General features: G+C 40.5%; 1 protein-coding gene across 3 annotated transcripts; it reads left to right on the top strand.

The window, feature by feature from the left end:
* The first annotated feature begins 6,090 nt into the window (after positions 1-6,090).
* Positions 6,091-120,725, top strand: LOC134539384 (calpain-C). Of its 3 annotated transcripts, none has more exons than XM_063381394.1 (18): positions 6,091-6,278; positions 43,848-43,990; positions 47,981-48,050; positions 54,864-55,125; positions 56,256-56,445; positions 56,634-56,708; positions 58,099-58,268; positions 92,202-92,374; positions 95,447-95,541; positions 97,468-97,581; positions 98,781-98,899; positions 103,062-103,107; positions 105,462-105,588; positions 106,516-106,574; positions 108,539-108,686; positions 109,146-109,262; positions 111,236-111,294; positions 117,455-120,725. In XM_063381394.1, exons 2-18 carry the CDS (start codon positions 43,853-43,855, stop codon positions 117,479-117,481), a joined length of 1,989 nt encoding a protein of 662 aa, XP_063237464.1. In that variant the 5' UTR covers positions 6,091-6,278; positions 43,848-43,852; the 3' UTR covers positions 117,482-120,725. The 3 variants fall into 3 exon arrangements, with proteins under 3 accessions (XP_063237464.1, XP_063237456.1, XP_063237448.1); XM_063381386.1 differs by having other exon boundaries at positions 6,122-6,278; positions 111,236-111,310; positions 117,250-120,725; XM_063381378.1 differs by lacking the exon at positions 117,455-120,725 and having other exon boundaries at positions 6,122-6,278; positions 111,236-111,377.
* Positions 120,726-121,765: the final 1,040 nt, after the last annotated feature.

The following is a 121,765-nucleotide window of genomic DNA, read 5'->3' on the forward strand; positions in this document are numbered from 1 at the left end:
AGGAGGGGAGGAAAAGGAGGGAGAAGGATGAGGGGAGCGGAATGCCGGAGGCCCGCGATGACGCGCGCAGTTCGAACGTAGCGGACCTGACCGCTACAATAGTTCTGAGATTGGTTACGCGGCCGTGGTGTACCTGCGTATAGTGTGCCCGGATGATCGAAACATCATTCGTCTGCTGATAAGTAAATCCAAGGTTGCACCAGTCAAAAGCCAAACCTTACCTGGTCTGGAGCTTTGTGGAGCACTACTGTTGGCTCGTGTGCTCAACCATGTGATTGAGACTTACCAAGAAGTTTTGCCTCTATCTTCCATCACAGCCTGGACAGACTCACAAGTGGTTTTAGCATGGATTAACTCATTTCCTCATCAATTGAAGACTTTTGTAGCTAACCGGGTAAGCGAACTCCAAGAGCTTACCCGTCCCAGTTGGTGGAAACACGTACCGTCTGAATTCAATCCTGCTGACTGTGCCTCTCGTGGTCTCTTCCCTCTTCAGCTATTGGATCATCACTTGTGGTGGACTGGTCCACTGTAGTTAATAGAGTCACCCGGACAGTGGCCTTCCCAGTCATCAGATGCAGTGGAAGTGGATCCCGCTGTGATGGAGAAGAAGACTGTCACCTTGACCACTGTAACGTCCTCTGATGATCATGGCCAGTTGGCAATGCGATTCAGTCGACTAACCAGGCTTCTGCGTGTCACGTGCTGTTTATTGCGCTTTGCCCACAATTGTCGCGTGTCACTGAAAGAGCGCAAGACTGACAATATGTCTCCTGATGAGCTGAATAAGGCTTTACATTTTTGGCTCTTCTGGGTACAATCACATCATTTCAAAGAGGATATAAGAAGGGCCAGTGCATTTCCCCTCAGATTCGCAAACTAGTACCCTTTCTTGATGACAGTGGCCTGATAAGGGTAGGTGGTCGTTTAGCTCACTCCAGTGTTCCTTTTGAGTAGAAGCACCCGGTGCTGCTTCCAAAATCTCACCATTTTACTGATCTCATTATTAACCACTATCATGAAAAGAATCATAATCCTGGAGTTCAAACTCTTAGAGGAATTCTTAGAGAACAATTCTGGATTCTTGCAGATAAGGATGCCATCTCTCGTTGCTTGCGTCACTGTGTTCCATGTTTCAAGCAAAGACCAGTAGCAAGCACACCTCTCATGGGCGATCTTCCAGCTATGAGAGTGCAACAGGTTAAACCATTTTCCGAGGTAGGAGTTGACTATGCTTGCCCTTCTATGGTTAAACATGGTCGGGTCTGTGGGCAAAGGGTTTGAAGGCTTACCTTTGTATTTTCGTCTGCTGTGCGACAAAGGCCTTTCATGCAGAACTAGCTTCAGACCTGTCCACTGAGTCCTTTATTGGAGCCTATAAACGTTTTCTTGCCAGGCGTGGGAGAACATCTGATATCTACAGTGATTGTGGGACCAACTTTGTCGGAACTCACAATCGTCTTAAGGAACTTCAGCAACTTCTGTCGTCGGCACCACACCAGCAGGCTGTCACTGATGCGTTGTCCCAGCTCGGTGTCATGTGGCACAATTCAACCCTCCTGCTGCTCCTCATTTTGGTGGTTTGTGGGAGGCTGGGGTAAAGTCTTTCAAGACTCGCTTAAGTAAATTTATTGGTGAACAAGTGCTCACATTTGAAGAGCTTTACACCCTTCTAGTGCAGGTGGAAGCTACGTTAAACTCGAGATCCCTGTGCCCTTTGAGCTCTGATCCCAATGACATCAGTGCTCTAACCCCTGGCCATTTCTTAACCCTGGAGCCACTGGTCACCTTACCCTCTCCCTCTCTTGATGTACTTCAACAGTATATGAAAAAATACTGCATACAGTGACGCCGTCCCCGCTGCCTGTTTGGAAATTACGTTAAATTACTAGGTTTTGCTGAATTTTGATCTCAAGGGCGGGGTTCCTGGCCTCGTGGCTGCAGGCAGGGATGAGTCGGCAAAGGGCTCCCTGGGCTGTTATGGCCTCCCAGGATGCCGTATTAGAGAAAACACACACGTACGTTTAACTGATTTATTACGTCGCACACGTTACACTTCATCACGTCTCATATGGCACTCTCACGCGACTGGCCGCATCATCGTCGACCTCCACTCAGCCTACACCACCTTCAATTGGCGGTACTCGTTACGGTCGCTCGGTAGCCCGGCGGCTAGTACTTTAAGAGGGGTAGTTACCCGGCGGGTTGCAGGACGAAACCTCGGATGAGCGGCAAGCCTGTTTCTGCACACGTGAAAGTTTGTGCGGGGCGTGATATGAAGTACGCTTACGGCGGGTTATACAAAGTTACTTAACCCAGAGACAATACACTATAGTCACTAGGGCTAGTCCCGGGTTCGGGCCAAGTTCAAGTGTCCCACCCAGGTGGTCACACAATGGCGGCTACTCCGCGTGGTGGCGAGGGCCACGTTATGCTGGGTACGGGCACGGAGAAATACGGCGGGATATCACGTCCGTGACCGTCTCACGTCCCAGTTGATGAATCGTCCGTAAACTTAGTCTCGCGTTTGGCACAGTGCCGCCCCGCATGGGCGATGACCTAATTCCCCGTGGGGAGTTTCAATAGCGTGAGGCGCAGGCGCCACGGCGGGCCGCCTAAATAATTTACGTAGCACAAGAAAGACTCGGTGGCGAGTCACACATTATATTGAAAGACCGCACGAAATATCGTACAGCCGGTTAGGGCCGACAGGGGAGCTGTTGAAACGGTTTGACTATAATTACCTATTGCTGTAAATGGTGAGATTGGCGCGAAAGATGAAGGCTCCCCGTGCGCGGGCTGCCGGCCCTGGCGAGTGCTGGATGGCGACTGATTAACCTCCCTGGCCACCGCGGCCAGGGAGGGGGAAAATTCCGCGGGAAACTGCGGAGCGCGGGAAGATGATTCCGGCCAGTTTTGTGAACGATATTGGTTTACAAAATGATTATTTAATTAACAATAATTATTGGCTATTTTACAAGTTTTAGTTTTTGCTTGTTCTATCGAATGAATGAACAGATTACTTTGTTGCGCAGTGCCACACCCGGCCGGGCGTTTTGCACACGTAGGAGGCCGTGACCGCCGTCACGCCGTTCGGGGCACTGCACAACGTTTCACGCACGGGCGTGTTCGTGGCACGGCACTGATCAGGTGTTGAGGACACATAATGGCCTGTGCTCTCAGAGGGAGCACCGACGACGGCGTCAACAGTGTTCTGTACATTCTCTTCTTGGAGCAGCAGCGATTATAGAAATGGCACATTTCGTGCTGTCATATAAATAAAGAAATAAAATTTTCAATAGAGTAAACATTAAAACATATGTCTTTGCTATGCCGTCGTCCGGGGTCTCGGGCTCGAGTCCCGGTGCGGTTCCTAGCGGGAGTGGCTGTTGCAAATGTAATGAGTCCGGGTGGGCGCCAGACTAGCTCTGGTGCTAGTCGGTAGTTGGGTCGTGGGGTCGATTGCCCTACGTGGCCCACTAGGACCGTCGGCGGTGGTTGGGAATAGCAGGTTTAAAGAAGCGTACGCTGAAGTGAGGTAATAAATGACGTGCGTCATTTATTCGGTCGACAGTGGCTCTGGTGTAACGTTGTTGGTTACACGCCACGTCGTACAATAGGTGACGTTACAAGATACAAATTACACAATTACACGCAACTGAGTCTGAGAGTTTCTGAATTACCGTAGCACAAGTTTACAAAAGGAATGTTACACGAGGTTGCGTTATACAAGTTTACGAATGTTACATGGAGAGATGCGTCGCACAAGTTTACAAAAGAAATGTTACACGAGGTTGCGTTGCACAAGTTTACAAAAGAAAATGTTACACGAGGGTGCGTTGCACAAGGTTACAAAGAAATGTTACAAAGTCACTAATTATTCCGTATTATCGTGTCCCTAGGCGTTTCTGAGCCTGGCTGCTCAACGAGGGGTGAGGGTGATTGGAGGCGGCCAATCCCGTAAATCTGCGTATTGAGGCGGTGCTCGCGTCCATGGCAGTGGAGCGCGGACCGCAGCTAAATTCGCTCAAAAGTTCCCTTACGGGGAGTGTCAGCGCCGGAGCGACTGAGATTAACAAAAGTTCTGTCCTCGGGAGTCGGCCCGTACCGGATAATGCACCTACCCCGCGGACCAAGTGTGGTGCAGGGGGGGGGGTGTGATATTTATGCGGCCGGATTAGGTCCTGGACCGAAAAGCTGGACCGGGTACACACGGAGAGATTATTAAAAGGGTTTGAAGAATGACTATATTTACCAGAAGTGAACTCGGTGTGGACAAAGGATGATGTCTCTCCGTGGGACGTGCGTCCGCCCCGGTCCACGAGTCGCGTTGAACTGGCGTCATGTCATGGCGTCCGGCCGAGGCTCGGTGGCCCTCGCGCCAGGGTTGACCTCATTACGTTAATTTCTGATCTGATAAGTTAATAAGAGAATTTAATGATGTGAAATTCTTATATTAATTATAAAGGCTGAATCAAGGTCATTTGTCCCTTCTACGAATTGAAAGTTATTGTATTTAAGAATTATTATGTTTGAATTTCTACGTCACACCAGCGACTGTTCGTTTCTTGTCAGATTGCTCTGGTGGGGTTAATGACGCAACACAAGGTTTGAATAATTATGTCATAAGGTCTGATTGGCTGATTCAGGCAGAAGGCCGCCAGGGGAACACTCACACGCGTATTGCTGTAGTTACACACGTGAGTGCCCGGGCACTCCTACGTCGCACTTTCGTTGACCAACTTCAAATAATTACGTAACATTGTTTAATAATCTATGCTTGTTTTTTAATGAGGTTGGTTATAATGACGGTCTGTTTATTTTTGGGGGGGGGGGGGGGGGGCCGGGTTCTACCTTGGTTGCTGGTGGCTCGCCTGACTCGGGTGGGTCATGGCTAGGGGCGCGTTCCGTTAGCGGGGTTGAATACTGGCGGTTGCAGGTCGGGCTTTAGGGTGGCCTTCGGTTGGACGACGTCAGCTATACCTACCGTCCATTTTTGGGTGTATCAAGTAAAAAATAAAATAGGCGTTTTTGTTAAACTACACCTTGTCGATATAATTAAATGTTCTTTCTCAAATATTTTTAAACAAACAAAATTTATATTTGTGTCTAAATGCTCAAAATATTGTTTGTGTAATCTATTTTAAAATAATTAGTATTTTATAAATTTTTTTCCCCATAGGTGTTTCAAGATATATTAAAGAAAACAATTGTTCAATAATCGTTGGAATTTGATGTAACCTATGATTTTGTTTAATTTAAAAGAATACTGCTATATAAAGTTATGTGGGTATAGGTAGATATTGTTGTTATACTGCTCACTCATGTAGGCTATGCTACTGCATAAGTATACAAATGTTGTGAAACAATAAAGGTAACATAACATAAAATCCAGGCTAGACATTCTTTATATTCATTATTTACATCTTCATCAAAAGATTTGTTTATGAAAGTCCATAAATTAATTTTATTACCGGGTATAGTAAAAGTAAACAAATTTCCTATGCAATACAATGAATCAATGGATAAGCAAAGTTTACTATGTTTCTATTTACATAAATTTATAATAGTCAACCTATATAAAACTACAAAGTCTGTCACTTTGACATAAAAGAACGAATACACAATTTTCCGAGCAATAAAATCCTATTCACATTATTAGAGTACAACATAAAATTTAATACGGCATAGCACAATTATAATATCGTAATTACAATATTTTCGAGAAGTACAAACATGATTCATATTTTTTTTTGCGAGCGATTTAAGGCGCTTTTCCAAAATTATTTATTAATAATAAACACCAAGTTTTAGAGCTAATGATTCTTTATTTAGAAAATACCCACACATTAGCATGATAAGCAAACCTGTTCCCGAAAAAAAAAAGCCTTAGATGGGTTCAAGAACGCTTCTATATATTAATAAGCTAGTAGTTGAGCGAGTGTTCACTAGATAGCAGGCAGCGATGGAAGGACCAAGTGTTTGGGGGGAACAAGCTGCAGATTGTGGCAACACTGCGGCGGCTGGACAGTCGGGGCGTGTAGTTGAGCGAATGAGAACTAGATGGCAGGCAGCGCTGGTATGTTGTGTCGGGTGGAGGGGGAACCAGCTACAGGTTGTGGCAACATTGCAACGGATGGTCAGTCATCAGTCAACGAGTGGCATTGTGCGGGAGGGGTGATGTTGTCGCGCTCCACGTCACTGACACACATCGCGAGTGTCGACAGCGTCTCTGCTATGTGAGCTGGTGTGCTTCGCGGTTAGAAAGTCGCCCGGCGGTGAGTAGAGAACGTTTCCCGTTCGAACGGACAATTAGCGGCGAGAATGCCCACCGCCGTGAGCTCAAGGCCGCGGCCAGTGTCCCCGTGTGGGCTCCGTGCAGGCGAGCGTGGGTTCGACACCCTGGCCGAGCATTCTCAAGCTGCCCACACACAACCTCGCCTGGGCAAAGTCACAGTCTGTACCTTATATTTTGGTTATTTGAATTAATTCTTGCCAAAATAGGTTCTAGATGCTGTAATAATGTAACTAAGCAATAAATAAAATAACTTACGTCAATCACAGGGGCTTTGGACGGTTGCATTATTATTCTAAAAATGCATAGCTTCCTTTGTGTAATGTGATTCCAGGTATTGTGCATTCTGCCTTCACAGAAAGCTCGCATATATAATTGCATATGTGCATACATTTTCGTAACGTTTCCTCCCCCCCTCCCCCTCCAACAACACACTGTGTTCATTGTCACACGGAAAACTGCCCTGTCTAGATTTGCAATGTCCGATGTCCGAATCCACTTATTTCTAAAGTAGTAATTAGAGCGCAGTAAATATAGTGCGCCAAACTAGGCGTTTTTTAAAGATTGTTTTTGTTTATTTTCATGCATTGTAAATGAATATGCAGCTTAGTTTTAAATGTTAATTCATCTTGTGAAAGCTGTAAGAGTTCAATAATTTTTATATTATATTTGGCAAAAGTAAATGCTAATAAATAAATAATCACATTGCCAAATATGAATATACGTGTTCGGCCTTTTAAAAACGCAGGTCGCAAACGGACAGCACTGGTGTGGCTTCGCAGAGTTAGTAACACCCGTGTTTGTAATGAACTGAGCTCATGGCCTTGAGCCGCAGAGCGATGTTGTACAGACCGCGAGCAGTAAGATGACCTCTGCCGTGCAATGAGACCCGAAGGTCGTAAGCTACGGCCACACGGGCGCTATGCTCGCTATGTTCGCGATGTTCGCTACGCGAGTAAAATATAGCCAGATGCAACTCAGATGTCACTGACCACACAAAGCTGTGTTTGCTATGTTCGCTATGTTGGCGATTCTGGCGACGTCGCCGGCAGTGGCGGATCCAGGATTTTGGTTTGGGAGGGGCTTGACCCAGCTGAGGCTAGGCTTTATCAAGGTAAACACTAAAACAATAGTGGACCCAGATGCTTTTGGAGGGGGCTTGAGCCCCTTAGCCCCCCCCCCCCCCCCCCTTCTGGATCCGCTACTGGTCGCCGGGTGTTTGGTTCTCGGCTATTTTTCTAAACGTCGCGTCGCTGACTTTGCGCATGCGCAGATAAGCAAAAACATCTTATTTCGCGCGTATCATACTGCTGCGTTTCGCTTTTTGTAAGGTTTAATTTTTCTCAGTATTGTGCTTTAAATAGTTATGTCGACGGAAAAGTTAATTGAATGATTACGAAAATATCCATGTTTATGAAATAAATCCACGGAAGAATTTATAAGGCAGGACAATGCCTGGGATCTTATTTCAAAGGAATGCTATCAACCTGAGTTGTATATATTTTGAAATGATCTATAAATTTGGTTTCGTCCTCACAAGCAACTGCTTCATCAAATAGTGAAATTGTTCAAATTCTTTTGTTGCTAGATTAACTTCATGAACCCATTTATTTTTACGTTTACATCCTGCGAGAGCCAGCAGAATATTATCATCGTCGGAATCATCACTTAAATCCCACGGCATGCGTATCTCCAACATCGCGAACTAGACTGATCTGTCTGGCCACCTGGCGCAGTGAACATAGCGAACATCGCGAACATAGCGTAGCTTTCTGTGTGGCCTCGCTGTAGTGGTAGGCGTCGCAAAGGCCTCATACTTGGGCACGCATACAGTGTGCGGAGCGTCAGAAGAAACCACGCGATTTGAAAACAGATCAAGATATCTGAGTTGTGTCTGTTTACGAAAAAAGTTTAAGAATGCGTTGAGGGCGGAGGGGTTGTTCTGTTTCCGTATTTCGTTTTTCAACTGTATTTATAGGCGAGTGGAAAGGGTTAAAACGCGTGTCTTCAGAATTATTTTTAGACATGAAATACCCATTGAAGATTTTTGAAAGTACCCGATGACCTTGCATTAAACCTTTATGTTCATTTCTCCGCCTTCTAATGTTATGGTTACAGTTCAAATTTCGTAGTTGTCCCATGTACGACGAGAAGACTGCGCGTCAGTTCGGACTTATGAGTCGGAACCTTACAGTCGGAACTACCGTGTGTGAGCAAGGACGGTGGACTGATCTGTCGGATCTACTGATGGCTTGCCATCAATTCGGACTGTGGGCTCGAGAACCCTCAGTTCGAACTGCCGTGTGTGGGAACAGCGTCTCGCCAGTCCAAACTGCCAGTCCAAACAATCAGTCCATCAGCTGAGGGTCGTGACAGACATTTTTTTATACTCTTTGGTTGCTTTTGTGTTTTTTTCTTTTTTATAATTAGACACAACTGCAATTGTAACATCCAAAATTTCTTCCATATTCTATGATGAAACGATACATCCAACAGCAACAGCAACCACAAGACCGATCAAGGATGATTGAAAATGAAAATATACGTAGAAAAAGAACTAAGAACATATACTAAAATAAATTCCTTTTGGCACAGCCTATAGGTGTAGGTAGATTTCGAAGTATACCTATTTCTTCTGGAAATGTTTAGGGAACTTCTATAAACTTCTGGACCATTTAAAGAATTTAATGTACATAACATCTACATGTTCTACAATATTAGAAAATGATCGATTAAACATTTTCTCATTTTACATACAGAAAAATATTTTGAATGTTTTTAACTCAATGCATCCAGCATTTAATATAACCTTTCATGTTATGCCTATATGCCTACTATGGTAGTTTGCAATTTTTTTAGTTATCTTGTTATCCACCATTTGCAGTAATGGTTGGTTTACTTAATAATTTATTTCAACAAGAGTTGGAAATTATTTAGTAAGTTAAACAAAAATAAAAATAAATTATATAATGTATATAATAGGTAGTTTTTATTTTCTTATTTCAAACACAGGTTTTTTTCAACCCCTTGCTATATATAATGTCTTGTACTATCAAAATGTTTTCAGACAAAAGTTTTAGATAAAATATACTGTTTACAAACAATTCGAACTGATTTGATGGAATGCCTACTAAGGGAGTTATATATTTCTATTTGTATTTTAACCCCTCTTTATCCACCTTTTGCAGCAATGTTGGTTGTATCAGAAATAGTTTCAGACACAATTTTTAGATATTATTTATAGGGTTCACAAACAATCTGAACTGATTTGATGGTATGACTACTAAGGGAGCCTTGATTTTTTTTTTGGTAATTCAAACCCTGTTTATTCCACCTCTTGCAGTAATGGTTGGTCGTAAAAACAGTTATTTCAGTCCAAAGTTGTAGACAATAATTTATGGTTTTACAATAAATTAGAACGAATTTAATAGTGTACATAGTACGGAAATAACGAATTTTTTTAAAATTCTACCCCTGTTTTTACAACCCCCTACAGCAGTGTCTCATCTCAAAAATTGTTTCAGAAAAAGGTTTAAGATAAAAATTATAAGATTTACAAACAATTTGAATGAATTCGATGGTGTGCCTACGAACACAGTTAATTATGATTATTTTGTCCTCCAACCCTTGTTTTTTTCCACTTATTGCAGTTATGGTTGGTCGTATTAAGAAATTATTTTAACAACAGTTTTTGGTATTACTCTTACGAGTTATAACACGTTCAAACGGATGTGATGTTCGTCATATAATGGGAGTTATAGTGATTTTTATGTTTTTCAAAAAACCTTCCCCATTTCTACCCCTTTGGTCGGATATCGCCTATTAACGTATTAGACTGTTATTTTTCATTACTATCCTTACTAATATTATAAATGCGAAAGTAAGTCTGTCTGTCGGTCTGTCGCGCTTTCACGCCAAAACTACTGAACCAATTTAAATGAAATTTTGTTCACAGATAGTCTAGAGCCTGAGAAAGGACATAGGCTACTTTTTAATGCGAAAAAAAGGGTTGTAAGGGGTTGAAAGGGGGGTATGAAAAGTTGTATGGAAGTATCGTCATTTTTAGAGCTAGAAGCTTGAAACTAATTTTTTAGGCTGTTGATTCGATATAAATAAATATGACATTCAAAGTTCGTAAAAGTTTTACCCTCAAGGGTGTATAATAACAATAGGGAATAGGGGATGAAAGTTTGTATGGAAATATGTAAGGTTTATGTGAAAGGTTTTTTAAGTTTGCGACAAGATACAAAATATTAGAGCTATTCTGATGTAAAATTTACGGAGTCATTACAAAATGTGAAACTGAAGTTCACGCGAGTAAGAAACTTACCAAGCACCGCGCCGTACCCAATGAGCGCTGTGCAGCCGCGTGTGTGTGTGTGTGTGTGTGTGTGGGGGGGGGGGGGGGGGGGGGTTACGCGGCGTGGTACGGCGCGGTGTAGGTGGGGAAATATGCCTAAGTATGCTTACCCGAACGGGTATAACACGTGAGGGCAGACAACTGTGCCACACGCATGCGAATACTGATTTTTTTCCGCTGCAAATTCATTATTATTCACAAAATGATTACAATTCGATTTGCTTACACGATTTTTTGTTTATTTAATTAATGTTCTTCGTGAAATACAAATAACTTTAAGTTTTTGGGTATACATGCTGTTAGAACTTAACTTGGAAGTGTATATATATATATATATATATATATATATATATGTATATATATATATATATATATATATATAATATAGCATTATTTGTGATATTCTCATATTTTATATTTTAATTTTTGTTAAATTTATATTTTGGTTAAGGTTATTGGATTATGATGAGCCTAACCAATGGTTACATTCTTGAGTGGTTTGGTGATAAACGTATGTGTCTTATTTGTAAAATAATTAGCCTAAATAATTAAAAACGCTACCCAAAGACACTATTCCACGCGGACGAAGTTGCGGGCACAGCTAGTAGTTTATATATCAGTTTGGAAGTTATTTGTGAAAAATTAGGGCAGTTATCGTGTCCATATAATTTTGATGTATATATATATATCGCAATTTATATGTATACTAGCTGCAGTACCATGCGTTGCCCGGGTTGAACACATAGTGATATATTCTCTGCGGGTTAAAGCAAAATGGATAGCGCTATATGACAGTGAGGTGGACATAGAGGAAAATTGCTGTTTGTATGTCTATGACCTATGATTTTCTGTTTAGCCATGGCAATCGGTTGAACGGTTTAGAAGGTGATGCGCTGCAGCCACATATAGTGGCGAGTTATAGCAAAATAAATATTGCGAAAATATTCTCCGTGTTCAAATATCTATGTATACCGATTTTCATGGCGATAGATTGAATGGTTTAGAAGTTGATGCGCTGCAGGGTCATTTAAATGAAAAAACACCTCGATGTGCCAACTTTCATGGCGATCGGTAAACGGTGTGTGAATTTATCGACGTCATTACGTACATACCAACATAATTTTATATATATATATATATATATATATATATATATATATAAACTTTTGAGTAGACGATAGTTTTGGAGTATATGGACAATGAAACATAAAACTGTATAAAAAATTTTCGGGAAGTCGCAACATGGTAACGGCTAGAATAGATATTATTTCTTAGAACTCTACCTAAAAAGTAGCATATGAAGAAGGAAGATATGGAAAATAACTGTTTTTGAAAGAAAGAAACATGATAGAAGAAGGATATAAAATAAGGAAGAGTAAAATTAATTATAAATGAAATTGAATGAATACAATGCTAATTGGAGTACGACATTCTGTAAGATGAGAATAAGTGTGACTATCGAAAACACGTCTATGGACGTGATTAGGAACATTTTAATCTTATTTTAATTAAGACGTCATGGAAAGTAAGTATGAAAGAAATTGGATGAAATTTCGATGTGAGAAGCATGATCCAAGCTCAAAAAGCAAGAACAAGGATAATAGCAGTGATTAAAAAAAAGACCCCACACAGAAAACCAGCCTTTAAGGATGAATAAGGACAAGATAATCAGACAACTTGAAGATTAGAATACACGACCCCAATTATACCCTAACAGGGATTAGAGATAGGTGGTGTATCAAGATGTATCTTTAATAGAGACCGGAAAAAATCGTGGATTCATTTCGCGGTAGGTTAAAAATCAAATAGTTGTACCTCTGTGTTGCCTCTGCTATTGGCTCACGACTCACCTGGATGACTCTGGGCCAATGAGAAACACCCAAGCAAAGCTGTATCGAATCACAGGCTGCTACGTTGGGATGTCTCGACAGCAGCCAATGAGGGGTGACATTTGTCCGAGTGTACGTAGAACAATGGAGTTCATCCTACAGGTCATTGAACCCGCGAATTTTTCCGGTCCCTAGTCATTAATCTATACTAATATTATAAAGCTGAAGAGTTTGTTTGTTTGAACGCGCGAATCTCAGGAACCACTGGTCCGATTTGAAAAATTCTTTCAGTTTTGGATAGTACATTTATCGAGGAAGGCTATAGGCTATATTATATTATCAATAACATTAGGTATCATTACTAAAAGTCCAATTTAGAATCAAATGCATTGGAGGGGGTTAGATGCAACATGCAGTACACGTACGAAGAGTGTGTTGACAATTCCGCAGGCGCTATAACAAGCACTAGATGCCTTATCATTCTTAATTTTCCCATACAAGTAAAAAACACCCGTGTGATATTAACAACGAAGCAATCAGTACCCTTATAAGAGTTAAATTAGTATTTAAATACTTTTTATCACTTTAAATCGCAAACCTAAACTATGTTTTTCCTCTCTCTGTGTTTAATTTGTTTTTTATTGCCCTTTTTTCAAGTATATATATTTTACAGACTTGAAACTCCACAGTAATGTTCCTTATGTTACGCTGGATGAAATTTTCCGAAAATTAGATCCCATGGGTGGTTAAAACCAGGCAACAGTGGGTACCTTGTCTGCATGAGAACAGGATTTTGCATTGTTCATGCCTTCTGCGTCTCCATGGCAACGGGCTTCGCGCGGCAGTGGCGTACCCACAAGGAGGGGCATGTATAATGAGCGGTGCAAGAGTGATCTGCCTGTAGACTGCCATAGCGAAGTACGGGTACATCAGTTGTACGTTGCGTGCACGAGTCGGGAAACCATCGGTGCTATTCATTTTCTCTCCGGTACATTATACAGCATTGTAATACATTTTCACTGAATTTTTTTTATTTACCATTACTGTAAATTTTTTTTCCATTAGTATAGCCATGCGAAGCCGGGTCGGGCAGCTAGTTAAAAATAATCTGTGATTGAAGCGGTATTTACTCACGTTATCGAATTTATTTCGGGCTGATGGTTCCCACGAGCTATCTCTGCCGCTGTGTTTAAATTAATTTTTACAATTAATTCTTGCAATTAAATCTACAGTATTTGGGTATAAAATTTTATGCTTCTCAAATAAGGCGAGGCCGAAACTTATTCGTGTTTACAGCAAAGTATGAATAATATATTCGCCCAGCTTGTAAAAAGATATTGATTTATAATCTCAATACGGAAGTTATATACTGTTTCTCTTTTATTTTTATACCTGTGTAATTATCTTAGTTACGCAGTGACATAGAATGTAATGAATTATAGTGGGGGAAGTTGGTATCATCGCCGTTATAGTTAAACAAATTATAGATTTCAAGAGGTGTTTCAACTTACAGAAACTCACCCTTATATATTTTCATAGTTGTCAGTAAGCCCGCCGTAATTATACCATGAGTCATATTTTAGTGATCTCGCCGAGAATTATGTTTTGTGAGGTTAGTGCTCTGTGTTCAAATCTCCACGCTATTAGATGTGCTATTTGACAGTTCCTTTCCAATACACGCATCATACAAGCAGGGACCACAAATTTCTTGGGCGCTAGTTTATTTTAACATGCTACGATAGAAAATTTACAACAGTTCAAAAATATCTGCGGCATGTGTCAAGACATTTGTATTAATGGTATTAGTTTAAGACTTGTTTTTGAGACTAGGACCAGTCAGGCCACGGGCAACTCATATTACGGACAACTCGTGTGCCGGAAAACTCAGGCCACGGATATCTCGGGTCATGGACAACTCGGGTCACGAACAACTAAGGCCTCGGACCACGGACAACTTGGGCTACAAGCAACACGGGGTAGGACCAACTCAGGCTACGGGCAACATGGCCTCCCAAGGATGGGGCTGGGTGGACCCCTGGCCCAGCCCTGTTTATTTTTAAATGTTTAATTATTATAATATTTTACAAACTAGAAAAAAATTGAATATTTTTTATCCTTGAAATTTTAGAAGAATTTACACACATACAGATAATTTTATTTTTCTGTAACTATTTTCATTTTTATCTTAGTGTGTGAAATAAATATAAATACTTGCTGTGGTTATTTTAAAGTAAAATAATTTTATAAACAAAGCTTAGTTTGGACTTATAAAAATAAAATATTAACCATAATTATACCCTGTATTTTCAGGTTAAATAACATTCTAAAAAGAGTGTAGGTAAGAAATAACCATGCCATTATAATGTAGCACGTAACTGTAAAATTGGTGAGGGGGGGGGGGATCTCCGATCCTGGGTCCAGGGCCCGTAATAGAATGTGGGGGCCATGACGGGCAACATGGGTCAGGGACAACACGAGCCAGAGATAACTCAGGTTACGGGCAACTCAGGACACGGTCAACTCGGGCCAGGGGCAAAACGGGCCAGTGACAACTTGTGTCATAGACAACTCTGAACTAGAACAACTCGAGAAACTTCGGTCTCGGGTAACTTTGGCTACGGGCTACACGGGCCAGGGACAACTCGGTCTACGGGCAACATGGGCCAGGAACAACTTACCAAGGACAACTCGGGCCATACTCGGACTCCAGGAAACTCAGGCCACGGACAGCTCGAGACACGGACAACTTGATCCACCGACAACTCTTACTACGAACATCTCGGACTACGGACAACTGGGGTCACGGACAACTAGGGCCACGGACAACTCGGGCCACGAACAACTTAAGCACTAAAAACTCGGTCCACGGATATGGTCCAGGGACAACTCGGGTTACGGGCAACACGGGCTAGGGACAATTTAGTTTACGGGCAACACAGACCACCGATAATGTCAAACTGGAACCACGGTAAACTCGGGCCACTGTTAACTCAGGTTAGGAACAACCCGAGCCACGGAAAACTTGGACCATGGACATTTCGGGCCATGGGCAACGTAGATCACGAACAACTCTGGACAACATGGAATACTGACAACCTAGAACACGGACAACTCGGTCTACGAAAATTCTGGGCACTTACCATCCGGGCAACGGACAACGTGGGGCACGGATATAGTGGGCCAGGGAAAACTCAAGCTACGGGCAACACGGGTCACGGAAAAATTTGGGCCACGGACTACTCGGCAGTTTCTCCGGCGACAGTCACGCCCCACCGACCGGGGCAGTTTTCACTGCGTCGCGGCGAGAGAGTGATGCAGAGAACAGCCGGCATTTAGATTGCCGCAAGACAACACAGCTTTAGGTAACGTCACGTCCGTTGCCAAGTTTATTTATTTTCCTCATTTTAGTGTCTGTAGTGTAACATGATATCAACATCTAGTGTATCTATGTACAGTGCATGAGCATTGCGTATGTCTGGCTTATTAATTTTTTAAAGCCAATCTATATTAGATTTATTTTTTAGGAGTGTGAATTTTCTACTTTCAGGTCTACAGAGTTAAATTACTATTTGGTGGGATACGGGGAGATAGGGTACATCCAATCTCCCCCTCCCCTCCGAAATTTATATATATATATATATATATATATATATATATATATATAATATCCACTAACAATGGAAAGAATTTGAAAACAAATAGCGGAAACGTTATTCCATCCACATCCCCTCCCTTTAAATATACTTATATCTCAACCATACACCCTGTAATGCCTGCAAATGTATGCATTGTATAAAACATTTTACTATAATATTTTAAAATATTTTATATACATATATGCATGTACACTTTGTCCATAAATGATTTGGACCATTTGTTTTTTTTGTTAACTTTATTAGCAACGTTATTTCTTAAAATTTATATTAATTATATTTTTTAAAATTATTTTTGGATGATTTTCCAAAGAAAATTATTTAGCGAATAAATACGTTAGTTCTACTTACGACTTAATACTATGATTTCATTAGTCTAAACATATATTCATGAATTCTTTTAAAGATACCATGACGAAAGGCGTAGAAGATGATCGGCTAAAGTTGAAGTTTGAAAGAAATTTAACATTTTAATACATAATTTCACTCTTAAAATAGTGGTAAAAATTATGAATCTATGATATTGTTACGAGAACTCTAGCGACGATGCTGGCCGGCGGGACGCGATTCATTACTGCTGCACGCCTAATCCGATTAGCAGCGGCGCCTCGCTACCCTCCTTCTCATTCCCGGCGCTTTGCATTGAGCCCGGAGATTCTCTGCAACTCTCGAGGGTTCGGCTGTACTCAGAGCCCCGTCTGCGTGAAGTGGCGAACTAGGACGCCTTTGTTCACGGAGTGTTAAATCGGAGATTCTGATGACACGACACTTCGGAGGGTTACGAGACCTTTCCAGGGCGCGACTTGGTAGGTATTTAAGATGGAGGTCAGCCTGCGACGAGTAGTATGAGGTTACGGTGGCTGCGGCGAGTAGTGTGGGCGTGACAGAGACTGGTAGCGACACTGGCGGATCCTCGGAGCGACCTGCGTGAGCCCTTGGTGATAGCGGTCGGCGAGAGACGCGCTTCTTGTACGAAGATTGGTGCATCGGGACTGTGGTGGGTGTGCGGCGGACGAGTGAGAGGAGCGATGCAGTGCGTTGGGGCAGAGGTGAGTGGTAGAGACGAACAGGAGAGAGAGCGACTGTCGAGTCGAGCTCCATTGGGAAGAGTAAAAAGTGGACTTACAAAGTTGCGTTAGTTTGTGGACGAACATTTAGTTAGTTGTAAACTAAAAAAAGCTAATAAATTAAACTTTAGGTAATAATTTGGCAATATTTACCTCACTTGTTTTCCCACTTGTAACAATATTTTAATTTGTAATCGCCAGTAAATAAAGTAACGAGTTTTATGTGCAGTTTAAGCTGGAAACTTGATGAATGTTGTGGATTGTTGGGGACGCTTAGCGGAGTGTTGTCCACTTGAACTGGTAATTAGGGACAGAGAAGTGTGTACGTGAGAGTGATTGAAGGGAGCCTGCTGTTGTCACTGCGGAACTAAATAGGCTCTCCAGTAGCTTCGCAATGTTCAGGAAAATGAGGAAAGATTAAAAACCTGCGCACCTCCTTCAGCTGTGAGGGCAAACATGTTCACTCACGTGACGGCCTTGTCAAGTTGACACTCGCCGTGGGACAGCGATATCGTGCTATGAGTAATTGGTAAATGTGCCAGTCCTGCACTGTGCCTTCTCGCGTGTAGTCGATGAGCACCAAGAAGCTCCCTGGCGTGCAGCTCAACAACACTCCGACTAGACGTGGCGGCGAGGCTGGCTGCTGACTGTTACGTGAGCGTGCCGCGTCTCGGCCCGGTGTCGCACTACAGACGCCGCTACACCGCCGCGCGCAGCCGCGGGTAGCGGGACTGCTTCACGCCACAGTTGCTCGCCTGCTGCTGTCAACACGAGCTGCTCTAGTGACGACTATCAACTGATAGTTTCAAACTAGCTGACACGCTTCTCGTGCTAGCAGCTTTAGTATGTGTGTATACACACACACACACGCGCTCATCATTGACTCACTGAATGACTCTGTAACACTTTATAAATTTTGTTTTTTGCTTTTTGCTAAACTGTTCCTCCTAGCATTGCTGCCGAGTCCGTGGCGCAAAGATAATGTAGCGTCGTATTTGGGGAGGCCGATAGTTTCAGGATTTTTCAGTGGCCTAAGTTTGCCACGCTTGGCCGCGTATAGGTATCTGTTTAATATAATTCAAGTTGTTGGCCTCCACTTGCAAATATGAATCTATCAACCACTTTTGTGTCAATTTTCCAGCGCTAATGATAGGATTAAATTGATCGCTAATAGATTTTAAGGCACATTTGAATTGTAACATGCTAATGTTTTTTGCAAGCTCTAGTCAGTTGAGCATCTTCATACGAATCGCACTGCCAACATAGTTGCCATCGTGGAGTAGGTTGAATCGAATCCACAGCAAGGAAGATTATTTAATGACCAGAGACAATATTAACACGCCAAGTAGTTATTCAAGTGGTTAATATTAAAAAACCTTTTTTGTCAAATGTGTTTTATCATTTCATATATATAATAATTTTCTTTTGCACAATATTGACATAAATTGAATTTAAAATAATTATTTTGTGTATATTAAATTAAAGTGTTTGTTATATTCATAATTTTTCAACGGGCACCGTATTCGCCTTACAACAAACTAGTACTGAATATAACGTATGGTATTGTTTACATCACACAGTATTAACATTAGTATCGTCATAATGAAGGCCAGCGATAGGTGCATACGCAGATCACAGAGAGTCCACTGTAAGTTCAGTATACATAATGTCAGAGAGATAGTAGACATTTCTAATTGAAACAATTATTTTTAATGGTAGGTACGTTTATAAAATTGGGCATTCGTTACGACACAGGGTGCACCCTAATATATATTTTTTTGACGCTGTAAATACAGTTACTACACTTGTCAGTCATGTTTAGAAGTTAATGCATTTTTGAATTACAATGATTTCAAAAAGGAAAAAAAATTACAGCTAATTGAGGTAAAACAGGGCGAGTTAGCGCACCGGGTGAGTTGTTGCATTTGTTATAGTTCTTTTGCTACTCGCTAGATTTCACTATAAGCGTGTGGGAGTGTTCGGCAGACATTCAGTTTGAACGTAACTGTGCTTACTCCACCGTAAATCGCTTTCATCTCCGGAAAATACTGATTATTTGTGAAAAGTACCCTGTTCAAGTCCTTGATTTTACATTTCATTAGTCTTTAAACGTGTAATTCTCGAACATGCTGCTATTTATAATGATGAATACTACTTATCCGGTTCATTTTTATAAAAAAGGGGTTTCTGGGTGCATTATTAGCTAAGTTTGTTTTTATGCACTGCGAGAAACTTAATGCGCCTTCTCATCCTGGATATTGGTACATACAGCGTACCTAGTTTTAGGAAGAGATGACGCAACATTTTCTGTCTTAAATGTTATTCTTAAACTTTTATTTTTCGCTGAAAGATTTTAACAATATTTATATTGTTCGAGTCATTCATGTTGTGAAACCTAGGTCACAGTTCGTAGACAGTCACAAGGTTTGTCTGTCGTAAGTGCGCTGGGGCTCTATCTGGAGTAAGCTGAAGGTTATTTGGAATTGTTGGACGAAACCATGAGTGAGAACGATTTCAATGATAAGCCTGTAAATATCTTTAATATGGATGGGCCTGTACGTACCTTTAATATGGATGAATCTAGAATCCAAATTATTAACAAACTAGGACTTTTTTGAGTTCTTAGAGTTTAAAAAATGCCTGTACATTTGACCTATCAAAAAAAGTGAAACTTTAACTGTTGTAGTCTATAATAATTCTGAGGGTAGATTTTTACTCCTAGTAATAATCTTCAAAAAAGTATACAAGAAAAGAGAGTTTACTAACGTTATTTCTCAGGGTTTTAAATTTAGGCATAAGGAATCCCCAAATAAAGCTTACCTGAATTCTGAGCTATTCATTCAATGGTTCAAAGAAATGTTTAATTTGTTTTGAAGAAACTTCATAGTGTCAACCTATTGATGCACTGCAATACTGTATAACTGATTGAACTGGCTCATAAAAAGAATTGTGGTACTGGCTTGTCTACCATAGCAGGCCTTGCGGCCATTATGCATGTCTTTTTTGGCTTACTAAAAGAAATTAATAATAATACAGGTTTTAATGAAACAAAACGTTAAAGACGGACTCACTAAATACAGAGATGGTAAATTATTGGGATCAGAATGGAACAAAGCAGCATCAGTATATAAGGCTGCTTGAGGTTCCAGAGCTTGGCGGAAGCCTACATCCTCTCAAAACTCAATGCCATTTATAGGCTGCATGTTTGCCATTTCAGATGCTGCGACAACCTCAAAGTCATCCCAAACAACCCAGCATTGTTCCTTATAATTATAGGCAGGCATTATTCGCGAACAAAATTTGAACGTTTATTAGACTGCAACTAGATATACCCGCACCAGCGGTTTCTTCTTTGTGATTGGCGGCCGTCTGCGGGAGAAGTCGTTGCGTTATTTGACCGGGCCACCCAGGACGCGTTGTTTCCGCACTGAATTACTGTGATGGGTGTTGTAACAATCGACATGTACCTGAAGGAAACCCATCCAGTCTCGAAACACAGACGATGCTACAGAGTTTTTTTTTTAAACTTTCAGCTAGTCTCTGAATCTTTTCGCGAAATATGCATGTCCGTACTTATCAGTAGGGGCATGAATTTTTAGCGAAAAGATTAAGAGACTAGCTGCGTGTCAAAACATTATAGCATCGTCTGTGTTTCGTGATTGGTTGGGTTTCTCTCAGGTACACGTCTGCTGTCGGCACGCGAGTTGCAGCAAGTTTGCGCGGAAGCAAACTCGTCGTGATTGGCCTGGTCAAAGGCGGCAATGGCTGCCCTTGCAGGCGGCCGCCAATCACAACTGACAAACTGTTACCTTGGTCATACTCTTTTGCAGTCTAACGAGCGCTCAGATGTTTCGCGAAACATGTGCCTGCTTATCAGTACTGGATGTGCCAGTCCCTGTTTCTAGCACAACACACTTTCATATGTACTTCTTCAGTTAAGCCAGTTCGTTCAACACGCCCAACTGATACACAGTCTCCTCCTACACATCAACAGCATTCAAGTAACTATTCTTCACGTACTGTCTTGAACAAAATCAGTCCAGTGCTCAAGATGCAAACCGCAAAGAGAGATAAAAGAAAGTAATCGGCAGATGTGCTCAATTTATAAAAAATATAACAAAGAAGAACAAGGTTTTGAGAGATAAGGAAATAAAAGATCGAGCTCATCAGCATACACTTTAACAGCAGTGACAAACCAAGTGATTGACTTTTGGATGAAACACATGAATGTGCAGAATGCCGGGAAAACTATTTCGTTACTCAGAAGAAAGCAGAATGGATTAAGTGTTGTAAGAGCGGAAAGTGTTTGCACTAGACATGTACTGTATACGTGAGTAGCTGCAACGATTGTAGTATAGATAATATGAAGAAAAAAATTTCGGACCCAAAAGTATATTTATGTTATAATATTTCCAATACGTCTCCTAAGAAAACATTTTTTTATGTGTTTATTTACTTTTCACTGTGCTCTACATCACACTGAAAATTGGCTTAGAACACACAAAAATATGTATTTGTATTTAAGTTATTTAGGAAAATATTACAAAGAAATATAATTTTAAGCTAATTAATTTTTACACTTTTGTTTCGTGTTGCTGTCAAATAAAAGGTGTTTTGTATGTACTATGTTTAGATATAAATTTTAACAGATGTTTTGATAAATATTAATGTTTGTGCCATCTGCACCATCTAACCTAAACATTCAAGGAGAGATGACGCAAAACACTACTTTGTAAAACATGTATATATTTTTAATTTGCTTCTATATATTATACTTGTAGGGGATTTTTTTTATAAGATTAAGAAATTAAGTAACAAATCGCATCAATGATGCACCTTTCTACGAACAAACAAATTGCTATGGGAATTGAAATTAAATGAGCGCCAAATCACTCAGTTTAAAACATTTCACAAAAAGAATCCCATGCACCAACAAATTTAAGAATATAATTAACGGTGCAGAAATGTTATGTAAACAAGAACTGTATCCGAGCTGCGCCGGTCGTGGAGCAGACAGCATGCAAGCGTGTGAACCATGGCCGTGACCTCCCCGTGACCTCGCAGTCCGCCGCCAGGCGCGCAGGGGATGCGCGGGTACAGCGACCTGCGCGGAACTGCGCTGTGACATCTCGACACAGATCCGCGTACAAGAGTACTGGAGCACGATGCTGGACTCCGCAGCTCAGAGTACGAGAGTACTGGAGCACGATGCTGGACTCCACAGCTCCGAGTACAAGAGTACTGGAGCACGATGCTGGACTCCGCAGCTCAGAGTACGAGAGTACTGGAGCACGATGCTGGATTCCACAGCTCCGAGTACGAGAGTACTGGAGCACGATGCTGGACTCCACAGCTCCGAGTACGAGAGTACTGGAGCACGATGCTGGATTCCACAGCTCCGAGTACGAGAGTACTGGAGCACGATGCTGGACTCCACAGCTCCGTGTACGAGAGTACTGGAGCACGATGCTGGACTCCACAGCTCCGAGTACAAGAGTACTGGAGCACGATGCTGGACTCCACAGCTCCGAGTACAAGAGTACTGGAGCACGATGCTGGACTCCGCAGCTCCGAGTACGAGAGTACTGGAGCACGATGCTGGACTCCGCAGCTCCGAGTACGAGAGTACTAGAGCACGATGCTGGACTCCACAGCTCCGAGTACTAGAGTACTGGAGCACGATGCTGGATTCCACAGCTCCGAGTACGAGAGAAATGGAGCACGATGCTGGACTCCACAGCTCCGAGTACAAGAGAAATGGAGCACGATGCTGGACTCCACAGCTCCGAGTACAAGAGAAATGGAGCACGATGCTGGACTCCACATCTCCGAGTACAAGAGTACTGGAGCACGATGCTGGACTCCACATCTCCGAGTACAAGAGTACTGGAGCACGATGCTGGACTCCACAGTTCCGAGTACAAGAGTACTGGAGCACGATGCTGGATTCCACATCTCCGAGTACAAGAGTACTGGAGCACGATGCTGGACTCCACAGCTCCGAGTACGAGAGTACTGGAGCACGATGCTGGACTCCACAGCTCCGAGTACAAGAGTACTGGAGCACGATGCTGGACTCCACAGCTCCGAGTACAAGAGTACTGGAGCACGATGCTGGACTCCACATCTCCGAGTACAAGAGTACTGGAGCACGATGCTGGACTCCACATCTCCGAGTACAAGAGTACTGGAGCACGATGCTGGACTCCACAGCTCCGAGTACGAGAGTACTGGAGCACGATGCTGGATTCCACAGCTCCGAGTACGAGAGAAATGGAGCACGATGCTGGACTCCACAGCTCCGTGTACGAGAGTACTGGAGCACGATGCTGGACTCCACAGCTCCGAGTACAAGAGTACTGGAGCACGATGCTGGACTCCACAGCTCCGAGTACGAGAGTACTGGAGCACGATGCTGGACTCCACAGCACCGAGTACGAGAGTACTGGAGCACGATGCTGGATTCCACAGCTCCGAGTACGAGAGTACTGGAGCACGATGCTGGTTCCACAGCTCCGAGTACGAGAGAAATGGAGCACGATGCTGGACTCCACAGCTCCGAGTACGAGAGTACTGGAGCACGATGCTGGATTCCACAGCTCCGAGTACGAGAGAAATGGAGCACGATGCTGGACTCCACAGCTCCGAGTACAAGAGAAATGGAGCACGATGCTGGACTCCACAGCTCCGAGTACAAGAGAAATGGAGCACGATGCTGGATTCCACAGCTCCGAGTACAAGAGTACTGGAGCACGATGCTGGACTCCACAGCTCCGAGTACAAGAGAAATGGAGCACGATGCTGGACTCCACAGCTCCGAGTACAAGAGTACTGGAGCACGATGCTGGATTCCACAGCTCCGAGTACGAGAGTACTGGAGCACGATGCTGGACTCCACAGCTCCGAGTACGAGAGTACTGGAGCACGATGCTGGACTCCACAGCTCCGAGTACGAGAGTACTGGAGCACGATGCTGGACTCCACAGCTCCGAGTACAAGAGAAATGGAGCACGATGCTGGACTCCACAGCTCCGAGTACAAGAGAAATGGAGCACGATGCTGGACTCCACAGCTCCGAGTACAAGAGAAATGGAGCACGATGCTGGACTCCACAGCTCCGAGTACAAGAGAAATGGAGCACGATGCTGGACTCCACAGCTCCGAGTACAAGAGAAATGGAGCACGATGCTGGACTCCACAGCTTCGAGTACAAGAGTACTGGAGCACGATGCTGGATTCCACAGCTCCGAGTACGAGAGTACTGGAGCACGATGCTGGACTCCACAGCTCCGAGTACAAGAAAAATGGAGCACGATGCTGGACTCCACAGCTCCGAGTACAAGAGAAATGGAGCACGATGCTGGACTCCACAGCTCCGAGTACAAGAGAAATGGAGCACGATGCTGGATTCCACAGCTCCGAGTACGAGAGTACTGGAGCACGATGCTGGACTCCACAGCTCAGAGTACGAGAGTACTGGAGCACGATGCTGGACTCCACAGCTCCGTGTACAAGAGAAATGGAGCACGATGCTGGACTCCACAGCTCCGAGTACAAGAGTACTGGAGCACGATGCTGGATTCCACAGCTTCGAGTACAAGAGTACTGGAGCACGATGCTGGATTCCACATCTCCGAGTTAACCCATAACCAGTCAAGTTTTGTCACCTGTACTTATGCTGGAATGAGTGTGAGCTGACCACACGAAAGTTAGGCATTCAAGTGACTTATTTTGCTCGGCTAAAGCTTTATTCATGTCAAATGAGAAGTGAACTTCGCAGTTCGCTCTAAAATTAACGACAGTCTAGAATGCAAATTTTTGTACTCTTGTATGAACCTCTCATTGGATAGCGGGTCTGTAGACACGCCCCGAAGGACTAGAAGCCAATAACTAGGGGCAGGCATTTTTCGCGACAAGATCTGCACACCTATTAGACTGCATCAAGGTATACCCGCACCAGTGGTTTTTTTTCCCTTGTGATTGGCGTCCGTCTGCGAAAGAAGTCGTTGCCTTATTTGGCCGAGCCATTCAAGACGCGTTTGCTTCCGCACTGAATTACTGTGATTGGTGTTGTTACAATCGACACGTACCTAGAAGAAACTCACCCAATCACGAAACACACACAGACGATGCTACAGTGTTTTAACTTTCAGCTGGTCTCAAAATCTTTTCGCGAAATCTGCATGGCCCTACCAATAGCAAACATGTATAAAATCATCTTAACTGATCATATGCGACCCTTAGAGAATGTGAAGCGTGGCAGCAGCCAGTGCACACATGACATTGTCTTGATTAGGCACACTTTTGTGGTGTCTTTCCTGGTACCAACATGTAATGCGAATTTGGCGGGTCACAATAAATATAGACGGTAATTTTTCGTGAAACAACCTGTAATCTTAATGCAGTATGTCCATAACATAAGATCCCACTTATAAATTTTAATACTATCAACTTTAAGCTTTGTAGAATTTTGGTTCGAGGTCATAATTAAAGAGTAACTCAAACAGGTAAGCGCATGCGCGGGTACTGCTTTGTTGTTATCTCAGTTGCAGCGCCACCTATATTTAGTACCCATTTAGTAGAGGGTAGATCTGTAAGATTTATTTGGATGGATTCCCTTCCCATTGGAATCTCTTTATACGAGAGTGGTGGAATGTCGATGTCCATGACCGTTGGATTGGTCGTAATGGTCGAGACGACAGAGCTCTTTTTCGCTGGCCTCTACGTTCAGCTGAACAAAACTCTATGTATTGTTTATTCTTTGGGGCTTTATAAAAGATCGTGTCTACGTTCCGCTGCTACCTAGTACAGGATTGAAGAGACTATTGCTTCCATTACTTCTAACTTGCTGACCAAAGTGTAGGAGGAATTGGACTTTAGGTAGGATGTGTGCTGTATAACTCAATTTGATGTATGGTTTGTTGTGAATAGTCCAACTTAAACTTTTATAATATACCATTGAAACTGGGACCTTTTTTATGGACAACTTGTAGATTTCAATATGGTATTCCTGCGCCATTAATTACTATTATTTGACCGGCGGCCATTTGCAAGAGAAGCCATTGCCTTTTCGTGTGCTGACAGAGAGCATCCACCTGGAAGAAACTCAACCAGTCACGAAATACAGGCGATGATGCAAAGTTTTACAACACAGCTTGTCTCGAAATCTTTTCGCAAAAAAAATAAATAATGGCCCTACTTATAGATAAATGAGTAATGAATTTAGGACTTTATATATATGGAATCCATCCTACAGGTCATTGAACCCGCAAATGTTTCTGGTCCCTAGCCATAAATAATAGGTCGTTTTTTGAACCACAAATAAAAAGTAGGTACTAAATATTTCATTCTAAATGTACTCGAATTGTATCAAAAAAGTTAATTTCGCCCTCTCCCATCATTCTGGATTTGCCCTTCAGTGTAGTCTAACTGAAGTACTTGGTAGACCTTCACAGGCGAGTCCTAGATCGCTCTTGTTGGGGACTTCACTGAAGTCGGTTTGTTGTTTTATATCGGAGAAGTAAACATCGCGACACCTACCTGCACTGCTGCCTTTACCACTTAATATCGAGTACTATATTTGTCATGCCTAAAAAGAGTTTGATATTTTTTCGTATGTTTTCGAAGAAATGTAACTCATGTAGACCGTTGTAAAGACGCCAAACAAATTCGCAATCTATATTCATAATCCCTCCCTCAAGAATTTATTAGATAAGACGCTTCCTAACGCAGTTACGCCCACAACGGATGTCCCACGAAGAGCAGACCACCTGCAGTTATCAGGACAAGCCACACGCACGCGTCTGTTTCCCTATGGCCTGTCTTAATGCCACGCCTGTATTGGTTTCTCACAGGCGATGCAGACGATAGACAGGTCGTACTCAGCCTGAAAGGGTATCAGATTGATGACTGGCCCAGACTGTTTAACTAACTACACATCACTATTGAACATAGTTTTGTAATGTATACACACACACATATGTGTGTGTGTGTTCGACACCATGTCACAAAATTGTAACTTTCCAGGAAGAGCAACCTTTCGATTGGTTTCAAATTGATTCATTTTCACGTTTATTCGTAAGTATAATACGAATTGATTTATGAAACTTAAACACACTAATCTTAAACTTATTTATTAGACTAAAATAATGTTTAATTAAATGTTTTCATTTTATGAATTTTAATTTTTTTCTGGGGGTGGGGGGGGGGCAGTGTTATAGGTTTTTTGTATAAAGACATACAATTTTGCATGGTGCGTGTGTCGTCCAGCCACTGACGCGCCGAGCGGTGCGTGGCGAGGGGCGGCCAGGTGAGAGCCACGCCGCCCCCGGAAGTGTGGCGAGCCGGCCCCCTCTCCTCCTCTCATGCACGCTGCTGTCCCCCCGTCGTGACGTCACGAACCCGTCAGATGTTTGGCACGCCGCCCGCCTCGCCGCAGCTCGACCCTCCTCTCTTGTTCCGCTGCGCTCCTTCTTTCTGCTGCTACGGCTCACGCCACACACCTTTGAACGGGTGGTCAGGACTCGCCACATCCACCACTCTGTCCTGGAACTGGCACCTCTGCCGGGCTGCAGCGTGTCTCATCCCTAGTTTGCAGTGTTACTTCAATGGACATGTACTCTCTCTTTCCAATGCACATTTCTGCCATTAGTGCTGTCCTTGTTTGTTTCGGTGTACTCTCTGGTCAGATATAGGCCGTGGAGCACTAAAGGTTTAGGCACAACTTTATAGCGTAATAAAACATTGTGTTTGGTAAGGAATGAGAATTTTGGAAATTATTTTTCTTGTTGTATTTAATCAAGAGCTTCATCTGACAATATTAAATTTTTATTTCTAAGGAGACGTAACTGAAAAACGCCATCTAGGCTTCAACAGTTTTTGTCGACAAATGTTTTATATAATTTAATATTAAATTTTGGCTATATTTAAGCATAGCGCATGATTGAATGGAACGCCTTGTTATTAATAATGACTAACCGCTACAAATAGTTTCTCCGGTGAGATAATAATTGGTGTCTAGTATTGAATTTTTTTTCAGAATGACCAAAACTGTAATAATAATGTCAGTATACATTATATTATGTTCTTATCAATCTGCTCTTTAAATGATTCATGCAATGAGGAATTTTGGTGTAATACAATTATCTGGGCATACGCCATTGTAGTTATGCACTGTCATGGAAAAAATTCAAGAATGCAGAATGAAAAATAAAAGTGAAAACATAAATTAACACAGATCAAGCCTAAATCAGCTGATGTCGAACAGATTGCCCCAACGATGAATTTAAACCGGTATTATGGACAACATAATGACAGAAGCACCGACGAACCATGTGGTTTCCTACGGCAAAAAGTTGCGACGTTTCGGGAACTGGCATAATCGACAGACATCGAGTGCATGCCTCTATGGAAATAGGTGGAGGTGCATTTATTGTGATTAATAAACATAAATTTACGTCTGTTCATCCTATCCAAACTTATGGCCACACAGAAATCCATGTGATTTGGATAAAAAATAAAACCACGTATGTCCAAAAAATAAAAATTGTATTAATGAGTGTAAAGCTGGCCGAGCATTAGTAGACTATCGAAACACTTATCGCGACATTGTTTATTTGGAGCGCGATACGTTAAACTTCCCGACTGGCAGACGGACACTCGCTCGGCTAGACACCCGACTGTCGTGCTATTAGCGTGGTGGGCTGGTAGTTCCTTATGCGTCACTCAACCACATACATTTTGCAAAGTTAAATGTAAAGTTATAACAAAACAAACGTGCAGAACCAAGCTAACCTAAATAAAAGACAATAAACAAGAATATGACAAACAACTTACAAAATACAAAACAACTAATTGCCAGCAAGTAAATAAACATGATTCACGCATATTAAACCACACGTTACTCATATCACAATAATACATCTTTAAATATTAAACTTAAGATTAATTTGTATTAACCTAAACAATCGATTTAAATAAGCACACACACTTGTAAAAAGCTCATAAAAATAAGGATCACAGCCACTGCTTATTTCACTTTGCCATATTTTATTGTTTGTTGAGATATTTTATAAAAGACTTCCTGAAATATTTGTTGCTTTGCTAGTTATTCAAGTGCTTTGTAAGCGCGCACTGCAGCTGCAGAGAAATATTTAAAACAAAGACAAGTTGCTCTTGGAGCTTGCGCTTGGTCGTGCTGCTGTCGGAATGTGAAGACCCGCTGGGCTTGTGTCGGTGCTGGCTAGATATCGGTTACTCGACAGCCGGGTGAGTTGTATACTTTTTGGTACTGATACGTCACGGATTAATTTGCGTCATGGTGAATATCGCATATTTTTGTTATGTAAACGTCTTAGCTCTCGGTATATGGCATTTGGTAGAAGTAATATGAAAATGCAACGGAAATCGATGAACGGAAATGTGTCACAAAGATGGCGGACCATCTTGTAGCAACATTAATCCCTATGTAGTCACTTTCGTAATCATTAGGGTACATATCAAACGCAATAGTGTGCCAAATTAAACTTTATAATAATGAAACTACTCTGGAATATATTTGGTAAGCTAAATTAGTCATAGTAAAAAGTAATCATAAGTTTTAAAATGCCTAAGAAAACTGGCATTAAATGATTATAATACATATTCTCCTTCTAATTCATAAGAGTCTTAGTAGCACAGTGTTAGAGCACGCGCTTAGTAACCTCAAGGCGTGTGGTTCAAATCTTGTCACTCGGTTTTCTCTTTTAATCAGCTCAGTAAGGTTAAGATTTGTTTGTAGGAAGTATTTACAGACTGATTTCAGTCGTTTCAGCACAAACAAATATACAAACATAAGTGTTATAATATGTCTTTTAAAATGCTTCCTGTTAATGTTTTAGTAATTCCATAGAAGTATAACTTCAAACGTGTGCGGTAACTTTATAGAATTAACTGTTTAATTACTTTTAACAAGATGGGCAGTATTTGAATTAAATTCCTTGTTGAAAATCAGGTCCAAAGCCGAAATTCATCGGAACCGTTTCTTATAGTTCAAAATTTCCGGTTGTTTCGTGCTGCTAATGGCTATCAGAATTTGATGGTGGCGATGGCAAGAAACGTTTGCTATTCAGGCAGCGAATTCTAGCGGCGGGCGCAGAAAGTCAGTATGTGATTTGCATCCATTTTTTTTTTTTCAAAATTCCCTCCGCCTAATAAAAATCTTGTATCTGCCACTGCTGGTTTTCTGCCGTCTTGAAGGTAGGAGTGAGGCATGTGTTGAGGCTCCAGTTGTGCAGCAGCACTCATATGCAGCTGCAGCCCGGGGGATGGATGTATCACAACCAGGATCGTCCCGAGTTGTTAAGACCTCTGCTGGACCTGTTCCCATCCAACCTGTCAAGAAAGTGTTGGTAGTCTATCCGGTGGACACACTTGCACCAAGTAAAACAACCAAAGCAGCCTTGGTTGGTGGTTTGGATAAAACCAAAAAAGATGTTAAGATAAAGGCGATTAGGCCGGTCGCCAAAGGTGGAGTGCTGGTAGAAGCCGGAGATGATGCCACACTGAAGCACATAAGAACTGTGCTCAAGGATTCCTCTGAAGTGCGAGTGCATGAACCAAGGAAGCATCTTCCTTCGGTTATAATTTATGATGTGCCAAGAAACCTGGCTAATGAAGCTGTGGCTGAAACAATCTATAGTAAGAATTGTAGCGCAGCTGATGGCACTTGTGAGGAATTTAAGCAGGACTTCAAAATCAGGAGGATGATTGGAGACAGGAAAAAAGAGGAGGTCCATCTGGTTGTACAATGCAATCCAGGAACTAGACGTACTATGATCTCTATGGGAAGGATCTATCTGGGTTATACCTCTTGTAGGGTTGCAGATTTTCTGAGCCCACTGAGGTGTTATAAATGTCAGAGATATGGACATCTTTCCGGTAGTTGCAAGCAGGCGCAAACATGTGGTCGATGTGGAAAGGAAGGGCACTCTAATAAGCAGTGCGAGGCCACGAGGGTTTGCTGTGCCAACTGTAAGCGAGAGAACCTCACTGATCTTGATCATGAGGTTACTGCCCGCACATGCCCAACTCTGGTCAAGATGACCGCCTTAGAGGCTTCTCGCATAGATTATGGTTAGGTGTGCACAACTTAATATGCGGGGTTCTTCGGTTGTCTCGGCTGAGCTTGAAGCTGTATGCCGTGAAAATAAGATTGACATTGCGTTGGTGCAGGAGCCGTACTCTGTAGGCGGAAATCTGCCAGGCCTGACAGGAAGAAAGGTCTTTATGGGAGAACACCCCCAGGCAGCGATCATAGTCTGGAATGAATCCTTAGACATGCTGGTATGTGGCCACCTCTCGGGTAAATATCATATTGTGGTGCAGTTGACTGGGGCTGCACGAGAAGAGATATACCTGGTCTCCTCCTACTTTAAGTTCTCAGACGATGTCCAAGTTCACCTGGACCACTGGGATAGGATACTTAGAAGTATCGGAAATAAGCGAGTAATACTATGTGCAGATGCCAATGCTAAATCAGAGTTGTGGCACTCACCTGTAGTAGATCGGAATGGAGAGGAGGTAGACAGGTTTCTCTTGGTACATGGTTTGCATATCGTAAACCAGCCGGGTAGGATGGCCACATATGTCTCGGCCCAAGGAAGCGAGACATTTATTGATATTACAGCATGCACGGAACGTGCCTGGGGAGTGATTACAAATTGGGAGGTAACAGATCATACCTCAAGTGATCATAGAATGATTCAATTCTATGTAGACCTTTTTCCTACTAATATTGCTACTGTTACTGTCCCTAGGACCTGTTACATTCATAAGGACACAAATTGGAAACAATTTGATGAAGTACTCCTGCAGAAGGTGCAGGAATATCAGGAGAGGCTTGAATCTGACTCAGTCGATGTGAGAGCACAAGCAATTACAAAGATAATACAGGAGACTTGTGAAGCTGTGCTGAGGAAACGCAAAAATAACCGCGTTGGAAATCCCTGGTGGACAAGCGAACTCGAAGGTGCACGTAAACGTTTGAGGGCAGCTAGGTGTCGGCTGTCCTCTCTGCAGGGAGCAGATCGTGAGGAGGGTTCGCGGCGGTATCGTCAGCTCCGCCATGAATATAACCACCGAGTAAGGGAAGTTAGACTGGAGTCATGGAGAAGTTTTGTGGAAACTGAAGGTAACAGGGACCCCTGGGGAATAGTGTACAGAATAGCTGCTCAGAGGCGGCGAGTGGCCAGTGCAATGCATGGATTGAACATAGGCAACCAGTTCAGCACGGATATAGTGGAGAGTTCTGTCGAGATGATGGGAATGCTTCTCCCTGACGACTCCCTTGTCGGAGAGAGCAACTCGCATGCGCACACCAGAATGAACATCTTAGAACCATACCATGCGGAGGACACTCCTCCCTTTAACAGGGAAGAGCTTACGGATGCAGTCAATAGTATGAAAAACAAAAAAGCCCCTGGTCACGATAAAATAACGGCAGAAATACTTAAGAGAGTCTACCCCAGGATTTCAGAACAACTATTGCAGTTATACAATAAATCCCTCGCTGAGGGAAAATTTCCGAAGACCTGGAAAAAGGGCATCCTTAGAGCCCTATATAAAGGTGATGGGAAGGACCCGGCTAATGCGAAATCATACCGGCCTCTCACACTACTGCCAGTCCTGGGGAAAGTTCTCGAAAAGTTAGTTAACAGGAGGCTTACCCACCACCTTGAGCAAGTGGGGGGATTGCACATCCGTCAGTACGGCTTTCGATCGGGTGTTGGAACGGAAACCGCTCTGCACGACCTCCTCAGCAGTGTGGGGCGATGTACGGAAAAATACCTGATGGGGATATTCCTGGACATCGCCAGTGCCTTTGACACTGCGTGGTGGCCGGGGGTCCTCAGCCGGCTGAGAGAGCTGGAGTGTCCTCAGAACCTCTACTCCTTGTTGTGTGACTACTTTCGCAACCGCATAGCTGTGGTGGAATTGCGGAATGCGGAAGTAGAAAAGACCTTGTCAAAGGGCTGCCCCCAGGGCTCCGTGCTTGGACCCTTGTTGTGGAACATACTGTTCGATGGATTCCTCCGGACCCGGCTGCCTGAGGGTTGCGAGATCTTTGGGTATGCTGATGATGGACTTATTCTCGTCTCAGGTTGTTCCAGGGCTGCTCTAGAGTGGCGGTGTAATGAGATCTTGGTGCAGATTTCATCCTGGGCTGACTCGGTGAAACTTCGGTTCTCATCGGGAAAGTCCAGATGTATGATGCTAAAGGGCAAGTTTAGCGGAGCTTGGGCTCACTACCCACAAGTGAGCCTGGGGGGTGAGCGCCTAAAATTTACCACCACTCATAAGTATCTGGGAGTCTTACTGGATGATCGGCTCTTATTTGCTAAGCATTTAGAGTACGTTTCCCAAAAGGCTGTGGTGATGTTTCATCGCCTCCGAGGATTGTCCCCGACCAACCGGGGCCTATCGTCGCCTACGCTGGCATGTTTGTATAGGGGGGTTTTTATCCCAATCATGACTTACGGTGCAGTTGCATGGTGGCATCGCTCAGGACTGGTACACATGAGGAGGAAACTGCAGTCGGCGCAGCGTGCTGCCCTTCTTGCGGTTACCGGGGCCTACCGTACCGTATCCAATGACGCTCTGCAGGTACTCGCTGGGGTGATCCCACTGGATCTGCTTGTGGCTGAAAAAGGGCAGCTTGCTGCCCTGAAAGCTGCGGGCACCCTCAGGCCGGAGGACCACATAAGGCTCAGAGAAGGAACCATGGGGCAGTGGCAGCGCAAGTGGGAAGCAAGTGAAAAAGGTAGGCATACCTATGAGATCTTCCCGAATGTACAAGATCGAATTCAGTGCAAACATATAGAACTGACGCGGGCCACGGTTCAACTTCTAACTGGGCATGGTAACTTCAAGGCCAAATTACACCAATTTGGTCTAGCAGAGAATCCGCTGTGTGGGCACTGCCACACAGTGGATGATGTCAGGCATGTGCTGCATGATTGTGAAAAAGTTGAGGATCTTCGTGAACAGCTGAAGTTCCACCTGGGTCTGATTGGGTGTGACTACGACCTTGCAAATGTGGTGGCACGGAAAGAGAGTTGGGTTCTCTTCCATGAATTTGCTCGGAGAGTCATAGTGAGACTTCAAGTGGCAGACGAAATTGAGCCACTGGCTCCGTGAACATTCTCCCTTGCAACTGTCAGCGGAGTAGTATTCAACTACTACTGAGATACTTGGACTATGTACTCCTGGATAAAGCACGCACAGGATTATTGACTACCTACTGGTTAGTCAGGGCCCAAATGGGGGACCTGGCCCCAGTGGATGGTCCTCAAAATTATGGCAAAACCTGGATGGCTGATGGGTAGCAGGCGCTGAAGCATGTCTGGTAATTTGTATATGGGTGTATAATAGATATATAATCTATATAAGGAATATAATCAATATATATAACATGTAATGGATATATAATCAATATAATGGCATATAAAGGACATGTAATGGACTTATATATATATACTATGGTGTTGGTTTTGCTGGACTGTGAATACGCCTGACTTGAACCCTTACCTGCATATTGCCCCATGTGGGGATTTCAGTCTACAGGTTCCTAAGAAGCCACTATGGGTTCCATAGTGGTGGAGGGGACATGTTTTCTGGATCTGATAGTTCAGTAAGAAGGGGCCCTGGACTATATAGATATGGAAGCAGACTCCCAATCTACCCTTAAAGGGCGCACATTTGGGAGGGGCGGAAGGCGGGTGCGTTGGCCTTCGGGCCTCCGAAAACATGCTGGTTTTCTATTAGTCGAGACGGCAACCACGCTTTCATTGGCCAGTCAATTGCAGAAGGGAGTTCTCTCTCCGAGTCAGTTCTGGAAGAAAGATGAATAGATAAAGGTGGGCATGAACAACTCAAGCGATACGTCAGTGTCTGCCTGCAGACACGAAGTGCATTATTCGAACAAGCCCGCGCACGCTGACAGAACTCGTAGTGCAGCCAATTATCTTTCATCTTAGCCGCAGATTGCACCATGCACGTTGCACGAACACTGGCGGGTTCGTGACCTGCAGGCTGGACTGCACAGTCCTGTGTGTAATCGGGCCGATGTCAGTGTTCGTTGGGCTTTGGCACACTGAATGTGCGAGACTATAGAGCAGGGACGTAACTAGACTAGTTTACAACCGGGGCAAGAAATCATCTTAGCGTCCCCTTTATTTTTCAAACCAACCATACCAAAAATATTTTCCGACACTTCTTATCGTCACCACACATGAATTCCACCATTTCAAACATTTTTTATTCAACTTAGATGGTAATTAAATATATTTATATATATATATTTTATTTTTTTCATTATAATACGTTGGAAGTTGGATGGTACGCGAAGAACACCAGTTTTTAAATATTTGACGATATACATGTATGTATCTTTCAATAGAAATAATTCAGTTCGTGTGCCCTCCAACGTTTTTTTTTGTTCTAATACAACGATATTTAAGTAAATATTTATAGTATAATCTACTCTCCCCCCCCCCCCCCAATGCGGTGCCCGGGGCACAAGCTCCCATCTGTCACCCTGTAGTAATGTTCCTGCTGTAAGAAGTCGGCAGGCTGGCTTTTGACGCAGAGGACTTTGCGTAAAGAGTAGGCCAATAAAAGAGTACCATTGTCCTGGGGTGTACTCCTAGCACGTACAGGAAGACACGTGATAGACGCAGCGGACAGCACGTCCCCTGAGCTGCGCCTGCCAACCACGGCACGCAGCACACGGCGGCCGGCGAAAGCGGGGTAGCGGAGAAAGCCAGCCGCGCCCCTAGCGGACACCGCCGAAACTCCGCCCGCGTGCCAACTGTCGTGCGCACGACATTATCGTACTACAAATCGCAGTTACCGTACGCTTGGCCATAAAACAAGGAGTGCGCAGCGCTTGTACATACTAACAAATACTGTAGAGGGAGAATACAGGACAGCTGGCTCGTTTTCGCGAGAAACCGACGGTGCTGCGCTCTCGCGGCTCGGCGTGATGACTACCCCTAGCTGCCGCGACCACGGCCGCGCCATACGAAAACCTCAGAAACGAAACTGGCTGAAGTACAAAGAGTAACCGTCAGAATTGAAAGGAATTATTATTAAATATATTTTTTTTTAATTCTATTGCCTTATAGAACGTAAAAATTTTTCCCAAGTCAAAATATTTATTTAGAAAAACATACTATCGTGAGTTGTAATATTTCCCACTTCCCGCTTTCATTGTTAACTAAATATATGCCTTATTTCTTGGTTTGTTGATATCTTAGTGATTTTATGCTTTGTTTTATTCTTCTTATTTTCACGCAATTCCTTTTCAGATAATGTATTTCCTCGCAAAAGCATCGTTTACACCTTTTATAAAACAATTGATTATGACATTAAATATTTGTTTTACCATGAATGTGGGAGAACCCGGAGTAAAGAAAACAAAAAAGCAAAAAAAGCCATGCACATGTAAATTGTATGGAATATCTAGCATAGCAGTGGTTATAAGGTATGATCGGGGAAAATAAACTTCTTGCTACCTATTTAGGTACAGCTGGATAAAATTTTACAAGCATATTCGTCTCTTGTATATTATTTGCCTTTTTCATTTACAATGGAAGTGAATCTTGTAAAACTTGTTCTAGCTCTGGTACCATTGTAATAATGCATTTATTTAAATATTATTATTTTAAAGTATCGAGGTATTAATACATATTTAATATTTATGGTAGCTTAAGATAGTGCAATTGTAAGTTCTAATTTAAGGACTATATTGTTTATTTACATTGTGTCAAACGCTATGTACTTCTACATATTTATGTCATACTGAAATATTTATGTATTTTTTCATCTCCCTTTAATTTTCAATATTATTTAAATGTCCATGTTATTTAATTTCATAATATCGTGCTCAAATCTCTGTTAACTGTACATATAATTATTATATACGTATTATACACTATATGAACAACTAATATGCTGTTCATTGTTAACTATTTTTTACATAGAAAGCAACTAACTTTTCAGCAAATAAATTTACTTCTACATGGCCGCCAATAATACGAGGTTCAACACAATTTTTTTCAAAAGAATCTGTTGATTAGTCTAGGTGCAATGACGAGTTGAAGTTAATACATTTTAGGCTTGGAATGCATGGCCGCGGGTGCTGTTATCACGCCGAGCCGCTAGGTAGCAGCGCTGACGCTCTTCGCCCGCGCGGCTGTGCTATTAGTATAGAGCTGTCCTGTATTCTCCCTCTACAGTATTTGATACTAATCAGCATGGACACAGGCCGTGCGCGCAAATGGCGCAGTATAACATTTTTTAAATACTGTCTCTTGGCGGACGGCATTTGGAACATTTTTTTAGGTTATAAAATTTTAGAGCATTACAATGCTGTGAAGGGTTTGTAAAATCTAAGCAAAAACTTTGCAGGTTAATCAAATGGACAAATACTTTACTTGACCTCAAGTCACGACTGTCCAATCCGGTCTCGATATTTCCAGAGTTCCCGCAGGCAGGAAGAATATGGAAAACACGGAAAACTCAGGGAACTGAAGATGCTTCTTCTAAACCTGGAAAACACAGGGCAATTGACAATATCTTAGTTACAATTCAGTACTAGTAAAATTTCATAGCATGTCTTCTCGTTATGTCAGTATGTATTTTTAGTAATGAATTCGTGTGTCGGTAATAATTTGCATCACTGTCAGTCGTTAAACCTACGTGTACGTATTATTCTGAAGAACAATCAAATTTGTTTCAGTCGTTTGCCTGATCACAATTATTGTATGATCAAACATATTAGTTTTATTTTATCAGACTCGCAAAGTTGGCTATGTAGTGTAGATCGCATAATGAGCATGGAATTATTTTAAAGTCGATTTTGCATGTTATGTATGTTTGGTGAAATGTGAATGTGTTTCGGTAATCATTTTTAGTTAAATATATCCATGGTAGCTTTCACGGTTGATTCATGATACCTGGTTTGGGGGGGGGGGGGGGGGAGAGAGAGAATTGTTTGAACAGGGCAAACAGGGAAACCTCAAAAATGTCTAAAGTAAGAGTGTGTGAACCCTTATTTCTTTTGTAGTGCAGTAAAATAAGTTCTGTATCAAATTACTACATTACCATCAATGATTTTTAACGAAAGCGTGTGCCTGTTGGCTTACCATTAATCAACAAACCCACGAGGGTTTGTTTGACTCACGTAACGATGACGGTTATAAAGTAGAATCGAAAGCCAGTGATGTACTCATGTCCAGAGGACAGGAATAAGTAGGTACAGGCACTTTTCCCGAAAAAAATCCTGAACGCCTATTAGACGGCTGCCGTCTGCGAGAGAGTCGTTGCGTTATTTGACCGAGCCACTCGGGAGGTGTTCGCCTCCGCACTGAATTACCGTGATTGGTGTTGTAACATTCGACATGCACCTGAAAGAAACTCACCCAATCACGAGACACAGACGATGCTACAGTGTTTTAACTCTCAGCTAGTCTCGTAATCTTTTCCGCGGAATGTGCATGATCGTAGGAATAGGCCTGTGTCGTGTTATTGTCTGGTCGGGCGGCCACCAAGACTGTTACAACCCGACCTAGCGCGAGGACGAGAAATTAACTAGGTGAAAAAATGGACATACGCCATTTGTTGCAAGCATGACCAACTACACAGTCGTAGGCGGCGTCTAATTTGCCGAAATTGTCAGCAATACGGCGGAAAGTCATTTGCTAGTCATTGTCGAAAGCATGGAGTGGGTGCCTTTCCTGAAGTTAAAGTCAAGTGGCTAGCAATTGGATAGCAAAACAAATCGTAGCTGTTTGAAGGCTAATATTCTGTAAATTTGTTTATTAGCTTGAAAAGAACTCGCTAGGAATAATCGTAAATATGCCATCATGTAGTGAATATTGCTAAACGAACGTAATCCCAACACGTGTAAATTAGTGTTAAACTTTATTGTAACAGAAAACTGTTTTGCCATGAAGATATTGATTTTGACTTAAAGTATTAACATGGTAAAGATTGTTCACACCAACTCCCTTACGTGTCGCAAGTGTATTTCATGTATGTGAACATTTTGGAATCGACTGACAGTCATTCCTCTCGACAGGTACCCAACATTTTACTTAAACATAACCCAAGGAACATATGCCCCAACTGGCATGATACTAAATACGTTCTCGACTGGAAGAACACGTTAAGCAGGAATGTAAAGTGTGAGGTTTCGTGGGTGTGAGACGCGATGTCGGGGACCTACATTGGCTGGTTTCTTTGCGGTGAGCCAGGTGTTCTGTCGAATGTCGCACGAGACGCCATTCAGCAACCTTCGTCGGTCCGCGGTGGTAGAGGAACTAGCGGGCATTTGGCTGCTCTGAGGTTTTGGAGGGGGGGGGGGGAGGGGAGTTGTCCCCGCCACTCCAAGGTCAGGCACGGATTCTGGACGAGACGGCCCGCTCCAGCTGTCCAGCTGTCCCAGCTGTCCACGAGCTCCGGTTGGAACACTGGCACCAACACTGGTCGGCTTGTGTGCCCAGTTGGTACGCAGGGGCGCAAATCTGTATGATTCGCGAGGGGGCCCGCGCGACCCGAGAGTTCTGCACGTGGAGTTGACCAACACGTCATCTCTGGATAAGGTACTTATATGTTGTATGCTGGCCATATTTTAGCATACATGCATGCAGTATGCAAAAAAATAAAAAAAATATTCCGAAAGTTTTCCATAAAACATAGTTTTGACGTTTGTGTGTATGAACCCCGTCGTTTTACGGTCACGATTCTGCAAGCGCAACAGGGCCCCCTCAGTGAGGGGCTTTTAAATTCCAGGGGGCCCGGGCTCCCCTGGTGCCCCCCTCCTTTTCCTGTCCATGACAACCTTCTTTAAAATCATTCTCAGTTTGGTTAGTATGGCCCACAATCACTTAGGCTGTGTGGGACTGTCTTCTCCCGTGTGAAAAGGGGGGGGGGGGGGGGGGGAAGAGAGAGAGAGACTAAAAAAAAAACAACACGTTAAAGCGAGGGAGGGGTAAGGTAACAGAGGGACCAGGTGGAGTTTCGACAATTTTTTAATGCACGAGTTTACTAGGATGTGACGCTGGTAAAATCTGTAGTGCAGCCAACTTTCGTTCATCTCTGTGTTGTTGTCCTTGTTCGAGTGAGATTCCCGCTGTCGGAGTGATGTTAAAACATTAATAAACAAAAACAATAATTAATATATTGTGTAAATAACTAATTTACTGATAAGTTCTAAGCATTTTTTTCTCGAAAGTCACTTATCTTTCATCCCGTTTCTTGGCCTTAAATGGCACGACGAAAAGTTTATTTTTCTGATATTTCGTCAGCAAAACTTCACTTGTTTTTGTTTCGAGGACTAGACATAGCAGAGGAATCAGCACACGCTAGTCTCTAGTGACCGTGAAGGACTCCAGGAAAGGAAGGGGGGGGGGGGGGGGGGTGGTGTCCTTACAGCTGATGAGAGCCGGGTCATGCTATTGGCAGCGACCTCGCACCGCCTGTGGCTATTGGTCGCAAGGCCGCCGCTCACGCACGCCGCTGGCACACGTCACGTAACTACTGCACACGCACCATAACTGCCGCACGCTCGAAGTAGTTACTGCACGTGCACGATAGTCACGACACCACACAACATAAACATAACCCACGTGTTTGGTAATTACTCAGATATCACCCGGTGCTCACTCTCTCAAAGTTAAACTGCATTCACAATAATGATCTGACTGTCACCTGCAGCCAGTCAGATGGCCCAAAAAATTCCATCCGTCCGTCCGTCAAAACCTCGCCAAGCTTTATCTTTCGACGGACGGATTGATTGAATTATAACCTCAATAATATCTTAAAGGCATTGTCTTTAGTTTGAAAGTTTTTTTTTTTTTAGTTTTTTTACTGCTTCCATATTATGTTGTTAACTTGCCTATGAACACTTTTTAAGCTTGATATTTGAAACAAAAATTTTCTGATACACAAAAGTAATTAATAATACACGGTAAATTGAATTTATTTTTAAATAAAGATGTGGAGTTTTTTTAATTATATTCGTGCTTAGCGTTATTAATCGGCAAACTGGTATACCTTTACAAGAGAAAGTTTCTCAAAAATTTAAGCCTTAACAGTAAGTTGGCAGCATCCAAGTGGAAAAAGTATTATGACCGACGTGCGACTCAGCTTGTTGACGGACGTAAGGTGGACGATGCCGGGGGGGGGGGGGGGGGGGTGGAAGCCAGCTGGTTCCGGAATAGGAAAAAAACACGCGAAGACATATTTATATAAATACTGTTACGAACGTTAGCAAGGCCACGTCACGCGCAGGTGCACGCCGTAACATGAGATGTGCCTTGCGCACCTGGGTCGCCGCTTTATCTCCCTCCAGCCCTCCGCACTCCCCGCGCGGCGCCATGCCTTTGACACGTAACTGCCACCGGACAGCTGGGAGTTGCGCGAGCCGCCGACACGTGTTTTCGAGAGATTTCTGCCGTCGCGTCGGGACGGCTCGCGATGACGCGACGGGCCCCGGCCGCTCTCCTGAGTTCTGGAATTGCTGGGGCCTATATATATGCCCGAGGACGCCAGTCAGAGAGTCAGTGGAGTTCAGAGAGAGAGAGTTCAGGCGGGAGCCTTCCCGCGGCGGGGCTTCCGGGGCGAGAGTGCCGCGGGTGCGGCAGAGTGGCGAAGTCCTTGGACGAAGGTTCCAGGGCAGGGAGTGAGTGAGTTCAGTGGAGTCGGGAGTTTTCCCGCGGCGGAGTTTCCGGGCGACAGAGTCGCGGACGCGGCGGAGTCCCGAGCGAAGTTGCGAGCGAGGAATCGAGCGGATCCTCGGCGAAGAGGAAGTGCGTCGGCGGCGGCGGAGTGTGGCGACGGAGTCCTGCGGCGGAGACCCACGAGGGGTGCTGCGGCGAGAGTTGCGCCAGAGGTGCGGCCCAGCGAGGTGTGTGGAACGAGTGACTGGGGAATAGACCTTTATTTAAGTGTAATTAATTATTTGCTAATTTAGAAGATTATTTGTAAGTGACAAGTAGTGGTAATAAATAAAACTGTGTGTGTGAAATAAAATCTATTAATTGGGCTATCCTTTAGGAACCCGCGGTAAAATCGTAACAATACTTTAGGTTACAATGCTATTATCTTGGAAGGGATACTGTAATCCTCAGAGGGTAACAGCAATTTCTTTTCTCCCGTTATACAGCTAGCCACATACACAGAAGCTGCAGGAACTGTGTTTCCAAGTAGTCTATATTTAGTGCAGGTTTGCATAAGTGTTACTGTAGGCATGATTTGCATACAAAATTGAAATACGTGTTTGATTATTTAATAACATTAATGTATATGTATTTATGACTTGTTTTAACGAACTCCAATTACTTAAGAACAAGGTATTAAAAACAATTGAATTGAAACATAATGTAAAATGTATACTTTACGTTTTTCACACAAAAATCATTACTTAAATTTCTGTGTGTATACGTTGAGTAAGTCTACCTACTATTCCCTGTGATCTTAGTGTGACGGTAAATTTTCTTGTAAAATTAAATTCATAAAACAAAACAAAAATGATATAATGGTTAAACTTAACCCACGCCTTCACAAAATCCTGGCTACGGCCTGAGTCCTCCGGAGGTTGTCACATACCTCAGACCTCGTCACACAGGTGCGACTGCTAGGCGATCGTGGTCACCAAGAACTGCCAATACAGACTCCCTCCACTGCCACCGAGATAAGACGCGACTTGCATGTGTCTTCTTTTTCTTGTACACTTGCTGATGTCTTCGTGAGACAACACTTCTGCAGTGCTGTACCGGACTTGATCCTATACTGATGGAACAGCTAGCATGAGGTCCAAAGCGCATGCGTTATTTGCAGTACCTACTTTCTTTGTGGGGTGAGAATGTTATTGCTTCAAAAATAGAAAAAATCTTTATATTAAGTTCAAAATAGAAGATGGTATGAAAAATAACTGTACTTAAATAATTAAAAAAAACGCTTTACAGAGATTTTGTTTTCCTCCGAAATTTCTAGCACTGAAGCTTTTGCCGTTAGAATTTGTATTTCATTATTAGACGTGAATGCATGCTTTTATTATGTTTGTTCTACAGGTGAAGTTTCATCTATTGCAATATAACACTCCTTAACAATCTTCTACCCGCGGCCGCTTACTCTATCACATGAAAACATGGACTCGGTCTGTAACATCAGACGAAATATCAGCTCGGCCTATCCGCAAGGGTGCAGTTGGTTTTTTAATGTCATTTTATGCGTTCAAGGGCAATGTTTCACGGTATAAGCACCGCCTATTATGTTTTGTTTCATATTTAGCTGACAAATAATATATGCTGTGCTCTACTTGCTATTTGTTAAAGTAAGTAATTATATAAAAAAAATAATGTTCTATAAGTTGCGTAATGAAACTCACTTGAAGCCCATTCTCAGTTTATACATCTGGGAAATACATACAGTTAAAAGTAAAATGCGTGACATTTCTTAATGAATATGGGACTGGAATTAGCAAATAGCCTAATGCGCCCTGCATCGTGCTGTCCCCTAGAGCCTAAACGATTCCCAAGCCTGCTGTTGGCAGAGCTCTAGTGCTGTGTCGTAGCTGTCTCATGTCCGTGTGTGCTGCAGGACCCATGACGGACTACGAGCGCATCAAGAGGGCGTGCCTCAAGAGGGGCGAGCTCTGGGAGGACCCTGACTTCCCCGCCACGCAGTCCTCGGTCTTCTACCACCAGACGCCGCCCTTCCAGTTCGTGTGGAAGAGACCCAAGGTCAGCACAGCCCACGCCCTGTCGCCTGGATGCTCACGATGGAACAGCACCTAGTCCCCAAGGCCCGTTCTGCATCTGCTCACAAACGGAGACGTCGGATCTCCCGGAACATTTCACTATCGCGTCTGTGCTGCTTCCACAATGGTAACCAATGAGAGTGCATTTCAAGGTTACGAGATATTAATTCAACTTTAAAAAAAAGTTATGCTTCGAGACCACAGAACGGGCAGAATTTACATATGTAATTAAAATTAAAGTCCAAGGTAATGATAGAACACTACATAGTTCAAGTAGATTTTAACATAATTAGAACATAAACTCGGCTACTATAGGTCACACGGTGCAACGTTAACGGAAGAGCTCAGCATTGCCGAGCTAATTCGTACGAGTCAGTCTCCGTCTGCGTGCTGTTGTAGAAACTCTGTTCCGTGAGATGCGTCTCCGTTTCTGTGTCATTGTAGAACGGGCCTTAGAGCGCATAGAGGCGAGGAGGTGGCCAGTGTTTTAACAGTAGTCGCCCTTACCGCTCCGTGTGCTAGCTCCACCCTCGACGTGTGCTCGCTGCACTTCTCTTCACTTGCTCCTACGCGTATTTAACACTGCCATATCCTATTTAACGAATTATATATAAACCACGATACTCGTTTAACCTGTATGTAGAGTCCATTAAAGTAATCTTTAAGAATTTAAACACAATTTTCTGCCCTTAACCAAAGTCATTCGTTTCTTAATGGTATCACTTTCTCAGATCATACACGAAATGTTTACGTCGATAAATGCACAATCGGAGAATCCACAGCAATAGTTTTATTGTACATGGTTGAATGCGAAACTATATAGGCCCCTTGTATATTATATTAATTTTATAGTATTTAATTATCTTATCTCATGGTTCGATGGTTATAACTTAATTATTTGTAGTGTAAATATAGCAATAAAAATTCAATAGCTAACCATATAGTCTCGTTTATAAATCACGTAAGACGCAATTATTGCAGCTAAACTAAAGTAAATATTTAAAAAAAAGTAGGGACAAATCACTAGTTCACATGAATTTGTCAAACTGCAGAAATTTTTTTAATCACATAGTTCTTTTTAATAAAGCATGTTCATAATTTAGACGCATAAACGTATGATTTTAAAAAATCATATGAGTGAGAGATGTGTAACATATAACCTCAGTAACGAGCAAATTTATATGTTCTCGTGCTGCAAATACACTTATAATACGAAACTCGGACTCAGAATTTAACATAATATTCTTCAAAATAAAGCCGAGCATGATACATATTTTACGAAAATTGTGTTTTCAACTACATTTATTGACGCGTATCACACGCAATTTTTGCACCCGCTGCTAGAATCCGTTACTAAAGCAGCTAAAGGGCATAATTTGATTAACAGACCGACATTTTAAATTATGTAATTAAACGGCTTCGATAATAGCTAAAAGGGCTTGAAGAAATTCTAAACTCTGGCTTTGGACCTGATTTTTGACAAGGAATTTTATTAAAACACTGCCCATATTGTTATAATTATTTAAACAGTATATACTATAAATTTCCCTTTGGCTTTGTGAACTTTGGTTTCGTGCCATCCGTCACAGATGGCAGAACCGTGGTTACACATTTCCGTTCCATGCGACTTCCGTTCCATTCACGAAATTACTCGCACCAAATGCCGTATACCGAGAGCTAAGATGTTAAACATACAAAAAAAAGCTACGCACTATTAGTGTTTTCATTTTGAAATGTTTCCGGAACTCCACTAGGAATAAAGACGCGGAGCGCTGGCGGAGACTCGGTGACGTCCGCCACGTCTCCCACTCGCGTTTTGAGCCATGTACGACGTTGCAGAAATAATATGTGGAACGGACTCCGACCCGAGGAGGTGGTCTCTGCAGGCTGTACACTTCGTGAAACATGTTTTAATTTAGTGCCTAGTTTGTAAGGTTATTTACCTTTCTTCCTTCTTTAGTTGTAGGTGCTGCTGGAAGCCGGGTGGGTGGTTAGTGTAGCCACCCGCCACCAGGGGTTCCGAAATAACAATTAAGAGAGCGAATCTTGCGTCCAAATGCCCCAACATCCCGGATGGTTTACTCTTTTCTACTCTGCCCAAATTTTCAGCCAGACCATCCTCTATATCTTGTATTCCCCTGCATTAATGCATGCAGATTTGCACCCTGCATGTCTAAGTCCAGAGTTTTCCCTGTGTCTATGCAGGTTTTACATTGGCCAAACTTAGCATAGTTTTAATCTAGTTACAGTGAAATTTCATTGGGCGCGATAAGAGTAAAATTTCAAGGCCGAATTTTCGTGAAACATTGTTGTGAAACCTTTCTGACACGAACAGGAAACTTTGGTAAGAGTCCCTGCATTTCTTGCATAGATAGCGCTACATGTTATTAATTTAATATTTCGTTCAAATATTTGGGGTGTTCCAAATGGCAGAAATGTTTGAAGAAACAGTAACACGAACAGTTTTCCTTTATGGTGTGAGTATTGCAACAGTGAGTAAAATTTATGTAGAGAATTATCTTCTTTCTCTCTCTTCTGTTTTACCCCTTACGACATACTTACGAATCGAGGGTTGAATTGCCAAATAAGTTTCACTTCTATCACGTGTACAATCGCTGCCCTGGCCGGCCAATCCCTGAAAGAAGCACACGATACGCGCGACCCTTTCCTGCGTGGCTGATTCCACTCGCGGACCTATCAGTAGGGGCAGGCATTTTTCGCGAAAAGATCTGAACGCTTGATGGACTGCAACAAGGTATACCCAAACCCGTGGTTTCTTCCTTGTGATTGGCGGCCGTCGGCGAGAGAAGTCGTTGCCTCATTTGGCCGAACCACTCAGGACGCGTTTGCTTCTACACTGAATAGCTGTGATAGGTGGTTTAACAATAGACACGTACCTGGAAGAAACTCATCCAATCGTGACACACAAACGATGATACATTGTACGATGATACATTGTTTTAACTTTCAGCTAGTCTCCGAATCGTTTCGCGAAATATGCATGCCATTAAGCATTCGTATGTATGTCAAAGAGCCGTTATATAAGTACATATCACAGAGCCTTCAGAAGCGTGGCGCAGAGCCTTCAAGTGCGCGTCACAAAGCTTCAGGTGCGCTTCACAGAGATACAGATAGAGATTGTAATTGCGTGTCACATGTACAATGGTCAACGGCAGAGACCTGAAAAATTCTCTTTTTTATTTGGAGACAGTCTAAAATGTATACCAGTGTGTATGTAAATACTACTTTTGTTTATCATGATCACCATGGGCCTTTGATGCGCACTGAAATAAAGGATGTCAATAAAAAACAAACTAAAATCCACATGACCCAACGGTATGCAATCAGGACAGAGGGTAGAATATGGCAATAGCCCAATAGCCATTCAAGGAAAGACTTTTTTTTTTACTAGAACTACAAATTATAGCGAGATTTACAGGTCTCTACCGATGTAATGAGGTTCTGGTCGGGGAGAATGTCGTCATACGAGTAAGAGATGTTTTTGAGGTAGTAGAGGCTTGTTGAGGGGGTAGGGCGGTGGATTGCGGAACAGTGAATCGTCTGTATGTATGTGTGTGTCTATGAGACTGATTGAGACAAAAATTATAGATAGTAAATATAAGGCTTGTAAAACATTTGAACGGATTTCTTAGTGTTTCTACTAAGAAAGTTATGATTTTTTTAATTTTTAATTTTTTAACATTTTTATTCTTTAACCATTCTATTTCCACCCCTTGAAGTAATAGTTAGTTGTATCAATTCGCAGGAGGTGTGTTTTTGTGCTAATTGTTTGCATGAGGTGTGCAACGGTGACAACTTGTTGCAAGAAGTGTGCCATAGAGCCAATTTGTTGTATTGGGTGAGACGCGGTACAAACTTGTTGCAGGAGGTGTACCCATGTGCCAGTATGTTGCAGGCGAAGCACTGAGTCAGCGCGTTGCAGGAGGTGTAACACGGTGCGTACTTGTTGCAGGAGGTGTGCTCACGGCCGGTGTTCGTGCACGATGCGCCTGCGCAATTCGACATCGTACCTGGCAAGATGGGTGAGTGCTCGCCTCAACACCCCTCTCCTTGGCAGAGCACGCCCCGGTTGAATGTGGTCCGGGGGGGGGGGGGGATGTGTAGCTGACCAGGCAGAATATAACCACTAAAAAAATCTTCGTCGTGAAATGCCAACATTCAAAAATAAGTTTTAAAAATAAAGAAAACAGAAATTTCTTAAAAAACAATAACTTAAATTTAAAATAATTGTGTACATGGTGTCCACGTTCGACAGAAGTGAAATCTTATTGCTTATTAGGTATAAAGAAAATTATTAGTATTTTTTTTATTGAACAATAGATAATTGAGAATAGGAAAGAAGCTGTAGGGATCTCAAATGAATATATATATATATATATATATATATATATATATATATATATATATATTTCGGCACAGCCTATAGGAGTTGGTAAATTTTGAAGTACCTATTTATTCTGGAAATATTTTGGCAACTTCTTTAAATTTCTGGAACATTTTGAGAACTTAAAGTACATAACAAATTTATGTTCTCCAATATTAAAAAAAGATCGATTAAAAATATTTGCTCATTTTCCATGCAACAAAAATATTACGTGTATTTTTACTTAGTGTATCCAGCATTGAATAGCTTAGAACGAGTAATTTTATATTGTATGCCAACTAAGGTATTTATATAATTTTTTTGACCTTCAACACTATTTTTCATCCGTTTCACTAATAACGTGGTCGTACAAAATTTGTTTTGCACCAAAGTTTAAGATAATATTAAGATTGTTTAAAATAAATTCGAACAAATGTTATACTAAGAAAGTTTTGAATTATTTTTTTTTATTTCATCTCGATTTAACGTTTATCCCGTTTTAATGTTAATAATTAGTTACATCAAAAATTGTTTGTCAAATATTTTAGATGAAATTAAAGATTTATACAATAAATTATAACGGATTAGATGGTATATATAAAAAATAATTATTATTTTTTTATTTTCAAACCATGTTATTTCCACCGTGTGCAGTAATAGTTGGTTAGATAAAAATTTATTTTAACTGTAGTTTTAGACAATATTTAGAAAGTTATACAATGGATTCGATAGTGTAGATCGTAGGAAGTTTATTTATTTTCTTTATTCCAACCCCAGGTTATTTCAACCCATTGCAATAATGGTTTGTATCATCAAAAATTGTTTCAGACAGAAGTTTTAGATAAAAATTATAAGAATTACAGATTTACAAACAATTTGAACAGATTGGATAGTGTGCCGTTTTTCCACCCCTTGCAGTTATGGTTGGTCGTATAAAAATTGTTTCAGAAAAAAAATGTTTTAGATAATATTTACCGGTATACGGTTTACAAACAATTCGAACAGATTTAATAGTGTGCATATTAAGGGAGTTATGAAATTTTTTGTTTTTCAACCCCTGTTACTTTACACCCTTTGCAGCAATGGTTGGTCATTTAAAAAATAATTTTGGACGAAAGATGTAGATAATAATTTTAGGTTTTAAAATAAAAAGGATTGGATGTAATAGTGTTCAATGTACGGCGTTTTATGATTTTTTTTTAATTTCTACCCCTTTTTTTTCAATTCTTTGCAGCATGGTTAGTCTTATAAAATTAGTTTCATACAAAAGTTTTCGATAAAAATTATAAGATTTTCAAGCACTCTGAACGAATTCGATGGTGTGCCTACGAACAGAGTTTTGATTTTTTTTTGACCTTCAACCTTTGTTTTTTTCACCCCTTGGTTGGTCTTACTAAAAATGTTTTAGACAAATGAATGGAATGACTCCTACGAGTTAAAATACGTATAAGTGGATGTGATATTTACCGTATTATAGGAGTATTAGCGATTTTTCGGTTTTTCAAACACCTTCCCCATTTCTACCCCTTTAGTCGGATATTACCCATTAACGAACTCGACTGACATTATCCATATTTATACTTTATGTATCAGTTTGTAAGTGACACTTCTCATGTTATATATAAAAACTTTTGAGTTGACGATAGTTTTGGGGTAGTAGTATATGAAAGTATGTCCGGCGCCTGGCTTCTGGCTGTGGTGCTTAGTGCTAGTCCGCCATCTCGGATTGAGACGTCACGGCGGCCATCTTGGATGACCTTGACATTGGCGGCCATCTTGGATCAGCTATCTTGGATGACGTCATCGCTGCAATTTAGTTTTCTTGAACATTCAGCAATTTTGTTTTCCGCCATCTTGGATTATGACATCACCGTTGCAATTTCCGTTATGACCGCCATCTTGAAAATCTAAAATTTATAAAAAAACTATTAATACAATTTTAATAAAAAAATATTTTAAAAACATATACTTACGCCATGGAGCTCGAAGTCCTCGGTTCAAACACGGCGAGGTAAAAATAAAAAAATGACGTCAGGTCCTACCTCCACGGAAGCCGCCGGCAGACTGACCTCCCACCACTTATGCCAAGGAATATATATCGTCAAATAGTATGACGTCATGTCCGCAATCTTGAAAATCATTAATTATTATCCGATTTTAATAAAAAAATAAATTAAAATTTAATAAAATATTAGGTACTTAAAAACCACAGTTTCACATATCGTTACGGTCGCCATCTTGGATTATATAAATGTTGCATGTTTCGTTGCGCCCGCCATATTGGAGTCTAGATCGTTGCATTTTTCGTTACGCTCGCCATCTTGCAAATCCGTAATTTTAATTAGAAATTCCGAAAAAATTCCAAAAAATATTTAAAAAATAATTGCCTACTTCAAATGTTTAGTTACTTAAACGATTTTGGTCCTCGGTTCGATTACCGGCGAGAGAAAATCATTAATTTATTAATCTATTAAAAATATATATATATATATATATATATATATATAAATGAACCCCTATTTCTCCTGGTCATGCTATAACTTGAGAACGGCTTTACCGATTTCATTCATCTTTTTTTTTAAATGTTTTCTAATACTTCGTAGAAGGTTCTTACATTAAAAAAATTAAGGAAATTGCACAGAAACTTAGAAAATTGAAGAAAACTTAACGACTACCTTTATTTTAAACTCTTTTAATGTAACCTTAGCCCCAGCGTTATATACTCTTTGCTCTTTGGAAGGCGGTCGAACAGCTCATTCAGCACTCAAATTGCCATTTAACATGCAAGTTAATTAAACTCCAACTTGCAACCTTTCGAGGAATTCTGCGATGGCCAAAGTGTTGCAGCAAATCAGATTAGTCGTTTGGGATGAATGCACGTTGGCACACAAAAAATCTTTGGAGGCATTAGACCGCACAATGAAAAATTTACCAAACAAAAAAAAACCGGTTTGGTGGAGCGATGATTCTGTTGGCAGGTGATTTTCGACAAACATTGCCAGTAATGCCTCGATCAACGCCAGCCGACGAACTTAATGCATGTTTGAAGTCGTCCATTTTATGGAAATACGTCAAGACACTAAAATTAAATATGAATAAGCGAGTCGTATTGCAAAATGACGAATCTGGTGAAGTATTTTCCACCCCGGTAAGAGCAAAAAAAAAATAAAAAACGACATCCTTCCTCCACAGAAGCCACCTGCAGACTGACCTCCCACCACCAATACCAAGGTATATATCGTCATCTGGTATGACGTCATGTCCGCCATCTTGTCTTCGTCCGCTGGAGACCACCATCTTGTTGTCGTCTGCTAGAGTGTGCTGACACCATGTTAGTGTAATTTTTTGTACACCATACCTTTGACATCGACTGTTGACATTGAACTTTGACCTTGACTTTAACCTTGAACTTTAACCTTGAACTTGCACTTTGACCTTGACCTTGCACTTTGACCTTGACCTTGCACTTGCACTTTGACCTTGAACTTTGTCATTGCACTTTGATATTACACTTTGACCTTGACATTGAACTGTCTTCTCATTCGACCGATAGTGCGTGCGTTGGAGTGGCGCCATGGCGTCGCGCTGACGCTCTCTGACGCTCTCTCCCGCTCTACCGGTTTCCCCACCACGTACCACCTTTCCCTTCGTGCGATCGGAATTTTTATTAACTCTCGAATATTTTAGTTTACTCAGCAAAGAAGTTTCACTTAAAAGGTAATTTACAAACATTCTTAGTTCAGAATTTATGTAATGGTGTATTAACAGAGTGGCGTATTGAGTATAAAGGCAAAATATTATACTTTGGAATAATTTTTGACAATGGTGAATTATCTTGGTAGTGATCAAATAACCAGGGCTGTCATGTGCACATGTGCAGACGTAAGCCCATGTTTTTTTGTACAATTTAATCTGACATCAACACTCATACTTTTCTACTATGCAGGTTTTTTATTTTTTAAACAAACGATAAAGCATTTTACATTGGTTGCTTTGGTTGTTCCTTATTGCGAAAAAGATAATCTTGAACATTTATGGTGAATATTACCAGCAACGATGAAGACCACACTAAATTATTGTTACTATAATTTTTTTTTTTTTTTTGGAAATATGAACGACTTTTAGGATGCCTCTAAATACCGCACAGGTCCCTGATTTCCAAAGAAAATAAGTGTTAGTTAAAATATCAAAATTTCGCTTCCAACGTCTCCAGTATGCTGTGTCAAATTAATTTGGAGGGTTATGACGTCACCGAAAACGTCACTAGCGCAGCCATGTTTGTTTGGCAAGTTGTATGACTTGAGTTTCCATTAAATATTTTGCACAGAGGATGGGTTCTAAAATAAGTTAGATGTTGAATGCGATCGGCCAAACAAAATTGTGCCTAGCGAAAACGTAAATGACATCGCATTCCGTCTCAATGATTCTTTAAAATGACCGATAAATGAGGTTAAAAAAACTAAATAACCAAAATAATGTTAATATGAATGTCATACGCGAAAACATTTTATGCGTAAAAATGAAATTATATTTCTATTATTTTAAAAATCTCTAAAAAAATAATTTTATTATGTATCGAATATTATTGTGATATAAATTTATTCATGTTAAAAATTTTAAAAATCGGTCCAGCAATGTGATGCATTATTTAATTTTAAAATTGAAAAAAAAAATTAAATGTTTTGAGATAGCACAGACCAAAAATAAATTTTGATAGTGAGACATGATTTAAAAAAAAAACAACATATTTTAAGTTTACTGTACAATTATAGAGAAAATTGGAAGCCATTATCCGTCCAATACTTCCTCTCCACCTGTATTGTCAAATATATTGAAGGAAAATATTTGACAGAGTGACAGGGCCTTAATAGCATTGAGTGGCGAATCTTCAGCTTCCTTGCTTTGCGGATGTGATGGTCTGCATATGCCGATGTGCTCTCTGCTTATTAGGAAAATTGTGGTGTTAGTTTTAGTTTGTGTAGAAGTAGCTTCTAATAGCTGACGCCCCTGAGCGATCCCCACGTAGACAAGCTCATTGGTGTCAAAGTGTGCCCTCCTGATTTTCTGCTTTGTTTAATTTTCAATTCTTGTAGCTGTGTTTTATTATGATAAGTGTCGCAGTGTACCCACCACAGAAACATTTTTCCTTCTTTTCAAAACGTCTTATTCCACATTTTAGGGGTACCAGATATCCACTAGGGCAGCATTACCTGCCTTGAGTCATAGCTCCTTCTTTCCTTAGCACAAACTGCAGTACAATGCCACGCATAAAGTGCGTATTCGTTAAGTGTTATAATGTTTCATACTTTTGACATGCTAATTAACATCTTCTCGATGATTGCTTACTTATGATTCACAGTGAGCCAAAGACAGGACAATTCACAGTTCACAATAATAACACTCAAACAGTGATCCACTCGTGTGCTTTAGAGTCAGCATCGTTCTTTCAATTAAGACCCGAGGGGCAAAGTTTCTAATAGTTGTGGACTATCAGACATATATGGGTTGTGTTGAGCTCAAACTAAAGGAGGACTTATGGATGCAGATTGTAGGTGTTTCTTGCAGTAGCTAGTAGGCTCCGTGAATATAGATTGGGAGAATTCATAAAATCTGTGACTGAGAAGACATACTTTATATTTCTCTACTTTAAATATTCCGGTCTTTATCTATTGTCAATTATAGGACACAGATCGCGGAAGGTTTTTGGTTGATTCGAGAGTCCTTCAAGGGATGCTCAGGCTGTTTGCTTAATCAGACAACACTGCGACACAGTGTGTCACAAATTTAATTGTCATCATAGCCTCGTAGTCCGTGTGCCATAACTGAGCATCGAACCAAGGGCCCGAGAGGGGTTCCATGCCACGGAATGCTATTCCTGCCTATTGTTAAATAGAGGTTATGTGTGGATTTGTGTGAAAAAGATGATACTGAGTTACAAATAAAGTGTTTTTTTTTTCTTTGGTGGGATTGCGGTCGGGACTCGAACCCCCTGCTGCTCAGGGCAATGCGATAAAAAAAAGAGATGTGACGAAATGGGATTCGATAAACGGGTTTGAATCCCAGTGCGAGCAGTTTCAGTCGCTCTGCAGCCGGGTGTTATTGCAGCCAGAGTTTGCAGACTGGTTATGCAGAGATGTGCATCAGTCTTGGAAGATAGTAGGTATATATTTATCGTATTGAATTTGGCTTTCAAAGTCGTTCATTACTGGACTCGCGAAATGTGATGATGAATGGGTGTAATATTCAATTCATTCCAATATAAGTATCCAATCAAATTAGCAGAAACACGCGTTTGTTGAAATTGGAGGTGTGTCGCCAAATGAAGCCGGGAATTGTTCCGTCGATTGGAGTGGGGTTAAAGTTGCAACCTTGATTGCTGGGGAGAGTGTTTGTGGTGTTGAAGGTCTGGAAGGCCTTGGAGGTTACCGAATGGTGCCCGATGTGCGAGAGATATGCCTTCCTTGTGTTGCAGGTGACAGGTGGCTGGTGTCCTGCCTCGGAGTGCTGTACCTCAGCAAGGGCCTGTTTTACCGCGTGGTGCCAGCGGACCAGACCTTCTCGACCTCCGGGGACCAGTACGCCGGCATCTTCAGGTTCCGGCTGTGGTGGTGCGGCGAGTGGGTGGAGGTGCTGGTGGACGACCGACTGCCCACGGTGAACGGCCGCCTTGCCTTCCTGCAGGCGAGTTCCTCCGACCAGTTCTGGCCCGGCCTGCTGGAGAAGGCATACGCCAAGTGAGTAATGTGGTTTAGGGCGGTATTCAAAGAGGTTCGGGTAAGGTAGCGTGTAAGCATTGCCTTGTTAGGATGCAACCGTTAACCTAATTCGCAGGCCGCATTCCTGAACGAGTCCAAACAGTATCACAGTGAGGATACAGATCTGGAACAGTTTCAATAAACGGTGCCGTGCGTGAGACTAGAATCTGGTCTCAACCTTTGAATATATATACTGTATAGAAGTCGCCAGCCCAGGTTAAAATTTCTAATACGGTTTTGAGGTAGTTGGTTAATTCACCGCCGCAATCGCCACCATCTCTAGGGCATCGACTTGTGGTGGTCCCTAGCGGACAAGTGTCCAACTCTTCAAACACCCCTTCCCCCTCCAGTGGAACGACGTTGAGCTGCAGTGAATGATGGATGAGGGGTGCGGGGAATGACAGCGGGCGACAGCGCTGCGCTCTAACGTGTAAATAACAACTAAGACGATACAGGGCTTTACGGCAGCGCACTGCAGCGGTGAAGTTCCCAAGCTGCTCATCATATGCTTCTGAAAAACGTAGAGTAAATCCTATCCACTCGCGACTTCTATACAGTATATATATTCAAAGTCTCAACGCATTCTAGAGGACGTTTCGCAACCATCGGTACAGTTGTTCAAAATAGTAGAGATAGCAGCACCATTGCTCAAAATTAAATGGCCTTTCTAATTTTCGCAACTACTTTTTAAGCTTCGATTATTTCTTGTTATGATCATTAAAGTGTACAGAACATATTCCAGGATAGTTTCGCTATCATAAAGATTCATTTGGCACACCGACACGCTTGGTACGTCCCCCGATGTTCACTAAAGTGACTATATGTATATGAGTTAATGGCGCCACACGCGGGTGTGCCATCTGGACGAAATCAACGAAAAAGTGACCTCTACGCATACGCCGAATTTGGGCAACAGACTGGACACCAAAATACGTTCCCTAAAAACAAGGTACTGGCCGTGTACTATCATGCACTAGGAATTCGCTTACGGTACAAGTGTGGCATATTCGACACCTAAAACCTTATTTTCGTATGTTGGAATACCGGTGTTGAGTACACGTAAAGGTAATCACGATGCGGATGCGCCATCCAACATGAATGTGTGGCAGGCTGCACGGCTCGTACGAGGCCCTCAAGTACGGCACGCTGTTGGACGGCCTGGCGGACCTGACGGGAGGCATCACGGAGAGCATCAGCATCCGCCAGGACCCCACCACGTGCGGCCGCATGCTGGGCAAGCTGCTGGACATGACGTCACTGATCACTTGCGCCGTGCACGCCTCGCCTGCGCAGACACAGGTACATGTCGTCTCCCATTGCATGCTGCAGTAAGAACTCAGTTTTAGCATTTCAAATGGCAACATATCAACGTGTGGAATCCATCCGCATTCGTATTATAACCTGCAAATACAATATCATGCAATTGTCTACCGAACAAATGAGTAATACAAATACAAAATTCCAAGAGCTGCTGCGCTCTGTTGCAGGCGAAGAGCCAGGCAGAGAAGCTCGCCAACGGCATCCAGATAGGCACCAACTACCGCCTGTACGCCGTGGAGCGGGTGAGTACCAGGCGCCGCGGGTCGACGATGGCAGGTCTCTTGGTGGTTGTAGCCTCCATAGAACTTAAAAGTGCTATTCTTACAGTGGAAACTGAAATCATGTTTCGTGCGACATGTGGCGTTGTCTATCGGGTGGGCTTATAACTGCTAGCAAAAAAGATTTTTGCCTAGTAAAAGAGATTTAAACTCTGCGAAAATCCCTTAATGCTGTTTTGTAATAAAACGGCATGTTCTATATAAATGATTAGAATGTGCAAAAATTTGTGGTATGCCACACCACAAAAGATGTGGCTACCGAAATAAAGTTAATTAATTTTTACTGCTTTGTTTGTCTGATAATAGCTTATGTATTGCTTCTCACAATCAATGTAGCTACGATAGTTGTCTGAAAAGTTTTCGACTTTAACATGAAGCCATGGCAGCAACCGTCAACAAAAATTGGGGAATGAGTTTGCTCATCCTTTGGAATGTACTCTCTGAAATTTCAGCCGTTTGGACGTTAATTTGCTTTTAACAATCGTTTGTGTGAGTCGATATACATGTTTTTTTTGTTGTGAAAATGGAAAATTTATATTGCTGTTATTGAATATTTGTTTTAGAAAGGTAAAACGTCTACGCAAACACTGTGCACGGGGACTCTGCACCATCATTCAACACAGGGATATTTCGGGCAGCTGAATTCAAACATAGCTGTACCAGCTTGGAGGACGATGAACGTCTGTGACACCAAAAACTGTGAATGGTGAATCAGCTCCAAAAAAGGAAACGTCTGTTCCTTTGGCCGGGAAAGTGGTGGTGATAGTCATGGATATGTCTTAATCAAACATGACAGGAGCATACTACGCATCATTACTTGACAAGCTGACGGCAGAAATTGCAGAAAAAGGTCACATTTGTAGAAAAAAAAATTTGTTTCACCAAGAACACCCCAGCAGTAGCCATAGCGAAAATGTACGAATTGCAGTTTGAACTGCTTGACCACCCTCCCTTACTCACCAGATCTAAACCCAGTTACAATTTTTTGACCCCTAGCTTAAAAGTTGCGCTTGGAGGACAGAGATTTTTGTCGAATAGGGAGGCCATCACCTTTGTAAACAACTATTTTGCAGAGACTCACGCAAACGATTGTTAAAAACCAACTGCGCGTTCGAAATGACTGAAATTTCAGAGAGTATATTCCACAGTATGAGCAAACAAATTCCCCAATTTTTGATGAATACTGCTGCCATCTTCATGTTGAGGTTGGAAACTTTTAAGACAACTCTTGAATATATTATGAAAGCTGCTGTATAGCGGGTGGGCCCGAAACTACTTCAAAAATCTTGGTCTCAGTTTCGGTCTCAGAGGCGTGGAGGGTCGAGGTCGAGGTGAGGTTGTTCTGGGCGCGCAGGTGGAGACGTTCAGCGGGGAGCCTGTACAGCTGGTGAAGCTGCGCAACCCCGTGGGCCCAGGAGAGGAGTACGTGGGGGCGTGGTCCCGAGAGGCACCCGACTGGGACGAGCTGCCGCCCCAGGAGAAGGAGCGTCTGGCCACGCGCCACATGGGCGACGGGGAGTTCTGGTGAGCCGCGCCACGCTCCTGCTTCCAAACACAAACATATTAGGGACAGGCACCGCACCGTCATCACAACCTCATTAGATTCTGTCTTGGATACTCACCAAAGCATGACATGAGTGAGAATACTGCATGCCGACTTATTGCTCTGCACTCACAGGTGATGAGTCATTGCAAGGTCCTTCCACAAAAACTTATCTTTATAAATTAAAAAAAAAGACAAAACCAGAAATATGTATGTAGTTATGGAAAACTGTGCGTCAGCTTTATTACACATAATAACCAAATTGTTAAAATTATCTTTATATTTTTTTCTGCTAAGGTTGTTTCCCGACAAATTATGTGGTTGTTTAAAGTATTACCTTAGTATAACAATCGTCAAAGAAGTAAGTGTCTTTAGTTTTATTATAAAGGTATGTGATACAGACTCGGATAGACGGGTCTTCATTGAACAACCCACCATCCTCCCATCTGGCTTCCCCTACTTCCTCGTCTTTATCCATTTGTGTTCTGGTCTCTCGTGGTCTTCTGCCGGACAGGGATGGCTGTAGGGCCTCGTTCCGGTGCTTTTAATTTTTATTTATTTTTGTTTTTCCAGTGTTCTGTTAAAAATATGGACATTATAGGGAAAGGAAAATTAAATTTTTATTAGCATGTTTTTTTTAAGTTCTGGCCAGTACCTATTTAAATTAATGATTTTCTTTATTAGAAACGACTTTAAAAGATGATATTGCCTGATGTAAAGACGCTATTTCACAGGAATTTTATCATAAGAGTAGTATAGGATAGTATGTTCTGCGGCTGGCTTCTGGCTGTGGATTGTGTGGATTGATGATTGTCGGTCCGCCATCTTGGATTTTGACGTCACGGCGGCCATTTTTGACTCAAAATTCCTCAAAATTCCTCAAAATTGACTCAAAATGACTCAAAATTTCCCGTTTTAAGAAAAAAATTCCCGTTTACGAGGGAAAAATTCCCGTTTCGAGGGAAAATTTCCCGTTTTATTCCGTAAAAATCCCAGCAGCTAGAAATGTCCATATGTAGGCTTAAGCATCCATGTCTACAGCCTCAGATAAGCCTCATCATGGATTATGACGTCACCGTTGCAGTTATCGTTACGCCCGCCATCTTGAAAATCCGCAATTTTTATGTTAGAAAATCGGAAAAAAATTTAAAAATCATTAAAAAAATTATTTGATCGAATTAAAAAAAATATTAAAAACTACTGTTGCAGTTATCGTTACGGTCGCCATCTTGGATTATATAAATGTTACATATTTCGTTACACCCACCATCTTGGTTGAGTACCATGTCATTCTTACACTTTACGTTTCGACCACCATATTGGATCCTATTAATGTTGCAATCATCGTTATGGACGCCATCTTGAAATTTAGACTCCATCTTGTAATTTAGACGCCATCTTGTAATTTAGACGTCATCTTGGAAATCCGTAATTTTTATGTTAGAAAATCGGGAAAAATTCCAAAATTCATCAAAAAAAATTAACTTTTTAGAATTCTGATTGATTATATCGATTCCCGTCCTTGGTTCGAAACCGGTGAGGGCAAAAAATAAAAAAATCAGATCCTTCCTCCACAGAAGCCACCTACAGACTGACCTACCACCACCAATAACTAGGTATTTACCATCAGTTGGTATGACGTCATGTCCGCCATCTTGTCTTTGTCCGCTGGAGGGAACCATCTTGTTTTCGTCTGCTAGAGTGTGCTGGAGTCATGTTAGTATAATGTTCTGTTCACCATAACTTTGACATTGACCTTGAACTTTGACCTTGACCTTGGACTTTGACCTTAAAATTTGACCTTGAACTTAAACTTTGACCTTGACCTTGAACTTTGACCTTGACCTTGAAAATTGATCTTGGCCTTTGACCTTAAACTTTGACCTTGACCTTGAACTTTGACCTTGACCTTGATGTCCATCACGGATCCGTCATTTTATGTTCAGTTCATGTTACCAGGAGCTACCACATGCTAGTGGTCATTGCCACCATCATGTTTTCGTCTGCTGGAGGACACCATATTGTGTGTACTCGTCTTACCATAATGCTAGTTTTATTCTAACATGCTACAGTGCAGTAATCATTTATAATTACTGAGGTGCCCACCATCTTGAAATTTGGCCGCCATCTTGAAATCATGTAATTATTTAGCTAGAAATGCGGGAAAAAATTCCAATAGTCTCCGAAAAAATCAATTATTAATTTACAAATTGAATCGATGGATCCCTGTCCACGGTTCGATTCTTGACCAGAGACAGTTGTAACTAATTATTAAATAAATGTTAGGTTCTGTTTTCCATTACCTTTCGCGGAGTTAATTAATCATTCACTCTACGAAAATCAACTCAAGTCATTATACCGGACCAACGAATTAAATCAATGCCGATTAGCCTATTATGAAAGTCCAATTTTTCAATAACCTGAATAACATATAAGCCGTTCATGTACAAAGCCACACATATAGATCAATTGACTTCAGTCCATGAGACCGAGTCATGTCATTATCAGGCGTATAGGCTAGTCATTTCAGGACCACATGAACTTCGTAATCCATCGTGACATTTTTATACATTCTAAAGGACCAAGTAACCTTGTAAAATATTTTAGTAACACCAAGAGGTGATAAACTAGTAAATATTCAATCACAACATTTTGTACTACGCGCAATCAACAAAAAAGGAAGCACCAACAACGAAAAGACAGCACCACCAACGAAAAGAAAGCACATTTGGAAGCAGCAACAAAGAAAAGGCAGCACCTCCAACGAAAAGGAAGCACATTTGGAAGCACCGACAAAGAAAAGACAGCACCGCCAACGAAAAGGAAGCACATTTAGAAGCACCGTCAACGAAAAGGCAGCACCGACAACGAAAAGGAAGCACATTTGGAAGCACTGACAACGAAAAGGCAGCACCGACAACGAAAAGGAAGCACATTTGGAAGCACTGACAACGAAAAGGCAGCACCGACAACGAAAAGGAAGCACATTTGGAAGCACCGACAAAGAAAAGGCAGCACCGCCAACGAAAAGGAAGCACATTTGGAAGCACCGACAAAGAAAAGACAGCACTGACAACGAAAAGGAAGCACATTTGGAAGCACCGTCAACGAAAAGGCAGCACCGACAACGAAAAGGAAGCACATTTGGAAGCACTGACAACGAAAAGGCAGCACCGACAACGAAAAGGAAGCACATTTGGAAGCACTGACAACGAAAAGGCAGCACCGACAACGAAAAGGAAGCACATTTGGAAGCACTGACAACGAAAAGGCAGCACCGACAACGAAAAGGAAGCACATTTGGTAGCACTGACAACGAAAAGGCAGCACCGACACCGAAAAGGAAGCACATTTGGAAGCACCGACAAAGAAAAGGCAGCACCGCCAACGAAAAGGAAGCACATTTGGAAGCACCGACAAAGAAAAGACAGCACTGACAACGAAAAGGAAGCACATTTGGAAGCACCGTCAACGAAAAGGCAGCACCGACAACGAAAAGGAAGCACATTAGGAAGCACTGACAACGAAAAGGCAGCACCGACAACGAAAAGGAAGCACATTTGGAAGCACCGTCAAAGAAAAGACAGCACCGCCATCGAAAAGGAAGCACATTTGGAAGCACTGACAACGAAAAGACAGCACCGACAACGAAAAGGCAGCACATTTGGAAGCACTGAAAACGAAAAGGCAGCACAGGCATCGAAAAGGAAGCACATTTGGAAGCACCGACAACGAAAAGGCAGCACCGCCAACGAAAATGCAGCTCATTTGGAAGCACCGACATCGAAAGGGAAGCACCATCAACGAAAAGGCCGCACCATCAACGAAAAGGAAGCACATTTGGTAGCACAAGTTACGAGAACTTAGTCTTAGTTAGAAATCTGAATACAAGAAAAAAAAACATTAAATTTTTATAATTGCAATTATTTATTTCTTTAGATTATACAAATACAAGTAAAACAAGCCATTATTATATGTAGCCAGCTTTCCTCAGTTCTTTGAGTATGAATGATATTTCTTTGATGCACGAATAGTTTCCTGCACAAAGCGAGTCATGTAGAAGTCTTAGCCGGTCAACCAATATGTTTGGATCGTTCCATGAAGTGTAATCAGTCTCTTCTACCACCATCTTACTTTTTTGATTATTATAAATATTATTTTCTCTGGTGTCTTCCGTTTTAACACCATCCTCAGGGTAACTTTCATTATCGAGACAATGATCATCACAAGCTTGATCCGATTTATTTAATATATCACGTTGTTTCCATCGTTTCGGTCTCAGGACACCACCACAGTCTTCGATCTTGCCTGCTTTTGTTGCTTCATCACAGTAGTAGTATAGGAATGGGGCTCCGAGATCTGGCTTCTGGCTGAGGTGCCGAGGTGCCGGTGTCCGCCATCTTGGATTGTGACGTCACGGCGGCCATCTTGGATGGATGTGACCTTGACCTTTGACCTTGACCTTGACATTTGACCTTCAAAATGTGTCAAAATCGTCCAAAATTGGGCAAAATTTACCCAAAATTCCTCTAAAATCTTCAAAATTTCCATTTATGTGGAAACAAATTCCGCCAAAAAATCTCAAAAAATTCCACAATTCAAAAATTATGATTTCGAAAATCCTCAAAAGCCGTTTTGCCTTAGAAAGAACCCAAATTCCTGAAAGTGGCTTAAACATCCTTAGAGCTAGCCGCTTTAAGCCGCCAAGGTCATGACCTTGAAAATTAGGATGCCATGGTAGCCATATTGGATGATGACGTCACCGTTGCAATTTTCGTTACGGTCGCCATCTTTAAAATCTTCATTTATTATCCGATTTTAATGAAAAAAATTTTAAAATTTATTAAAAAATTCATTTAATAAAATTTTAATAAAAAATATTTAAAAATTATACATTAACGACACGGAGCTCGGAGTCCGCGGTTCGAACCCGACGAGTGCAAAACAAAATTAAAAATGACGACAGGTCCTTCCCCCTAGGTGGCTGCTGGCAGACTGACCCCCACCACTTTTACCAATGCACATATACCATCAGGTAGTATGACGTCATGTCCGCCATCTTGTCTTCGATGCTGGAAGCCATCATCATTGTATCGTCGGCTAGAGTGCGCTGACGCCATGCTAGTTTAATTCTTACCCGCTAGAGTGCAGTAATCATCTATTACTAAGGTGTCCGCCATCTTTAAATTTGGACGTCATCTTGAAAATCCGTATTTATTTAGCTAGAAATTCGGGAAAAATTCCAAAATTTATTAAATAAATTTGCAATCAATATACTGATTGGCCCGGTCAGTTCCTATCCTTGGTTCGATACTCGATCGATGCAATATATTTTTTATTTCATGTAAAAAATAATAATTTCAATAAATCATGTTCAAAACTCTTAAAGAGACTTTAAATCCTCTACTACCATCATCCTATCAGACATCATGTCCGCCATCTTGGAAAATTCGTAATTGACTTATTAATTCGGAAAAAGTTCAAAATTCATTAAATAAATTTGCAACCAATAAAATGATTAGTTAGATCGACTAAGGTCCTTGGTACGATTCGGAATGAAGATGAAAAAAAAATAAACATAATATAATAGTGGCAGGTCCGAGAAATAAAACAACACAAGTTCTTTCACAAAATAAACTTTATTACATAATTTCTACTTTACTACACGAACACTTGCGAAAGCCAGCAATCTTATAATCATTTAGGTCCGCAGCGGCGTGAAATGACTAATTCTTAGCTCCAATCGGCTTATACTAGAAAGAGTCCAGCCAGAACCTTTACAGACATAGTCCTCCTCTTCCTGACAGAGTTTCTGGATACCGTTTTTAACAGTATGCTTCACATCGTTAGAACTGTAAATTACTGCAGCTGATGTCTTGAATGCACACTTCTTCACTTCGTCTTCGAATGGATACGGCTTTCCATATATACAGTCCAACCACAAGTTGTATTTTAATGGACCGTTTGTTGCTACATCATCAGTAAGCTGATTGATTATGTTCTCTTTGATATCATCAAGAAAATTACAAATGTCTTTCGACTCACCTAACATATTTAGATAATAGTAGTCTTTCAATGTCCCACGAAATGCAGACTGCGCCAAGTAGAACCCATTATCATTCACTTGTAATGCGCCGAACACAGTCTTAGGTTTATTTTCATGTTCAGACGTCATACCAATCGGTTGCTGCACATCTGTTTTCTTGCTTGTTCTCTTACGAGTCTCCAATCTAAAGCGAGGAGTCGAAGTTTCTACAGGTAGTTCTTCAGTAGACACACGGACTTTACCGTTGCATTTTTTCACATGTCGTCGCAAACTGTCAATACGTGTAAACCATTCATGACACCCATCACAGCGAAACTTTATACGAGATGGATTCTTCTTGCATTTACTCCGCTCATGTCTTCGTGCATCATGAGAAAATGCGAACGACATATCACAGTAGCTGCAAGGATACCGTGGTGATGAAGACGATCCTTTCAGACCCGAACCAGATGATGTTGTTGCAGCAGTTACACCATCTCCAGGCATACTCTTATGAACATCAATACATCGTTGTTGCACCGAAACCTTTACTTTCTGTCGCACAGCAGGACCTTTGCATGTCTTCATGTGCGTTTTCATATTATCTTGTCTTGCAAATTGCTTGTGACATTTCTCACAAACAAACATTTTACGATAAGGGTTCTTAGCACATTCTCTCCTCTCGTGTCGTCGAGTATTGCTGCTGTTTGTGAAAATCTTGTCACAGTAACAGCACCGATGGTCGTTAGTCGTTGTTGAATCACCAGTCATTGAAGTTTCCATCGAGGGCGAAACGAAGTTCGACGAGTTTTCCTGCGTAGTCAGCACCACCGGCATTAAAGTCTCTCCTGCTGACGGTATCGCGACTGTTGAAATCTTCTCTTTTGATGACGTCGTCTTTGCCGACGGGATCTGCACCTTCTGCACCGTAGCTGACGTCAGGGTTCCCGTAGACGATGGTGCGTCGTCCATCAAGCTCAGCGTTTTAGATGGTAAAGATGCCATCGAAGTCTCAAGAACAAGCAATTACACGACGTATGCACCTGATGAATCAAACTAGGTGATCCTACACCGACGACGTCAGTAACAAACTGAGCGACCTGCTGTCCAGGACTCGCTTATATACACGCACCAGTTGGAATAATACTCTAGTCAAATCAAGAACCAATTACTATAATACTCGAGTTAAAACACCATTGAAAGAAGAAGCGTACCAAAATAAGGTAACGCATTTGGAAACAAATTCATCAAATGAAATGAACACGCAATGTACACACAGTACACACAGGAAAACGAAAAGTACACACAGGAAAACGAAATGTACACACAGGAAATCGGTACGTACACACAGTACACACAGGAAACGGAACGTACACACAGGAAAACGAAATGTACAAACAGGAAAACGAAATGTACAAACAGGAAAACGAAATGTACACACAGGAAAACGAAATGTACACACAGGAAAACGAAATGTACAAACAGGAAAACGAAATGTACAAATAGGAAAACGAAATGTACAAACAGGAAAACGAAATGTACAAACAGGAAAACGAAATGTACAAACAGGAAAACGAAATGTACAAACAGGAAAACGAAATGTACACACAGGAAATCGGAACGTACACACAGTACACACAGGAAACGGAACGATCACACATACAGTAGCGGAAACACAGACTTAGTTGGAAATCAGGATACAAGAAATAAATCATACTTTTTTAAAATATAAATAATTCATTTTATTTTTCATTAGTACACACATGACAGTTAATCAAATGATTATTGTAAGTAGCCAGCGTTCCGAAGCTCTTTAAGTATGGTCGATACTTCCACGATATGCGAGTAGTTTCCTCTACGAACAGATGCCACCATCAGTCTTAGCCGGTCAACCAATATGTTTGGATCTTTCCATGATGTGGAATCAATCTCTTCTGCCACCATCTTCCTTGCACGTTTATTATAAATAGTATGATCTCTGCTGTCCTCCGTTTTAACACCAACCTCAGGGTTACTTTCATCATCGAGCCAGTGATCATCACAAGCTTGATCAGATTTATTTATTACATCACGACGTTTCCATCGCTTCGGTCTCAGGACACCACCACATTCATCGGTCTTGTCAGCTTTAGGTTCTGCATCACAGTCTTAGATCACGTCGCCAGCTTCAGAGTCACTGTAGCAATCACCGTAGAAGGCATCGTCTTCACCCAGATTACCGTATAAGAACTCGTTATCGTCGATGTCGAAGTGTCTGCATCGCCTTCATGCTTCCTTTTTAGGAGTCCATTATTTTCACAAAGTATGGAGTATCTGCTAAATATAGGCTTGAGTGTATTTTCACTTTTCAAGGTGTTGATACTTCCATTAGTTTCAGTCTTCCCGAAACCATCAGCATCCTTCAATATTTGTTTCTCGTCACGATCGGCGTGCTACGGCTTCCATCATTTCTATATTAATAATATTATTTGTCTTAAAATCTCCGCGTCCGTGTCACTATCACAGACGTAAAGACATCATCTTCGTAGCTGTCATCAATATTGCCATGAGCTGCATCAATATCACTCATTTTATGATATCGTTTCCACATTTCAGTTGTCAGTGATTTACCCGCAATCTATGATCTTGTGAGCTCCATTCTCTTTTTCTTTAAAAGCCTATGTGTCCAGTTTTATTATTTAATCCTTCAACCCATCATCCCAAACCCAATTAAATCATCTTTGTATATAGAAAAAAATCAACCAAGTTCCTTTCATTTAATCTTAGGAACCGCATCATCCTTTCCACCTATATTTTAGTTTCTTGAGCCCAAGAGTCTTTCATTATATATACCATGCAGTGTTCTTCAAGAGATGTGGTATACATCCATTTCTACATAAAAATCCATCCTATCGATGATTTGTTTACACATAAAAAAACCTTCACGTTTGTTTTACATGTTTTATTAAATTATCTTTTCAACTAAAATAATTACCACACATAGTAATTTATACAAAGGACACTTTGTCCAAGACATTTTAACCATAATCTTTCTGAAAACAACCATGTTCCATCTATATCACAAAGTAAACGAGGGTTAGAGGAGATGGGACAAACAAGTGCTAGTCACTCATAGGGTAAGAACCATGTGTTCGATACCTATCTCAGTCAATGTAGCATCTATGTATTTCTCTTAGCTCATGTAGAAAAATATGTTCCAATGCATACGAATTTAAACTTATTCACGTACGACTAGTCAAAAGTACATAAATTCAAGCACGTTAACCTAAAAAAAAATTCTCAAGGATAGAGGCAGAGACTTCTCGATCGAGACATGCCTACCATCACCTGCAAATGAACATTGACCCCTCGCGCGGGAGTTGCAAGCTTGCAGAATGCTGCGACACTCATATGTTTTTCTCGAGACATGCATACATCACACCGCTAGCCTTCCAACTCAGTGCACGTAAAACTCCAGTGAAATCGTAATCAAGCTCATGTAAAGTACTTGACGGAACCACTTCAAAGTATACATCACTGAACCAGAGCAGAAAATCAGCCTACGAATGTATATCTTGCTACCTACAAAAATAAATGTGTAGCACATATACGAGAGGAGTCGATTCCTACATAGCATACTCCTTACGCTGATAATTATAAGCGGCAAAATACTTCAAATCATGACCCCGGCTAGTATACATTTTTTTCGTGAACCCTAAATTCATGTTAGTAATCGGTACAAATGTGTGAGTAATTCGGACGAATAATCGCTTACCAAGTATCCAGAATCTTACTGTTACAGCCCAGCCAGTTCACCAGAGTACCCCGAAGTGTGGTCAATTGATAAACATTCTTTAATTTTTTAATATCACCTCCGTAGTGTACACCGATATATGACAGGTTACGATTTAAAACCATAAATTTCCCACAAGTCTGTTAGTTTTATTTCGGGAAGTAATAAATTATTTCTCAAAAATAATAAATCAAGTTCTTAGTCAGATTTGCTCTAATGCTACGGTATTACCTGTACCAGCACTTTACCAAAACATCTCCCATAAAAATCTCAAGAATGCAGATGGCATACTCAGACAAAAATAATTTTAGCAAAAAAAAAACAGTCTTCATCATTATTGGTAAAAAAAATAATACACACAAACAAGACATAGCGCGCATTACAAATTCGACCAAAATTACGTGTCACATGTAGTTTATTGCATTAAGATAAACGATGTAGGTTAGGGAAAAATAAATAAAAAATTCTTTAATTCTATAATTTATTTAAAATTGTACATTTATACACATTAAAATCTGACACTATATATATATATCGTATACATTTCTCAGTCCGTGCGACATTCATTTTTATTAAAATAAATTATTATAGTTCGTATTAAGAATGACAAAATACAAATAATTCATACAGATCTCGATACATCAGTTCAGGAGTGTAACACCTTAGAGGACCAGAAATTATGCTAGAGACCTTCCTTTACAAAATTTATAATGTTTTTTCAAGTAAAATTTTCGTGTAACCTGTATACCGCACTTCTCACACAGAAATTTTACACGATCAAGATTTCTTCTGCAGCCATGCTTTTCATGGATGCGTGTACTTCGTAGTCGTTCAAAACGTTTACCACAGTAGCGGCACTGATACAGATATTCATCGCAATTATCATCGCTTCCCCGCTGTACAACTTGCAAATGAACTTTGCTTTTACAATGCCTAATCAAATTACTTTTGTTTGTGAAATGTACACCACACGGGTCACACGGAAATGTCACACGATTAGCGTTTCTTCTACAGACATGATTTTCATGTCTTCTTGCATGTTGACGAGTAGTATATGAATGGGGCTCCGAGATCAGGGTTCAGGGTGTGGAGCCGAGAGCCGGCTCCGCCATCTTGGATTTGTGACGTCACGGCGGCAAAAATTCCTCAAAATTCCTCAAAAATGACTCAAAATGACTTAAAATTTCCCGTTTTAAGAAAAAATTTCCCGTTTTCGAGGGAAAAATTCCCGTTTCGAGGGAAAATTTCCCGTTTTAGTCCTTAAAAATCCCAGCGGCTAGAAATGTCCTGATAGAGGCTTAAGCATCCTTAACTCAAGCCTCAGTTAAGCCTCTATCAGGATGTGACCTTGACCTTTGACCTTGACCCCGACGGCCATCTTGGATCCACCATCTTGGATGACGTCATTTCGTTTTCTCGAACATTCCGGCATTGTGTTATCCGACATTTTGAATTATGACGTCACCGTTGCAATTTCCGTTACGGCCGCCATCTTTAAATTTATTATCCGATTTTAATGAAAAAAATTAAAAAATTATAAAAAAATTTAAATAATATAAATTTAATAAAATATTTATTAAAAACAAACATTAACGACACGGAGCTCGGAGTCCTCGGTTCGAACCCGACAGAAGCAAAAAAAATTAAAAAATGACGACCGATCCTTCCCCCGCGGTGGACGCAGGCATACTGACTCCCTCCACTTTTTTTTCAAAGCATATATATATATCGTCAGGTAGTATGACGTCATGTCCGCCATCTTGTCTTCGTCTGCTGGAAGCCATCATCAGTGTATCGTCGGCGAGAGTGCGCTGACGCCATGTTAGTTTAATTCTTATCCGCTAGAGTGCAGTAATCATTTATTATTGCTGTGACACCCGACATCTTGTCATTTGGCCGCCATCTTGAAAATCCGTAATTATTTAGCTAGAAATTCGGGAAAAATTCCAAAATTCATTAAATAAATTTGTAATCTATATACTGATCGATTAGGTCGACTAAGGTCCTTGGTACGATCTAGGACGATGCAAAAAAATTAAATATAACATCAATTTAACATAAAAGTAACAGGTTCGAGGAATTAAACACCACAAGTTCTTTTACAAACATAATATTTATTACATAATTTCTATTCTACTACATGATCATTTGCGAAAGCCAGCAATCTTATAATCATTTAGTTCCGCAGCGGTGTGAAATGACTAATTCTTAGCTCCAATCGGTTTATACTAGACAGAGTCCAGCCAGAACCTTTACAGACATAGTCCACCTCTTCTTGACAGAGTTTCTGGATACCGTTTTTAACAGTTTGCTTCACATCGTTAGAACTGTAAATTACTGCAGCCGTTGTCTTGAATGCACACTTCTTCACTTTGTCATCGAACGGATATGGCTTTCCATATATACAGTCCAACCACAAGTTATATTTCAAAGGTTCGTTTGTTGCTACATCATCAGTAAGCTGATTGATTATGTCCTCTCTGATATCATCAAGAAAATTACAAACGTCCTTCGACTCACCTAACGTATTTAAATAATAGTAGTCTTTCAATGTTCCACGAAATGCAGACTGCGCCAAGTAGAAGCCATTATCGTTCACTTGTAATGCTCCGAACACAGTCTTAGGTTTAGTTCCATGTTCAGACGTCATACCAATCGGTTGCTGCACATCGGTTTTTTTGGTTGTACGCTTTCATGTCTCCAATCTAAAGCGAGGAGTCGAAATTTCTGCAGGTAGTTCAGCAGTAGGAGCACAGACTCCACCTTTACATTTTTTCGCATGATGTCGCAAACTGTCAATTCGAGTAAACCATTTAAGGCACTCATCACATCGAAACTTCATGCGAGAAGGATTCTTCGTGCATTTGCTCCGCTCATGTCTTCGTGCATCATGGGAAAATGCGAACGACGTATCACAGTAGCTGCAAGGATACCGTGGTGATGAAGACGATCCTTTCAGACCCGATCCAGATACTGACGTTGCCGCAGTTGCACCATCTCCAGGCATACTCTTATGAACATCAATGCATCGTTGTTGCGCCGAAACCTTTACTTTCTGCCGAACAGCAGGACCTTTGCATGCCTTCATGTGCGTTTTCATATTATCTTTTCTGGCAAACTGCTTATGACATTTCTCACAAACAAACATTTTACGATATAGGTTCTTGGCACATTCGCTCCTCTCGTGTCGCCGAGCATTGCTGTTGTTTGAGAAAATCTTGTCGCAGTAACAGCACCGATGTTCGCTAGTTGTCAAATCAGCATCCATTGAAGTCTCCATTGATGGCGAACCAGCGTTCGCCGAGTTTCCCTGTGCAGACAGCACTAGCGGCATTAAAGTCTCTTCTGCTGGCGGTACCACGTCTGTTGAAGTCTCCTCCAGTGTTGACATCGACGTTGCCAACGGGATCTGCTCCACCATCGTCGACGCTGACGTCATGGTTCCCGCAGTCGATGGTACAACCTCCATCGAGTTCGTCGTTAAAGTCGGTAAAGATGCCATCGAGTTCGCAAGAACAGGTAATTACGTGATTAATGCACCAGAAGAAACAAACTAGGTGATCCTTACACCGACGACGTCAGTAACAAACTAAGCATCCTGTTGTCTAGAGCTTGCTTATATATACATGCACCGTATGGAACAATACGCTAGTCAAATCAAGAACCATTTACAATAATACTAGAGTAAAAAAAACATTAAAAATATAAGGACCATCAACGAAAAGGCAGCACATTTGGAAGCACCGACAACGAAAAGGCAGCACATTTAGAAGCACCGACAACGAAAAGGCAGCACATTTGGAAGCACCGACAACGAAATGGCAGCACATTTGGAAGCACCGACTACGAAAAGGCAGCACATTTGGAAGCACCGTCATCGAAAAGGCAGCACATTTGGAAGCACCGACAACGAAAAGGCAGCACATTTGGAAGCACCGACAACGAAAAGGCAGCACATTTGGAAGCACCGACAACGAAAAGGCAGCACATTTGGAAGCACCGACAACGAAAAGGCAGCACATTTGGAAGCACCGACAACGAAAAGGCAGCACATTTGGAAGCACCCACTACGAAAAGGCAGCACATTTGGAAGCACCGACTACGAAAAGGCAGCACATTTGGAAGCACCGACAACGAAAAGGCAGCACATTTGGAAGCACCGACAACGTAAAGGCAGCACATTTGGAAGCACCGACAACGTAAAGGCAGCACATTTGGAAGCACCGACAACGAAAGGCAGCACATTTGGAAGCACCGACAACGAAAGGCAGCACATTTGGAAGCACCGACAACGAAAAGGCAGCACATTTGGAAGCACCGACAACGAAAAGGCAGCACAATTTGGATGCATCATCGAATAAGGATGCACATTTGGAAGCTCCATCAACTAAAAAAGGCAAAAAGGAAGCACAAGTTACGAGATATATAAAAATAAAAATAAATTAATAAAATATTAAAAAAAAATTAAAAAATGCATAAACAGTTTCTGCTAGCTTGTAAACTTATCATTGTTGAGCAAAGATAGAGTTCTTGTACAAGCCAGAAATTTATGCATTTTTTAATTTTTTTAATTTTTTATTAATTTATTTTTATTTTTAAATATTTTTTCTTTTAATTTTATATCAAAGAAAACATGTGGTGGTTTTCTCTGTGTGCTTCCGATTAAACTGGTCAATATTATGATGGTTTTCTCCGTGTGCTTCCGATTATTATTGTTAATATTATGGTGGTTTCCTCAGTGTGCTCCTGATTATTCTTGACAATATTTTGATGGTTTTATCCGTGTTCTTGCAATCATTCCTGTGGTTTCTTCAAGTGTGTCTGACTATTCTGAGAAACCGCTCTCTGCATGGATTTTTTTTGTTCTAATGAGACATGTCATTTTATTTGGAGTTACATTTAATTCGATAATTTCTGCTACTAAATCAAAACTTGCAATATTTTTATCAGGTGGAATTAACAAATATCATTACTCAGTCAAATTAATATTATGCCATGAGACATCTGTGGAGCACCAACATGCAAGACGAACTTCCTTTTCCTTGGAGTCTAACGAAGCCATCCTTCTTTTGCGATCGATAGTGAGCATCCTGCATCCCGCATAAAATAACTAAATATTATTTACCTGCAAGCAACATGTGGCGACATCTGTTGTTGAAAAGCAGAACTACATGCATAAAGTACTTTTGCATGAGATATATTAATTCTCGCTGATGAAATATGAAAAAATTTCTATTTAAGTATTGAATCTAATTTAAAACACTCAATTGGTATCTGGCATTAGTCTCAGTAACTAATATGAATTCCGATTTGGGATCTGAAGCTGTATCGAAAGAACATAGGTGTAAGTTTTGCAGTAAAGAGTTTATCTTGAGAAAGAATATAAGACAACACGAGAAGAATGACTGTGTTAAAAATCCACTGCGCAATATGATAAGTTGTGTTCGATGTAGCAAGTCGTTTACGCGGAGAGAGAGCCTAAAAAGACATGGCAGAACTTGTAGCGCCAAGTCTGCGTACAAGCTAGAGGACAACGATGAATCTACTAGCCTAAGGAAGAGTGATCTGCATTACGACAATAATTTTCTTGGCTCTTCCGATCTCGACAAAGAACTTAAATTGAAGAAGGTTGATGATTTACGGAAGAATGAAGACAGTGGAAGAATCCTTAACGTGAAAAGTGAGAATATATTCCAGCCGAATTCAAGTAGATCTTTCCTACTTTGTAAAAATGATGTACTCCTAAAAAGGAAGCATGAAGACGATGAAGACACTTCAACATCATCAACATCGAATTATTACGGTAAATTGGGTGAAAACGATTCCTTCTACGGTGATTGTTACAGTGACTCTGAGGCTGTTGACAAAGACATAGACTATGATGAAGCACCTAAAGCTGCCAAGATCGAAGAATGTGGCGGTGTCCTGAGACCGAAACGATGGAAACGACGTGATATATTAAATAAATCTGATCAAGCTTGTGATGATCACCGTCTCCAACATGAAAGTTACCCTGAGGTTGGTGGTAAAACGGAAGACACCAGAGATCATAATATGTATTATAAAGGTGCAAGGAAGATGGTGGTAGAAGAGAATGATTACACATCATGGAAAGATCCAAACATATTGGTTGACCACCTAAGACTTCTACATGGTTCGCTTTGTGCAGGAAACTATTCGTGCATCAAAGAAATATCCTTCATACTCAAGGAACTGAGGAATGCTGGCTACATACAATATTGACTTGTTTTACTTGCATTTGTATAATGTAAAGCAATAAAATAAATAATTTAAATTATAAGAATGTAATGTTTTTATTTCTTGTATTATGATTTCTTACTAAGACTTATATCTCGTAACTTGTGCTTCCTTTTTGCCTTTTTTAGTTGATGGAGCTTCCAAATGTGCATCCTTATTCGATGATGCATCCAAAATGTGCTGCCTTTTCGTTGTCGGTGCTTCCAAATGTGCTGCCTTTTCGTTGTCGGTGCTTCCAAATGTGCTGCCTTTCGTTGTCGGTGCTTCCAAATGTGCTGCCTTTTCGTTGTCGGTGCTTCCAAATGTGCTGCCTTTACGTTGTCGGTGCTTCCAAATGTGCTGCCTTTACGTTGTCGGTGCTTCCAAATGTGCTGCCTTTTCGTTGTCGGTGCTTCCAAATGTGCTGCCTTTTCGTAGTCGGTGCTTACAAATGTGCTGCCTTTTCGTAGTCGGTGCTTCCAAATGTGCTGCCTTTTCGTTGTCGGTGCTTCCAAATGTGCTGCCTTTTCGTTGTCGGTGCTTCCAAATGTGCTGCCTTTTCGTTGTCGGTGCTTCCAAATGTGCTGCCTTTTCGTTGTCGGTGCTTCCAAATGTGCTGCCTTTTCGTTGTCGGTGCTTCCAAATGTGCTGCCTTTTCGTTGTCGGTGCTTCCAAATGTGCTGCCTTTTCGTTGTCGGTGCTTCCAAATGTGCTGCCTTTACGTTGTCGGTGCTTCCAAATGTGCTGCCTTTACGTTGTCGGTGCTTCCAAATGTGCTGCCTTTTCAATGACGGTGCTTCCAAATGTGCTGCCTTTTCGTTGTCGGTGCTTCCAAATGTGCTGCCTTTACGTTGTCGGTGCTTCCAAATGTGCTGCCTTTTCTATGACGGTGCTTCCAAATGTGCTGCCTTTTCGTAGTCGGTGCTTCCAAATGTGCTGCCATTTCGTTGTCGGTGCTTCCAAATGTGCTGCCTTTTCGTTGTCGGTGCTTCTAAATGTGCTGCCTTTTCGTTGTCGGTGCTTCCAAATGTGCTGCCTTTTCGTTGATGGTCCTTATATTTTTAATGTTTTTTTTACTCTAGTATTATTGTAAATGGTTCTTGATTTGACTAGCGTATTGTTCCATACGGTGCATGTATATATAAGCGATCTCTAGACAACAGGATGCTTAGTTTGTTACTGACGTCGTCGGTGTAAGGATCACCTAGTTTGTTTCTTCTGGTGCATTAATCACGTAATTACCTGTTCTTGCGAACTCGATGGCATCTTTACCGACTTTAACGACGAACTCGATGGAGGTTGTACCATCGACTGCGGGAACCATGACGTCAGCGTCGACGTTGGTGGAGCAGATCCCGTTGGCAACGTCGATGTCAACACTGGAGGAGACTTCAACAGACGTGGTACCGCCAGCAGAAGAGACTTTAATGCCGCTAGTGCTGTCTGCACAGGGAAACTCGGCGAACGCTGGTTCGCCATCAATGGAGACTTCAATGGATGCTGATTTGACAACTAGCGAACATCGGTGCTGTTACTGCGACAAGATTTTCTCAAACAACAGCAATGCTCGGCGACACGAGAGGAGCGAATGTGCCAAGAACCTATATCGTAAAATGTTTGTTTGTGAGAAATGTCATAAGCAGTTTGCCAGAAAAGATAATATGAAAACGCACATGAAGGCATGCAAAGGTCCTGCTGTTCGGCAGAAAGTAAAGGTTTCGGCGCAACAACGATGCATTGATGTTCATAAGAGTATGCCTGGAGATGGTGCAACTGCGGCAACGTCAGTATCTGGATCGGGTCTGAAAGGATCGTCTTCATCACCACGGTATCCTTGCAGCTACTGTGATACGTCGTTCGCATTTTCCCATGATGCACGAAGACATGAGCGGAGCAAATGCACGAAGAATCCTTCTCGCATGAAGTTTCGATGTGATGAGTGCCTTAAATGGTTTACTCGAATTGACAGTTTGCGACATCATGCGAAAAAATGTAAAGGTGGAGTCTGTGCTCCTACTGCTGAACTACCTGCAGAAATTTCGACTCCTCGCTTTAGATTGGAGACATGAAAGCGTACAACCAAAAAAACCGATGTGCAGCAACCGATTGGTATGACGTCTGAACATGGAACTAAACCTAAGACTGTGTTCGGAGCATTACAAGTGAACGATAATGGCTTCTACTTGGCGCAGTCTGCATTTCGTGGAACATTGAAAGACTACTATTATTTAAATACGTTAGGTGAGTCGAAGGACGTTTGTAATTTTCTTGATGATATCAGAGAGGACATAATCAATCAGCTTACTGATGATGTAGCAACAAACGAACCTTTGAAATATAACTTGTGGTTGGACTGTATATATGGAAAGCCATATCCGTTCGATGACAAAGTGAAGAAGTGTGCATTCAAGACAACGGCTGCAGTAATTTACAGTTCTAACGATGTGAAGCAAACTGTTAAAAACGGTATCCAGAAACTCTGTCAAGAAGAGGTGGACTATGTCTGTAAAGGTTCTGGCTGGACTCTGTCTAGTATAAACCGATTGGAGCTAAGAATTAGTCATTTCACACCGCTGCGGAACTAAATGATTATAAGATTGCTGGCTTTCGCAAATGATCATGTAGTAGAATAGAAATTATGTAATAAATATTATGTTTGTAAAAGAACTTGTGGTTTTTAATTCCTCGAACCTGTTACTTTTATGTTAAATTGATGTTATATTTAATTTTTTTGCATCGTCCTAGATCGTACCAAGGACCTTAGTCGACCTAATCGATCAGTATATAGATTACAAATTTATTTAATGAATTTTGGAATTTTTCCCGAATTTCTAGCTAAATAATTACGGATTTTCAAGATGGCGGCCAAATGACAAGATGTCGGGTGTCACAGCAATAATAAATGATTACTGCACTCTAGCGGATAAGAATTAAACTAACATGGCGTCAGCGCACTCTCGCCGACGATACACTGATGATGGCTTCCAGCAGACGAAGACAAGATGGCGGACATGACGTCATACTACCTGACGATATATATATATGCTTTGAAAAAAAAGTGGAGGGAGTCAGTATGCCTGCGTCCACCGCGGGGGAAGGATCGGTCGTCATTTTTTAATTTTTTTTGCTTCTGTCGGGTTCGAACCGAGGACTCCGAGCTCCGTGTCGTTAATGTTTGTTTTTAATAAATATTTTATTAAATTTATATTATTTAAATTTTTTTATAATTTTTTAATTTTTTTCATTAAAATCGGATAATAAATTTAAAGATGGCGGCCGTAACGGAAATTGCAACGGTGACGTCATAATTCAAAATGTCGGATAACACAATGCCGGAATGTTCGAGAAAACGAAATGACGTCATCCAAGATGGTGGATCCAAGATGGCCGTCGGGGTCAAGGTCAAAGGTCAAGGTCACATCCTGATAGAGGCTTAACTGAGGCTTGAGTTAAGGATGCTTAAGCCTCTATCAGGACATTTCTAGCCGCTGGGATTTTTAAGGACTAAAACGGGAAATTTTCCCTCGAAACGGGAATTTTTCCCTCGAAAACGGGAAATTTTTTCTTAAAACGGGAAATTTTAAGTCATTTTGAGTCATTTTTGAGGAATTTTGAGGAATTTTTGCCGCCGTGACGTCACAAATCCAAGATGGCGGAGCCGGCTCTCGGCTCCACACCCTGAACCCTGATCTCGGAGCCCCATTCATATACTACTCGTCAACATGCAAGAAGACATGAAAATCATGTCTGTAGAAGAAACGCTAATCGTGTGACATTTCCGTGTGACCCGTGTGGTGTACATTTCACAAACAAAAGTAATTTGATTAGGCATTGTAAAAGCAAAGTTCATTTGCAAGTTGTACAGCGGGGAAGCGATGATAATTGCGATGAATATCTGTATCAGTGCCGCTACTGTGGTAAACGTTTTGAACGACTACGAAGTACACGCATCCATGTAAAGCATGGCTGCAGAAGAAATCTTGATCGTGTAAAATTTCTGTGTGAGAAGTGCGGTATACAGGTTACACGAAAATTTTACTTGAAAAAACATTATAAATTTTGTAAAGGAAGGTCTCTAGCATAATTTCTGGTCCTCTAAGGTGTTACACTCCTGAACTGATGTATCGAGATCTGTATGAATTATTTGTATTTTGTCATTCTTAATACGAACTATAATAATTTATTTTAATAAAAATGAATGTCGCACGGACTGAGAAATGTATACGATATATATATATAGTGTCAGATTTTAATGTGTATAAATGTACAATTTTAAATAAATTATAGAATTAAAGAATTTTTTATTTATTTTTCCCTAACCTACATCGTTTATCTTAATGCAATAAACTACATGTGACACGTAATTTTGGTCGAATTTGTAATGCGCGCTATGTCTTGTTTGTGTGTATTATTTTTTTTACCAATAATGATGAAGACTGTTTTTTTTTGCTAAAATTATTTTTGTCTGAGTATGCCATCTGCATTCTTAAGATTTTTATGGGAGATGTTTTGGTAAAGTGCTGGTACAGGTAATACCGTAGCATTAGAGCAAATCTGACTAAGAACTTGATTTATTATTTTTGAGAAATAATTTATTACTTCCCGAAATAAAACTAACAGACTTGTGGGAAATTTATGGTTTTAAATCGTAACCTGTCATATATCGGTGTACACTACGGAGGTGATATTAAAAAATTAAAGAATGTTTATCAATTGACCACACTTCGGGGTACTCTGGTGAACTGGCTGGGCTGTAACAGTAAGATTCTGGATACTTGGTAAGCGATTATTCGTCCGAATTACTCACACATTTGTACCGATTACTAACATGAATTTAGGGTTCACGAAAAAAATGTATACTAGCCGGGGTCATGATTTGAAGTATTTTGCCGCTTATAATTATCAGCGTAAGGAGTATGCTATGTAGGAATCGACTCCTCTCGTATATGTGCTACACATTTATTTTTGTAGGTAGCAAGATATACATTCGTAGGCTGATTTTCTGCTCTGGTTCAGTGATGTATACTTTGAAGTGGTTCCGTCAAGTACTTTACATGAGCTTGATTACGATTTCACTGGAGTTTTACGTGCACTGAGTTGGAAGGCTAGCGGTGTGATGTATGCATGTCTCGAGAAAAACATATGAGTGTCGCAGCATTCTGCAAGCTTGCAACTCCCGCGCGAGGGGTCAATGTTCATTTGCAGGTGATGGTAGGCGTGTCTCGATCGAGAAGTCTCTGCCTCTATCCTTGAGAATTTTTTTTTAGGTTAACGTGCTTGAATTTATGTACTTTTGACTAGTCGTACGTGAATAAGTTTAAATTCGTATGCATTGGAACATATTTTTCTACATGAGCTAAGAGAAATACATAGATGCTACATTGACTGAGATAGGTATCGAACACATGGTTCTTACCCTATGAGTGACTAGCACTTGTTTGTCCCATCTCCTCTCACCCTCGTTTACTTTGTGATATAGATGGAACATGGTTGTTTTCAGAAAGATTATGGTTAAAATGTCTTGGACAAAGTGTCCTTTGTATAAATTACTATGTGTGGTAATTATTTTAGTTGAAAAGATAATTTAATAAAACATGTAAAACAAACGTGAAGGTTTTTTTATGTGTAAACAAATCATCGATAGGATGGATTTTTATGTAGAAATGGATGTATACCACATCTCTTGAAGAACACTGCATGGTATATATAATGAAAGACTCTTGGGCTCAAGAAACTAAAATATAGGTGGAAAGGATGATGCGGTTCCTAAGATTAAATGAAAGGAACTTGGTTGATTTTTTTCTATATACAAAGATGATTTAATTGGGTTTGGGATGATGGGTTGAAGGATTAAATAATAAAACTGGACACATAGGCTTTTAAAGAAAAAGTGAATGGAGCTCACAAGATCATAGATTGCGGGTAAATCACTGACAACTGAAATGTGGAAACGATATCATAAAATGAGTGATATTGATGCAGCTCATGGCAATATTGATGACAGCTACGAAGATGATGTCTTTACGTCTGTGATAGTGACACGGACGCGGAGATTTTAAGACAAATAATATTATTAATATAGAAATGATGGAAGCCGTAGCACGCCGATCGTGACGAGAAACAAATATTGAAGGATGCTGATGGTTTCGGGAAGACTGAAACTAATGGAAGTATCAACACCTTGAAAAGTGAAAATACACTCAAGCCTATATTTAGCAGATACTCCATACTTTGTGAAAATAATGGACTCCTAAAAAGGAAGCATGAAGGCGATGCAGACACTTCGACATCGACGATAACGAGTTCTTATACGGTAATCTGGGTGAAGACGATGCCTTCTACGGTGATTGCTACAGTGACTCTGAAGCTGGCGACGTGATCTAAGACTGTGATGCAGAACCTAAAGCTGACAAGACCGATGAATGTGGTGGTGTCCTGAGACCGAAGCGATGGAAACGTCGTGATGTAATAAATAAATCTGATCAAGCTTGTGATGATCACTGGCTCGATGATGAAAGTAACCCTGAGGTTGGTGTTAAAACGGAGGACAGCAGAGATCATACTATTTATAATAAACGTGCAAGGAAGATGGTGGCAGAAGAGATTGATTCCACATCATGGAAAGATCCAAACATATTGGTTGACCGGCTAAGACTGATGGTGGCATCTGTTCGTAGAGGAAACTACTCGCATATCGTGGAAGTATCGACCATACTTAAAGAGCTTCGGAACGCTGGCTACTTACAATAATCATTTGATTAACTGTCATGTGTGTACTAATGAAAAATAAAATGAATTATTTATATTTTAAAAAAGTATGATTTATTTCTTGTATCCTGATTTCCAACTAAGTCTGTGTTTCCGCTACTGTATGTGTGATCGTTCCGTTTCCTGTGTGTACTGTGTGTACGTTCCGATTTCCTGTGTGTACATTTCGTTTTCCTGTTTGTACATTTCGTTTTCCTGTTTGTACATTTCGTTTTCCTGTTTGTACATTTCGTTTTCCTGTTTGTACATTTCGTTTTCCTATTTGTACATTTCGTTTTCCTGTTTGTACATTTCGTTTTCCTGTGTGTACATTTCGTTTTCCTGTGTGTACATTTCGTTTTCCTGTTTGTACATTTCGTTTTCCTGTTTGTACATTTCGTTTTCCTGTGTGTACGTTCCGTTTCCTGTGTGTACTGTGTGTACGTACCGATTTCCTGTGTGTACATTTCGTTTTCCTGTGTGTACTTTTCGTTTTCCTGTGTGTACTGTGTGTACATTGCGTGTTCATTTCATTTGATGAATTTGTTTCCAAATGCGTTACCTTATTTTGGTACGCTTCTTCTTTCAATGGTGTTTTAACTCGAGTATTATAGTAATTGGTTCTTGATTTGACTAGAGTATTATTCCAACTGGTGCGTGTATATAAGCGAGTCCTGGACAGAAGGTCGCTCAGTTTGTTACTGACGTCGTCGGTGTAGGATCACCTAGTTTGATTCATCAGGTGCATACGTCGTGTAATTGCTTGTTCTTGAGACTTCGATGGCATCTTTACCATCTAAAACGCTGAGCTTGATGGACGACGCACCATCGTCTACGGGAACCCTGACGTCAGCTACGGTGCAGAAGGTGCAGATCCCGTCGGCAAAGACGACGTCATCAAAAGAGAAGATTTCAACAGTCGCGATACCGTCAGCAGGAGAGACTTTAATGCCGGTGGTGCTGACTACGCAGGAAAACTCGTCGAACTTCGTTTCGCCCTCGATGGAAACTTCAATGACTGGTGATTCAACAACGACTAACGACCATCGGTGCTGTTACTGTGACAAGATTTTCACAAACAGCAGCAATACTCGACGACACGAGAGGAGAGAATGTGCTAAGAACCCTTATCGTAAAATGTTTGTTTGTGAGAAATGTCACAAGCAATTTGCAAGACAAGATAATATGAAAACGCACATGAAGACATGCAAAGGTCCTGCTGTGCGACAGAAAGTAAAGGTTTCGGTGCAACAACGATGTATTGATGTTCATAAGAGTATGCCTGGAGATGGTGTAACTGCTGCAACAACATCATCTGGTTCGGGTCTGAAAGGATCGTCTTCATCACCACGGTATCCTTGCAGCTACTGTGATATGTCGTTCGCATTTTCTCATGATGCACGAAGACATGAGCGGAGTAAATGCAAGAAGAATCCATCTCGTATAAAGTTTCGCTGTGATGGGTGTCATGAATGGTTTACACGTATTGACAGTTTGCGACGACATGTGAAAAAATGCAACGGTAAAGTCCGTGTGTCTACTGAAGAACTACCTGTAGAAACTTCGACTCCTCGCTTTAGATTGGAGACTCGTAAGAGAACAAGCAAGAAAACAGATGTGCAGCAACCGATTGGTATGACGTCTGAACATGAAAATAAACCTAAGACTGTGTTCGGCGCATTACAAGTGAATGATAATGGGTTCTACTTGGCGCAGTCTGCATTTCGTGGGACATTGAAAGACTACTATTATCTAAATATGTTAGGTGAGTCGAAAGACATTTGTAATTTTCTTGATGATATCAAAGAGAACATAATCAATCAGCTTACTGATGATGTAGCAACAAACGGTCCATTAAAATACAACTTGTGGTTGGACTGTATATATGGAAAGCCGTATCCATTCGAAGACGAAGTGAAGAAGTGTGCATTCAAGACATCAGCTGCAGTAATTTACAGTTCTAACGATGTGAAGCATACTGTTAAAAACGGTATCCAGAAACTCTGTCAGGAAGAGGAGGACTATGTCTGTAAAGGTTCTGGCTGGACTCTTTCTAGTATAAGCCGATTGGAGCTAAGAATTAGTCATTTCACGCCGCTGCGGACCTAAATGATTATAAGATTGCTGGCTTTCGCAAGTGTTCGTGTAGTAAAGTAGAAATTATGTAATAAAGTTTATTTTGTGAAAGAACTTGTGTTGTTTTATTTCTCGGACCTGCCACTATTATATTATGTTTATTTTTTTTTCATCTTCATTCCGAATCGTACCAAGGACCTTAGTCGATCTAACTAATCATTTTATTGGTTGCAAATTTATTTAATGAATTTTGAACTTTTTCCGAATTAATAAGTCAATTACGAATTTTCCAAGATGGCGGACATGATGTCTGATAGGATGATGGTAGTAGAGGATTTAAAGTCTCTTTAAGAATTTTGAACATGATTTATTGAAATTATTATTTTTTACATGAAATAAAAAATATATTGCATCGATCGAGTATCGAACCAAGGATAGGAACTGACCGGGCCAATCAGTATATTGATTGCAAATTTATTTAATAAATTTTGGAATTTTTCCCGAATTTCTAGCTAAATAAATACGGATTTTCAAGATGACGTCCAAATTTAAAGATGGCGGACACCTTAGTAATAGATGATTACTGCACTCTAGCGGGTAAGAATTAAACTAGCATGGCGTCAGCGCACTCTAGCCGACGATACAATGATGATGGCTTCCAGCATCGAAGACAAGATGGCGGACATGACGTCATACTACCTGATGGTATATGTGCAGTGGTAAAAGTGGTGGGGGTCAGTCTGCCAGCAGCCACCTAGGGGGAAGGACCTGTCGTCATTTTAATTTTTTTTTGCACTCGTCGGGTTCGAACCGCGGACTCCGAGCTCCGTGTCATTAATGTATAATTTTTAAATATTTTTTATTAAAATTTTATTAAATGAATTTTTTAATAAATTTTAAAATTTTTTTCATTAAAATCGGATAATAAATGAAGATTTTAAAGATGGCGACCGTAACGAAAATTGCAACGGTGACGTCATCATCCAATATGGCTACCATGGCATCCTAATTTTCAAAGTCATGACCTTGGCGGCTTAAAGCGGCTAGCTCTAAGGATGCTTAAGCCACTTTCAGGAATTTGGTTTCTTTCTAAGGCAAAACGGCTTTTGAGGATTTTCGAAATCATAATTTTTGAATTGTGGAATTTTTTGAGATTTTTTGGCGGAATTTTTTTCCACATAAATGGAAATTTTGAAGATTTTAGAGGAATTTTGGGTAAATTTTGCCCAATTTTGGGCGATTTTGACACATTTTGAAGGTCAAATGTCAAGGTCAAGGTCAAAGGTCAAGGTCACATCCATCCAAGATGGCAGCCGTGACGTCACAATCCAAGATGGCGGACACCGGGACCTCGGCACCTCAGCCAGAAGCCAGATCTAGGAGCCCCATTCCTATACTACTCACAGTCTATACCTTTGTCAACAGCCGCAGAGTCGCTGTAGCAATCACCGTAGAAGGCATCATCTTCACCCAGATTTCCGTAAGAATTCGATGTCGATGATGTCGAAGCGTCTTCATCGTCTTCATGCGTTCTTTTTAGGAGTCCATCATTTTTACAAAGTAGGAAAGATCTACTTGAATTCGGCTGGAATGTATTCTCACTTTTTACGTTAAAGATTCTTCCATTGTCTTCATTCTTCCATAAATCATAATCGTCCTTCAATTTAAGTTCTTTGTCGAGATCGGAAGAACCGCGATCATAATCTCTCCCAAGACAAGGAAAATTATTGTCGTAATGCAGATCACTCTTCCTTAGTCTAGTAGAGCCATCGTTGTCCTCTAGCTTGTACACAGGCTTGACGTTACAAGTTCTGTCATGTCTTTTTAAGCTCTCTCTCCGCGTAAACGACTTGCTACATCGAACACAACTTATCATATTACGTAGTGGATTTTTATCACAGTCATTCTTCTCGTGTTGTCTTCCATTCTTTCTCAAGATAAATTCTTTGCTGCAAAACTTACACCTGTGTCCTTTCGTTACAGCAACAGTCACCGAATCAGGATTCATATTAGTTACTGAGACTATGGTCAGATGCAAACTGAATTAATTAAATTAGATACATTACTTAAATATAATTTTTAATATTTCATCTGCAAGAATTAAGTTACATCATACAAAAGAAATTGATACATGTGGTCTCGATTATTAGCATGTGATGTCGCCACGTGTTGTGTTGAGTCATAATTTATTTAGTTGTTATATGTGGTATGCGGGAAGCTCACTAACGATCGCAAAACAAGGATGGCTTCGCTAGACATCAAGGAGAAGGAAGTTCGTCTTATATGTTAGTGCTCCACGGATGTCTCATGACATATTATTTGACTGAGTAATGGTTGCTTAATTTTTATTTCCACCTGGTAAAAAAATTACAAGTGATGATTTAGTAACAGATATTCTCGAATTAAATGTAACTCTAAATAACACGTCATGACTCATTAGGTAAAAAATCCGTCATGCAGAGAGCGGTTTCTCATAATAGACAGAAACACTTGAAGAAACCACAGGAATAATCAGGAGTACATGGAGAAATCCATCATAATATTGAAAAAATATTAGGGAGCACACGGAGAAAACCATCTCACGTTTCTTTGTTATCATATAAATACAGAAAAAATATTTAATATTAAAATAAATTAATAAAAAAATTTAAATTGAAAAAAAATTAAATTGAAAGCAGGAATAATGAGCACACGGAGAAAACCATCATAATATTGACATGGATAATCAGATGCACTCGGAGAAAACCACCACACGTTTTCTTTGATATCATAAAATTACAGGGAAAATTTTTTTTAAAAATAAATAAAAAAATTCAAAAAAGGAAAAAATTACCAAAAAAATTCTGGCTTGTACTAGAACTCTATCTTTGTTACACAATGAGAATATTACAAGCTAGCAGAATCTATTTATGTATTTTGGTAATTTTTTCCTTTTTTGAATTTTTTTATTTATTTTTAAAAAATTTTTTCCCTGTAATTTTATGATATCAAAGAAAACGTGTGGTGGTTTTCTCCGAGTGCATATGATTATCCATGTCAATATTATGATGGTTTTCTCCGTGTGCTCATTATTCCTGCTTTCAATTTAATTTTTTTTCAATTTAAATTTTTTTATTAATTTATTTTAATATTAAATATTTTTTCTGTATTTATATGATAACAAAGAAACGTGAGATGGTTTTCTCCGTGTGCTCCCTAATATTTTTTCAATATTATGATGGATTTCTCCATGTACTCCTGATTATTCCTGTGGTTTCTTCAAGTGTTTCTGTCTATTATGAGAAACCGCTCTCTGCATGACGGATTTTTTACCTAATGAGTCATGACGTGTTATTTAGAGTTACATTTAATTCGAGAATATCTGTTACTAAATCATCACTTGTAATTTTTTTACCAGGTGGAAATAAAAATTAAGCAACCATTACTCAGTCAAATAATATGTCATGAGACATCCGTGGAGCACTAACATATAAGACGAACTTCCTTCTCCTTGATGTCTAGCGAAGCCATCCTTGTTTTGCGATCGTTAGTGAGCTTCCCGCATACCACATATAACAACTAAATAAATTATGACTCAACACAACACGTGGCGACATCACATGCTAATAATCGAGACCACATGTATCAATTTCTTTTGTATGATGTAACTTAATTCTTGCAGATGAAATATTAAAAATTATATTTAAGTAATGTATCTAATTTAATTAATTCAGTTTGCATCTGACCATAGTCTCAGTAACTAATATGAATCCTGATTCGGTGACTGTTGCTGTAACGAAAGGACACAGGTGTAAGTTTTGCAGCAAAGAATTTATCTTGAGAAAGAATGGAAGACAACACGAGAAGAATGACTGTGATAAAAATCCACTACGTAATATGATAAGTTGTGTTCGATGTAGCAAGTCGTTTACGCGGAGAGAGAGCTTAAAAAGACATGACAGAACTTGTAACGTCAAGCCTGTGTACAAGCTAGAGGACAACGATGGCTCTACTAGACTAAGGAAGAGTGATCTGCATTACGACAATAATTTTCCTTGTCTTGGGAGAGATTATGATCGCGGTTCTTCCGATCTCGACAAAGAACTTAAATTGAAGGACGATTATGATTTATGGAAGAATGAAGACAATGGAAGAATCTTTAACGTAAAAAGTGAGAATACATTCCAGCCGAATTCAAGTAGATCTTTCCTACTTTGTAAAAATGATGGACTCCTAAAAAGAACGCATGAAGACGATGAAGACGCTTCGACATCATCGACATCGAATTCTTACGGTAATCTGGGTGAAGATGATGCCTTCTACGGTGATTGCTACAGCGACTCTGCGGCTGTTGACAAAGGTATAGACTGTGATGAAGCAACAAAAGCAGGCAAGATCGAAGACTGTGGTGGTGTCCTGAGACCGAAACGATGGAAACAACGTGATATATTAAATAAATCGGATCAAGCTTGTGATGATCATTGTCTCGATAATGAAAGTTACCCTGAGGATGGTGTTAAAACGGAAGACACCAGAGAAAATAATATTTATAATAATCAAAAAAGTAAGATGGTGGTAGAAGAGACTGATTACACTTCATGGAACGATCCAAACATATTGGTTGACCGGCTAAGACTTCTTCATGACTCGCTTTGTGCAGGAAACTATTCGTGCATCAAAGAAATATCATTCATACTCAAAGAACTGAGGAAAGCTGGCTACATATAATAATGGCTTGTTTTACTTGTATTTGTATAATCTAAAGAAATAAATAATTGCAATTATAAAAATTTAATTTTTTTTTCTTTATTCAGATTTCTAACTAAGACTAAGTTCTCGTAACTTGTGCTTCCAAATGTGCTTCCTTTTCGTTGATGGTGCGGCCTTTTCGTTGATGGTGCTTCCTTTTCGATGTCGGTGCTTCCAAATGAGCTGCATTTTCGTTGGCGGTGCTGCCTTTTCGTTGTCGGTGCTTCCAAATGTGCTTCCTTTTCGATGCCTGTGCTGCCTTTTCGTTGTCAGTGCTTCCAAATGTGCTGCCTTTTCGTTGTCGGTGCTGTCTTTTCGTTGTCAGTGCTTCCAAATGTGCTTCCTTTTCGATGGCGGTGCTGTCTTTTCTTTGACGGTGCTTCCAAATGTGCTTCCTTTTCGTTGTCGGTGCTGCCTTTTCGTTGTCAGTGCTTCCAAATGTGCTTCCTTTTCGTTGTTGGTGCTGCCTTTTCGTTGTCAGTGCTTCCAAATGTGCTTCCTTTTCGTTGTCGGTGCTGCCTTTTCGTTGACGATGCTTCCAAATGTGCTTCCTTTTCGTTGTCAGTGCTGTCTTTTCTTTGTCGGTGCTTCCAAATGTGCTTCCTTTTCGCTGGCGGTGCTGCCTTTTCTTTGTCGGTGCTTCCAAATGTGCTTCCTTTTCGTTGTCGGTGCTGCCTTTTCGTTGTCAGTGCTTCCAAATGTGCTTCCTTTTCGTTGTCAGTGCTTCCAAATGTGCTTCCTTTTCGTTGTCGGTGCTGCCTTTTCGTTGTCAGTGCTTCCAAATGTGCTTCCTTTTCGTTGTCGGTGCTGCCTTTTCGTTGTCAGTGCTTCCAAATGTGCTTCCTTTTCGTTGTCGGTGCTGCCTTTTCGTTGACGGTGCTTCCAAATGTGCTTCCTTTTCGTTGTCAGTGCTGTCTTTTCTTTGTCGGTGCTTCCAAATGTGCTTCCTTTTCGTTGGCGGTGCTGCCTTTTCTTTGTCGGTGCTTCCAAATGTGCTTCCTTTTCGTTGTCGGTGCTGCCTTTTCGTTGTCAGTGCTTCCAAATGTGCTTCCTTTTCGTTGTCGGTGCTGCCTTTTCGTTGTCAGTGCTTCCAAATGTGCTTCCTTTTCGTTGTCGGTGCTGCCTTTTCGTTGACGGTGCTTCTAAATGTGCTTCCTTTTCGTTGGCGGTGCTGTCTTTTCTTTGTCGGTGCTTCTAAATGTGCTTCCTTTTCGTTGGCGGTGCTGTCTTTTCTTTGTCGGTGCTTCCAAATGTGCTTCCTTTTCGTTGGAGGTGCTGCCTTTTCTTTGTTGCTGCTTCCAAATGTGCTTTCTTTTCGTTGGTGGTGCTGTCTTTTCGTTGTTGGTGCTTCCTTTTTTGTTGTTGTGATTGAATATTTACTAGTTTATCACCTCTTGGTGTTACTAAAATATTTTACAAGGTTACTTGGTCCTTTAGAATGTATAAAAATGTCACGATGGATTACGAAGGTCATGTGGTCCTGAAATGACTAGCCTATACGCCTGATAATGACATGACTCGGTCTCATGGACTGAAGTCAATTGATCTATATGTGTGGCTTTGTACATGAACGGCTTATATGTTATTCAGGTTATTGAAAAATTGGACTTTCATAATAGGCTAATCGGCACTGATTTAATTCGTTGGTCCGGTATAATGACTTGAGTTGATTTTCGTAGAGTGAATGATTAATTAACTCCGCGAAAGGTAATGGAAAACAGAACCTAACATTTATTTAATAATTAGTTACAACTGTCTCTGGTCAAGAATCTAACCGTGGACAGGGATCCATCGATTCAATTTGTAAATTAATAATTGATTTTTTCGGAGACTATTGGAATTTTTTCCCGCATTTCTAGCTAAATAATTACATGTTTTCAAGATGGCGGCCAAATTTCAAGATGGTGGGCACCTCAGTAATTATAAATGATTACTGCACTGTAGCATGTTAGAATAAAACTAGCATTATGGTAAGACGAGTACACACAATATGGTGTCCTCCAGCAGACGAAAACATGATGGTGGCAATTACCACTAGCATGTGGTAGCTCCGGGTAACATGAACTGAACATAAAATGACGGATCCGTGATGGACATCAAGGTCAAGGTCAAAGTTCAAGGTCAAGGTCAAAGTTTAAGGTCAAGGTCAAAGTTTAAGGTCAAATTTTAAGGTCAAAGTCCAAGGTCAAGGTCAAAGTTCAAGGTCAAGGTCAAAGTTATGGTGAACAGAACATTATACTAACATGACTCCAGCACACTCTAGCAGACGAAAACAAGATGGTTCCCTCCAGCGGACAAAGACAAGATGGCGGACATGACGTCATACCAACTGATGGTAAATACCTAGTTATTGGTGGTGGTAGGTCAGTCTGTAGGTGGCTTCTGTGGAGGAAGGATCTGATTTTTTTATTTTTTGCCCTCACCGGTTTCGAACCAAGGACGGGAATCGATATAATCAATCAGAATTCTAAAAAGTTAATTTTTTTTGATGAATTTTGGAATTTTTCCCGATTTTCTAACATAAAAATTACGGATTTCCAAGATGACGTCTAAATTACAAGATGGCGTCTAAATTACAAGATGGAGTCTAAATTTCAAGATGGCGTCCATAACGATGATTGCAACATTAATAGGATCCAATATGGTGGTCGAAACGTAAAGTGTAAGAATGACATGGTACTCAACCAAGATGGTGGGTGTAACGAAATATGTAACATTTATATAATCCAAGATGGCGACCGTAACGATAACTGCAACAGTGGTTTTTAATATTTTTTTTAATTCGATCAAATAATTTTTTTAATGATTTTTAAATTTTTTTCCGATTTTCTAACATAAAAATTGCGGATTTTCAAGATGGCGGGCGTAACGATAACTGCAACGGTGACGTCATAATCCATGATGAGGCTTATCTGAGGCTGTAGACATGGATGCTTAAGCCTACATATGGACATTTCTAGCTGCTGGGATTTTTACGGAATAAAACGGGAAATTTTCCCTCGAAACGGGAATTTTTCCCTCGTAAACGGGAATTTTTTTCTTAAAACGGGAAATTTTGAGTCATTTTGAGTCAATTTTGAGGAATTTTGAGGAATTTTGAGTCAAAAATGGCCGCCGTGACGTCAAAATCCAAGATGGCGGACCGACAATCATCAATCCACACAATCCACAGCCAGAAGCCAGCCGCAGAACATACTATCCTATACTACTCATAAGAATTAATGAAACTAACCCGAGGATAACTTATCAGAAAAGAATATCCAAATTGATTAAGACAAATTTGTTAAACCATAGTCGAATGTAAGTTTCAGATTGGATTTAAAAAAAAATGCCTTGGGTATATTCCATACGCCCTACTCATTTCAGTGAGGCTCCTTTTCAAAACATTGTGCTCCCGTAGAATTGTATGGCCCAGGGTCCAGCAAAGTCCAGGGCGACAAGTGCTGCCTGAGGTCCAGCATCCTGTTTGTCTTATTCCTTCTCCATGTGGGCGACATGGCTAACCACGTCCACGTGATCAACTCCAGCGAGAGGCTGAGCTCAAGGGCGCCCATGTTCGGTGGGCAAGGGGGCAGATCTCAGGGAAAGGAATATATATATATATATATATATATATATATATATAGAGAGAGAGAGAGAGAGAGAGAGAGAGAGTCGGTATTACATAGAAGTGGTTCAACATTAAAATATTTTTATATAGCGTTTTTGATGTGAATACGTCTTTAAAATTGCTTCCATAGTGGGAGGCAATTTAAAAAAAAACCAATTATAACAAAATCGGGGGATACAGTATGGTGTTGCAGCTACATATCTATCATCTCCATCCAAAATTTAATTACACCACTGGATGGCTAAAGGATCAAAGAATTCGTTACGATGAGGACTGTGACGTATCGCGCGCGGTGGATTAGGAAGCGCTGCTATTTTGAGGTCATTTTGCTGCGTTTCGAGATTTCCATTTAGTATAACTTTTGACTCGGAGAAGCTAGGACATTCGTTTGAGTTTCAATCGTCAGCTCTCGTCAAAATCTGTCGATTGCATATATAAAACATTAGTGTAAAATAGTTACAGGGAATATATATATGGTGTTAAAATAAAAAAAAGTATTTTAAATTTTGTATAGAAAATATTACCTGTTACGTAGCTACACATATTCACGTACAACACACGGCCGTGTCCATGGCACAGCTATACCCCATTTTTTTTTACTTATATACTTGCAAGTCGCCATTTGTCTTTCAAAATATTAAAAATACTTAATACCTACAGGTCTAGTACTACAGACTATGATGTGGGCGCTGTTGGCTGAGCTGGTGTGATGTTGGCAGGATCCTGTACTCGGACTTCGTGAAGACCTTCACGCACCTGGAGGTGGTGCACCTGGACAGCGACACGAGCCGCGACGAGCCCTCGCTGCACCTCAAGAGCACGTGGCAGATGCGGCTGTACCAGGGCGGCTGGCAGCGCGGCGTCTCCGCCGGCGGCTGCCGCAACAACCCCGGTCCGTGCTGCCTCCGCGCCGCCCTCTCAGTTCCTTCAGTTCCTCCAGGCCCACTTGTCGCGTGGCCCACCGGCAGCTTGGCTGTTCCTCAACTCACTTCCAACAGTTGCCAAGGAAAGACTGGCACACGCTAGAAATATTACGTAAATCATTTCACCCTGGTGATTGAGAGTATGCTGTACAACTACATAAACTATCCCTAGGATGGGATTTCAATCATGTGGATGCTTACGATAAGTTAAAGTAGGCGTATCCACTACACTTATAATTAAAGCCTGTATGGAACTATTCTCTCTGGTGCATTTAATTTATGTAAAATATTGATACTTTCGAAGCAAATCAAGAGATAATTGTAAATGCCAATTCTACAAATCAAATAGATTTTGATGAAAAAAAAAAAAAAAAATACTGTACACATGTAGTTTCCAGCCTGGGGCAGGGTCTACATGAATGGAATGAGGCTGACACTTTTTTTTTTTAAATAAATATGGGAGCCAACTGCCCTGCATGAGGGACAGACCTGACGAAAATCTGGGTTCGACCCTGCCGGGATTCGAACCCCGGTCTCTTTGGTGGGAAGGGAGTGTTATAACCAAAGAGAGTTTATTATTATTCTAAAAGTTATAATATCAAACATTTTTAAAATGAAGGAAATAATGCTTGAAAATTACTTTAATGAAATTATGGCATTTTATATTCCTATGCACACATTCATTATACAAGTTTAATTACTTTAAATATGACATAATTAAAATATATTTGACTAATTTAGACTGGCCATTGCTTTGAATCGATTAATAATTAATTAAACTAGCTTCAAACTCATTAGCATACTACTAGATTGCTCAGATGCAACAGGCTCTTTACCTCAACAGCCTACCTCTACCTCTGATTAGTCAGTAGAATTTATAACATTCGTCAATTCATTAAGGTATTTCTAGTACAAATAGTCCAACAAGAATAATACTACATATGGTGATTGTTTAGACATGGGTTTTTTTAGTTGCAGCACGTCCTGGATACTTGTCAAGTTGTTGGTGATGATCAGTCCTTGTTGTAGTGCGCCTCTCAATGGTTGATGAGTTGACCCCAGCTTCAAAGTCTCTCAATTGCAGATCTGGATGGTGAATGAACAGGTCTATGCGTTGATACCAGGTCCGAAGATCCGCAATGTCAATCCCCGATGTAGGAGACTAGGAAGATTAACAACGTTCAAGTACATCCTGTGGCACTAATATCCATCGACTAGTTCAAGTCAATGTTCCTAACTCTGCTATAATAACTATTTCATACAAAAATATAAATATAATATTCTATAAGTACCCTTATAATGCATTAAATTATATATTAAACATAATGAAACCAAGACACTGTAATAAAAAAAGATAATTTATATAATTAATATTTATAGATAAGTCTGTTGAACTATTCTTTGAGCACATATTAGTCTTTATGTTCTTGTCTTGAACTAGATAAGAATGATTTCTCTTAGCATATTTTCTCAGTATTTACTTAATTTATATGTGTCAATCTATATGAATCCAATCAAGATATTATAAATACAAAGTCAAGAGAGCACTTACACTGGGCTGGAGTTTTTTTCTAGATGACTCATTCAGGTGCTTGGCTGGTTCAATGCCACTTACTTGGTGAGTTTCATAGTGTGTCCGCTGAATAACCCAATGCACAGGCGTTGCCCTCGGTAATATCGCTATTATCTTGGGCAAGGCATGTTAACTTTCTCTGCTCCACAGCTAGTAACAGCGCTCACTGACGGCTCTAAGTCCTGTTCTACAATGGCACAGAAATGGAGACGGATCTCCCAGAACATTTCACTATCGCATCTGGTGCATCCACAATGCATGGAAATGTAACAAATGGCAACCAATTAGTTTCATTTCAAAATTACGAAATATTAATCTAAAAATAAAATTATTAAAAAAAAGAAAAAAAACCATGCTTTTATTGTTTTATAAACTAAAAAGTAAAAAATAATCTTTAAATTTAAGTAATTTGTTCAACAGCGATGGAATAACTATAACTCTGTATAAAGTATTTTTTTAATAAGCTTAAAATAAGAATAAGTAATAAATAAAACAATTAATTTTAATAAAAATAGCGTCGAGTGCTTTATATCAGTTGTCTTATATTATATATCACTAATGACTGTTCATTAGGATACTCATTACGAAAATGGAAGAAGAGAGCAATGCACGCACATTGTATTACATTTTCTGCCAATTATGGCTATTTTTTTAGGACAGAGTATTTATGAAAATAAAGAAGAGAGCACCCCACGCTTTTTTCATTAAAATTATTTGTTTTGTTTATTACTTAATCAAAGTGTCCTCAGTTCACACCAGTAGCCAATAAAATTTGATATTGTGCATCATAAACATGGTAGAGTCACTACTAGAATTTAGTCTCTCCACAGAAAGTTATAAGGGCACTTATTTAACATATTAAAAAACATAAAAAAAAATTAAATGCACACTACTAGGTTTATTTTCAGCATCCATTAAAATGTTTGTTGAGACTATAAAATATACCACTACCTATCTATAACTGCTTGGAGTAGGCCATTGAATATTATTTTAAACAGTATCATTGATCAACCCAAGTTAGTGTTTTAGGGATTCATGATTGGTTTCACTAACATATTTGCTACAATGTTGAATGCTAATAAAGCGACAAAATAATAAACTTACTTATATCCCGGGGGCTCAGGGTCATCTAGAGAGGGAGGCAGGGGGGTAAAAAATGTCCCAGACACATGACTTTGCAGTGATAGAGTAGGAAATTAATAGTCTACTGCTAATTAAATTCATTAGAAATCTTACAAATTATGTGATACACTCACATAAAGTTATCAAGTTTACAGCTACAGTGACTGTAACATTAAAAGTTTTTTTTTTTTTTTAACAGTGAAGGGACTGAAAAGTTTTTTTTTTTGAGCAGTGGGGAGGGGGTCCAACCAAATTATTTTCCCTCGGGCCCCTATTTTCTTTTGACAGCCCTGGAGGAAGCGGGTTTGGCCGGGTGGTAGCTGAGCGTGGTTGTCGACTGTTGCAGACACGTTCCACATCAACCCACAGCTGCACCTCATCCTCAGCGAGATGGAGGAGGTGGTGATCTCTCTCAACCAGCACAGCATCATGGAGCCAAAGGTGAGCCGCTCACCCCAGGGCTGCCGCACTACTAGGCCTGCGCTCTTTACTTGCTGCTAGCAGTGTCATGCAAATGGTTTTCCAAGAAAATATAAAATAACAAAATATTACTAACTCTTGTATCATGTAAGCAAAGATGAAAAATATGATAAACAGTGCAAAACTGCAATGGTGTGTGTCCAAAGAATTGTGTTAAATAGAAATTCTCCATTACAAAAATCATTTAAAGAATGTAAGTCATAGTGTCAGAAAATTTAACAACTGCATCTGTGTATATTGCATCATGACGTGAATTGGAACTTTGTTAATATTAAATGTTCCTTATTATACAGCTACTGGTGTAACACACCCCAAAATTGAGAAAGGTAAAAAAAATTTATATATCATCCATGTTTAAAAAAACTTTTAAACTGACTGGAGAGTCAGCACTCTTTAATTCTGCATTGATTGGTTCAGCTCATTCTGTGATTCACCACTGTTTATCCGATAACATTGGAATTAACTTGGGTGGTTTCACATTTACTACAGACACAATATGATTTCACAGACTTTTTTAAAAATTAACTCTTATTTGTATTTTTTCTTGTCATTAGAGCAGCTTGTTTTAAATATTGTTACAAGTGTGGGAAAACAGGTCCAAAAAGATAGCCCAATTAAACAACTAGCATTTTATTTGTTAACTGCTATGTTTACTTATCCTAAATAACAACAAATGTCCACAAATTTATCACACGTTCGTATGTCCACTTTTTACTCTCCACACTGGAGCTAGACTAGTCAGTTGCTCTCTCTACTGCTCATCTCTTACCATCCACCCCTGTCTCAACACACTGCCCCGCACTGCTCACTCATCCATCACACCACATCACCGTCTCAGTTGCTCCGATCTTCGCACACGAAGGCTGAAGCCCGTCGCTTGACGCCCGCCATCACTCACCCACTTCACTTCACTCTCTATCTCGCAGGTTGGCTTCCGTTTTTATACCTCTGAAACCCCACCTTGGAAAGGCCTTTTAGCCCTCCGAAGTGTCGCGTCATCAACTTAACATCTGAAGCTGCAAGAGCAATGGCGTCCTAGTTACGCCAGTACACACGACGGGACTCTGGGAAACCTGCTGAACCTTCCAGAGAGACAGACAGGTACCTGGACTCCATGTTAAGGTGTTTGGGCAGAGTGGGGAGAGGGGTATTTATCAGAAGGCGGCCACTAATGGAAGGTCCTTGTACTTGCATTGTGCCTGCTCCAGGAGAGGGAGGCAAGGAGTCTACTAGTAATCCCACACCCTGGGATGCCAGGTTGGGTGGCTGGCCTCGTCTCTTGCAGCTGTGCAACAGTATAATTACACTATGTTAATTTTTCTTTGGTATTTCCCTTAAAACAACATATACATTTGATAATACAGCAAGACTAATCTGGAATGGCCGTGGTCCCAAACATGTCATATTAAAGAGTGTTTTTTTGTACTATATAGTTCCTTAGTCAGTATACTCAGTAACAGTATAGCATGGAGCTGTCTCTTCTTCTCTTGAAACTAATCCTGTGAGTTCTTTTGGACACTTAACACGGCTCTTGCACAGGCTCGTGGTCCCTTGTTGCAGGTGTTTGTGGTATGGAAGTTGTGTTACGGGCCTGAGCTGCAAGGTTTTTTTTTCAATAGTGTTCTTTCAAAACAGTCCGAGTGTTAGTAATCATTTTATGGCTATTCGTTAAAAGTATGATTGTACCAACGACTACCTACCTTATGGTTACTTATTGCTTAACTAATCTATAAGAATAATTTAATATGCAATAATATATGGTTGATATTTTTTTTATAAAATTAAATTTGTATTTTCCAAAAATGCCTGAGAGGGGACCTGCCGGCTCAGTGTTAAGCAACAAAAGTGTTGTGAGGAGTGTTTGAAGTGACCGTGGGATGTTGCCAGGTGATCGGTTTCACGGCATACTCGCTGCCCAAGAACAGCGCGGAAATGAGCGGCAAGACATTCTTCAAGAAAAACAAGTCGCTTGTCAACTCGCAGTACACCAACAGCCGGCAGGTGAGTAGCTGTCGCCCGCAGGGCTGCCAGCTGGTCCTGCCACATTCTTCACTCGCAGGACTTGGCCAGAGAGCGTAGTTACTACCCTGCTTTGCTCGTCCCAATATTTCCTGTATCATCTCCCCAGTAAGTTGCAGCTGGAAGCCTTGTGTACAGGAGAGTAGTGAAAATGTGAGTCCACAGAAAATTTTTAATAATTTGATAGACAGATGACAAACAAAAATATAATAAGATTCTGTATAGGAGGGTAGGAAATTGTGTAGGGGAGGGCATGAGATTGTGTAGGGGAGCGCACGAAATTGTGTAGGGTAGGGCATGAGATTGTGTAGGGGAGGGCACGAAATTATGTAGGGTAGGGCATGAGATTGTGTAGTGGAGGGCAGGAGATTTTGTAGGGTAGGGCATGAGATTGTGTAGTGGAGGGCAGGAGATTTTGTAGTGGAGGGCAGGAGATTGTGTACGGGAGGGCAGAAGATTGGTTACGGGAGGGCAGAATATTATAACAATGTTTTCTGGCATGTTTACTCGCATTAATAATTATTGCATTTATTTTCAATAGCGATTGGCTATAGTTGCAAAAGATGGCCAGAAGCATATACATAGAGAAGGAGGGGAATGGCAACATCCCCCTTTACAAAACAAATACGTATCAAGGAACAATTACAACAGAAAATTGAATGGAGTGCTTTGTTAATTGGTATAGTACAGCAAAAAGGTTGACCCACTATGGGAAATGTATTGGAAGGAAGTATTCTTAATGGCTGCAGTCACTAATACATTGTGATAATGCAGGGCAGGTCTTGGGTTTAATTGGAGCTTCTAGACGTAACTTGGTTAATAAGTACTAAGTCTACTTTTTAGTGGTCTGGTAATCACTATAGAGTTGGAGATCTTAGCTATGCAACGTAAAATCATATAGAACAAGGATATACATCTTACATACACAATCTGCTTTATCGTAGGCTATCAAATCAAGAGAAGGTAGAATAAGATTTTGTTACAAAGCTATTTAATGTGATTAAATACTGTTTGCATTATAGTACTATCATATTGCTCGAACATTTTGTGAGACATCATATTTATTGACGTATTTATCGTAGTGTACTACGTATGTGCATGTGTGGAAGTGAGCATTGGACCCCTGTGAACTCTCCGTGCAGGGCGAGGGAAGGGCTGCCAACTGTGCAACTGTTCTGCAGGTGAGCCACCGCTGCCAGCTGGAGCAGGGAGGGTACCTGGTGCTGCCCACGACCTTCGAGCCGGGCCAGGAGTCCAGCTTCACGCTGCGAGTGTTCTCCAGCAAGCCACTCAAGCTCAAGTATGTGTGCCTCCACATTGGCAGGCTGCCTCCTATATGTAGTTGTGCTCATCACTGACTCATTGACTCTGTAATGCCAAAGAGATATGTATACCTTTGGAGACAAGTGTACAATGAAGCACCAATATTAGGCTATTCCATAGAGATGTGTATAAAATAGAAAATGGAAGTGTAACAATATTAAGCTATAGCTTATAAGTGGATCACACCTTAGTTATTAAATTAAAGTGTTTGTTATATTCATTATTTTTCATCAGTGCCTTAAGTGCCGTACAACTTACTATGCTTATAATGACTAAAAAGGCTTATATCTCAGAAAGTTTGCTCTAAACTAAAAACTGTGAAAATTTTTCCCTATTTTGGAAATCTAAGTTTGTGGCAATGGTACATAATCTTTTGATAATGTTTGTAATTTTTGTAATTTTGCTATTTAAAAAATATTTCCTTTTTTTTAAAATTTACTTATATCTTTGAAGTTTAAATTTTTATTAAAAATAGCTGTTGGTAATTTATTTTTTATGTACCTACATAAAATATTTTTGTATGGCCAAAAGTTTTTTTTGGCAAGTTTGTTTTTTTGTTACGCATTTTGGAATTTTTATATTATATTTTTCTTTGTGGTCATGTAGTTTCTTGCTGCTAAAATTATCATTAAATAGCACAGATGCACGTGTATGTGTGTGTGTATAAAATTCTTTGTCAAATATTTTTTATCATATATGTAGGTATAAAAAAAATCAGAAATAATTTTTATTTGCACAATATTACTCGAAATTAAATTTTTTTATAAACATTTTGTGTATATTACATTAAAGTGTTTGTAATATTCATCATTTTTCAATGAGTGCCTTAGGCGCTTTATTACTCGTAGGTAGAGACCTGCAAAATTCGCGGTTTCGATGGCCTTCAGGATAGACTACACATACCCCTGTACACTCGGGCAAATAACGCAAGTTCATTGGCTGCCGACTTGTAAGTCGTCTCAGCTGCTTTGTCTGTGATTCGATCCTTCTTTGGTTGAGGGTTTATAACTGGTTGAGATTCGTCCAGATGAACAGTAAGCCAATAGCAAAATTATCTAAGAGGTATGTGTGTTTGAATTCTAGCCTATCACCGAATGAATCCGCGAATTTTGCAGGTCTCTACTCATAGGTCATAGGTCATAGTTGCTAGATAATGTCATAAGTAGAGATAAGATTATATGGTGAATTTAGATAAAACTGAAATAACACCGAAAAGCATGTAAATAACCGCATAGCACTGAAATTCAAGTTAATAAACCACAAAGCACCAAAATTTTATTAAAATTATGAAACTAATCAGAATTTTCAATGAAAACGTACCTCTAATGACAAATATCAAATACTGTATATAATCTTTTAAATATTAAATTCAATGAAAGTGATTTATTTAGCATGAAGTTTGTGCCACATTTTATGCAAAAAAAATTAAAAAATTAACTTCTTTTTAGTTTTGCAAATTTATTACTTACTCATTGCTACATTGCGACATTAGTACCTATGTTTTTCAAACACAAAAATACTTAACGGATTAATTTTTTTTATCTGAAAAGTTAGACATGCTTATTAAAAATCATTAGGCCTATATTGTAAGTCAAAATTACACTGTTTTGAAAAAATTATTATCATGGAACTGAGGGCCTGCTGGAGGGTGGTTTCGAAACGAAAGTTAAAAGTGGGCGCCATCGTATGCAAGGGGCACAAGGACCCGGGTGAGACCCCTCTCAGGGTGTGACGTAACCCAAGTGGGAGCGAGATTCGTACCGTCCTAGTTTTCTGAACATAACTTGCCAAGACCTGGCCTGCTCTCAGTGTCGGGCATGCTTGCATGTGCATAAGACTCCAGTGGGCTCTTGGGGCATCCCACACACCCACTAACGAGAGATGGTTGACATGGGAGCAGGAAAGAACTCAATTTAACTCACACAGTTTGATTTATTCAGAGTTTACATGTACTCATGCACGTATTTACTTAATAAACAGAGAAAAATAGGTTTAAAGTGCAGTGTGGTCCACACACGTGGTCACACAAAGAAGTTACGCAGTGTTTCATTAAAGACTCGTTAAAGAGTTAATTAAACAATTATTCAAGCAGCCCGCCGGCCGAGGTTAGCCCCAAGGATAAACGCAAATAGTCTGAAAAACTTTAATACATGACGAAATTACTCATCAGTATTGCAAGAGATAAGGTCCCTCGGTGCTGGTGTTTCTACTCCCGGCAGTGATGACGATGGACTAGGGCGAGAGGCGTGCTCTCCATGGGCAACATGGCGTCTTTCGCGCCGAACCAGAGTAACGTTTTGTTACTGCTATTACGTGCTAAGGGTTGATGAGGAAAGGACACATAAAACACTGTTACATTTACTGGATGCCTTCTCATGGCTTGGTTACTTAATAACATATAGTATTTAAAATAAAGTCTGACTTTGTCTGGACTCAGGTCTGCCTCTGAAGTGTTCAGCGCTGACATTGTGTTGGTAGCTTACTTATATAAAAAATAGTTACTAAACTAGACCTTCTCGGCCGGTCCGCTGTAACACAAAATCCTTGTGACAAAAATATAATAAAGGTTTATAATATAATTTACGATTAATTAAGGAAGTGATGCACTGATGATAAGGTGCCCTCTTGAGGTAGGATGTGATGCGCTGTTTGAACTCACACGACATTGTACATCATAGTACAGAAAGGAGTAGTTAGGGGTGAGACGGGAAGAAAAAGTGAGCAGAGTCTGACTAGGCTTAAGGGGGCAAAGCCCTGGTCGACGTCAGAACATTTGAGTGTCTTTTTTAATAAACTAATTTCATAAAAGATAAAACCAAAGTGGACATCAAAATATCCTGTTTTAAAAACAAAATTGGCCTGAAAATGAAACCATAAAATCTTGTCTGTAGTCACTGTTCTTCGAATTACGAATACAAGTAAAATAGACCAATGTGAATCAAAAACAACATACATTTTATACATTTTATACATTTTATACATTTTAAAAATGGAACATTTGAATTAAACCATTACAGGAAAGTGCATTAGCTCCTTAGGGGCATGTCTGCTTGGAGACCTGCAGTGCGTCAATACATGGTTTCGGATACTATATACTACAGTGAAACCTCATGAATAAATAACTCTGTTAATACAAAACTCTCATTAATAAAAGTAATTCCACAGTCCCTAGATTTACCTAGGAGATATAATGCTAAATGATTTGTTTAATATACAAATTTCATTATTATGAATGCAAAGTTGTTTGTGTCCCAAAGGTAAACAATTACATGTAGTAAAGAAGTTTGACCAAGGCTGTGGGAGGAGTGGTTCGCTGTTGACAGCATTGTTGCAGAATGTTACAATAGAGTTTGATTTGAAGGCATTGTTGTGTGATGTTGCAGTGGAGTTTGCCCAAGTTGTGGGAGGAGTGGTGCGCTGTTGACAACATTGTTGCGCAATGTTGCAATGAGTTTGACTTGATGGCATTGTTGCATGATATTTCAATGGGAATTACTTGATGGCATTGTTCGTGATGTTGCAATGGAGTTTGACCAAGGCTATTGGAAGAGAGCTGTGCTGTTTACAGCATTGTTGTGCAATATTATAATTGAGTTCTACTTGATGGCATTGTTGTGCGTATGTTGCAATGGAGTTTGATCTAGGCTGTAGGAGAAGTGGTGCACTGTTGATGGCATTGTTGCACGATGTTGCAATAGAGTTCGACCAAGTTGTGGGAGGAGTGGTGTGCTGTTGACAGCATTGAGGCATGATGTTGCAATGGCGTTTAACATGATGGCATTGTTGCATGATGTTGCAATGGATTTTGCTCTAGGCTGTGGAAGGAGTAGTGAACTTCTGATAGCAGTGTTGCATGATGTTGCAATGGAGTTCGACTTGATGGCATTGTTTTACGATCTTGAATGGAGTTCCACCAAACATGTGAGGGAGTGGTGCGCTGTTTACAGTATTATTGCCTGATGTTCCAATGGAATTCGACATAAAGGCATTGTTGCGTTTATGTTGCAATGAAGTTTTATCTAGGCTGTAGGAGGATTAATGTATATTTAATGGTATTGTTGCATGATGTTGCACTGGTGTTTGTCCTAGGCTGTAGGAGAAGTGGTTCACTGTTTATGGCATTGTTTCGCTTGTTGCAGGTTGCTGGATGTACAGCCGGCACTGCTTAAGTCAGCCGTGGTGAGGGTGAGTATGTTTTCCCTGCAGCCCTGCAGCCGATCAAGAGAGATTTAACCCCGATATTTCTCCATTTTTAACTCCAACAAACACTTGTCCACTCTCGAGCTTTTAATGTTTGTATTGCTGCAATGCAGTGTTGAGCCCTACAAGTGGTTCCTATTTAAACCAACACCTTCAAAAACCCTGCTTTAATTACATGTTAAACATGGTTATCATAGTGCCAGTGTCGAATTTAACTTTTCAAACAACTGAAATTCTATAAAAAGAAATGGCTTAGTGTTAAACCAAGTATCAACCTAACTTGCATTAACAACCGATACATTTATCTACCAGTTTATGTATTAACTTATCCATTGCAAGCTCCAGCCAACATCACTGTGTCTAAACCAAATATTTTTTAAACCAGATATTTAATAGCTAAAATCAAGATTATAACTTACTGTGAATTGCGATAAATCAAAATAACCGCTAAAAGTATATCAAAACACCGCATAACACCGAAATGCAAGATAATACACCATATAGAATCAAAATGCAAGTTAATCATGGAATTATGTAGTTTTTAACCTAAACAATTAAAATTATAAAAAAAAAACTTTTAATGTTAAAAAATTCAAGAAATATAGTTACTTTTGGACAATGAATTGTTCTGAAATGAATAGATCAGAGAATTAAATGAAATTCTTTTTTATTTGCATCTCTTATTAAATTACTATTAAACTAAAAATGTTTTCTAATTAATTTTTTTTTTGTTTTAGACAAATTTATTACAAAATTTTTTAATCATAAAAACACAGAATGTAAATTTACCTTTATTTTGGTGAAGCATGTATTACAAAACTACTTTTATAAACATAAAAACAAATACACCAAAATCCTATACTTTAATGACAGCAGACAGGTAAAATTACACGAAGGTCACACACTTTTTGCGATGTTGCTAGGGCCGTAACTAGAGGGGGCAGAGTTGGCTTGTGACCCGGGTGCTGCTTTGGGGGGGGGGGGGGGGGGTGGATGCTAAACTGGCAGGGTAATTTTTACTATAGATATTTTCTTCAATATCTTAATGTTAGAACACAAAAAAATGTCAGAGGACTAATGTACTGAAATATTTTTATTGAATAATACACATGTGTATATCGTTAATTATTTAAAAACTTTTTTTTGCATTACTTCCAACTTGCGAAGTATTAAAAATGAAATTACTGAAAATTTTTTTACCATGTAAGTGGAAAATTTTGTTTTTGAAATAGCGGAATTAATATGTGGTGGCGCTATGAGGTGTTGTCTGGAAGGTTTTGGTTTGGCTGGATAAAAAAAAATGCAAAAGAAGGGGAAGGCTATACATGTTCTTTCCCCGGGTGGAAACATCCCTGGACGTTGGTGATATTAACGAGATTTGTTCTCGCCAACACCTTGCTACCACAATGGGGGTTGAAGTGTTTGTCGAAGTTTAGGGCGCCACCACATGTATAATGGGCATGTGGACCCGGCTACTCTGTTCTCAGGGCCGTGACGTAGCCCGTGTGTGGCGAGACCCGTTTTCCCCCTGTCTCACTGAAAACCTCCGAGAACGACGACAGGTGCATGAAGCTCCTTCCTCTAGCAGCGCTCGCGACTCATTGCCCGTTCGTCCTTGCTCGGCAACTTTCGGGAGCACTGACGTCACATTGGTGGGCGCAGGCCGACACACTCACACACACTTCGGCGGGCGGTCGTAGAGGGTGGTGGTGGAAGGAGGGGTCTCACAGCGTGTAAGGGATGAGGTGGTGGCACATCGGGCTCAAAAGGGCGCAGCTCGGAACGATGTCAACCTGACACTCACTCTTCCTTGTTACATCACGCCCTGACGGACTGGCTTCAAGTCCCCCCTCCTCCCTCCGCCGGGCTCCATGTCATGTCCACTCTGCATGGAGATGTGAGTGACCACACCACATGAAGATAGAAATATTCAAACAATCAGTTTAAAAACTAAGCCCTACAAACAGAGTGGGCAAATATAAAACATAACTTATACAAGTTTCATTTCCTTGGCGTTAGATCCTAAAATCTGTTTTTTTATTCTTAAAAATATTGCTCTCCAAACATATGAGTTCATGCACTAATTCGACAAAATAAAATATCTATATAACTTTTTGACAATAGCAACTACCTGAAAACATAAATTGTTGTTCAAACTAATTTTCATTACATGTATTTTTAAACATTCTGTAATTATACTAATTTACACATGTGCACTATATTATTGTCACACGTTCTAAATGAAAGCTTCATGTAAAATCTAAAAAGGCTCGGTGGTCTGGTGTTGAAGCGAGACACAAGGGTGGTGTGTGTAAGGAGTGGCTGGACGGCTGTTGCAGGCGCCGGCCTCGCTGGACGTGAAGAGCTTCAGCCAGTACGAGGCCGTGTTCCTGCAGCTGGCGGACGAGCATCGCACCGTCAACGCCTTCGAGCTGCAGGAGCTGCTGGACGCCTGCTTGCCCAATGGTGGGTGCCCCTCGCAGGGCCTTGCTGGTCCCCGCCTGGCCTCGATCCCCGAGCCACTGGTACTGCAGGTTTAGAACACAGGGAAATAGGGAAATGTCAGGGAAATTAAAATGGTCAGGAAATACCTGGTAAAGTCAGGGAAATCACCAAATATTTCTGTACTTTTTCTTGTGACAGCAAAATTAAACAGAAAATACAGTTTCCGCCTACATTCAGGCACCTCAAAAAATGCTGAAACGTTTACTAATCACGAAAATTCACTGATTTTCCTTTTTCTGTAACCCTGTTTTTTTTTTCCCTGTAAACACAAAGGGGGTAAACTAATTTCCGGATGCTTACAATGAAGTTTGATAGCCTACATCAGATAGCTTTAGGTGAATCTATTGTAATTGTATACAGACACATGTATCCATCTAAAATGGCGTTAATTTAGCTAAGGGGTTGCATTTGAAAGCACATATGTCTATCCCCCCCAAAAAAAGTAACACGAAATGAGCTCCCTGAAAATTTGTGTCTGGAATATCAGGAAAACTTTGTCTATTCAGCTCTGGAAAAACTGTCAACGTCAGGGAATTTATGAATTTAAAGGTTGTAGCAACCCTGGCAGGTATCTAGTCATCTCACACCCAACAACTCTCATCTCACATCTGTACTAGCCGTAGTTGCCCCCATGTCCGACTCGCAGCCAGGTGGACATGCTGGTTTTCTCTTGTTATCTAAATTGTAGATTATTAAAGATAATAGTCATGAATGCACTTACAGTACTAAAATTTGAGTTTCTTTGAATGTGTGCATCATTCATGTTTCTGTAAACAGTTGATAGTACATGTTTGATGTGGACCCTAGTGGATTCACAATGACGAGTTGACTTGCTAGCGCAAGAGGACTACCTAACTAATTCGACTTGCTCTGCCATGCTTGTTGCAGACTACATCAAGAGCTGTGCGTGTATGGAGGTGTGTCGACAAGTGGTGCTCACCCTGGATGTATCCTTTACCGCAGACAGCATCGACGCTAGTGCGTCGATGGTCATAGCCCTTACACAAGTTTCACTGCAAAATTAGATGACTGTTTTTATTGATAATTGATTTTTGTTTATATTTTTAAGGAAATGTACTCTCATCACCCAGGCAAATAAACACGCAGATTTTGTGTAAACATAAATGGGGTTCGTGAATACCTACTCAAAAAAAATTTGATATTTGTAAATATTTTAATATTTGATTCACATTTCAAATAGAGTTTTTAATTTTTAAACTGTTTGCTACCAATCAACAAGCATACATCATGTCTTGACACATTCACAAAAATTATATATATATATATATATATATATATATATATATATATATATATATATATATATATACACACATATATATACACACACAAACACACACACACACATATATATATATACACACACACACATACATACACACATATATATATATATATACATATATATATATGTATGTATATGTATGTACAGTAGAACCCTGTTATAATGTTCCTGCATATAATGTTTTCCTGCTTATAATGTCATATTTTTAAAGTCCCAATATTTCCCCCATAAGGACAATGTATTTATTTCCTGCATATAACGTTCATAAATAGTGTAATTTCCTGCTTATAATGTTTACTTTCTAACATTCAATAAATGGGGAAAAAATGTTTTAAAACCAAATTATTCCAACACTTACGATAAAAAGTTTCCTTTATGTATGTTTATGTTTACAATCACTGCCATACAATACATGAAGTTTGTTAAAATACAATTTTATGCAATATACTGAAGGTATACAATGTTCATAGTTGCGTGTCAGTTGGCACCCTTAGTCAACTCTTCTCTTCCTTGCCATTCCAGTGGGAATTCAGATGCACGTACATAGTCCTACGATATTTAAGTTGCCAACCATTGAGTAAGGGCATAACTAAAAGTGTTTTCTATTGCTTACAAATAATTTTTTTTTTCATTCATACGTATGAATCCCAAAATTAAACATTTCCAGGTGGCAAAGGATTAGACGTTCTCACTCTTAATGTTGTCATCATGAATCGTGGGACAATTTTACAAAAAATGTGGCAGTTTATCTTTAAAGACAAACAAAATTTAACCAGGGAACAAGACGAAGTTGAAAATTTTTTGGCTTGTTTCAGAAAATTCATGTATCAAGTATACTATCTTTGGTTTTAACATTAAAGTTGTTTACATAGCTTGGTGAGTCCGTTGGTATAAAGCTCGAACATTGTTAAGTGCTAAATTGAGATTTCCTGCTTATAACGTTTTCCTGCTTATAATGTTTTTTTCTTGTGCTCCCTTGAAAAACATTATAACAGGGTTCTACTGTAGATGTATGTATGTATATGTATGAGGCTAAGACTATTTATTGAGAAATTTAAATTTGTACCGCAACTTTTTTCACACATTTAACAAATCATCTATAATTATGATTTAAAACTTTTAATAATATCCTATTTTGTGAATGTAACCAGATCAACAAAATTACTTTGAAACTTAAAATTTACTGGTTAAAAAAATTGCATTACAAGGTTTTTTTTTTTAATTTCCTTTATTTTACTTTTTTTTTTGTAATGGTTCCATGCACATTACTCTCTTTTTTATTTTACTGTATTTTGGATCAAATTTTCTTAAACTCCTGTGAAGTATGAAAAAAAAAAGATTCACTGGGTGTTAAAATTCGACTAGAAATATATTTGGTACATATTAGTGAATATTGTTATATTCAATTTGAAACTCAATTCGAATGAGGAAAAAAAAACATAATTTGCATAAGCTTAATGATCAGTAGGATTGTCAACAACAATATAAGTTTCAAACTCTTAAATAATGCTCTTGTAGTAAACCCAGTTCCTGAGAAGCACACGAAGTATGTTGTTGAACTCCACCAGAGCCAAGAGAAATTGTGTTTGAACTTGACGCGCGCAGAGCACGGGCGGTGGTCGACTCAAGTTCGGGGACTTCAAGGACCTGATGTGCAGCCTCAAGTGCTGGCAGACGAGCTTCAAGAACCACACCAAGGAGAAGACGGGCATCCTGAAGGCGGAGCGACTGAGGGACGCTCTCCTGGAAGTGGGTGCGTGCGGCCGGACAGCAGCGATGGTCGTTACAAGTTGTACAAGCTGTGTTCATAAAGTTGGGGGGGGGACAAATAATGAATTTGATGTCATGTAAACCCAGTACCCTCTTACTAAGTCGAGATGGGGGGGGGGGGGGGGGGGTTACTCCACAGGAAAATTTTGATTTTAAAAGTGCAAAATAGCACTTTTTAAGCAGTTTTTGTATCTAACCATTGGATACATCGATGTTAAAATTATTATTGTTTCCTTAAGATAAAATTTGATGAGTGAAGAAATTACAAATAAAGTAGGGCAGAATAATATTATAAAATAAAAATATCCTGGTCTAGAAAGTTGGGGGGGACAGTCCCCTCCACCCAAAAAGTTCAGGGGGACACGTCCCCCCGGTCCCCCCCGGTTCATACGCCCCTGGCGAGCTGGTGTGACGGGGGGGACGCGTGTGCTGCCTGTTGCAGGCTTCCAGCTGGGCACGGACGTCCTCTCCATCCTCACGCTGCGATACATGAGGAAGGACGGCACCCTGCGCTTCGGAGACTTTGTCTCTGCCATCCTGCACCTCAGCATGGCGTTCAGTGAGTACCCCTTTCCTCGCCTCTCCGCGGGCCCAACTTGCCATGCTGCGAGACACGCAGACTGACAGCTCTTCACTTACTGAAATAGAAACTTCAACAGTACACGGTTTTTATAACTTACGTGTCCATGCTGAACTGGAACTATAATTTAGTAAGTTACGATACTTACTTTTTGTGAGTTTTTAAAATGCCGGCTAACAATTTATATATGCCATCAAAACCAAATATAACACTTTATAGAATGAACAATGCATAAACAAATTTGTAAGTAAACAAGAAAAATCATACAAATAGTGGTGTAATGTCAAAATATGCTTTTATGCCTGATGTTCCCATGCAAAATAATGTATTAGTTCATTTTAAAAAAAGCCTTTCAGCATGAAACATAAGTATTAATCGTGAATAAAGAGACTTACAATGTATATTATGCATCTTTGCAATGTATATCCTAAAAAAGTAAAACAGAATAATGGGTGAAAATGTACTTTGTATGTAGGACTTTTAGCAAACGGCTTATAAATTTACTCAAAAGTAGACCTCGACACCTTTTCCAAAATATGCTATGCCACTGCAAACAGCCAAACAATCATAGTAAAAAATACAAATGAACTTCAAAGCGGAGACCAATGATACATCCTTCGATTCTAGGGTTGGCGTACACATCAATCCAGTCCAGCCAGCACCTGTTGAGAAGGTTTTTGCAGTAATGCAGGATGGTAGATTGATACAGAGAACGTGCCTTCGATGCAAAAAAAACTGTATAGCGCAGCATCACAAAGTATAGCCTATAAATAATGGTCAGTCAATGTGTGAGTGAATGGATTTGCTCACTTTCTGATCACAGTACACTTGCTGAAGTCCAGACACAGACAGATACACAATAAGGTGGTTAACAACATGAAGTGAGTACACACTGCACCTTATATCTTACGGATCTTGGGTAATAACTAATACTATATTCTATATGCTAAGAAGGCTTTCAATTTTGTGCAGTACTTCTTTTGTTTATAGCTAATATCGCAGCAAGGCAGACACAGTGTTTTTTTATATATTTTTTATACATATTTAAAACAAAAATGTTACCAGAGAACATACACGTGGTAAAAAAATGATTGAACATTTCTTACTTTAGTTTAGAGGACAGTCATACCTCACCGAATATAACTATCACAGTAAAAACAGAGATACAATGGAATGTTGATTAAACCACGCAGCTTTAGAATAGCATCTAGTACATGCAATTTGCTGCTGGTGACTGCTTGCATTTAGATTTAAGCTCTTTGATTTAAAAGACTTTTTTTTTAGTTAGTTAATTAGGTAATTGGGGATGTTTCTGACACACCTATAAAACATTTCAGAAACATAGTTAAGCATGAATAATCATCAAATTTTAACTGCAATGCTTCAGTTAACTGTGACTAGTGGAACTACAGTTTCACTGATATGGGTTCCAGCGGGGCGGTGTGCGTTTGTTTGAAAAGTGTGCCTCTCTTTGTGTAAGTTACAATGGCAGATTCTGTCTTGGTGTGAAGTCGGCTACATGTACTTCTTGGTGAATTCCATAAACTCTGACGCTACGTGCTAACCCTTGCGCTGGTACATTTAGGTGTATGTCTATTGACCACATACAGACTACACACTCACGTGACCAGCTAAGTGCCTCTATTAGTGACCCGAACTAACTAAGCTGCTTAGTTGCCCATTATTTTAGGAAGCTCAGAGCGAAACATCTGTGTGCTCTGGGGCCAGTGTATCGGCATTAGAATGCAATCCTCGAAGCCCCCGGTCATGATCTCAATAAGAAGTTAACTCAGTATGCACTGAGGCATCCCAAATTGACAATCATGAAAGAACGGGCAATGTTGTACGTAGGTACATAACTTGTGACATGTGACTTGTTTGGATTAGCATATGGACTCTCGAGACAGTTTAGAAGCAAGTGACTGATTCATGACATGCTGTTCTGTCCACAGGTATCTTCGAAGGCAAGGATCCTCTACAAAACGGCTCAGTGAAGATGTCACTGTCCGAGGTTGGTCACTGCGACAGTAACAAATGGCAGCACAAATAAACCACAGTTAGCTTTCTTTTATGTAATAAAGTCTGTTAATTAATTTTTGACTGTGATGATCTATTTTGGGCTGTGGTATTTTATTTTATTCATAGTTATTATGCAGACAGTTAGTTCAGTATTTAATGTGTATCGGTGTATGAACCTCACGTTGGACAGTGTTTCAACAGTGAACTAAATGGCACATGTATTCAGCATATGCTTGTGCTCCATACTTCCTTAACTGCAAGGTCCTCTGACTGGACACAGTGAAATAACTTTGTATACATGACAGGATAGTACATTTACCAAAAATCAAATATTTGTTACACGTAGGACCCTTTTAATTCTGTCCCCAATACATCCACTGAAAAATAAATTACATCCAGCACAAAATTCTCCTTAAAAATATTATCTAAAATCTTTTCTACACAAATAGTAGGGAGAGCGTGATGGTTCTGGGACACTGTAAGCAAGCGAGCGCCATTTTTGTTCTGACAGTATGGGACCACGTAGTCGGACCACTAGGAAAGGTGGGCGTGGTCGGCATGGCACCATGTGCTCGGGCCACGAGGCAAGCATTGTTGTCATCTGCTAGTGACATCATCACACGTGGTCATTTTGGTTAGTTTTTCCAAAGCTAGGGTGTGCTCATGTTTTTTTTAAAATAAAAATCTTTTATTGCGGCGACAGCGCCCCAAACCCAGGTATGCTGATCGGCAGTCAGCAATGCTAGCCACTAGACCAGGGCATCTGTTGAGGGATGAAGAATTAAATACAGTAGAACCCTGTTATAATGTTCCTGCATATAATGTTTTCCTGCTTATAATGTCATTTTTTTAAGTCCCAATATTTCCCCCATAAGGACAATGTATTTATTTCCTGCATATAACGTTCATAAATAGTGTAATTTCTTGCTTATAATTTTTGCTTTCTTACATTCAATAAATGGGGAAAAAATGTTTTAAAACCAAATTATTCCAACACTTACGATAAAAAGTTTCCTTTATGTATGTTTATGTTTACAATCACTGCCATACAATACATGAAGTTTGTTAAAATACAATTTAATGCAATATACTGAAGGTACACAATGTTCATAGTTACGTGTCAGTTGGCACCCTTAGTCAACTCTTCTCTTCCTTGCCATTCCAGTGGGTATTCAGATGCACGTACATAGTTCTACGATATTTAAGTTGCCAACCATTGAGCGAGGGCATAACTAAAAGTGTTTTCTATTGCTTACAAATAATTTTTTTTTTTTATTCATACGTAGGAATCCCAAAATTAAACATTTTCAGGTGGCAAAGGAGTAGACGTTCTCACTCTTAATGTTCTCATCATGAATCGTGAGACAATTTTACAAAAAATGTGGCAGTGTATCTTTAAAGACAAACAAAATTTAACCAGGGAACAAGACGAAGTTGAAAAATTGTTGGCTTTTTTCAGAAAATTCATATATCAAGTATACTATTTTTGGTTTTAACATTAAAGTTGTTTACATAGCTTGGTGGGTCCATTGGTACAAATCTCGAACATTGTTAAGTGCTAAATTGAGATTTCCTGCTTATAACGTTTTCCTGCTTATAATGTTTTTTTTCTTGTGCTCCCTTGAAAAACATTATAACAGGGTTCTACTGTAAGTAATATATTCTTTCAGTTGGGCGATGGTAAATTCAAACCTCAGGGTGCACCATATAGAACTAGTTCCTGGCAGCATATTTAAAAATTATACAGTTCTCTGCTGTATCCAAACATCTTTATTACTGGCAGCATATTTAATTAAAAAAATATAATTGTCTGCTGTTGGTCTCCATCTTTTTTTTACGACCCGCCAAATTTAAAAAATGTTATCATCTGCTGTAAACCACCATCTTTTTTACCACTAGCAGTAAGTTAATACTTATAGTGGAAGAAGTAGTAGTAGTTAATTTAAAATTCTAAGTTCACCATCTTTTTTAATAGTATTTGATGATGGCGGAGGATATTATAAATTTCAATTTTAAATACTAAAAACATCATCTTGGTCTTGGATTGACATATGAGCTGACTACCAATACAACAAAGCTGTAGACATATTTATTAGAATATGGTTATAGCACTAGCTTTCAGCCACAATTTTTTGACTCTGTAGTATTTATTTATACTTAGTAATATTTCCGTACAGTATTTAAAAAATATATAACTTTGCCGTCACCTGCTGTCTCAGGATCGAGACCCGGGGAGGTCCTAGTGGTTTTCAGTGGCTCTAAAGGAAATCTCCGGCGGGCGCCAGGTTAATTCGAGGATTAACCGAGGTGGTCGTGGGTTTTTGCCCCTGCGTGTTCCACTAGGATCGACGGCTGTTGATGGTGGGAGGGAGTCCCTGCTTCTAATACGCACTGGCCCTAAACAGTATAGAGGACTGTTTCCTAATTGTTCAGGAGGCGTTTGCGAAATATAGAAACGGTATTTAGGTGCTGGTTTTTTAATCTCGCATCTCACATAGTGTGGATGGGGGCACAAGTTACACAATTACACTTGACAAAAAATATGTTGGCACTACATACACTCGCACTGATAATTAATTACGTGTTACGTTGCGGCACTTGCAAACATGATCCCTACATTGTTTTGTGGGTCGATGAAGAGTTTGGGTGGATTAACGGCACTCCCGTGATGAACTGTAGATAGCTTCGTGCCCGGGCTCACCTGTGTGAGTCGCAGGCCCACGAAGATAATATTAAGGGGCAAAGTCTTTAAGCTTGCAGTCGGCAGTCGTATGCTGGACGAATTACGTTAATTTCTGTTTGCGGGAGTCGGCCCGGACCGTAAGGTGACTGCGTCGCGAACCATTGTTCTGCGACGAGCAAAAATTAAAGCGGCCGGGTTAAGCCCTGCACCGGAAAAGGGCACGGCGGCACGCGGGGAGAGGAAAAGAGGTTTTAGTGAATTATGATAGTTACCAGTATGAAGAATCAGGAGTACAAAAGTTGAAGTCTCCCCGCGGGATCACACGTCCGCCCCGGCCCGTGAGTAAAACTCTACTGCCGCTTTGTGCCGGCTTGGGAGGGGAGGAAGCGTCATGACGCACCGAACTTTCTAATGTGCCGTTATTCCAATTTTATAACTATAATTAGTCATTATTATTTCTAGAACCCTCGTATCTTAATGACATCTATCTGAATTAGTTGGCGGAAGGCCTATAATAATAATACATAATAAAATTGAGATTAATTATATTTGAAAATAGACAGTCAAGCTGGAGACTGTCTGTCACTTGTTGACTACTCCAGTGGCTATTTGCAAGTAAAACAGGGAGGGCAATTAGGTTGATTAACACTGTGGTTAATTATTGGCGGAAGGCCGCAAGGGATGTTCCGGACGTTTATTAATTGCGGTTTCCCACGGTGAAAACCGCTGCACCCCTACGACGCACTTTCTTTATTAAGGGTTTTTCTGTTAATTAAAAATCGCTTAATTACTCACAGTAATTAATAATGCATAAGAACTGTTTGGTGGTGTTGGCATATGGACGTAATCTGTGGAGGCACTCACCGGCGTCGACGGCTCGCTTGACTCACATGACATGGGCTAGGGGTGCGTTCCGTTAGCGGGATTTAATACTGGCGGGTGGAGGCCGGGCTTTATGACCTTCGGAGGGACGACGACAACTTAAGTTATTCTTTTTAAGTATTTCACTTATTAAAGTATTTATATCTATAGTAATAAATGTCTTCATTTCTTTTATACCTCTTATTATGTGTAATGTGTTTGCTTTTAAGTCTTAATTATTTGTTAAATAATGGTATCATACAGGAAAATGTTGTTCAGAATGTTATAGACATACTTATTAATATATTCTTTTAATGTTTTAAAAGGCATATTCATTTTATGTTAGTAATAATAATAAAATTATGTGTTAAGCATAAAGTAATTTTCATTAAATAATAAAATTTAGTGTTCAGAAGAAAAATGCATAGCTTAATATTAAAGATATGTTGTGTTATGTTGGCATGTATATATAGTGTCAACTTCATAAACAGAACCATACTAGAATATCTCAGAAGCTATAGTCATAATGTTTTATCTGCATCCTGAAATGTCTACCTGAATCAGCCACTGGTACAGTGAATGTGTCTCTGCCAATGCGTGGGGATGTGCTTCCCGCCACACGGACAGGCAGGCGAGAGCGCACAGGCAGGTAAGCCGACCACGTGCACCTCGCCACGTGGTCCGACCATGTGGTCCTCCACTGCCAGAACAAATATGGCACCCATTTTACAGTGTCCCAGAACCATCATGCTCTCCCTACTTATAGGCCTTTCAGCGTAATGTCGAGTGCAGGGAAGGTTATGGAAAAACTGATAGTGAGGTATCTATATGGTAGGAAAAACTGAAGACCTGGAATGGATGGATGAGAGGCAACAATGTCTTTAAGTAGGGTTTCTCTTGTGAGATGCAGATGGCCGGAGGACTTGGTGGTGGAAGTGGATGTGGGCAAACAGGTAGGCACAATCTTATTGGTTTTGAGAAGGCATTAGATAGGGTGCCACACAAGAATGTGAAGGAGAAGGTTGATATTCTGATAGAGGACAGGCAGTAGGGAGGTGAATTTGACAGGGAAATTCTTGAGGGATAGGAAACAGTTGGTGAAGGTGGGAATGGAATGGTCAGAAGAGGGTGATGTGACATCAGGGGTACCGCAGGGGAATGTTATGGGGCCCTTGCTGTTCCTAATCATGATGAATGATGTTGGGGAGGAGTTGGATAGCAAATGGAGACTGTTCGCTGATGACTGTGTGATTTATGAAACTGTGGGGGAAGCGACACACCTGCAGGAAGACTTGAAGAAGCTGGAAGTTTGGCCGAGGGCAAATGGTATGTGGATAAATATATTAAAAAAAACGAATGTGGTTAGATTCACATGGAGAAAAAAGGTTGTTAAGCAAATATATAGTTGGAAGGGGCAAGATTCAGGAGGTAGGGGTATACAAGTACCTGGGAGTAACCCTACAGAGTGCCCTAGGTTGGGGAAAGCCGGTACAGCAGGTGGTAAAGAAGTGGAGGAGGGGGCTGGGGCTTATAGCTGGGACACTGAAGAGGACAGGACAGAGAGTAAATGAGAAGGCGTATTTAATGTTGGTGAGGCCAATGCTTGAATATGCAGTGACAATTTGGGACCCATACCTAGGGATAGAAATTAAGGTATTGGAAAGGGTGCAATGTATAGCAGCTAGATGGGCGATGGGTATGTGGGGGAGGAATGAAGAGGTAAAGGGTGAGACGCATAGACCATCTGTGATGATGAAGGAGCTAAGGTGGATCACACTAAACAGAAGGAGGAAAGTAGTGAGATTGGTGAAGTTTTTTAGGGTGACAAGGAGCAAGGAGGCCTGGGGGGATGCTGGGAGACAGGTTGAACAGAGAGGTGAATAGAGGGAGGAGGGATCATGGGTGGAAGATTCATAAAGAGTGGAGAAGAACAGAAAGAGGAAGGAAGTATTCCTGGTTAGGACGGGGCAGGAGTGAAATGGGATTGAAGGAAAGATACTGGATGTGAGAAGAGAAGTTTTGAGTCGGCTTCAGAAATTGGGTAAGGAGGGGGGGACTCCTTGCCACCGGGTGGTAGCCCAGTTGTAATAATTACAATTACAATTATTGTATCAATCAATCAGTAAATTACGTAATTAAGATACATTTTTCAATGTTCATGATTTATTTAGTCTTTTAATCACTTCTAAAATCTTTCAAATAAAGAGACAACACTCTCAACTTTACAAATGCTAGACCATAACCATTTAGTCATTATTAAATGTCATCCCATTTCATTCCTTTGATTTAAAATAAACTAGTTTTAAGGGATATTTGTAGATATGATCACTGAGACCTAGCACTAAATGGTGAGGGACTTTAATTGGAATCCAGCTTCTACTGTGACTAAAATCAATGAATTAGTAGCCAAGTAGTTTAGCACACTACAGTTTTGGAGGAGTCATTGGCATTGCCTATGTCTCGATGAGCTAAAGTGTTATTATGATTACCTTTACATTTAAACTTTCCTGCAGAGGTTTTTATTGTGGCTCAAGCCACCTTGACCTGTGTTTGACAGCTGAGCTGACATCACTTTAGCTACCTCTCCAACGCTTGTTGCTTGTTGCAGTGGCTGAAGTCTTCACTGACGTGCTGAACGCAGCTGAGGCCGTGATGCCAGCTCTCATGGTCAAGAGCTACCATCTGCCTAGTCTCCTCTGTGACCCAGGGAGATAGCTGTGACACCAGCACTTGTTGCTTGTCGCCGTGGCTGAAGTCTTCGCTGAGCGCAGCTGAGGCCATGTCGCCAGCTCTCATGGTCAAGAGCTACCATCGGCCTAGTCTCCTCTGTGACCCAGGGAGATAGCTGTGACACCAGCACTTGTTGCTTGTCGCCGTGGCTGAAGTCTTCACTGACGTGCTGAACGCAGCTGAGGCCGTGACGCCAGCTCTCATGGTCAAGAGCTACCATCTGCCTAGTCTCCTCTGTGACCCAGGGAGATAGCTGTGACACCAGCACTTGTTGCTTGTCGCCGTGGCTGAAGTCTTCGCTGAGCGCAGCTGAGGCCATGTCGCCAGCTCTCATGGTCAAGAGCTACCATCGGCCTAGTCTCCTCTGCGGCCCAGGGAGACAGCTGTGACACCAGCACTTGTTGCTTATCGCCGTGGCTGAAGTCTTCGCTGAGCGCAGCTGAGGCCATGTCGCCAGCTCTCATGGTCAAGAGCTACCATCGGCCTAGTCTCCTCTGTGACCCAGGGAGACAGCTGCGATACCAACGCTTTTTGCTTGTCGCCATGGCTGAAGTCTTCTCTGACATGCTGAGCAGTGTGGAAGAAAATCAAATTTTTCAAGATTGGTGGTGGATTTCCCACAGAAACTTGTACAAAGAGTGCATGAAAGGAAATACTCTCCTGGTCCAGAGCACACGGACAACAACTCCAGACTATCTGTGAGCTATGTAGTCTCTGGTCCTCCAGTCAGCAATGCAGTGGCAAGTAACTTAGTGACGTGCCTGAGCCATATAAGTGTGTTGCGATGTGAGCTGTGGTGAAGCCAGTGTTTGTGACACTTGGAGAAGTGATCTGGTGTCTTTAATAAATTTAACAAACTGGTGTAAAAGAAAGCAAGACTAACAAAATTGAAAATAGGTACCATTATTATTGATAATTCAATATATGCTCAGTGTGAGAGTGGAGTATCCTGTTATTTTCAGTTGTACAGACAAGGTTCCTTTCACCATGAATCAAAGTACAGTATATTATGTTTACTGTATTTATCTGCAGAAGGGTTGCTCCTGCGTATGGGTCGCACCTTTAATTTTTGGGCAAAAAATCTAACATTTTCACCATATAGATCGCATCATATATTTGTCTTCACTAGATCGCCATGGATACGAGTGAAATACGAGTGAAGTCTTTGTGTTCCGTGTCTCAGCTTATTGGCACATAAGAAATACAGCATTGGTGTTAACCCTTGATTCTCTTATGTTTACCAGGGGGAAGATGCCTGGCAGCCCACTCTCCCCCACATATTTACAACCACTCCAGTACTCGCACTACCTAACAAAAAGACAAAGAGAAGACTGTTATTTTTTATACTCTTGTTTCCCTTCCATCTATTGTTACATATTTTTTTACCCATCCGTTTTCCATGGAGAGACAAGAGGCGGCAAGCTACTCATTGTCAGTTCCTTCTATAAAAATTGGCACCCTCGTTACAACTTGCGATTGGAGGAATATATGTCGCGATGTCGTGGTTTCGCGACGCGCGGCCGCGCCAGCTGCGATCTCGTCAGCTGGGGGCGGCGTCGTCGGTGGTGCCGGAGGTGGTGTTCGGGATCCGCAGTGGCGCTGCGTGTGATCCGCCACCTGGTGGTCTGCCGGACTAGGTCTCTATGTCGTGGTTTCGCGACGCGCGGCCGCGCCAGCTGCGCTCTCGGTAGCTGGGGGCGGCGTCGTCGGTGGTGCCGGAGGCGGTGTTCGGGATCCGCAGTGGCGCTGCGTGTGATCCGCCACCTGGTGGTCTGCCGGACTAGGTCGCGATGTCGTGGTTTCGCGACGCGCGGCCGCGCCAGCTGCGCTCTCAGTGGCACCAATAATGGCTACAGTTTTGTCTCTGAATTTTAAGTTCAAAGGGTGGAAAATCTCACATGAAAACAATAATGTTTGTGCACAGTTGCCTTATAAACAAATGTCAAGATAGACACTTTTATTGTGTAGGGTGTCATTTCATGGAGGTTACAACGATGTCACATGGCCTCACACATACACACACTTTGCTCTCTCTCTCTGTATGGCTGTTTTATTTTTATATTTTCCTCTCCCCTCCTCACCCCGGCTGTGCAGTGCAGCAAACACGTTACTTGCCAGCGCCAACTGGGCAGCAGACACAGCAGACATGTGCTGCTCTTGTAGCTACACACTACTGCTGAAGTGCTGAAGATGTTTTGATTAAACAAATTATACCTACTTGTAGAGGTATAAACCAACATGGGTATCTTATTTGCGCACAAGATCAACTACACAGTGCAGTATTATTATTTTTTAAAACCCAACGTGAAAAACACTCATAAGTTGTAGCCCTAAATTTTTTTAACTAAAAATCACCATAAAACGTGCAATCCATATGCGGGTAAATATGGCATAAACATAAAATTTCATCGTGTGATATTTGTATTGTGACAACTCGAGTACATGTTGTTTTAAGCCACTTTAGCTACATTTAAAATTCAAACAGGACAATTACTGTTTATTTACAGTAATTGATAAATATTGCATTGCTGTAATGCCAGAACGAATATAGATGGGCCTTTAGTTAGTTAAGTGTGTGTTCAGCTGTACACTGGTACGGTGGAAAAATCACAACATGGTATTGCCACTAGTTGACATTGTTGGTAGAGATGCTTCATGACAAGTGACATCTCATATATCACTTGTATGTTGCAGTTAATGTTATCAGACAGTTTTTTTTACTGTACAATCTGTGATGTAATAAGTGTACAAAACACTTTGCAGACTCCTCATGCAGTACTGTTGTTTCACTGATTTATTTGCTATTATTGTACTTTGAAATTTGTTAAGTTTTTTCCCTGTATTCTAATATAATTCTGAAATACGTATTTCTGAGGCATGTTATCTGTAATTCCTCAAATTATTTTGTACATAAACACATAGGTTATTTAATGTCTGAAGATCATTTGTTGTTACCAGTTTCTGTTTTAAATTATCTTTGTAAAAAAACAATGAATTTCTTGTATCCTGGTCTCATCGCAGAAATGATTTCATGTTGAAATCCAAAACTGTTGTACACTTTCCTTATTGCTGCTGTCATAACTTCATAAAACTTTTTGAATTATTTCTTGTTCATGTGGTGACTTAAATAGATGTTTGATGACCATGTCTACATTGGTTTAAATGTACCCATATATATTTATTTTGTGACCCAATTGGTGAAAATAACATTAGAAGATAGTGGCAAATGTTTTTTGAAAATATTTGAAACTTTGAGACTTGTTTTCATTATCATTTGCTGCATGAAACAAAGTAACTAAACTTGAGACAGTGTAAGGTATCCTTGTGCACAGTGACGGCTGCAGTAGTTCCTGAAGCGAGAGCTGAGGGGAAGTATTATACACTGTCTACTTTTATCCTTTGGTCTGCAGCCATGGTGTGCTGTATTTTGTAGCCTCACTATAACATATTCTTTAATTTAAGTCCTACATGCATGGCACTGTATGTAAATAAAAGAAGGATGCCTAGCTTTAAGTTAAATGAACATGATTAAAAGTTATTTTATTTTTAAGACACCATAAAAAGATTTGAATACAGTAGCCGTAACTCCAATGAACCCATTTTATTTTCAACCCCATGTTATTTTATTTCAAGTTTATTCATAATATGTAATTTACACTTGAGAGCTTTATTTACTTGCAGTATTATTAGGGACAAGATGATACGGTTATATTTTTAGGAAAATGTTTTTAAAACAGGAGATTTCTGTTCTGTTTTTGCTTTATTTTTACATAGTCTTTATTCGTTAAAATAAAGTGTATTATTCAATAAATATGGAACTAAAAAAGTTTCATTTTGATTTTGATTGAAACCTGATGCAAATGAACAGTAAAATCATTAGTAATAACAATAATAAGCATGTCTCAAACAGAACTACTCAGATAATAAAAAATAAATCCGCAAATTTTTGTGTGTTTGAAACATATGCCATCATTAATGTAAAATAAACTACTAGTATACGAGAATCTAGATCAAACCATGTAATAATTTCTTTCCAATCAATTTAGGTCATACATTCTGGTACAAAATTCATGTTACATAAATTACATTCACTGAATTAATCATTATATAAAATAATTTTTTTTTGTAATCTGAGTTAAGTTTTGTCAAATTGCTGATTAATTTTATGTTTTTAGATACATTTAGATTA

Source organism: Bacillus rossius, chromosome 1 (genome assembly GCF_032445375.1).
Source record: "Bacillus rossius redtenbacheri isolate Brsri chromosome 1, Brsri_v3, whole genome shotgun sequence".
In the NCBI taxonomy this organism is placed as follows: Eukaryota; Metazoa; Arthropoda; class Insecta; order Phasmatodea; family Bacillidae; genus Bacillus; species Bacillus rossius.

Excerpts from the sequence above, each read along its gene's own strand:
- LOC134539384 (XM_063381378.1), top strand. The coding sequence starts at position 43,853 with ATGACGGACTACGAGCGCATCAAGAGGGCGTGCCTCAAGAGGGGCGAG. Across the intron at positions 56,709-58,098 it reads GCCTGTACGCCGTGGAGCGG|GTGGAGACGTTCAGCGGGGA; the intron begins GTGAGTACCAGG and ends CTGGGCGCGCAG. Across the intron at positions 92,375-95,446 it reads CGGCTGCCGCAACAACCCCG|ACACGTTCCACATCAACCCA; the intron begins GTCCGTGCTGCC and ends CGACTGTTGCAG.